Here is a 128668-nt window from a genome sequence, read left to right as displayed (position 1 = left end):
TACAGGTCTTAGTACAGACCTAACGTAGATTGCTCATCTCTGCCAGAGATGCTTCCTCTCTGCTGAGATATCCCAACCTTTCAGTTGCACAGAAGCACAGATTGGAGACAGTTACCCATATGGGAAATGATGACATCCCATTTGTCAGCTCCCATGGTGCTAACCTTCCTCCCATCCTCTCCACCTGCCTAGCAGTGCCATAACATCCAAACATAAGGTTATCTGCCAAGAGCATCTGCCTTGCTCTTCAGCCGGGCAGCACGCCCATCCTGGAACCCATCCTCCCCATCCTTGTTCCAGAATGTCATGTTCACACTCTTTGCTCTTGCCTCCCATTTAATTCCTCTTTCAGTTTGTCTCTGGCCCCTTCTGGCCAAGCCACAGTTGCCACTACTCAGTCTTTCCCTGCTGAGATGCCAGTTAATCTCCCCTGAACCCCACAAGCAGAGCTGACTCTATAGTGCTCTTTTCAGAGACCCACAGCTGCTTTCAGGGTTCTCCAATAAAGTGGGTTTTTTGAAAGCTCTCCCTGACCAGCTGAGGAGTCTCTGCTAGTTTGCCTGAGGGTTTACACATCTCATTTTTTGGGGAAACTAGCATGGGAGCTGAAAATAGGAGACCTTTTGTTCCCAGCCTCTAGTTGCCTTTCCTCCCATGTGAGTGCTGAAGTTCTCCTCCTCCACCTGAGCAGGTAGATTCTGCTTCAGAGTCTGCTCCTGGCCTGCACTCTTCTTCCTGGAGATAATCTGTATCTCAGAGGTGAGTAAAGCATGTTGTACTCCCAACAGTAATTCCTTTTTAGTCACTTGTGTCAGGACCAAGGTGAGGTGACACCAGGGATTCTGACAGGTTCAGAAGCCAGTATGGGTCCAAACCTAGGCATTTATTTGGACAGAATGGCATTTACTCTTAAGAACAAAAGCACGTGTTTGTCTGAACACAAGTGGAGGGCTTTTCTTCTGAGGAGACCAGTGCCCCATGGCAATGCCCTCCCTGCTTCTTCCCATTCTCTGCCTGGGGAGATGCATGGCCCTCCCTTTGTACAGGACTGGGTGATGAATATTAAAATGCTGAAATTAACTTGTTTTCTATGCATTCTGCTCTCCTGACAAGAAAATCCCACTACAAACCCCTGCACGGGCCATCTAACTGCACTGAATTAGACCCTCGCTGTGAGGGGATTATATATTCTGATTGGGGCTGAGTTTGCAATTATTCTCTCTGCCACACCAAAGACCTTTACTGCAGAGCTGCAAACCAGTTATAGGAACATGAAATGCTTTGACTTCTTCACTAGGGAAACATTAATCCAATCACAGGTTATGTCCATTACAGACTATGGCAATATTGTATACAGGAATTCCCAGGAGAAGGTTCTACAAAAATTGGAATCTCTCTATAACCATGTTATGAGATTTACTGGTGTGGATAAAATGGGCAGAGTTAAAATTACCGGGCTGGCTATCTCTAAAAGACAGGTGAAGTCTGCTGGCTATCATTGCTTCGCAATATTACAAATGGAAAAGCCCTGAAGTAATTGAATAACACATCTGCTGAAAAAACCTTGTGAACTGCTATAACCTAAAGATAGACTGTGAGGAAACAATGTAGGTACAGCACCCAGTTAAAAGGAAAAAGATGCTTTCCTTACCTGTGCAGGAAGATATTGCAAATGCAGGTACAGATTCTCTCTTTGCCTCCTAGATTACATGTGTGTGTATGTGTGTGTGCTCTATAGATTTATGTGTGTGTGTTTGTGTCTACCTACCTCTTTCTTTTCACGTAAAAATAAGTTAAACCAGACTCCTCAGCCACCAGAGGCATGGTGCTGGATAGGAATGATCCATAACTAAAGCTCACTGCGTTCCTTTTTCCACTGGAGGTTGCTGAAAACATTTGGCATGGCTGGCAAAGGAGCTGGTTTCTGTTCCCTTAAAGTCTTTCTGTCCTTGTGCAGAAAAAAGATTTCAAAGCACTTTGCAAGAGTTGATGGAGGTTTCCCCTGTGCTTTGGTATCAGTATTCAGTGATCTATAACCATGGTTTAACAGCAGAGAGCAAGTTCCCTGGCTGCCTGCAATCCCAGGGCTCCAAGAAGCTGTGTACGGATGGAGCCGCTGTGGCTGGGGCAGCGTACACCCCACTCAGGGGGAGGATGGGCACAGCCTGGCCACTGCCTCCACATTGCCCTGTGAGTGCAGCCAGGTCACCTCCAGGCATGGACACCACACCAAACCCAGCTGAGTGACCCACCATGGAGTGCAGCCAGGTCACCTCCTGGCATGGACACCACACCAAACCCAGCTGAGTGACCCACCATGGAGTGCAGCCAGGTCACCTCCTGGCATGGACACCACACCAAACCCAGCTGAGTGACCCTCCATGGAGTGCAGCCAGGTCACCTCCAGGCATGGACACCACACCCAGACCCAGCTGAGTGACCCACCATGGAGTGCAGCCAGGTCACCTCCAGGCATGGACACCACACCCAGACCCAGCTGAGTGACCCACCATGGAGTGCAGCCAGGTCACCTCCAGGCATGGACACCACACCAAACCCAGCTGAGTGACCCACCATGGAGTGCAGCCAGGTCACCTCCAGGCATGGACACCACACCCAGACCCAGCTGAGTGACCCTCCATGGAGGGCAGCCAGGTCACCTCCAGGCATGGACACCACACCAAACCCAGCTGAGTGACCCACCATGGAGTGCAGCCAGGTCACCTCCAGGCATGGACACCACACCAAACCCAGCTGAGTGACCCACCATGGAGTGCAGCCAGGTCACCTCCTGGCATGGACACCACACCAAACCCAGCTGAGTGACCCACCATGGAGTGCAGCCAGGTCACCTCCTGGCATGGACACCACACCCAGACCCAGCTGAGTGACCCTCCATGGAGGGCAGCCAGGTCACCTCCAGGCATGGACACCACACCAGACCCAGCTGAGTGACCCACCATGGAGTGCAGCCAGGTCACCTCCAGGCATGGACACCACACCCAGACCCAGCTGAGTGACCCACCATGGAGTGCAGCCAGGTCACCTCCAGGCATGGACACCACACCAGACCCAGCTGAGTGACCCACCATGGAGTGCAGCCAGGTCATCTCCCTGGGCATGGACACCACACCAGACCCAGCTGAGTGACCCTCCATTGCCTTGTCCCTTCTCTGGAGGTAAGTGTGCTATGAACTGGGTGTTTGTGGGATGAGAGGGGATTTCAGGAAAGGTCAATGCCTCTCCTGTGGTTCTCCGTGGGCATGGAGGAGCTCCTCTCATTACTCATGTTCCTCCCCATCTGGTAGCTCCGAGCAGAGATCCAAGGGCAGCTGACACGGATGCACTGCAGCAGCATGGCTGTCGGGGGCTGTCACAGCTGGTCAATACCGGGAGGTGTGATTTATTTCACCTCTCATGCACCTCTCCATGGCAGACCAGCACAGATGGAAGGATGAGACGCTTTTGAGTGAGTCTGGAGGGATTTGAATCCTCCTGTGGAAGGAACTCAGGGGAGACTGAGAGCATCAGTACTGATAGGCATGGATATAAAAGAAATTACTCTTTTTCATTAAGTCTTTCATCAAAGGAGTTCTTTATCATCAAAAATGTTTTAAAGAATCCAAATTCATGAAGTATAAAAATGCTGCTTTACCAGCAAGGCTTGAAATTTACTCTCTGGAAGCAGTGGGAACAGAAACCAGCCAATTCAAACTGCACTACCAACAGCCTGGGTATCTGAAGAAAGATTTTATTACCAGCTAGTGTTTGGAAGAAAAAAGTACTAGAGCAAGTCTTTCTTACAGCCATAAGGGAGTCAATATCCTACTGTGATTCCCCATTACATACACAAAATTATCCTGGATATAAAGAATTCCCTGTTCATTTTGCACATTTAGGGTTGTTACTCCTGATACTTTGGACCAAAGCAGCCTGAACAAATACTGAGGATTTATACTCTTTTTGCTTTGGTGCTAGGTGAAGGCAGGGCAATTTTTGGGGTTGCTTCTGCATGTACAAGCCAAGATTGATGAGGACTGTTCTACAGCATTTAGGGCCCATTTTAAGGTTGGATTAATACATTTCTAGAGGTGTGATTGTTGTAGGCCCTGAGCATTCTCCTTGTTGTGCGATGCCCCTTCCAGAGCTGCCATGAGCACTAAATCTGCTCGCTGGTGTTTGCAAGTCTGAATGCTGAGCACAGCCCTGCAGGGAGACAGCAGGCTCTTGGTGGGGATGTTGTTTTCTGGCAAATTCATGTTGTACTTAGCACTTAATCATTTCTGTGTCCCCTAAGGCAGATTTCTTTTCCCTCTCAGTCGGTCACAGCCTTGTCACGCTCCCAAAGAGTTTGAGCAGCTGATGCTGAGTCACCAAGTGGAAAACACAAAGTATGTCTGAGGAGGCTTGACTAAGAAGTAGGAAAAAGAGGGCAGGAAAAAGGTGGAAAAGCACAGTTTAACTTTAGCTGAGAAAACTGGTTAGAGCATAGAGGTGCTCTTCAGCATGGAAGTCTTAAATCCCCCCTCTTCTCCCTTCTTTAGCATGGGAACATGGGTCTCACAGAGCTTCTGATTCAGCCTCGAGGGGCTGAACCTTTGGTCTTTTTAGGTGAAGAAACATTTTGCTATTTTTAATAAAGCCAGGACTTTACCCTGGAAATCTTGACTGCAACTTTTAGCTCTTCTATGGATCAGATATTGCACGATTGAGGATAAGGTGAGGAATATTTATCTCTGTGATTCATGTCTACCATCCAAACCCCCATGATTTTTACCTCATACTAATGTTGCTTTATATATCATTTTTTCCATGTGAGGAAAATACCCATTTCTCACACGGTGGCCCAAGACTCAGGCAGATGAAGTGAGCTGAAGCAGGACAGAAGTGGGTCACAGAGCCAGAGAAGGAAGTGAATGAGGCTCCATGTCTGAGTCACAGCAGCCAGTTGAGTGATGGCCATGGGTGCTTGGCTAAATCATCACAGCTGCTCCCAAGGCAGTGTTGGCAGAGAGTAAACAGTAATTAATAATGGCTGTTAAATGCAGACATTTCACACCTCTCAACCTTGAAACAGGGGAGAAGCATTTTTGCAAAATACTTCCTTTTTAGTCACTCTCACACTCCATGTTCAGTACACCCCGTTCCTGAACCGAGCTGTCATCCAGCCATCCTGAGACTTCCCAAGCCATTCATCTGAGGATTTTTGCCTGAAATGGCTGTAAACATCAGAGTCCCCTGGTTATCAGTTAGTTCTAAGTCTGTGATACAATCAGGAGATCTCTGAGATGAGAGCTTTCATGGAAAGCCACACAGAGAAATACCCTAGAAACCCCCATGCCATTTGCTACAATCAGTGCAGGTGCCACCTTTTGGGGTTAATCTTGCTTTCCTGGGATATATTTGATAAAAAAATCAAGATTTCCTAAGAATCCTAGCTCAACTTCATCATAATTTAACTCCTGTTACATGCATGTAGCCCAGAATAAGCCCCAAAAGTTAAAAAAATCTGCTTCATTTAGGTGTTGCAGATAGGTCCCGAGATGGTACCTGGAGTAGTTTTGCCATAAATGGCCAGTTTTGCTATGTCCTGCCTCGTGATGCAGGGGAGGCACAAGGCATAACAGGAACAGAGTGATGGTGCAAAAATAATGTTCATAACCAAGTTCTCCCTCTCCAAGTTCAAGCTGGAGCACCTGGTATTTGAATGAACCTGTTCCCTGGTGCAATGCCATTTTTAAACAACTTCCACTATGCGTTTCAAATTTGTATTTGGATTTAAAACAGCCCATATGTGGGTTGGATTAAAAAAAAAAAAAAAAAAGGGGTTTTCTTGATTTAGAAAATTGGTAACAGTCTGCACAGTGTGGGGGCAGAGGTGGAAACCCAGCCCTGTTCTGAGCGAGGTTCCAAGCAGCATGGGACATGCCAGGTCAAAAGGAGGGCACATTCTGGGAAGGAGAACATGTATTTGGAAATCACCAAGGGCGATCTGAACAACTAGTGCTGTCCAGAGTAAATCTGCCTAAATTTTGTTGCAATCTCCTCACTATTCCAGTATCCAGATCCCTGCCCTTGGCTGTCCCAAAGCATTTTCTCCTGTTGTTGGGAAGATGGGAGTGCTGTGTGCTTCTGGACAGGGCATTAACCAGAGGAGTTAACACCACTAACCCCTTGTTCCTGCCTGCCACAAACTTAACCAAACCCAGCAGGAAGAAGAGGGGATCCCTGGAGTAACCACAGATGGTGGTCTGGTGAAACCCACACCCACATGGAGCAGGGCCAGGGCTGCTCACCACGAATTGGGAACTTCTCCACCCCATCTGGACCAGTTCTGGCATCAGAAAAGCAGTTCAGTCACAAACCAAGCCACGAGGCCATCACTCATCAGCACACTGCACTGATGCTACTGCAGAATAGGAGGGAAGGCTCTATCCCCATCTACTTTTAAATCATCAAGCTAATAAGTACCCTGGATGATAAGATGTAATCTTTTAAATGCAGTATGGATTTCTTCCCTGAATTATGCATGATAACATCTTTAGGCAAGAGGGTTTTTTTTTTCCTGGAAGAGAAATCTTGTGGTGTTGGTAATCACTGTTTTACAACAGGCTCACTTGGGAAAGGCTCCCTATTGCTGGACTATCTCTGCTAACTTCCTAGGGGTGTGGGGGCCCTTGGATGGTGCCAGAGCATCTCCAGGAGATGTGAGGCAGTTAAACCCCCTGGTTCAACAAGCTGGTACTGGTCTCCAAAAAAATATAGCCAGCTGAGGAAAATCAGGAGGGAAAAAAAGAATGAACACTGAGATTTCAAAGGTGACTGGACAAATTCAAATCACATCTGGTCACATGCAGCCACTGTCTGGGCCTTGCTGGTTCCTCAGGGGGATGTGGGGACCACACGCTGCACAAGAGGCAAAGGCCACAAATGAAAACAAATATAGGAAAATCCACCTGAACACAAGAAAATACTTTTTAACTGTGAGAGTGGTCAAACACTGGAAGAGGCTATGGAGTCTCTATCCCTGCAGATATTAAAAACCCAGCCAGATATTGCCCTGGGCAACCTCCTAGGTAACTCAGCCTGAGCAGAGGGAATGGACAAGATGATCTCAAGACCCTTTCCAATACCATCCATTCTATAATTCTGTGTCCTGTTTCTTATACATGAGTTTGACAATTTTACTGGCCATTTCACATCAATTACACCATTTTCAAGGGTAATAATACCAATACTTAGCTCTTGTGCAGCATTTTTCCCTCCTTGATCTGCAGTGCCTTTAATGAGGGTTGTAGTTCCCCATCCCTGTTGAACAGCTGGGGAACTGGGGCACTCAGAAGCCAAGGGATTTGCTCAAAGACATTCAGGAAAGTGGGGGCAGAGGGACCAAATCTCCTGATTTTCACCTGCCATTCCCAGACCAGCACTGCCACTGCAACACCTGTGCAAGTGGTACTTCCAGAGAAATGCCTGGTGTACCAAGCACCCAGGAACAGCAGAGGCTGAAGGCACTGGAGGCAGTGCTCTGTTCACAGATGCAGCCCTTGGACTGCAACCCCAGCAAAGGAAAGATGTTTCTGTGTTTTGCCAGGGACCAGTGGTGCAGGCAGCCCTGCTCTGCTGAGCTCAGCTGAACCACAAGCAGGCAAGCTGGTGCTCTAATGGAACTGTGTCCACAACTGGTAAAAATGGACTTTACCCACCAGCACTTCAAGCTACAGGTCAGGTTTCTGTGCATCACATGATATTTATTCTTTTTCCCAGTGTCCTGGTATCAGATTTGGCCAAATTGCAACATATAAGAACCAAAACACTCTTTCTTAATAGTACAATTATTGCCAGTCCTTAGAGACTGATGTCTGTAATACCACAGAAATTCCTTTACTAAAACTGACACTGTGATTTTGCATCTCAGTGTATTTTGATCTATAGGCAAGTACACCTTTAAAAAGAAAAAATCCAATTTATCTCATGGATAGTGAAAACCAGACAGAAGAGCAGATGTGTGTGCATGTCTACAGACCAAAAAGAAACGAGCTTCCCTTTAAGTAGTTGCTTAAATCCCAGTCCTAACAAATAGGAATGATCTTGTTACTCCTTTGGTGAGCTGAATAAATACGTGGACTGTGTTTGTATGGAGTAGAGGAAGCAGGCAATGGCCATTTATGGACGATTAATCACAGCCATGTATTCTTTATTTCCTATTTACGGGTGATACAGTGGGCTGAATTCTAATCAGCTCTCTCTGTGGTGGGGTTTCATGTTTCTGCTTTCCACAGTTAACACTTTAGAGATAGCTGAAATTAAAAGAGAAGGATGGCTGTGGATTGGGATCACACTCTGGGCTTAGCAATGACTTTGCTTATTGCTTTCAGAGAAGGAACAAAATATTGTCTCGTGCGTGGGCTCCTAGGAAGCTACTTTGGAAATGGGTGCAGATAATAACACTTCGTAACAGTGAGCTGAGCCCAACTAAAACCAGTTCTGAACCCAGATTTCCACTCTCTCTACCTAACACAGTTATTAAAATTATGCAAAACAGGGACCATTCCTATTTTGCGGTGCTTTACAGCTGTTCAAGCGGGATAGTGGTAAGCAAGTGGAAAAGGGAAGCTCAGCCTCGTGCCCCCCTGATCAGCAATTCCTCCAACAGCAGGAATGCCTACAAATGAACATGGGGGTTTAATGTTTTCTGAACACATTATCTGGTAGAAAAAGCTGGCTTTTCTTAATGGTCAGAACAGGAAACTACCCCTGCCTGGAGGGGAAATGCTGCCCTCCCCAGCCTCTGACTCTGGTGTAGTTGTAGTTCAAAGGATTGGCAGACCAAGTGCTCCAAGGTTTCCGGCAAAGCTCGGGAAGGCTCAGTTAAGGATTGTTGCAGGAATGGTTCCTCCGTTCTTCCTTGTTCTTTATCTTAAATATGCAGAGCATCAGAACACTCTTCAGCAGAGACACAATCTTCAGCCCTTTGTTCAAGGAGTGGAGAGACAATTAACAGAGCCAGTACCCCTTCTCCTTGGACGATGCTCAGTTTGACCTTTCCAGTACTACAGTGGTATTGAGATAAGACTCATGAACTATACCCTGACCTCAGTTGCAGCACGGCACATCTGAATTTGGAGCCAGTCCACTCGAGTAATCAGCTGGGACTAAGGCTGGTGCACGCAGTATTTGATATTTCTGGCATTTACAGTGCAGGCAGTCGGTGGGATCCATTACCTCACCCACACCTGCCCTCGGCGTGCCGCTCACAATGTGTTTATTACGCATGGCACTAATCGCACAGCAGGAGATTAAATTGGAGAGCTTTTAAAAGGCAAATTGGCCTTTTACATCACCTAATTTGGGATGGGGGCCAGATTGCTCTGGATGATTTAGATACCTAACTCAATCAATGAGTATGAGACATTGAAATGCCTTTGGAAAAGAAAAAAAAAAACCCTGCAGTCCCTAATCTTTATATTTCATCTTTAATTTTGGAGTGAAATTGGTGCTTAGAAAATATATCTCAGGGAGGGCAGGGAAAGAAGAGTCCATTGAGCAAAAGTGAAATCTCGCTGAGCCAGGGACTGTCATCAGCCAAAGAGGAGATGGGAAATTAGCACACAGCTCAGGCTGGCTCACTCGCAGGAATACATTGACAAAATCCATGTAAGCAGATGACGCCATCCAGCCCCTAAAAATCTAAAGTGCTTTAAAATTAGGGCCCTAGGTGAGAGATATTTTTCCAGGCATTAAGACTCTGGCAGCCCAACCAAAGTACAAGATCAAGAGAGTAAATTTGACAGAGTTACTTTATTACAGATAACACTCCTTTTTCCAGATAGCCACGCGTCAGTTAAACTCACTGAACCAAAGGCCCACGTTGCAATTCACTTGGGAAAAACAGCTTGGCCTAAGATATGATACAGGACAAGAAAAATTAATAATTTTGAGATGTATCATCATAGGAAGAATGTGAGGAAAGTTTTTGATCTTTTTATTTGGACTCTTGAGATCTCCTCAAGGCCCAATTTCCTTTGTGCTGCTTGGATCCAGTTTCCATAGCCCAGCACAGAAACAGGCCTCTGGAAAGAAAGCAGCACTATATTCTGCCATAGGCAGTGGACGGAGTGGAGAAGAGCCACTTCAACAGTGGGTGTTAGTCAACAGTGGAAAGAATTTAAGTGATTTTCATGAAATGACGATTTAGTCCACAAAGGGGCTTGGGGACATGGAGGCTTTAAAGATTTGGAGGCAAAATAATAGAGCTTTGCTTCGAAGTCAGCTTGAGACTGCAGAAAAAACCACTCTGAAATTACCTGCTGGCTTCAGGTTATCCTTGTGTTGGGAAGGGGATACTTCAGCTGTGTTTTCTGGGGCTAGTGAAAGATCTCAGCCTTCAGAGCTGCCTGTATGCAGCACTGCAGGTAAGTTGTGACAAATAAGATGGGATTTACTGAGGAAGAAGTGTCGTTGAAGTGCAGTAATGGAGGTAATAAAGACTTCTCTCTTGGACACACTAACAGGATTTCCTACTCACTCGATCAGCCTGAGAAGAGAAGAATGTTGCTCATTTGGACACATTTGTCTGAGTAAGAACACACCTGTGTGTGCACAGGCAGTCTGGGGTTAACAAAAGATTTCTGTCAACTTCCAAGCACAGCCAGTTTGTCCTCTGCTACACCTAGGAAATGTGAACAGCATGGAAATTAAGATCTACTCCTCATGAGCAGTAACTTAGCTCTTTTATGTAACATGCTGTAATGAAGATTATTAAAGCTGCCTTCACAATTTCCAAGTCCAATTCTTTTTCATTTCACTAGGAATTAAACTTTCAGATCCCAAATGTGGCTTTAAAATCTCAGTTTGTAGGTCAAAAACATCAGAGAGGTTTGTAACAACTTCCTCCTTGCCACAGGCTTTGTCCACAGACACAGCTCAATGGAGTGGGACTCAAACAATGATGCAGACCAGTGACCAACACTTTGACCCTTCCAAGCCCTGGGACCACAATCCAATGGATGTGAGAACCACAGCAAGGCATCCAGCTGGCAGAACATGCACAGGCCAGTCTCGATGCAGGAAAGCTTCATCCAGTTGCTCTTGTTACCCCATGTTAAACCACATTAGAGCAATTATCTGATCTCCAAGAGCTGGACCATGCAAGATTCAAAGCAAGCCAGCAAAATTCCCGTCCAACACTCAGGCAAATGAACATTAAATTCAGGTGAGTATTTGATTGCCCAGTATGGCAGGCAGAGGGCTCAAACAATGGGAAAAGCTGGAGTCAGTCACTACAGCATCAGCCTGGGTTGGGAGGATCCTTATACTAATTCCCTTCTCTGACCTCTAAAGTATTTTTTTCTTTTTTTTTAAATATCATTTCTATCTACATCAATGTTCACAGACACCAAAACTAGTTAAGAATAGATTAAAATTTGAGCTAGTCCAAGCCACCAGGTCAGTAAAGACACAGTTCAAGACAACAGCATCATGGCCTGTGCCCATGTGTCGGCTGGAAGGAGTCAGAGAAGGAACTGTACCTTCAGTCTGCTGGGGTTTGTGCTCCACCAGGCCTTTGCAAGTCATGGCAGTAAAAGCGTGGTCCCCAAACCCCAACTTTTTGGAAGAGAAAGCTACTCCCAGGGCATCTTTTTGGAAGCAGCAAAGTTGCAGCTTTAGATTGAAGTTCTTTTTTATTTTGTGATCATAGCTAATTTAAAAAAATAGTAGAAACATATACAGATCCAAAAGTTTATTAGAAAAGAAACACTGTAGTTTAATTATGCCACTATGTTGCGTATGACAGAAAGCCCACTGAAATCTGAATACTCGATGATCTCTGGAATTTGACTAAGAGCTCTTCAGCCTTAGGGAGAAACTTGACAATTACTAATCTACATATGCCGACAATATCAGAGGCCCCATGAGGGTCTTTAATTGCTCTGTAAACTTCAAACTGGAGTGTTCTTCAGTGGGACAAAACAAGATGCTGCATTTGAGCTAAAGAAGAGTGGTAGTTGACATGTTTATTAAATACTTCCAGACCCCAAAGGATTGCAGGGTGGAAGGTTCTCTGGGTAGAAGAAGTTATAAATGCAACATCCGATTTATTCCAGACAGAACAATTAAGCATTAATGCTCAGGTGCAGCTACAGGACAATGGATCCAGGAAAACTTTCTGCAAAAGCCTTTCCACAACTCCAAACTGCTTTTCTATTCTCTCTCTTCCACAGCCCTTTTTGCTACATTTACTTGAGCCTTGTGACTGTGCACACAAAATGTCTGCATGATGTGAATAGAAGTGGGCGGTGGGTTCTATAAGGTGCTGACCTGAGCTTTTTCAAAAGCAAAATGTGTGACATTTGCCTTACTGTTGCTTAATTGGAGGCAGTGAGTTTTGTCCATGTATCTGGCAGGGGAGGGACTTTTGTCCTCCAAGATACCTTCAATACAGGGCCTGATATTTTGCCAGAAATTTTATTAGGTCTGGCTGAAATCGCAGCTGCAGGAAAATGGATCATTTCATAGGAGAACCGATAGTTTCCTATTCTTTCCCTTTAATTTACAGCTTGACACAAGCCCACGCTTTGATGCTGAAGGTTACGTGTGTGTTATGGCCAGCACAGGAGGTTATTCTGGCTCACTCTCCTGTTGCTGTATTGACTTTGATGTTTACCTTGTATGTTGTCAACATAATCACCAAGCAAATTTTGATTGCTTCATTTCTCATTTTATTTCTATTTCAGGAATGTGTAGAGTTATCCTCCCTCTGCTGTGAAGGTTCATTACCTCTGCTGAACTGGCCATAGCTTGTGGAGAAAGAAATAACATTAACCCCTCCAGAAGCCACCTAAGACAGAAGCATCAATCTTGGAGAGGGCTTTTACAAAGTGTTTTGTCATTTCTGGGGAGCAGAAGGAACAGACAGAGCTGGGATCACAACCCAATGGGATGTGCAGCACTTACCATTAGGGGAACACCTTGCCTTGCAATGAAGTTGATCAGGAAATAACAGGATGGAATAAATTCAGTAGGTCCCAGTGCCAGCTTCGTTCTGGGCTCTAACGACACAATCCAAACCTTTGAATTTGGGATGGGAGAGTGTTATCGACACAACACATTAAACAACCTTAACTCCAGTGAGCAATGGCACCAGTAAAACACTTGTTTATTAGCAGAATGCATCTGATCTCAAAGGCCTGCATGACAAGTTCATTACATATCAATTTAATTAGCTGATTTACATTTAATTTACATTTCAATTAATGTCTTTAGCAACAAAACGTTGCCTTAATAGGGTAATTGCCTATTAGGCAATATGTAAAAGAATAAATAGTTGCATTCTGAGGAAGAATTCCTATTTTCAATTTTTTATTACCATAAATAACCTAAATAATTATTGCTCTTAAGGGGCCACGTCCTAGCTCCCTTCTGAGCCTAATTATAAAGACTTAGTACCTCATTAAGCAAAATGGTTTACGAGTCACAGAAAAGCATTACTCTAATCGTGACTCATTAGTTTCAACAAAAGAGGGGAAAACTGCAAAAGTCGGCACATTTCACCATATTATTCTTGTGGTTCATAAGCAGCAGCATATTTGAGAAGTGGCTGTTACAGCTGTGTAGGCGTTTCTGTCACAAAGTCCTGCTTTCAGAGGGGTTTTTTTGTGTAACTTTGGTCACTAAAAGAGAGTGACATCCAACTGGAAAACCTGGTACGTGCACCCCTGGAGTGCAGCGAGAACTTGAGCAAACGTTTGGGTTTCTGTTCCCTGGGAGCTCATCTTTTCCCCACATGGCCACAAGCACGGTGGCTTGGTTTGAGGTTGCAGTGTAGGGTTCATCTTCCACTATGCTGGAAGAGTTGCTTCCATCACCATAATAAATTCCAATGCATTGAAAATGGACATGATTTTTAGGCTTCATTTGAATTCAGCGGTGTTTTATCACAGTGTAAAAATTTACTGCAGGCTTGGGTGTGACCAAACTGTGACTTTAAGGGTCTTAGTGTTGGATCTACTGGTGTCAGACACTGATCTCATATATGCTCACTGTGATGGTTTAAATTTGTTAAAACAAAAAAAAAACCATGGAAGGTTTGGCGTGGTGCTGATGGGGTTTATGCTACGTTAGGCATCCACTCTCTGTGCTAACCTAACATTACACTGAATCCAGAATCCTCTGTTCTTCTGGTAACCAGTGTAAAGCCAACAGCATACCACCAAGCTGGCACAAAGTCTGTGTCAGAAGCTCTGGCTGATCTGATGGACACGTCTGTGCTTTGTCTGGATGACGTTTGTTCTGCTGGAGATTCAGCGGTGCAGAGATTCAGAACTGATGAGTGGAACTAAGGGCACTGATTGCAGTTGCTTAAAATTATGCCATGTGAGGAAATAAAGATAATAGTTAAGATATTGTTTAGCAAATAATAAATTAATAATATTCTAGGAATACACAGAGCTTTTAAAATGAAAATGTTTAAATAATGAGAAAACAACCTTTTCATATAGTGTTAGTTTTCTCATTAACCTTTAATGATGATTCATATGTAAAAGAAACACAAACAGAGCTATTCTTTCTTAGATTGCACATAAAGCCAAAGCTAAAAATAGGATTGTTAATTATAGCATTGTACAGCCTCTAAGAACAGATAATCGGTGGGGGTTCTCGTTTTTCCTCTTTTTTTATTTTTCCGGTTTTTTTTTTTTCCTTTTTAGTGACTGGATGTTAGTGTCCTCATTTTACAGGGAGTTGAATTGGCAGCACACAAATGTTAAGGGATGTTTCATATCTCAGAGCTGAAAGGAGAGTCCCTACACTCACACTCCAGCCATCCTGCTCTAATGTTTACTGAAGTCAACAATGTCTGTAGTGGATTTTGGAACTCATCTTGAACCCCAAGATCTTCAGACCACTCTTCAGTCCCATACTGTGCCAGCTTCTTACCTGGTGTAACTCAACCAGCTCTGGAGGCAATTCATCTGCACTCTGTATTTGGGCAAATTTATTGCCAGAGACTGGGCAAGTTCTATTTCTTTAGTGCTTAACTTTCCTGTAACAAGGTGCTGTATGTATATACCATTAAGACAGTGAAAAAGAGAACAGGTAGGAGTCACTTTCTTATAATACTAAGTGCACTCTTTCTCTAGGAACAGGAAAACAGTGCTGGAGAGAGAAAGAGAGAGAGAGAAAAACTTCCACTTCCAAAAAATGTCTTATTACCTTCAAAAGTTAATTACTCAGGATTCAGATGTATCTTCTGCTATTCTGCATTTTAGTTTTGCCCCTACACGTGATGGATCTGGAATTCTCTTTTGAGCTGCTAACCAAAAAGCTCATTTAAAACCTTTCCTACTTTCCCATGTCTCTGATTAACACTAATCCACTCTACTCTTTCTTTTCCTACAGCTTCTTATGCTCACTCCTTGCTGCAGCCTGCAAGAATTCTAATTGGCATCTGCTCTTCTTTGTGGGTTTCCATTTTTTTTCTTTCTTCCTGCTCCATTTTCTCCCTGTCGCTATCTGGGCTGCTCTATACCATCCTGTTATACTTTCTAGCCCAGATCTGCCTAGTGCTGTAAAGGATTTGATGATTTTCTTTAGGAAAGACTAATAATAGCCACAATCCTGCCCCTTTACAAATCTTCCTACAATGAAAAAGAAAATGTTCTGCCCTCCAAAGTGAATTCCATTGAAAACCAAAAGTTCTTGTCATAAAAAAAATGTTTTAAAAAAAAAATATATATATATAAAATATCCCTCTCTGTTCCTGATGGATTTGAGACATTTTAAAGGAACAATGCTATAATTTATGGGGAATTTGAGCATAGATCTCAGCGCTTCCCACTAGAAACTGTAACTTCAGTTATTATTTCAAAACAGCATTTCAGTTTTTTTCTCTAATACAAAAAGCTATTATTTATAACAGGAAAACAAGCCAGCCAGAAAGTCCTTGAGGTTCTCTAGTGACTTTGCTGTTGTCAATCAAAATAACAGGGAAGATGCTCAAACACTGCTACTTTAATGGGCAGAGGGACAGAACTCCTGACACACTGCAGAGGCTTTTGGAAAACAAGCGCCTGATGCCATCTGAACTGGGTGAGGCTGGCACAAGCTGGAGCCTTGGACTCTGTCTGGATGTGATGGATTTTGAGCTTTAACTGCCGTTCCAGGTGGCCTGTGCCAAATCTATGACTTCTCAGCCCCTACTCAGCTGCTGCCTCAGCCTGGCTGCCCAGAGGTGAAGCTTTTCCCCCTGCAGACTCTGCCTGGGATCTCCTGGTGCTCAGAAGCAGCTCAGTGAAGACACCTCTGTCGAGCTCGGAGCCATGCTGTGCCCCTGCTCTCCGAGGGCTCTCTCGGCATTCCCTGCCACCTCCCAGCAGCTACCTGGGCAGTGCCAGGTGCTGCCGTGCACGAACTCCAAGGCAAAGTGCTCAGAGCCCTCTCTCCTGATCTCTGCTCAGTAAGCAGTGCACAGTCACAACATTCACAAACAGACACACTGTTAGACCGTCAGGGCAGCCTCCTGTACATCACAGGCCATTAAATACTGTTGTCAATCTTCTTTTAGTTTGACTAAAATATGTTTTGTTTCAACAAAAGCATTTCTTTAGTCAGCTTCTCATTTTCCTTTGGTATTGTCAGAAAATGGAGAATTCACTTTCCCTTTGATAGCCTGTTCCAGTGGTTACTCCCTTTCTCTGTTGCAATATAACGCCAAACATATAATTCAATTTTTTTCTAGCTTCAGCCTCCAGCAACTGCTTGTTGCTATGCCTTTCCCAGTTAAATTAAATATCCATATAGTATTCTGTGATTTCCAACACAAAGGTACTATCTGCTGTAATCAAGCCACAGCTTTTGGCTTTCTGGGCTCTTGCTGCTGCAGCCAGAGTCATCATGGCCAACTTTCCATCAGCAGAGATTCTCCCTTACGGAGCACTTTTGGACACTACCAAGCTGCTCAGAACTATTGCAGGACAGGAGTTATTGTCTCTGGGATGGCTGAAGAACAGACAAGAATAGTGAGTCATTTTTGCTTCCTCTATGACCGTTGTTTTGAGTTGCTTTGCCAAGCCAACAATATTCTTTTCTTTGCTTTTTAAATACAAAGCTGTACATACATAAGGAATAAAAAGCTCTAATTTATTCTGTGAAAGTGTTCATCAAGTGAGAGACAGGACTCTGGGAAAAGATTAAGAGCTTACATTTTTCATTTGACTTATTTCACATAAAATTTCATAGAGGATAAAATGATGGGAGGCAAAGAAGCAATGATATTTCTGTTTTATCTCTTTCTAAGGACCATAAATCTTTCTGAAGTATCATTAATTATAGCAGCGCCATTCACAACGTTATTGTTAAGGGTCTATCAGCAGTCCCATTATAAAGCCCTATTTTCAGGGGTTTATAACTTGGTCAGAAGAATTTTGTTTCTGGCAAAAACTTTGCTGGGGCAATGTCTCCATCTAAGAAAATTTATTTTAAATGTAAAGCACAAAGAAAAATGTTACCTCTCTTGAACTGAGTAGGGGACAGACTAGGAACTTTCTGGGGTACAAAGCTAATGCTGTCGGCTGATTGAATTTGTGCCATCTGTGAATTCATAAGACTGTATTCAAAGAAGTAATCTCTTAGAAGAATTTAGATGATTCCTTTACAACACAAGTTTCCAATTACAACAACTAAGTTCAAGATCTGGAATATTCCTCTAGTGGCTGTAATCAAACCAGGTTTGATTGCTTTAGCTGCAGCCAGTCGAGAAAGAATTTGGCAGACCTGGAAGACAGCTTACATGTTAAGAAAACTTCAGTGTCTTTAGATAGTTTGCCTGTTTTTTTGTTGCAGGCAGGATACACATAAAGAATGAATGAAGCTAATGCTGAGATGCACCAAAGCGAGTATTGACTTAGCAGCAATATGGAGGAATTGCTCTGTCATGGCTGAGCCACGGTGAAATGTTAAAGAGGCACTGAGTTTCTCCAGATGTGCAGTAAAAATGCTCTGCAGTAGGCACTGGTGAGACTGGGAGGGCATGGGGAAGAAAGGTCACTGCTTCACCTACATAAAAACATGAGCAGGTGGCCTTTTGCCTGTATCAACTTGTAGATTCATCAAGAAAGCCAAAAGCTCTGCCCAGCTGTGTCTTCACATGTCAGGAAAGAGCAAGACGCTCAATAAGCAGGATCAACAAAATCATTGTGGCCTTTTTCGAAAGCAATAGATATTAATGGGTGGTAACTTCTGGGCAACTTTTTTCCTGCTTTAAAGTAGAAAGATTAGATGAAAATGTATTTTGTGAGGAGTGTGCTGACACCCTCAGGTAATCTCCATCCTCTGTCCTCATCAATAATCTAGCACTCTGTAACTTCCCTGTTACATTACTGTCTGCAGTAATGCAATTCACTTCGGTCCCCTTAGATCCTATTAGAATCTCTCACATCACAGAATTCTTCCAGCTCTGCTCTACAGTGTTCTGGGATTGTTTAGTCTTAACTTCTGCTGCCGGTTTTCCTCCACTACAATTCTTTGCACAGGGATTGACTTCTGTGGATTGCACATTTAACCTCACAGTGAGTCAGAAGATCAAAATTAATGCATGGGGATATTGTCCAGTGGGGTTTCCAGAGCACTCTAATTCTGTTTGGAACACAATTGAATGTACCTTGTGATAACAAGTTCCACTATCTAACGTACTTTCTTCTAGCAGTTTTGATTTTGTTTTTTAATTTCACTGCATGTCTTCTTTGAATGGAAAAAGAGGCATGGGCAAACAGAAGAACTTAGTTCTACGTATTTTTCAATCCCTTATGTACCTCCTTTGTATTACATCTTACTTTTCTCTAAAGTAAAACAGTCTTAATGTTTTGTTTGCTTGCCTTTCTAATGTGGAAATCTTACCATATCCCATAATTTTTTGCTGTTATTTGAGCAGATGCCTTCCTGGAATTCTCCTCAGTTATTAATGGTAAGTCAGTCATGCTCGGTGATGATGTCTAAATAAGGGGCTTGACGTGCAGTAACAGAGACGTCTCCTCTGGCTGCTCGGGTAACATCAGGGGCTCAAAGTAGGCAGAAAAGGATCTCTGACACCAATCCTAAGAACTGCAGTAGAGGGTGGCCAAATGTGGAAAGCTCCTTTATTCCCTTCATTCTGATTAGCAGGATGACAGTGAAATACCACTTTGCACCCAGTGTTCTGCTTCCTAAAGAATGGAGGAAACCATTCCTGGCTTCTTAGCCAAAAGTGAGCCTCTGACAAACTCAGTGATATTAGGCTTGCTCTCTGATCTCCAGCCTGATCTAATCAAATTCTGTCTAATCCCCAGTATTTTTTAGATTCTGAACTGTACAATACCCACTGTTTGCAGACCTGACTCTTCCCATTTTTCTCACTCTACCTATTTTGTAGCCTATTTCAATGCATTGAAACTCCTGATGGCTGACCATCACAAGCACAGCAACAATATGATATAAATCTTGTGGTAATTATCTTACACCAGGGCAGCCTCCCTCTCTTGACATTTACTTCTAGTTTGCAATGGTAGAAATAAGGGCAAAATTGAGTATTTTGATGACATCACAGCTCTTCTGTAGCAGCCATGTTGGAGGGCCCAGAGGACAGCAAAAGATGAAGCTCATAATTGGAGGAAATTGCAAAAAAACCCTCCACAATGCAGAACAATCATTCAGATTCTTTTAATACATAAAAATAAGTACAAGTAGCATTACAAGAAGATTTACTGCAGTAAAAGCAAAGGAATTCATGTGCTTTCACAGCAGGGAAACTTTACAGCAGTTAAAACCTCAGGTCAATTACAGGAGCAAGCACTTCTTTTGTTGTTTTGGTTAACAGTTTTGCTTATTAGGAATGGATTTTTACTGAAAGTCAGGATTTTCCCTCATTGTCCCCAGATTCCTGCATTACCGTTCCTGCAGTGCAAATGCAGGTCTAAATCATGCATTTAACAAAAAGGAGAAGGAGCAGATGGGTCTCGCACTGCTGCAGAAAGGGCTGGACAGGAAAGCACTGCAGCAGCAGCAGCCTTTCTTCCCAAGGCCCAGCAGGGCAAAGGGGAAGAAACTCTGCAGACCAGAAGGTTTGCCAGGGAAAAGCGCTGAAATTCATCACTGCCTTATCACTTTGGAGAAGCTTTCTGTCCTGCCTTGTGCTCCTTTTTCAAGGGCTATAAAGTACTTCTGTTCCAGGGCACTGCACATGGATATTAAATTCTCATCACAAACATGATGCCATTTTTGATTTCAGCATTTATCTATCTTCTCTTCTTATATGGCCACACTTACCATAATATCTCATACTTCACAATCTTTAACACATTATTTATCCCTCCAAAAAGCATGTATATGAAAGGTAGCTGAAAATAAGCAATAAACCATTTTAATACTGTTACCATCTGAAGCTATGGATCTGTGAGAATTTTCTTCTCATTAACTCTGGAATGCTATTCATAACCTTGAGACTGATAATGCTCAGAAAACTATTTTATCCAAGAGTCATCCCCTCCTTAATATATGTACTAGAAGTCTACAGGGAATTTTCCAGGCCCTAAATACAGAATCCTTTGCTAAGACAAAAAAACCAAAACCAAAACAAAAAAAAACCAACACAAACAAAAAAACACCCCAAAAAAGACCCAAAACCAACTAAACTAAAACACAAAAAACTCCCCCACACCTTAGAGCTGTTACAGAAGTCACATTAATGAAAACAAGGCCTACCTTTCCAATCCATTATTTATTTCAAAAGATTGGTATCAAGTATTAGTAGTGATATTTAATCCATCTATAGATTTCACTTTTGTCTGAACTGGCATATCATGTTCTTTGCCATTTCCTTTAAAACAAAAAAAAAGAGAGAGATAAATCAAAGCATTTTGAGAATGCTGTTTCTTTCCAGATCACTTAGCATGATTTTTCTTTGAAAGAGTAAAATTAAAATAAAGAAAGCCAAGGGATACATTTGAGCCACTGCGTTCTTTTGGAGGCAATTAAAATTTTCTGTCCTCTCTACAGCTGTACTTGTGAACTTGGAAAGAATATTTAAAGCCTGAAATCCCTTCACAGTCTGAGGCTGAAACAAGTTGCAGTTGCTGAGAGAGAAAATCAGATTATTTCGGTGTTGTATGGGATTGTAAATACTCTGAAAACAACTGAGCAGCAGAGATGTTGGGGAATATCCTTGATATGATCAAACTTGGGATGAAGATCAGAGACATAAATATGAGTTTGTTAATAATGAAAGCAGAAGGGTAGGAATGAACAGACAATTTCAGATATGAGTGTACAAACATGTTTCCAAAGATGGCACCAGTCAGAATATATCCCATGCACCCTGTCTCACCCACAGAGGACATTAAAATGGGATACTCGAGTCAAAAGGGCCCAGATGGCTACAACAGGATGCAGGTGAATTGCATCAAAAGAGAAAAAGAAAGCATGGAAATCCAGTCCTTTTTAGCTATTCAAGCCTGGAGCTGTATAAAACTTGGTTGTGACCCCTCTGCTGAAGAGAAGGCTCTCTCTGCACCTTTCTGCAGGAGGCCCACGAAGCTGGAGGAATCTGACACATCCCGAGCTTCACATTCCTCCTGGATGCCCCAAAGCAGCCCTGCCCTCACCTGTGCGTGACCTGTCTGGTTCTCTGCCCCACGCTGGACACTTGTGCTTTCACACCAGGGCTCCATTGCCCATCGCTGTCCGCCCTTCAGGGGGCAGAGGGTGGAAATATTTTATCTACTATTTATCACTTTTGGTACACTCTAGCAGCCCCCCGGCAGCTCCACAAGTCCCTGTGCGGAGTGCCAGGACGAGCCAGCCGGAGGTCAGGAAGTAGGAAAGTGGGAGAACCAGAGAAGGTTGTGGGATGAGTAGGGATGACGAACAGGATTAGCGGCAGGACGAGAGAACATCCTCTTAAGCAGCGCCAAGGGACGTTTACGTTGGAAATTAGCGACAACTTCTTCACGGAAAGGGTGATTAAACAAGGGAAAGGGCAGCCCACGGCGGTGGTGGAGCCACAGTCCCTGGAGCTGTTTAAGGAAGGATTGGACGTGCCATGGTCTACTTGAGACACTCATGCTCAGCCATAGGTTGGGCACGGTGATGGCAGAGATCTTTTCCAACCTAACTGATTGTTTCAGGGCAGGAGGCCCTGTGGAGAGCAGCGAGGGCCGGACGGGAAGGGAACACGGGCGCTGTGGGGGAAAGTGTGGGCAGGGCCGGCACGGCCCCTCAGCTCTGCGGCGCGACGGCGGCGAGCGCCGGGCGGGGCGGGCACAGAGAGGGAGGGGATGGAGGGAGGGAGGGGAAGCCGCCCCCGAGGAGGGCGGAGCGGCCGCCGCGGCCGGACGCGCCCCGGTTGCCGTGACAACGGCGTCGGCCGAGCCCGAGCGGCCCGGGTCCGGCTGGCCCCGCTGCCCGCCCGCCCATGCCGCGGAAAGCGCTGCGCTGCGTCCTGCAGCTGGAGCTGCGCTCGGTGAGTGCCGGGGCCGCGCTCCCCGCCCGCCTCAGCTGGGCCGCGGCCGGCAGGAGAAGCCGCGCTGGGCTCTTCCGGCAGCGCTTCCCGCCCCGCTTTCCTCTGCCGGCCGCCGCCCTGCGGTCCCGGCCCGGGGCATCTTCCGGGGGCTGCTCCGGGCCCTGCTGCCGAGCGGGGGCCGCGCTCCGTCTGGCACCCCAGCCCTTCCGTGTGGGCATCCTCCGGCAGCCGGTCCCTGCGCCCCCGCGTTGGTGTTGGCAGCAGCCGTGCCCCTCCGGAGCTCCCATTTTCCTGTGGAAAAGTTGTGGGGGGTGTTTATCCCTGTGCCCCCGTTCCCCCGTTGGTGTTAGCAGCAGCCGTGCCGCTTTAGAGTTCTCATTTTCCTGCGGAAAATGTGTTTTTTAAGAGACACTGATTCTTGGGAAGCTGTATGGTGGGGGGGAAGCACTCTCAGGAAGAATAAAAAAAAAAAAAAAACCAAAACCCAGGAAAGAGCGGCTTGTTGATGGCAAATGCCGCCCTGTGAGGGGCAGGGTGTGACTCTGGGCAGCTCTGAATACCTGGATGTTACATGGCTGGGAGTGAGACCAGAAAGTGTGAAAGTGGAAAGTTTTGACGTTAATCATGTTACGACTGTACCCTGTGCAGTTTGCAAAGTTTTCTGCTTATATCCAAGCTGGGAATACAGCGACGAGCTGCATCATTATTCTGAAAACTTTTCAGAAGTAGCTGTGTTAGGCGGTGCCCTGTTACCATGGTGGCTTCATATGCCCCGGTCCTGTGATCCAGAACAAGTGGTGCCATATACATAAGAATACTTGCTGCTGAGAGGAAAACACGAGATGCCATCCACAAAATTCAAGTGCGGATCCTGGAAGCATATACTGGGAAATTGCCCAGGTATTCCTGGTTGCTTAGCTACCCTTTTTCCCAAACTTGAGTGGCTGCTCTGAAGCAGAGCTGTGGATTTCCACACATGGATGGTGAGGGTGTCACCCTGGCGGTGTTGCTCTGCTGTCTCAACAGCTGGTGTTTGTCTCCACAATGCCAAGGCCTGCTTGGTTCCTGGAGCAGAGCAATGTGCTTTCCTTTTCTGTTCCCACTGGCTGTGAGCTATTCCTGTGCCAGGAGTGAGTACAGGGAAAACATTTCCCCAGGATCATGTTTTCAGTTGTGGGGTATTTTGTTATTTACCCTGCTCTCAAGGTTACAGGTAAGAATGGAAAGAGACTACTCTTACACAAATGTCAGTGCTGGCCTTTCACTTAAGGAATTTTTTCTTTCCTTAGTGTTTGCTCGCTTGATATATTTTTTGGGCAGCAGTTCTTTCATTTCCCCATTGATCTTTATCAGCTAAAGCACTCTGGTATTTTTGGTAGTAAATTTGTGTGATGGACTCACCAGCCTTCTAATCATCTTAGGGATGGGAGCTACTCTTCCACTTTGAATTTGCATTGATCAGAGTCAGAATTGAAACCTGCATCCCAAATAGGGTCGTGCTTTTGCCTTAGGTGATGTAGGGAAAAATAGTCCAGCTTTCATCCTATATATTTTAGTATGAGCCAGGGTCATTAAAAATGTTAAAAGACATGAATCCCAGTATACAGAGAGGAATGTTTTTGATAGTAACCTCAGCTTGATGACTCCCAGTTTTTGCACATTATTGATGCTGTCCTTTGGCCAGTTCTGTACCACCTTTGATACTGACTCCTCCTCTACTAACTACTCTTATCTAGTTCATCATAAATAATAATTTTTCAAGGCACTATATGATATACTTTACGCAGAAAACAGATTTTCAAGAAAAAGTAAAATTTTGCTTGATTGATCTGTTTTTATTGAACGTGGCCTGCTGGGCTTTTTTTTAGTGATGTTTTCTGCCATGTCTTTTTTCTTTATTTTTACATATTTAAATATTTCGATCAATGGGGTTATCATTTTTAAGATCTCTCTTTCTGTCTCACATGGTCCTTGTGTTTGTTATTTTTCAGGAGATTCTACCTTCCCTGTTTTCATTACGTTTCATTTAAGAAAAATTACTTTCTTTCACAACCTGGGCTGAAGATGATTCAGCCTCCCTGTGCCTTCTTGGTCCAGGCCTAGTGCATATTGGGTGACTTTTGTTTCTATCATTTAATTCTTTAAGTTGTCTTCTTCCTCCTGTGATAAATTTTATTAAAACCAAGGCAAAATATTCAGTTGTGTTTGGAACATAGATTTGTTAGCTTTCACATCTTGGCTGATTTATGCTACGTCCATTAATTCTCTCTTTGTTTGCTTTATTTGTGACCAAAGTCTTGTCCAAATTTCTGATCCATTTCCCTGCCCTTTTACAGTGCTCTGCATATTTCTCAACCCTTTTTGAAATCTGTCCAGTTGTGTCAGAAGTTCTGTCCTCTTTGTTTTTCCCTTGCTTTAGGATACAGATGCATTTTGCTCCCTTTGACTTAATGAAATTCCAAGATCTTCTCTGATCTGGGTCCACCAACTCTTTGGTTTGTGTTGCTGGTAGTTTTCTTCATTTCTCTTCTCAAAAGGAAGGTCTTACTTAAAGACTAATTTGTTTTTTAGTTTGGTTTTTCCTGCCATGGACTGTGTGTAATAAGTGCTCTAGAGGGTTGAGATCAGGAAAATTCTGTTCCTTTCCATGGCCTTAATTCAGTGATTTCTTTATGGCTATTTGTGATGTCCCAGCTGTGGGGCTGGTACACATTTTCCATCCTCCTGGGAACTTTCAGCAGAGATGTCCAGGATAACACTGCCCTAGAAATTTCTCATAGTCCTCCGGGTTGCTTGTGAGGTCAGTTAATTGCAGCACTGATATCCCTCTTCCTTAGCTGATCCATAGATAACACTATTACAGTCTTTAAAATAGTCCCTCATCCTGCTGGAGCAGGCTGCAGTCAGATAAGAGCTTCAGTTTGTCTCCCAAGTGTTAAGTGCCTCTGCGTATTACAAAAGAGGTGCCGTGAACTGCAGATGTGCATGTGTCATTCATTTTTGGAGCTGCTTTTCAGTTACATGGCCATGGGGATTTGGTGTTCCAGCCCAGGTAATGCATTGTGAAGTTTATCCCCAGGCTAGTAGAATCACAGCTTTCCACATGTGCTATCTTGGCCCACTGCTCATTTGTAAGAATTCGTTTTCTTTTTACGGGATGGCAAGAAAAAATGGCACCTGTTGTTGGCAGTTTTGCTCATTCCAGTATCTTCAGATCTCTTACTTTTCATCTCAGTAAATAGGCAAGCATTGGTTGCCTTCTCTAAGGTGAAAGGCACAAAACTCCAGCTAAAAATGATTGTAAATCCTACAAAAATGTCGAAGATAGAAGTGAGAAGTGAAGCTGGTATGACATGTAGTATGTAGTTTGGGGGATCTTGCCTTGTATGAATGAGATCTGTCTCTCTCACTCCTGTTCACATTTGCAACTGCATGAGTGTCATGCAAGCTGTTTAATGCTTGACAGACTGTTTCAATTGGGTTATCCATTATTCTGGCACTTTTCTTGCAGATTTGAAGCCCTCATTTACATGTAGAGGAAACCCATTTTTTTCTTCTCAGTTACTTATGAGTAGAAGAACTATTTTTTACCTTATACTTCATCTGTAATGATTGATCACACATTGCTTTCTTTTATTTCTTCCACCTGAAGCTGTTTTTCTACTGCTTATGTAGTTTTCTTTTAAAAACAGTTAGGATTTCTCAAGTAAAATGTTCACTTGGGAGTAGGAGACTGTAACCAAATCTCTTATTTTAATTCCCACCACTCTCCTCCTTTGTCTTTCTACCTGGCAATTGAAAGTCTGAACGCTTTCTCCAGAAACCTTATGTTGGAAGAGACAACCTCGTATTTCTAATTCTGAGATAAAAAATGAGCATGAGACCTTAAGTGAAAGGTGTCAGTTCTCTGTCAGGGAAATAAAATAAATCCACGTGGTTCAGAGAAAATAGCAAATAGTTTTGCAATGAGTTGTGTAGATTCTTGCAGTCAGAGCTTTAAAAACAGACCAACTTCTTACTTACAGAATTTAAAAATTGTGCAGAGAAAGTTGAGTGGCAGCCTAGCGAGAGTCCTTCCCTGCCTTGAGTTTAAAGATGGCCAGACTTCTCAGAGAAAGGAAGAAATGTATCTGGTAGAAATGGAACAACAGTTGCTTTTTCTCATTTACAGAAAATTTGCAAATAAACTTGCCCTTTCTGGTGGCTGGACAGAGTATGGATATCTAAGCATGTAAATTGAACAGCTTCATTCAAGTTTGGGTGGGTTTTGTGTGTTGGCATCATGTAGACTTAATTCTACATGAGTCTTCACATAGATGGTTATACCTTGCACAGTCAGTGCATGCCTTTAACTCAATTAACCTGGCCTTGGGTTTCAGTTTTGGTTGAAAACAATGGAGTGTGTTTACTTAAGCAAGAAGAATTTGGTCCCGATCATTTTTAAATGGTGACTTTTTTCCTGGCCAGTCTGTACAAATAGAATTGCTTTAGAGAAGAATTTTTTTCTCTCTAGCCTGTTACATCCTGGCTTTCAGAAATCAACCATTTCAGTCCTGACTGTTTCATTTTTATCTTGAAAACAGCCATTACTTGTGTACCTAAAGTTCAGTTTGTTTAATGAGTGTGTTACTCCTACAGGTAACTTGTCCTGGAGTGCTGCTGAAAGACAAACAGGAACTTTATCTCAGTGTCTTTGTACTTGGGCAGTACAAAAAAACTCAATGTGTCCCTGCAGTGTTTCCACTCTTCTTTCAAGAGAAACTAGTATTTGAAAAGGTAAGATATGTCAAGGGCTGATACAACCCAAATAAACCCCATCACAAATTCCACAAAAATTGTCTGCAAAACCCATGAGCACAAATAGTCACACTGAGGATGGTGCAGTATTTTAACTCCTGCTTCTCTTTAGCACAAAGGAGGGGTGTGCCTGTGTTATCCATATGGGGACTCAAGAATTATGTGTACTGAAGATTCTAATGTATGATGAGACTTTTTAGGTGTTTGTTGATCCTTTTGTGAACTGTCCTTTCTCAGTGTCTTTTTTCTTGGCTTGGAAGGGACTGAATGTTTTTGTTCTAAAAATTATAGCAAGGTGAAGAACAGAGACTATACAATATAGGAGAGCCACCTTAATTTAGTAGAAAGATAAAGTAGCAGCTCAAGCCTTTTTGGTGACATCCTACTCCCTTCGAGATCCTTTTTTCATGGTTTGTCACCAGAATTCCCAGATTGATACTCTGGCCCTGTAATTTATAGTTGTTTATCACATATTCTGAGTCCCTACTAGCTTCATTATTAGTACCACAGGGATAATGAAACACAGTATCTTACAGATATGATCTGGCTTCTTGACTACCTATGAATAATAATACTTTGCCCTTTCTAGTTCTTTTCCTTTAAGCATTTCCCAGCACTTTGAAAACCAGGCTGAGTAAACTTCAGTGATGCTCTGGTGAAGTGGGTAAGAAACAAGCAGTGATAATTTCACTGCCTACTGAAGAGCAGAAAAGAGCATCATTTTTTAAAGGCAAACATACCACAAACTTCTTAAGAGGAATGTACTGAATGCTGTTTTCAGTGTAATGTAGGGGACCTCCATCCAGTGCAACATCCTCTCATTTTCTTTGCCATCTATTCACATGGGATTCAGGTTAAAAAAAAGCCTGAGCAGGAGACTTCCATGAAAAGTCACCTCTGTGAAAATGAAACTTAAAGGATTACTAATAAATTAAAGTGCATTCATCTATCAGAATTGTAGTACATTCAGCAATTTATGTTTTTCTCTTGAAATTTTCTTAGCCATTACTTACCTCTACATCTTTAACTCTTCACAATAAATTATTTTCGTTATTTACATACAGAGAGGGAACTCTATATGGGTAGAAAGTATATTACAGAACTGATAGCTTTCAGGGAATTTGATAATGTTCCAAATTACAATTTTAGTAGCTTCTCTCTTTCCAGTGGGGATAGGACTCCTGACAACCATCTTGGCAAGGAAGACCATTGTTTTTTGGGTTTTTTTTCCTTCTCCCTCCCCACAGGTCCATATGATTACTTCAACTGTGCTATTATTATTATTATTATTATTATTATTATTATTATTATTTCTTTTTCAGGCATTTGCTAATATAGTTGATCCTGGAGACCTTGTGAAGTTACTGGAATGTAGGTTCTGGTTTTTTTGTATACTATGTTGTATCCATTAATGTCATGCATTTTTGTGAGGATGATTTGGAGGTTTAAATTATGTGATAGTTTTTCTATCAGGGGCCTGTTCTCTGAAAAACTAGTGGGTAACCATTGTCATCTAACAAAATGCCTCTAGAAATGTATGTTAAATGCTTTGGAACAGGAAAAGGGTAAAAAGTCATAAGTGCTTGAAAGTCCAGCTGGTTATCTGATATTGGGTTCCTTTATGTGGTCATTTATTTGATTAATTGTCAAATTATATAAGGATAAACCTCCAATTTTTGTAAAAGGATTCTTTTCATTTTTAAGAAAATTATGTCTTGCCACATGTGTATAATGAATTGTAGTGAGAAAACACTGACCTGAACTCAAACTGCAGGAATATGCACCCTCACACAGGGAGTTATCTGTAAAGGGGGCAAAGCTTGCATAATCTTCTTTAAAAGAGGACAAACTTGGCAGCAGATAGAACTTACAAAGTTCTAAGTCAGATTTAGTGTTGTCATTTGTACCCTGCTAATGCCATTGTATTCATGATGATATTTATGCGAGCTGTACTGAATTTTATCTTATTATTGGTGTGGTGGAAATAGTGCAGCAATGTGCAGAGCTGTGAAGCTTAAATCAGTGATCCATTTTTCTTGGGCTTTGACTATGGGAATTTTCATTTTAGTTCTTTTTTAACTCATGAAAAAACTTTTTTCCCTCCTAGTTGACACAGCCACACTTGAACTAATACAGCTCGTTCCTCCAGGTATTGTATCAATCTTTTCATAAATTATGCAGTTTAATAGGTGAATTTCCAGGAGGACATTGCCCGTTAGAGCACAATCACTTTTTCCAACATACAGACAACATAGAAAGCCCTTCAACAAACAGTCCTCTGAATATAAAATGTTAATAGATCAAGAGGATCTCATTCTTGAAAGAGGATAATAACCAAATATTTAAATGTATCATGCTCAGACTTAGAAAAGTGATAATATTTAAAAATGGAAAATAAACTGAAATCATCCAGTGCATAATTATTAACTGCATCCCAATTCACTTGCAGAGAGGCTGTCTGTGAAATTTCAGAGTGCATAATCTTGTTCTCAGAATGGTACTTTCTTTCTCTTCCATTTTAATGGTGACCATTGGGAAAACTCTTATCCTCACTATAAGTATTACAGGTCTCTTGGGATGTGTGAAGATAATAAATAGCGATTTGTCATACTTCTGTTATTGGTTCGTGTGATTATAAAAATCTATTTTAATGAAATTCAAGTGTTCCCATGAATAATGTAAATCTGCATTTTATTGGAACTAAAGTCAAGTTTTAAAGAGGACTCATTTGGAAACTGTGGTATTAAAAGCACTCTCTGTCACTTGTCCTTAGTACTTTCAAGGAAACTATTGCTTCTCTCAGGTGACTCACCAGACTGTTTACTTGAAGAAATGCAGTGAATGGGGATTTTTTTTTGTGGGAAGATAAAAGATCTTGCATAAGGAATTTATTTTCAGAGCTCAGAGATAGGTGTGATACAGCCCAACATAAGCAAGCAAGATGGCTGCAATAGCGCAAGTTACATTTTTTTTGCAATATACATTCAAGGGTTTACCTCTAAAGAAAAACTTATTTTTTTGAAAAGTAGCAAGCCAGGTAATTGAGAAAATCTTGAAATAATTATTTTGATGCTGCATGTGTTTCTTTCTTACTGCTACTATTACTATTCTGTTATATGGAATGATAGTTTTTCATAAGGGATTGGCTGCCATTAAAAAAATAAGTATTTTCCTGTGGTGTGGAAGGGAAAGACTACTGAAAAGTTGTCTAAAGAAAACTTTTTGTGTGTCTGTTATGGAACAGTTAACACAATCTTTTTTAATTTTTTTTCCAGTAACATTTAAACATAGTTTCATAGTAGATTCTGCACATTTCTGCTGCTGATTTAACTTGATGAGGTTATTTCCTAGTGCGATAGGAGTTTTAGAGCCATGCTGTTAATTTGTAAAGAGCAAAATTTATCCTGGTTTCAACATGGCTCTGTGTGGTGTCTGTGCTGTATGGCTTTGTCTATTTTCCAATTAAAGTATGTATTTTCTTTTTAGTGGGAAAAGTTCTAGCTACATATGAAGAAAATACAAGAGATTTCCTGTTCCCTGACCCTAAGCTTACCCATGGGCACCGTGGTTTAGAGCGTGAGATTTTAATGAAGAGGTCCCCGTTTTTCACAGTGAGTGAATGTCTGTGAATTGTATTTATGACACAGTCTGCTTCACTGAAGAAACCCCTTGAACTGCTTCAAATGAAAAGCCGTTACTTCTGACAGATTTTGCCATTTTAAGGTGTTGAATGTACAAATCCACAGTTGAACTTCGGGGAAAGTAGAATCTTTTTTCAAAATGCTTCAAGAAATTATTTAATGTGAAAAAGTTAGTTTCCACTTGGTTTGCAGTGTGGCACCATGACATGTCTCCATTCAGTTTAATCTGTGCTGCAGCTGGTGGTTGAAAGGATGCAGGAGAAGAGGGAGATGTCATATTGACTTCATGGTTCTCAACAGATAAACCATGTAACCCTCCTCCTTGGTCCCTCTCCCTCGCATATTGGAACAACAGCTAATTGGCAGAATGAGTGCAATGAATTAATGCTCATTTTCTGGAGATAAGGGCTCAAGTACATATTAAATGAAAATTAATTCATTTCACACTGCCCTTTCATAAAGTTTGATTGTCAAATCTTAGTTGTCACCAGAATAACCCAGGGAAGGCACTTTAAGGAGGATGGTAATGATTTGTTTTGGAGTTTGTTTTGTGTGGTCTATTTTAGTTAAGTTTTACTGCTGGACTGGCAGGACATTTGGATAGGGACTCAATTACCCTGTCCATTGTGGTTGGACTAAAAGCACGTAGGAGGAGGGAAATGCTGGTTAAAGTTCATTGGTATCTTTCAGCTGGTGTAATCTTTCCCCTGAAAGGGCAACCTGGAAACTGCCCAGACACTTGCAGTTAGGAGTGCTAATTTGGTATCTAATGCTGTGTTACATTTGAATGAATTAAAGTTGTGATTTTGTGCTGCAAAATGTCTGATTCTGTAGCAACTTAAACTGTCCCTGCAAAAACAACCATTGTTTTTTGGCTGTAGTATCTCTTTGATATGGCTCATCCCATACATCGTGGTGTGGCTCAAGAGATGGGGTGCGACTGTTTTGCTTTCATACTGCTCATAGAATAGGTACTTTCCTGGTGTTGAGAAAGAATAGGGAGGTAGTAACAAATGAGGTGGTATTAGCTACATGTTTTTAGACTTTTTTTGTGAATAGAATATAGTGAGTGTTTGTAGAAGCAGAGCCACTAGAGTAGTTTGATGGTTTTTGTCAAACTGAGCTCTTTAAAACAAAAATTACATATATTCTAATAAAGAGAAGGTGCCATAACTTGCGAGCTATGAGAAGATGTGGTCAGAGTAATTTGGATGTGTAGCTGATGAGTGATGGCACTGTAGTAGCTTTAAAAAGTTGACTGATGTAAGACATACTTCTGTGTCCTTGGGAGCAGCATAAACAAAATCCATCTCTGCCCTGGAACAGGGACTGGAGAGGCCTTTGTTGCTCTGTCCCATCTCCATAGCTGAAAGTACAGTTTAAGAGAGGATTTTGGCATAGTGACTCCCTTTTCAGTGAGTAATACAGAAGCTGTGTTTGATGGCATTGAGGGGAGGCTCTCAAAATTAACTTCTTGTTCCTCTCCTCACTTGCCAAATGGACTAACTGTGAAAGGATTCTTACCTCCAGTAGAAATGCAGTCTCAAGTGCCTCCATCTTCCAGTGTTCCCTGAGCTTTACTGGTGTCTCCTGCTAAGTCTGTCAGCACGAAGCACTGGATGTGAATGCTAAGCAAGAGGAGGTGTTAAACAAGGTCGTGAGAAGCCTCACGTTATTCCTATGCTAGTGAAGCTATGTTCTTCCCACATGAAAAGTTATTTATAGCCAGCTGAGATGTTGAATATTTTTGAATGTGCTTCAGTGGCACTTTGATTCCCAAAAAATTTGTCTTTTATTAAAAAAATAAAGGTAGCAACAGCAAGGTTACGGTTGTGGAGTTCAGATAGGCAGTGACAAGCCGTATCTGATTAACACTGCTAATCTGCCACTTGGAAGGAATCCCAAGTCGAGAGGATCAGAACTCCTCCAGAAATCTGGCACTTGGCTGATAATGTCTCTGGCTAAATGTCTTACGAGGTTTACAAACTCTGTGTGCATACAAGACATGCCTCGAGTTATCTCTCCTGGTCCAGTGTTGCCCAGATGAGGCTCTTGCTGGCTCTTCTGTATTTCTCTGCAACCTTTGCCTTTCAGAATATGTTTATGCCTGGACTGTGGTAGTGATTTCTTACAGATGTTCTTATCTCCATTCCCCACCTTCATGCAGTATTTGCCACATTACTTAAAACAGTTTCTTTTTAGTTATGCTATCTTCTATTAGCATGCCAGTATAAGACCTTCTGTTATATTCATACATGCTTTTTTAAGCTAGAGTTGTACTCATACTCCTTACTGTCAAAAGCACGTATTAGACTTGTATTCTTGTAAACAGAACCACCTTTGTACTTTTTCTATGGTCAAATTGCTATTATGTCCCTTCTGTTTAATGATTGGTGCAGGACTGCTCGATGCTGCAGACACCACTAAGCCAGAAGCAGTAGAGATCCCAAAAACTTTCTGGCTGGATTTTCATTTACAGATGTGTTTGGGGCTATATGACAGTCTTCATGTAATTCTGTGTTGAATATCCTTCAGCAATATCTAGTTTGGTACTGCAAAAAACAGAGCAAGTCCTCTGATGGCTTCTGGCCTTTGAGTTGCTTTTGACATGCCTGTGCATTCAATCACACCGCAATGCGGTGATTTTGAATGCCTGTGCATTCGAATGCCATCCTATATTCCCTCTCCGAAGACTATTTCTCTGAAGAAACCATGGTTTGTGTCATATTTTAGGTATGAGCTCTTAAGAATTTTGTAATCATTTCCAATCTCTGTAAGAGCAGTAGGTGCTCTATTGTTGCATTTTATAGTAGACATACTAATTCTGATGTGTCCTTTTTTAAATTGTTGATAGCACTTGACAATTCATTAGTAGTAAAAACGAGTTGATTAAAGATGATCAGATTTAAAACCTCTTTTATATGCCATAACTTGACTTGATTGAATCCTGGACTCTGTTAATTGCTATGACTGAGCTTTCTTGGCATTTTTGTCTTTACATTTCCATAATCTATCCTGGGGCCAGATCATATTCCCTAATGGGAAATCAGTGTTTAGGCAGGTGGTAGAGAATAGTTTGGTTCATCAATAGACTTCACTCATGAAGTTCCTGCTAATTCTTACAAATGTGGGACAGTCACAAACACACCCAGCTCCTTTTCATGTCTCAGTGATTTTGTGTGTTCATGTGCACAAATGCCCATGCACTGAGATGCCTCAGGCAGCAAATTCTGTCCATGTTGAAAGAAGAGAGGGTAGAAATTTCTAGGGGCACTTGATTCTCTCTTGAGTTCTGCAGAGCTCTATAAGATGCACATAGATGATTGCCACTTGTTTATAGCATATGTGGCATTTAGTTCTTTTATGCCTTTTTTGATGCTGCTGTTTGGGATATAATGCTTGTGCGTCATAATCTCTGTCCTTTACACCCAGTAAATTTTGACTGCATTGACCAATGCTCAGTGAATTTGAAAGGCAATAGTTTTCTGAGGTGTTACATTCCTAGCCATGGCTGTAGTAAAAGAAGGTGAGTGGAGCAGAAGCTGTTAATGATGTGAAAATGGAGGGACTTGCTGGCCATTACTCCGTGTGTGCTGTGCTCCACCAGGAGGCCCAGCTGGACCCCGCTGATCCAAGTGGGACAAACTAGGGCTGCCCTGTGGGCAGGAGGGGATTGTGAGGGAGTGGAACGTGGTTATGGAACAAGGGAGACATCCACAGAAATGAGACTATTCTAAAGATGAAGGAATGAAGGGTATTCTTAGTCATGCTGTTACAAATGAATGGTTATTTGCGGTGTGATTGACTGATTAAACAAAATGTTTTTACAAAAGAGATGGCACAACTGAGACTGTTCTCAGACAAGTTTACAAAGTTAGCATTAGTGAAACTTCTAGAGCATGACTGAAATTTTTATTTATGCCAAATAGCATGGCATGAAAAATCTTTAAAAGTGCTTTTGACAAAAAAAAAGGTATTAAAATAAAAGTCAGACCTTAATTGTTGTACAAAAGCAGTGTAATCATCTGTAATTGAATTGTCAGAAATGCAAATGTTAGCATCTTGACATTTACCATTGCTGTTCTGTCTTTTCTAATTATCTTTATTAAAGGCTGAAATTAACAAAGGAAATGGCTGAAAATTAGGAATGGTTTGTTACATTAGGTGACATTTACCTCTTTGATACCCTTTATCTTGAGTTGGATGTTCAATTATTGTCTCTCTTCTAGGGAATTGCACCAAAATTGAGATTTTCTACAATCTCCCTTATTTCAGACAGTCTGTTAAGCTCTGGAAGGAGTCACATACAGGTTAGCACAATTTAATTGTTTGCAGTTTAATTTCTAGATTTAATATTGATAGCCTTGCTTCCAATTTTTGCATGTGCTGCTCGCTTCAAACTTTTCTCATTCTTTTGTTGTGGTTAAAGCAGGTATCATGGGTGCTTGACAACTTGATTAAATTTTTAATCAAGTATGAGTAAGGAGTGGGTTTGGTGCATGACAGTAGATGCTGAGAGTTCCTTGAATCTGAAACAATTATCAACTGCTGTGTTCTGTGATCAGCTGAAGTGTCAGTCCCTGGTGTATTTGTACGTGGAAAGATGGCTTCTCACCATTTGTTGCTGACACTTAAAATTAAGGACAGTGAAAACTAGGTGAAGTTAGAGAAGGTACACTATTAAACCAAACCAATTAATTTTAATTGTTTCCATAACTGTATCATTGACAGTAATGGAAATGCAGATTTTTGTTGAAAGGGCTGTCACCTACATTAATCTGGAAATGCTGCTTTGGCTATGAGTACAGTTAAAGGTGAAGTAGCACTCTTCTCTGGTCTCACAGATTGGAATTTTGGTTTGGATTTCTGGCACAAGCTGTCATGTAGAGTTACTCTTACGTCCTCCCTTTTTTGCTGTACTATTGAAAAATGGTGCAGCATCATTAAAATGGAATGGTTGTCAGGAAGGCTTGTGTGCAAAGACACTTAGGTGACTTTGACCTGTTGGTGGCATTGCTAATGACTTCAGTGAGAAACTTCTTCCAAATTTAGCAAATGAAATATATCGAGAGAGAAGAAGAATTAAAAATCAGTGAAAATTGTCATTGTCAGAAAAGTGGCTTCAGTGAAGGTGACTTGAATAAGGGCGATTTGATTTAAAATTTAAACTGCTCCTGAAAGTATCTATGAATGGCATCTCAGATTTGCTTGTGTTACAGTGAAGGTCCAGTTTCACAACTGGTCTAAGCCAGAAGCAGCACCGCCTGCTTCTGATGAAGCTGAGATTAGTCTTAGAGAATTAGGCCTGGCTTTGTGTGGGCCAAGTCCATGCTGTGTCCCACTATCAGCTGCACAAGTGGGAGTTCAGAGGAGTGGTAGGAGTATTCTGTGTGCTGCCAAGTTCAAGTCAAAGCAAAACAAACACACAGCCTCGGCCTCACCCATCCAGTGGCTGGGTATAGAGGAAAAGGCTTAAAGGCAAGCTGGACATTTTATTTCTCCGTTCCTCTGAACCAAAGGAGTACATGCAACATTCAGATTTAGGGCTAATGTCAACTAGCTCCAGCTTGAATAAGAATTTCTGACAGGAAGAGTATTATTTTTCTTGACTAAACACTACTTCTTGGTTATAACTTTTTAAAGAACTAGTAAATTCACCATGATCCAAGAAAATACAAATTTTCGAGAATGTAGTTGCACTTCTTTTGAAGCTTTAGGCAACTCTAAATGCATATAATTCAAACTATTAAATAGGCTCCTATTTTAATTTATATCTTTTATATTAAAAGGTAAGAATTTTAAAATAAAAGCTTAAACAGATAAAAATATGCTTCAAACCTGTGTATATCTAATTCAGGTAAAGTTTGTATTAAAGCAACTTGTGACAAAATTCAGTTTAATTTTTACTGTCTCCACTAACTGTGTGAGAAAGCTAATTGAGTAAGTATCAGACACTTGACATCTAATGTGTAGTACTGGGTGTTTAACCTTCTTTTGGTTTCAGAGAAAATGGTAAACACGTTGTTTTTTAAATTGCTGTTTGATTATAGTTTTGTGAGGGCAACTTCAGCTGCCATGGCATCTCTTCCTGTTAAAATTATTAATTCCTTGTTTGCATTATGTTCGGCGATCTTTATCGTACACGCTGTCAAATCAGATGATTTCTCTTCTTCACTTCAGGCTGATACGAATTGGGTGCATCATTCAACCCCAAAAGGAAAGATGCACTCAAAGCTACCAAAGAAAAACCCTCCTCCATCTGAGAAGGACAGGCAGAGCTCGGCAGTGAAGAGCTACGAGCAGCCCACGATTGCCTCCAAGTCGCGCTCCCCGTCCCCGTACACCAAGCGCCGCATGTGCGAGCTCTCCGAGGAGGCCAGGCAGAGACTGGCCCATCTGAACCTCGGGCCTCACGAGTTCAGGAGAGACACTGACAAACCTCCCTTTGTAATCAGACGGGTTTGTATTTGCTCCAAGGTACTTCCAGCTTAAGCTTCGTTCAAATATTGTTCTTTCACTAAATAGCGCTCCAAAAATTCATTCAGCTCTTAGTTTAGATGAATAATTTTTCTCTCCTTAGCGGTCTGTCACAGAGTGATTTAAATGTAAAATTAACTAAAATAAAATTTCTTTTATCCGCTTTAGTAACAGACAAAGATCAAATTCTATCATGAATATCGTGGTTAAATTCTCTGAGGCCCCATTTCTTTTCTTCCAGCACACTAGACAGGATAATAGGTGTATAAATTCAGCTTGGAAGTAATTGATATTAGTATTAAAAATTCCTGAATAAGACTTTAAAGACAGAGTGTCTAGTCACATTATGAACACTTGCACTTCCTCTCTTTCAACTTTTTTTTATGTTGACATCCTGTGATCTTCGGAACACTTCCTTTGCTCAGAGCTACATCTCAAACACTTAGAGTTCATAGCATAAGGACTTTTTGCCATACATGAAAAATGGTCCTGAAATTAGGTACTTACTTACAGAAATTGTGTATAAGTCTTTTAAAATGAAGGGGCTACATTTCCCAGCCATTTGGAGGACCATATACTCATATTCTTTTTCCCCCCTCTTAATTTTTCTTCTTATTGCAACAATCCTCTGTTTTTAGAAAAATCACTTTGAATTGGTAGGGGCAGAAATGGGATTGTTCATATTCTGTGCTGTGACATTATGATTGGGCTACAATTCTGGGCACTTACGACAACCAGTTAGATAATCTAGTGGTTAAATAGTTTGCTTCTACCTTATCTTTTTGCTTAGTGTTGATACTAATTAATTAATAATATATTTTCAAAGTTTAGAATTCTTTTCCAAGTTTTAGTCTACATATAGCTACCTTTTAGAAATTCAAAATGGCCTTAATAGGTCAATAATCATTCATCAATCAACTGTTTCTCTCAAATATTTTTCTTTTAACTCCTTTTATTCAATTTTTCTGGTTTTTGATCTATAGGTGAAGTTCACAGTTTAATTATAGCATCATTAACACTGATTATTGATTTTCAATGCTTGGTTATGTTTGTACAAAAAAAAGGAAAAAGCTTGTCTCTTAATTCAGCGTATCCTGACTGTCATGGCCTTTCTAGATTGAGAATGCTCCTTTTAGGGCATCTTTGCTACTAAGAACTCTTTTGGCCTGGAGATTTTGTGTGACATGAAGATTAAAATTGGATTATATTAAATGTAACTTTTTAATTAGGAAGAGATTCAGATCTCTCTTGGTGAGATCTGAGCTGTTTAGAACAAGTATGAGACACCAACAATTGTTTAAAAAGACTGTAGACACTACAGATGAAGGAGAAACTATCTGTATTTTCTCTTTCTTTCAACATTGGGATATTCAGAGTTTTCTAGACCTTTTTAGCACTGTTTTTGTTTATGCACAGTATTGCTAATAATGTACATGAGCCAAGTGTTATGAAAATAGTCTAAAATAGTACTTAAATAGAATAAAATATTTCAGAAAGTACTAGTTGTGATCTTATGAAGAAAACCAGAAAAAACAGGAATTGATACATCTCATACTGAGCATTTTAACAGTATTTGTGCTGTGCTTCAGGTTGGACAACCAAGTCCTGGTGCTAAACTTCATACCTGGTGTTCCCCACGAGAAAGCACAGCAGAAGCCTGGACCAAGGCACCCTCTGGTCAGTATTTTCTACTACATATCTCATTCATGCTTTTCATTTCTTCAGTAAGTAGTTTTATTTGGGGCTTTTTATTATTATTTGGTTTTTTATTTATTATGAGAATCTCAGTCTATGATGGAGAACAAGCTGTTAGTTCTTCCTAGGGAAAGGAAGAATACTGAATAAATTACTGCTCCAAAGGGTGCCCTTGAATAGCTCTTTACCTCATGAAGCTTGGAACATAGTTCTACATAATATGAAAATAGGAGGAGAGAATTCCAAAGCCCAGACGAGTGCTCTGTTTCACTCCACTTTTTTTGTTGACTTGGATGGTGGAGCAAATCTGCACCATGGTTTGTAGGTGTGTTGATCAGGCTTGGAGTATTGATTATTTTGAAATTCAAGGACTCTGTTTCTTCACAGATGAATAATGTTTATTTCAGCAGTATTTGTGAGTAGTGGATCAGTGACTTACCATTATTAATGAGCATCCAGGATATGCTCCAATATCTGCTTCAGCAGCCTTTGGTATCAGTAAGTGAGAGTTTAATAAAAAGTGTGGGACCAGAAATTTAGGGAAGTGTCCTCAAACTTAATTTTATTGCATATTTCTGACAATACGAGGATTTTAATGAGTCTCATCAGTATTTGTTTATGTATGCTCTGCCTCATTTTTATTTCATTTCCTCACTAATTATAATTTTCTGTACAGCAAATCATTATGAACATGCTATTTTACATTTGTTCTTTGTCGTTGCACTGGGTGCTGGATTTTAAAGGTTTCACATCCCCTTTGGGAGCAGACTTGCCAATCTGTGATAGCTGGATAATGTAACAGACCAGATCATCTGATAGCATTGCACACTTACAAAAGGAGCTGATGATTTCTGGCCAGTAGCTCGGAGACCAAAACCTACCTCAGTATTAATATCCAGAGGATTCTTTGGTCACCTGCCTGTGTCTTGAGGCTTTACTGTAACTTCTGAAAAGAACAGATTCCTAGGATTAGAAATCTTAATACATAGAGTTTAGTCCTTTTTTGATTTTCCTGGGTCACAGTGTGAGGGCTGTTCAGTACAAACTGGTAGACCAGACCAAGAAGGAAAATTTAATGTCAGTCCCTCAGGGATGCATATTGACACTGTGAAAAATCCTAAACCAGTACAGCCCTAAGATGTTTGTTTCCCTGGACTTCTTGTCTGTGGGTCAGTGGGTGGTGAGGGAAGGAATGCAGAGGTGATAGGAGGAGGGAGAGATGGCTGTAGGGAAATGATGGTTGTTCAGAGAGGATTAGTAAGGTAGAGCAATGTACGTGGGAATTTTTGGGAATGGCAGAGCTTGTTTTGATACTGATTTAAGCAATGAATAGTGTAACAAAATGTGCCACTTCTGTCTGTGAGAAGAGGGTGCCCACACTGATTCATTATTTCAAGCATTGTATTCTATTCAATGTGAGGTCATGGCTTTCAGCTAAAGAAGGTGATTTCCTGAAATATTCTGAGGAGATAATGTATAATAATAATAAATTGCTTTAGTTTTGTTTGTGAAGAGAGATAGGATGTTTTATAAAAGATTTAATAGAATTTAGGAAATGCAAATGTCTTTTTTTGATTTCTTCTGTCATGGACCTTTTTTCTTTCTCCAGATCCTTCTCCTCTTGCCAGCTACAGACCCAAGAAAGCTGAAGTGAGTACTTCAAAGTGTTATTGCTTGCACACTGGTTTTTAGGAAGACAGTCCTTCTTGGATTGTCTTGCATAGGTATTTTTGAAACTTTATCTACAGTAGTATCAAAAGCAAGAAAAAGGACATTTTAAATCTGATCTAGCCTAGTTAAGGCCTGCTGGCAGGTTATCTACAAACAGTAAAAGGAAACTTAGTACTTTGTAAAGTTGGCTGCAAATACAAAACTTGCTTTTCCTTGGCATTAAGGCTTGCAGCAAGGCCATAGAGGAGCCTTTAAAGGCAGCTTGCATTTGCCTTACCAGTTATTCTGAGAGCATCCTTCATTCTGGAATTGTGTGCAAAGGTAGCACTGGTACAACTGGCAAGCCACTGCTGTGGTATTTCACGTCCTTTCTTTTTCAGATTTTAGGTTCTTTGTGTATTGAAAGAATCTGAAGATTAATGTCAGGGTTCTTCTGGGTTTTATTCTTTACATCCTCATTTAGTTGTTTTCTGCCAGCATTCGTGAAGTACTGTAAAAATTGTGGGTTTAGGCATTTAATTATGTGTGCCCTCTCCAATTTCGTAATGGCTGGGAGAACTGATGATAAGTGGGAGGTGGAAAGAAAGGGAATTTTAAGTATGAACTTTGTTATATATGTTAAGCACACTTTCATCAGACTCCAAACTTTTATTGGCAAGGACTGTAGTTCTGTGTACCACGTGAGTTTATTACATTGTGCCACCTCTGGATTGTTCCATGGGTTGTTTAGACTCTCAGGCATTATTCTGAATCTGTGAGATTCCTGACTAAGCCTTTAAGTTGTGCACTGAGAAAAGTTGATAAAAGGGCTGTTAGAGTTTCACGTAAGATGGTGTGTTAGTTACCAACAGATTCCTCTGAGACTTGTTGATTTATTTTAGACCATGGATTTTTGTATGAAATAAGGGTCCTTGTTCTTTCCCCAGCAGACAGATATTCCTGAATGAATGTACAACCTTTAACCTTTTGGTTTGAGAAATAAAAACATGAAAATTGTACATCTTGATATTCATAATAAATTTTAGTTTGGTGGGGTATTTTTCAGGCCAAATCTACCCGTGGAAAAGGCTTGGGCAGTTCTGCTGCTTCCAAGGAGGATGTGAGCTCAGATCCACCCAACAGAGAGTCCCATTCTGCTGCTTCATTGGAGCATCCAGCACCTCCAGCAGTTCAGGAGCCTTCTCTGACTTCTGTGCTGAATCGATCTTCTCTGAGGGAAAGGTAATGCCCTGGTCTTGTTCATGGCACTGTGGAACTAGGAACGTGAGCAGATGATAACAGTGCCTGCATGACTGTAGTTTGCATGTTTGGAGGTGTGAGGGCTGAAAAGACTGAAAAATCTTCCTGCAAGAGCTGTGTTGTTGTTTGACTTTTCTGTTTGCTGTGTTTGCCATCACCTCTCTGCTTGATGATTGCAATCCTAATAACATGGCAATGAAAATCTCTGAAATGATGACACCCCAGATTTTAGGCTGCCAATGTCCATCTGAAACAGAATAAATAAATCATCACTTAAATGAATCACCACTGTTTCAGAGGTGATTGGAATCTCAGGGATATAAATACAGATACATGTCAAGTAAGCTTTACAGTAGGTACTGGGAAACCTTTTTTCCTTCTGACTTCAGACTGGTGTTTTTGAGCACATACTTGTGGCTGTGCTGTACTCAGATGTGTGACTGACATGCTTGGGCTAGCTTTAATCTACTCAGTGTGTTTTTTTCCAATCTTTTCACTTTGTTGACATCCCAAGATTTTGGTTTTGATTTTTTGAGCTGAAGCATGGACCTCTGCAGCAATTGTGTGTATATTAATTGCTATTTTTCAATTATTTTTCTTAGTTATCTCCACTGACCCCAGTAGGACTGGGTAGGGAACAGTTTCAAATATCCCTTAATTCAGTGGATTTCAGTCCCTGAATTAATATTTTGAGCAACCTTCAGTGTCTTTTGGGGGTGGGATGGAAGAAATGTCAAAAAGCAAGAGATGGTTTCATGCTTAAGCCCTCCAGTCCTTCGAGGAGAGTATTCCCTGCTTCCTGCTGAATAGAACGTGTTCTTGTGCTTCTCTTGTACATTCAAGTAGTAAGTTACTGTTTGGCTTTCTGGGAACAGGAAGACTGTATGCAAAGCTAGGCCTGAGTAAGCCAATACATAAAATAACTGGGAGAAACAAAGGATTAAACTGATGACCCATCCTGAATGCTGAAGATACGTTTTGGTGACCAGTTCACACTCTGTTACCATTGGCACCAAGTTAGTCCATGCTTGCAGGTTGCATTTCACAGCCTACACACAGCCTAATGCTTGTTTCCAAAATAGAAAAACTGTCTCCGTTTTTTTCTTTAAAAAGAAAAATGACAGATGGCAGGTGGGGACTGAATTTTTAATACTCACAGAGTTCAAGTTGTTGTTCTAACATCTTCCTCTGCTTGAAAACTTGTTTGTTAGTTGTTCTGTGTAATAGTGTGTCTTGAGAAGTGTTACACAGAGATTAGGATGTATCTGGGGTTTGAAGGAGGTTTCTTTGTAATCTTGTCTGCCTCCCCACTCTCCTGTGACAATGGTTGTGCATTAGTTACCCATATCTGGGGAAGAGATATTGTCATGGTAACTTTTTAATCCTTCTTTCAGCTGGACTCCTTTTGGAGGGGTTGGGGCTACATTATATACACATTTTATTTAAAGCTGATGGGGGTGCTTTCTACTGATAGCAGGAAGGTCTTTATGTTGTGAGCTGCTGTTACATGCATGGTAATTCAGTCGTCTGCCAGTTAATCTTGAACTTGTCTGAATGTTCTTGCTTTTTCTCTTATGAGCCTCTCTCCAGAAGAGATTTCTGATCTTGTGAAATTATGTTTTTTCTTCTTATTAAAGCAAATGTTCTCAGCTCTTCAGAGCTGTAACATCTCTTTATGTAAAATATGTAACCATTTACTTCTGTCATTGGAAAAGAAATTCAAAATGAGAAATAAAGGGCATAGTCTAAAAAAAATTGATCTCTGTTTCATGCTGCTGAGATAACAATGGTTTTAGCTGATTGTGTACTCAGAGTTATACTTGGAATGACAAACATGGTTTAGAGGTCAATGTTTGGAAATGCATGCAAACGCTGCTGTTCAGATCATAGAAATACAGAGGAAATCAGTGCACTGAAAGTATAGCAGTGTTAGTGTAATTGCAAGAATATGGAGTCTTATCTCACAGCATTTGGTGTTTATTTCCTCAATTTTATTTTGAAGTACAAAGACAAATTGCTTAGCATATCCAGGCTACTATTTTTAATGCTAGTCAACTCACAGTCAATACGAAACTTGACTCCCCACCTCGACCTTTAGTTCCCTCTTTTCCCTTTCTTTTTTTTTAAAGTAGTGTGAAGTGACTGTCTGCCTTCTTGGGAGTACTTCCCAGAGCCCTGCTGTGTACTTGTTAAGCCACTGCAATGCTTTTCAGTGAGACAGAAATTGGGGTCTTGTGCAAGGTCCTCTGAGCCCTTTTGTATCCTTCCTGGCAGTTTTCAGTCCCTTTCTTTGAGCCTGATAGAGACACCACAAATCAATCCTCTTCCCCTTTCCTCTGGGATTTCAGTCAGAAGCAGAACTGTAAATAGATTTACTATTGAACAAGACAGCCAAGTTTTGAATATTGATTTTTCATACTTTCTTTTTACATTTTCATTATGCACATCGTGTAAGGAAAGCATTTGCTGATGCTGGAGGCTGACACTCAACGGAGTGATGTGGCCATACAACCCTCCAGAGGTCCCTCTCATCCCTCACTATTCGTGATTCTGTGAGGTTTGACTGGAGCTCCTGTGCAGACCAGTGGCACATACAGACCCTTGAGTTCCTGCCCATGGTGTGTGTCCCACAGTGTGCCAAGGCAGTTGTTTGGTTGGTTGTGCAGAGATCAGTGGCCTTTAGTGCAGAGAGGAGCATCCTGGATGCTTTGGGAAAGAGCATTCGCACTCTGTTCTTTCAGTGCTGCTTCAGGAAAGCAAAATTGGAGTCCAGACCTTGCTTTCATGGTGCATAGACATCCTCATGCACTCCTAGAAGATGGTGTTTTTCTTGGGGACTTACAAGCTAAGCCTTCCTTGCAGCACTGAAACCTGCAGCAAAGTACTTGTCAGAAAGAAAAAGAGAAATAGTGATATGGATTCCATAAGGTCAAGAAGTCCTTTGAACAGAGCTGTGTGCTGGCACAAGAAAAATCCTTTCCTCAAGAGACTACAACAATCATGGGAGTATTTGACTGTTTCTGTTATGTGAGAGGCAGAGCTACTTCTCGTGCATTTGTGATCAAAGGATTCTTTTTCCTACTCTGGAAATAGCATGCTTCTGCTTTTGTTTCCAGATTGAAGTGCAGTTCGATGCCTTTTTTCATGTTCTCCTGGTTATGCTGCTGATACATGATCTTACCTGCCATAAAATTTAACAAAAACCTAAGTTCTCTTTGAAGTGAGGCAGAGGTTAAGAGTCTGGATCAGATGCCCTTCTGTAATACTCCTCTGTTGTTTTACTACCATCTTTTTATATTCTCTTTTTCCAAGTGCTAGGGAAATAACAGCATGAAGTTAGATATTGGTAATGATAGATATAATGATAGTTACTAATATATATTAATGAAATACTGGAGCCTATGTGAAGTCCTTGAAAACACCAGTTACCCAGAATTTTTGGTTTCACTGATCTTGAAAACTGTCATCCCAGGATCTTGGGGGTTATTTTTATTGCACAGCAGAACACAGAAGTAGGTGGTTCACCTGGTGCTTTAGAGACTGGCTTGCATCCTGAGACAGGGTTTGCTTCTGTGAGAGGGTATGTTTTATATTTTGAGAACTTCTATTACAAAGTAGTACACTGAAAAATACTGCAGACTTCTTAGGAAAAAAGCTTGCTCTCAGGAGAGGCTGCACCTAGGTTTCTTGTCTATTTCTAACCATTTAAAAGTCATTATTTCTGAGTTTTGGAATTTACTTTGGTAGGAAGGTTTTGGGTTTACCACTCTCACCTCTTGGGAAACTTTACTTATTTTGTATCCTTTAAATATTAACTTCTGGAATCAGCACTTGAAAATCAGTTATTTCATACTACATTCTGCAAAAGTGAGCAATACCTAAGCCTTGTTTCATATTTTTGACCAACATCTGTACCATTTGTCATCTTCATTGGTTGATTTTGCTGCAGCAGTAAGTAAATTTGAAATTGATTGCTGTCAGAGCCATTTTGTGTATAAATTAATAAATTCAAAGAAGATAGAAGGTAATGGAAAAGCTTCCAAAGAGCATAAGGAGGTGCAGCCAATTTGTGACATGCTAATGATTTAGTACCACAATGACTTCGACCTTTTGGGAGCAACTGCTCAGCTGGAGTATTGACTTTCATTGAAATTTCGGAAGCTGTCTGCCATTAAGTTTCACTTTTCACATGATGTATATTGCCACAGTTTTAAGGGCTGGTTATGAAAAGGAGGGGAGAAAAAAGCATTTACTAATTTAAGAACTCAGCATTGAATGTGTCACAAGTGCTTCAAGGCCCCACTGTAAACAGGGCTTTTGGAAGTAAGAGAAGCTACATAGAAAACATGAGAAATTTTACCTTTTTTTCATTTCCTGCTGAAGAGGGAGAGCAAGTTGGTACACAGCTAAGCTGTCAGCTTCTGCTTCCAAATATTTAGGCTTCTGTGCGTTGATTTAAGGCCCTGTCTGTGTGTAGTTGTTTCTGCTTCGTAGTAGTATCGTGCCACTGTGAAAGCAGCCACCCTCCTCCACTTCCAGCATTGTGAGAATGTAGGGGGTTTGTGTTGGTATAACTTCATTACAATTCAGGCTGCTATGTACAAACAGAGCCTCTAAAACACTTCAGAGCTGCATCACAGCCATCGGTCACTCTAAGAAAAAGCAAACCAAAACTGTGTCCTTGATTAAATAGACCAGGAAAACCCTGAAGTGTAGCCCAGCTTTTCTATTGTGCCTCCTTACAGACCAGTATGCACTGCAAGCTCAGTCTGTCCTACTGAATTACCACTTCATGTCCTTTTAAATGAGAATAAAGCAGCTTCCTTCCCTGCCATGAATGCTGAATAAATACCTGCCTAGATATAAAATATGTGAGGTGGGTTTTTTTATTTCAGAGTTAAATATTTTTGGTTTTGTTGAGACTCTCTCCTCTTCCACGTGTGAGTTCTTGCAGGCTGTGGTTTTTTCAGGTTATACTCAGCTTTAAGTGTTCTTACTCCCTCTTCCCCCCAATTATTATAGCAGCGTTCTCTGCAGTTGTGAATCTGGTACTACAGGGCTTCATTGATTTCTCTCCTCTGATGTCCTTGTATGTGGTTTTGCTCAGCATGAGGTCTGTGTCTTTGAAGCTGATGAATTCTGGTGGAGGCCACATGCATGGAATTGTTCCCAAGGCAGGGAGGTGCCATTCTGGGGGAAGGGGTCACGAGAGCCACTGCAACTATTGTGCACAAGGCTCTGGCATTAATGCTGCTGATTTGAACTGTATTAATATCTCCTGCTCCAATGTGATATTAATGTTTTTGCTATGTGCAAGTGGATGATTGGATTGTCTGACATTTAAAAATTCCTATTTATTACAGCTCTCAAGTTTGCAAGCTGCTGTTTGAGTAGAGTACATGGGTAGATGTATCCTGTTTGCATTTCTAATGGAGTATTTCATCCTAGTGGATAAAATTATACATGAAAATAATCTTTAGCACAAAATCTACACTGTCTGTTTGGCTTCTTTTTTTTTTTTCACCAAGGTAGATGTTGTCTGTATGACCTTAAAAAAAGTCCTTATCTCATAAAAGAAAATAAATGCCTTTTAGTCACATTACAAGGGAAAATGGTTCTGTTTCCTTGATCAGACTCAACACAACATCTTTGAAATTAATCTTGAAAAGTTCTCTGATTGATCTGGCTTTTTCTAGGTCACTGAGCTATATTTCCAAAGTGTTTATACAATCTATTGGAATCAATAAACAATTTAAACTGATGTAACTGCAGCATGTTTGCAAGTCACAGGGAAAATTGAAAGTATGACAAAGAATACAGCTGTAGGAGTTTATTTCGTTTATCAGGACAAACAGTCATTGAAATGAAATGACTTTCCTTTGAACACTGCAATATGATAGTGACACCTTAATCACATAAATAAGTAGCTGGTCATTTTAAAGAGTTGTTATTGGTGATTTCGGGCAAATGGAATCCCTTTATTTATACTCCAAGAAGCTGTGCTATAAAGCCTGTTTTATAAAGTGTTTCCAATTGGAGAGTTAGGATATCATAAAAAGGTTTCATTTCAGATTATAGTTGTTACATTTCAGGCATGATTTTATTTTAGTTTGCGTTTCAGTTGGTAAATATTAACATTATTCTTTAAACGTTGGTTAGACTCTATAGTTGTTGCTAAAATTAGACAATAAAAATACTAGAAGAGCTAATTAAAAAGAAGCTGATACCATTTTTAATCACACTTAAGGTTTTTTTTTGGTTTTTTTTTCTGGTAAATAAAGTTTGGGGCCTGTGTGAGTGGCTAACATTTGTTATACCACAGCGCACACTAGTGGATTGATCCATAAAATCACCTGGAGAAAGAATTTAATAGTTCTCGAATTAAGTACTTAAATCTTCTTCTTGCAGACATAGCCATGTATTTTCTAACTGAGTACAATAGCAAGCTGGGTTTTCTTTTTTTTCCCAAAAGTAAATACATTTATCTCCAAGGATATTTGTAAATTTACGATTAATAACAATGATCTGAAATCTTACATATGAATTTCATAAAATTTATTTCCCAAAGGCAATCTATTCCAGCTTCTCCGAGCAAGCAACCTGAGTGTTGGAAGAACAGCAGCTGCTGTAAAAATAAGAGAAAATGCCATGACTTCATGGCTCTATCTTTTATTTGTCAAATGGGAAATGACTCACTGCATCTAGGATGCAGATTTTTAAACGTGCATTTCAGAGGTCCTTTCATATCAGTAAATGTTGTAAATTCTGATGCAAAGCCATAAGATGATAGTACCATTGTAGCCCCTTTCCCTTACCTCTCTTCTTTTTAAAAAAGAAAGTGTTTTTTTCAAAACACAGGTGGTGATAGAGGACGTGCATTGTAATGCAGGACATCAAATGGGGTTTGACTGCATTAGGGAAATGAACGTTCTTTCCTGCTTAAGGGACTCAGACTTCTGTTTCTTTAAAGGCAATGCTTTTCTCCCCTAACAAAATTCACAAACTGTTTCACTTTCTATTAGAAGTTATGTGAGATCTTTTAGTGCAGCAGATTGCTGGGTTCTAGTATTGTGCAATGTGAATTTGCCATACATGCTCTTGGGTTTGGAATTAATTGTCAAATTCTCAGGATAGCAATATGAGTGTTAGAGCCAACTTGGTGAAAATTCCTGCTTGTAATGATGCAAGGATAAACAACGATAAAATCATTTTAGAAATATGGAAATACATCCCCCTACAGATTGTATGTTATATACTTCCAATATTGTGTCATTTCTTGGCACCCTTTCTTGAAGAAAAATAGAAGCATTCTCAAGTAGATGAATTGATTTAAAGAAACTCATAAATAGGCTGAAAATACTGGAGCTTTTTAGAACCAAGAGAGATATTTTGGAAATATAAGCAACAATAAGTGAGTTCCAATAAGTTGCTTAGATAAAAGAAAATAGAAGATTACTCAAAAGCAGAGAACTGGCCACTTTCTAGTTATGTTTCAGTCTCTGTCTCTGGTAATAAAAGGAAGGATCCAAAAAATTGCAAAGAACTCCATGCCCTGCCTGCAACCTTCAAGGTAATGTGGCACTTCCCATTTTCAGGATCCTGCTTCCATTAATTTTAACATTGACAGGCTGCTTGTTTTGTACTGAAGCTTTCTCTGTGTACTCGGTTTGTTCTTTTTGGAAGGAGCTGGGCAGTTCTTCAGCTGTGTTGAGATTTCTGGAGGTTTGGTGAAGGTGAACTGAGCCAGGCACGATCAGACTGGGGATTTAAGAGTGTTAGACTGGATAAAAATGCAGGGAATGTGATAAACTGGAGACAGGAGGGCAGAAGAGCTGGCAGTCCCAGTCGCTGTACAGAGCAAACTGGGGAATCTCAGAGCTGTTTCTCCACTGCATCAAATTTGGGAAGCTACCAAAGCATGTCGGTGTTCCTGGTGCTCCTAATCCAGCCAGGGAATGGCAGCTCCGTGCTGCTGCTGGCTGCTGTTCAGCAGCTCAGATGGCAGTGCCTGGTTTGCCAGCTTGCAGCTCGCCCAGTGACCCGTGGTCACATTAGCATGATACCACATCATGAGTTTTGATTTTCTTGGTGCAAAGTCAGGCTCTCAGAGCTTAGGAAACATTGAAATGAAGATGCACAGTCTTGATTCGGTGCTCTGTTTCTTTCCAGTGTGATGAGCTTATATAAGGAAGCATTTCATATTTTTCCCTTAATTATTCTTTCCTTCTATTGATGTCTCTTTAAAATAAAATACGTTTTTTTTAATATTATAACATGTGGTTGGCATGTAAACAATCCCATTCTTAAATCTTAGTTGCCTCCCTTAAGAGACCGAGAAGAACTATTGATATGAAATTTCTGCCAGCTTCTGAACTTGCTGAGAAGGATGAGGGCTTTTTTTAGCAAAGTGGAAAAAAATGTGGGCCAAAACGTAAAAGGGTAAAATCCAAAAGTAGCTGTTTGTTTTAAGTTACTCATACCAAGAAAGCTACCTAGTTTTTAATACCAAAAAAAAAAACCCAAAGTAAAATGCAGTTCCTCTTATGAAATAAAGACTGAATTTGCAGGTTTTTAACTCCATATGTTTTCCAATTTGGATGCATTGGGGTTACCTTCCTTTTGATTTATTCCAGGGAGAAGAACTTGATGTGTGCAATACTTCCTTTAAAGAGAGGCAGCTGAAACCTGGTCACTGGGAATAGTACAGCTTTTCTATTTTTTAGGGGCCACACAAACGTTACAAAAACAGTATTCAAGTTACAAAATCATCAACATTTTCTGTTTTGCATCTTCTCTTGGTGTTGTGGCTGCACACTATTTATGCCCTGGTTTGAAATGCTTCTTTATTTGCACCCCAGAGGAGAAAAAGAATCAAATCTAAACATTGTGTGTGTTCCAAATAGAAGGAAGTGATGCATGCTTCATAATGAAAAGAAAAAAGAAATCTGAACCAAAGAGCTTTTCAAGAAGAAAATATTTCTTCACTTTGTTTTTCCTCTCCCTCTTGCAGATTTAGCACTGGGTGGCCTTCACCAGCAAATGGAGACGAGATCCATAAAAGAGTGAAAAATATTTTAAGGACACACAGTGCTAGACAGCGCCTGATATTTGTAAGTTTGACTGCAAACTAAATCCTTTCTCTTCTCCAAAATGGCTGAAAAAGAGAACCGTGCCTACAGTCTTGGATTTATTATAATGTTGTCCTTTGAGACAGCCTTGATTGTAGAAATATGGATTTGGTGTGTGAGCTCAGTTGTTTCACACTGATTTCAGAAGCTTCCTTATCTTTAGCCTTTATGGGCAAGTGGTACAGGCACCCTCTCATTGAGGACAATTATGCTGGGGTTTGGGTTTTTTTATATCCTGATTCTCCACTTCCAGTTTAAGCAAAAAATGTTACAGATGTGTGGAACACCAAGGCTTAACATGTTGTGCAGCTGCACATCAGCAGCTGCATGTATCCAGCTGTTTCTAGAGCTAATATTATTCTTCAGATGTGTGGTTTTTTCTCCTTAATTACCTGGCTTTCAGTGAACAGAGCTCTTTGTCTAATGAGATTACACCCAGGAACAGAATATTTTACCCCTGATGAAATTTTGAGGTGTGGTTTTAGACAGACAAAAACTTTTCCTATTGTAATTTTGAGAAACAGTTCCTCAAAAAATGCCAGAGCATTGTACCAACTGAAAAAGAAGATTGTTCATCTGCAGAGACTTTACAATCTTGAGTGTGAGGTGAAGCAAAAGAAAGGTAGGATAAAAAGGATGTAAGGATGAGAGATGATTATGATATAATGATCATAATGATGATTATGATATAAAATGATTAGGAGCTCTGGCCGTCTAACTCAGAAATGTTATGGATGGGTTAGAAGAGACATAAGTCTCCCAAAGTAGAGAAAGGCAGCTTTTTTTGCTTCAGTTTCTCTCTTAGAAAATGGAATGTGGACAGAAATCTGCTTTTGAATGTTAGTGCAATTTTAAGTTGCTGCTGTCCCCAGCTGTCCAGCTTTCCTCTTGGCTGTAGTTCCCTGTATCAGTGGGAAGTGGGAAGCCCTGATGTCCCCCCATCACATTCCCCACAGCAAGAGCAGGGGCAGCACTGCTGTGCTGGCTGGGATGGGGGGACTCCGCTGGCTACAGGAAACCCATGGCAGAAGTGATGCTTGTTGTCTTGATCCGCTCCTGCAAGATGGGTTGCAGAGCATCTGTGTTCACTCTGAAGTCCTTATTTATTCATTCATTTATTTATTTATCTCTTTATTTATGTCCCCAGATTTAGCCAAGTTGGGCAGCTCATTGTCTCACCTCATTCTCACTTAATTTGGTTAATTTCTTGTTTCTGTTCCATCTTCATTTTTAGCTTAGTTGTGGTTATTTCTTTAAACTCAAAAAAAGCTTTTCTCTTGCATACTGACTGTTTGATCTAGTTCATGCTGTACCTCCCTGAGTTTGTATGTGAATGTTATGATTTTGTGAGCTGCTGCCTCTCAAATAGAAGATGCCCATGACATTTTTCTGTGTTTCAGCCACTCAGAATAGGTACAAATCACATCAAATGCTTCCCTGATGTTTCAATGAACTTAAGATAACAAACTGGGTTTCCTGTCAGTCCAGCACCTACATTTAATGAAAGCTTGCACAGCCTGAACTATCTCCAGTGGTTCTTGACTGCTTTCCTTGAACAGTAGACCATGAATTTATGATAAGGAGAGTTGGGTGATTGGTTACATGGTCTCTCCATGCAGTCAAAAAGACTCCGCAAACATTGTGATGGAATTCTTGAATTGTGGGACTTTCTGTTGGTTTTCTGTCATTGCACCTTGTCACTTCCAGGATCAAACACTTGCTGAATCCTCACAGGGATTAATAAGCAGAGGTGATACTTCTCCCTCTTCTGTTGGAAAACCTTGTGTTTCTGCCCTAAAAAATCCAGCTATTAGGGTATTGGACCTTTAATTATCAATCTGGTCAGAGCAATGCTGGCAAAGGACCATTTTTCTCACTCCATTTCCTTCCAGTGAGCAAAAGGAAGGGAAGGATGCTACTGAGAAGTCTTGTGGTATTGTCTAGTTGTGTAGAGCTGGCTTGTGAAAGCTGTGCTCACAGCAGCTGACCTGATTTAAAAAAGGGAAAAAATACCTGTTCTCTGTGCAGTGAGTGCTGTAAAATACACCAGGATCGGTTGTGCTTCCCTACATGGCCCAATATCTAGGCTGTGGTGTTGCACAGTGGATGGCTGAGGTAAATAGGTCAGCTTGAAAGTGAGGGAATAGTAAAACAAGTGCACTGGCAATGTGGTGAGCAGATTCTGGCTCCAATCTAGATCCTCTTCAAACTTTGAAAGGTTAAGAAGTATCTCTTACTGTGTTTCATTCCAGAGAGCCTAATGCTAAATAACCATCCCCAGAAGCATCCAACTGTGTCTCCCAAAATTTCATTTTCATAATGCTCTGCAAAAATAGTGTGGCTGGAGCTCTGCTGCAGATTCCTTGGGGTGTCCACTGTACCATTCTACTGTGACATTCTGACAGTATCATAATGTTTCCATCCTTTTTTTTTGCTTTCCAGAACATAATGTGCCTCTGGCAAATGCTGCAGAGTTCTATTTACCACTGTACCCCATTTCCTCTTCAGTGCTTTGTAGTCTGTGACTGCTGAAGGAAGAGAGCTTTCCTGTTTACAAACACACTTATTACCTTGCATTTCACCAGTATAAATCCTCTCAGGTTTTTCCTCATCCATATGCTGCTGTTCAGCTTGCTCTGCATCTTATTGCCATCTACCACTATATTTATTGTCTTTTCTCCCAGTTCTGTGTTACCAGCAAGTGTGATTATTTTTACTGCAGTCTTTTTTCCAATTATTTCTCCTATAGCATGAAAGATGGATTTGTTTACTAATCCTTACAGCAATTGACTTGTGCTGAAAGCATCACTTAATATCAGCCCTTAAGTAGGGTCTTTGCTCTTCAGAGTAGAGTGAACATGATTGTGTGTGCTGAAATTTCTACCATCCCATCTCAGGTGAGCAACTGGCTCCCTCCACACGGGTGTTTTGTTCCTTTCTTCCTTAAGAGGGCAAATTTGGGTTAATTAATGTCTAGATAGCATTTGGAAGGCAAAACTGCATCTGAGAGTACCTGACTGAAGGGTCATTAAATGGATCAGATTTTTTTAAAGTTCAGTGAGCATGTACTGTAACCTTGGATATGAAATTGAAGGATTCAGATATGTGAAATGCTTCTACCTGGTAAAACACGAAATTAATAACATCCTAAGTTTTGGGTTCTTTTTCCCCTTTTCTGCAAGAAACACAAAAGCAGTAAGCAGTAGGTTTCATAGCATTTTGCCAGTGTGTTTGTTGGGGATTATTGAAGCTTCTGCTATCTGCCTAGTTCTCTAGATCTACACTGTCTAGAAATTCTTTCCAGTTTATTACCTGAAAATTATTAGCTGAATTGTACTGAACTTAATTAAAAGTGTTCATAAATGGCATTTGGCTCATTACACTTTGTCCCTTTCTCCCCCAAGAAATGTAACCACTTTAATAGTCATCTAAATGGAAAGAAAGTATTTTTGAAATGAGATCATTGTAATCAGAAACCAAGGTAATGAGAATTTGATTTCTGGGGTTTTTTAGGATGATGTGCCTCAGACAAGAGAACCTTCAGATAACGCGCCCTTAACCTTGAGTGAGCTGCAGAGCAGGTATGGAGTTTTTCTCTGACCAAGACAAAACAGCCATACTCAATATTGCCCTTTACATTTAGCTAAAAATTTCTCCTCCCATTTTGAGCTTTGTCCTATATTGCACAGGGAAAAGGTTTCTGGAGGTGTTACTCATACCAAGCTTTCTCACCTAAAAGCAAAATACAGTTAAATATAATTATGCCTTTGATGTTGTTTGGCACTGTGCCAGTATAGTCTTCATAAAACACTGGGTTTGGAACTGGACTGGCTATAAAAATTATTCTTGGGCAGAAGTTTTTGGAATTTGTCAACCAGAGAGCAAATGTCACTTTTAAAATAATCAATTTGTTATTTTTTTTCTTAAAACTATAGGAGTGCAGAAATAAATTTATTCAGCAATATGGTTTGAGGCTGGATTTTTTGTTTGTTCCTTTTTTTTTTTTTTTTTTTTTTTTTTTGAGAAATAGATATTTAGAAAAGAGAAACATTTTCCAAAAACTACAGCAAATTTCTATGGTATAGTTTAGTGATTCAGCATGCCATATTTCAGAAGCTGTCTTGGAAACCTGAGATCTTAAAAGCCTGGTTTATGTAGATTAATTACTCTGTGTACTCCTCACATACATGACCAGGGTTTAATTTGAATAATTTACTTATAAAATACTGATTGGATTGATTTTGATGACTTCTGTAGTAGAAGTTAGCAATATTGATGTTCTTTGTGTATGCACACAGTATTTTGTACAATGTTTTGGGTACCTATTGGAGGAAAGATACTAACTATTTTTTGGGCTTCTATGGCTTTTCTGGTTTTCTTTATATTAAGGGAGAAGTTGTGGTGCTATATTTGAGAGGTGTTGCCATTAGAAAAGAAAAGGGTTTATTTTGATAATTAAATGTGGCACACTGTTTTCCAACAAAGGCATCCCAAATCACCACTGTCCTGAAAGGAGGGTATTTTAATATGGGTACCATAACTAACTTCTACTTGAAATTTGTCAGCTCTAAAAATTTCATTTATGATTTGCTGGCTTTTTTTTTTTTTTTAATTCCTGTGATTTGTAATCACTTCTGTGCAAGGGATTACTCTGATTTCCATATGGTTGTGAAGTTGCTGCTGGAGTTGTGTCTCTGGTACCTGTGCTCTCTCCTGTATTCTGTGTAGCCTTTCTGCTCCCTTATCCTTTGTCCTCACAGCTGGGGCAATTAAATTGTGTAGGATGTGTTCGTGAGAGAGAAGTGCAAGTTTTTGTTTTGAGGCAGCTTTGGGACTTTGAGGTTTATGCTGAAACTGCAGACCATGAAAAAAAATGAAAAACAAACCCTAATACTCAAGAATCCTGAAGTGATGGGATATGAAATGTGGCACTCAGGTTGGGAAAGGACTGCTCCTTGGGTTTAGAGGCTGGCAGCACTGGGGGTGAGCCATAAAGGACTTGAGGACAGTCAGATTGCTGAGTGTTTGCCACAGTGCTATAAACAGGATACAAGGACAGAGACAGAGTTCATGGAAGGACAGGGTACTGTCGACCAAATGCTGGCAGTAAAGTAGATGGATGATTGAAAACCACTGGGAGCAAGGAAAAGGTCTGTGTTTTGTGAAATATTTAGTATATGATTCACTCAGAGAAGAACTTCTGGGACTCTTAAAGGAGATGTATGAGGGAACAAAAGCATATGACAGGTATTTCAGAGCAGGGAGTTGCGTGCAGAAATCCTGCTGTTAATGTGATTTGTGAGTGTAATTCCCAGATTGCTTAGCTCAAGTTGTCAGCTGGTTTCCAGTTGAGACAGGAGAGGGACTCTTCCCTAACTTGCTGTAGCTTTGTCCAGGTATCTCATGCACAAGGGCTGGCTAATGGAAATACAAACACACACCCCTCCAGAAAGAGAAGGGAAAATTAAGCTTATGTCCTTTTATAAGTCCTTGTCAGTACCAGAATAAGGAACTTGTTACTATTGGGTTTTGAGTCTTTATTGCAATTAAAGTGGTTGGACTTTGAGTGTCTCTAGGTAAACTCAGCTTTTAGGAGAAGAAAAGGCATGCACAAGGCTGCTGCTGGAAATGGATTCCAAGGAAAAGAGTGTCAGAGCTGTTTGTTGTATAGTTACAAGTGCTGTGCCTGCTTGTTGGGCTGAGAATTCTCCATCAGAAGTGAGGTACCATGAACTGCAGGAAGGAGAAGGTGGAACTGCAGTTGTTGATGAGTCCCCAGGGTATTGACTTGTCTGCATTTGACACAAACCTGTATAACTTCTCATTGATTTTGTTTGGTAGGCTGGTTTCTTTGTGTCCAAACTTTGAAGCACAGTTAACTCAGGATGATAAACAGGTTTAAATTTGCTCCATGCCATTGACTGGCTTTAAATGATGGAGCCTTTTGAATAAGTGTGAAAGTGGCCTTCCTCTCTTTTTAATACTGGAGCCACACAAGAGGTCTTGTTTTATTTGGTGTAGGTTGGCATCACCTTAATATTTGAATGTAAGAAATCTAAAAGCAAAAGTTGTTCCTCCTTTGTTTTCCATGGGACAGTGGAAGCTGGGGGTGTCAATTTAGAAAACAGATCCTAATCTTCCTCTTCTTCCCCTTTTCTGCTCTCTAAGTGAAAACCTTGTGTTTTGATGCAGCTGGGTACATGTATTCATGGATTTGACATAAGGTTTCTTTCAATTTTGTCACATGTTGCCAGATATTAACTAGAGGATGAAGTTTTAAGTACTGGTTTGATCGCAGAAGACACTATCATTAATAAATGACATGTATATAAGAAACTGTAAAGCTTCATATTTCCAGTTTCATTTCCCAGACTGAGAACATTTGCAAAAGGCTGGAGATAACTCAGTCCTAATTTTTAAGTGTCTTAAGTGCCTAAATCTCTGAGCAGATGTGAAAAATGTCACCTTGGCTGTAATTTTTTTCTGATGATTTTTGAGCTTCTTATTTCATGCTTTATTACAGGGAAATTGCTCATTTAATTATATGACACAAACCTTTGTTTTGAAAGCATCAAGAAGAAGCAAATAGTCATGATGTTTAGATATAAACTATTCAGACTTGGCAGTGTTTTGTAATGATTTTCAGAGTATAAATTTCACTTCATAGATCTAGGAAATAATTTCTCAAAGCAACTGAAAGATGAGCCTGTATTTGTGTTTAGTATTAAAACAGTGACACAGAAGATGGGGTGGGGAAGGAACCCTGGATTGCCACTATATCAAAATGTATTTGGTCGAAAACTTAATCCAAGATGTTTCTGATAGAGCACTTTACAGCTGCAACCACAGTAATTTAATATCCCCCTGATAGATTGTCTTCATATTGAAATAGCTGCCTGTGGTTACAATTTCACCTTCAAAGGACACAAAAATCCTACTGTGTTGCTCTTGGCTGGTGACATAGCCTGCAAAAATACAGCAGAATTACTGCAGGTTCTCTGAAAATTAATTCTGTTTGGGGGGCATTACAAAGTGTACTCAGATAAGTGGGGGAGGATTTGTGTGAATGATAACATGGGGGGGGTTCCCATTTCTTAAAAGTAGCTGCAGTGCAGTTTTTATTTTGGTTTGTGGAAGGTAATCTGTGCTTAGCAGCTCTACATTGGTATTTCTGCTGGTTTTGTGCTGCTGATTCCTCTTCCACATCTAGATTTGATCTTTGTTTCTTATCTTCTTTCCTCTGACAGTTCTCCAGCGCAGCAGAACACTCCTGTTCACTTGGGTAATGGTGAATGTTGGTCTGCTCCTGCAGCTGTGTACAAAGAGAAGCCTCACAGAGCAATCTTGGAGGAGAGTCTTGGAAAAATATACAGAAACATGTACGAAAAAGCTGCTGGTGCTGTTTCAGACCAAGATATACAACTCACAAGAAAGCAACTCACCTGAAAACACACAGTGTACAGTATTTGTAACTAAACCTATTTTTATATAACAATATTTGTACTCTATTTTTTAAGGTGTCATTATGGTTGGGCAGGGTTTTGGAGAAATGGGGGTTTGACAAAAGGAAATGATTAAAACTCCCTAACAAAACATCCCCTCCACAGTTAAGCAATATGGTGTTGCTCCTTTGAGACTCTGAACATAGAGTCAATTGAAGACTAATAGGTCTGCTGGACACTCCTATCTGACATCAACTCAGATTTCAGCTGCAGCCAGTTCTTATTAAATAATTAAATCTATTTAGCAACATAAACAGAATTGGTTGAAGAAGCAATATGTCCTGGTGGCCAGAGAGGGGACCTAAAGGGGAAGGTGAATGTGAGTGTTGGTTTAAAAGTGACCCATCTGGGGCAAGGAGAATTGTTTTCTAGACAGTTGCCTTTAAATTGTTTCTGGGGTTTTTTTGAGAAGGGCACAAACTCTGGTACAGTAGGACCTATAGGTATGTATTTGAAGTGGTTTTGAGCACCTGTAGTCACAAGTGTTCTAATACTGTGAAATTTTCGAAGAAAACCACCCAGCCCAGCAGCCTTTGTGTCAGATGAAAGGTCATCTTCACACAGCCTTTGCATTTGAAAGCTTCCACGTTCTCCTGAATGCAGCCATGACATTTGCCAATACACTTGTCTTTTTAAAAAATATGAATAAGAAAGGAGTGGGAAAGACCAGAGCTAGTCAGCAAGCTCCTTGTGCTCTGTACAGGCCTTCTGAAATTCCTTCATCACAATCCCACCTAATTTGGAGCCTGTCCTTCTCAGTCTGCTGGGATCCTGCTGGCAGAAATCACTCCGTTTTTGCTAAAGGCCACCAAATGTTCATCAGCAGTTCGATGCTTTCCCCAGGGATGGAACCTTTTCAGCCTTGCACTGAACAGATCCCACATTAGCAGACCAGGGCAATTTGCCCATCCATTGAAAAGCTGAATGTTTTAAAAGGGCAAGAGTGTCCATCTCCTGCTTCCCCTCAGAACGAGGGAAAAACAAACGCCTGTTCTGGCTGCCTCCCTATCTGAGCGAACAGAGTTAGCTCCACCGATGCCATTTTACCTGTTGTGATTAGATAAAGGATAAAGCTAGCAGTACAGATGGCACAACATATGACTGGAACCTGCCAGCATGCCTACATAAACAAAAAGTTGGTCTATTCTGCCTTCCCTCCTGTAATGCTGAGACAACATAATTGATTTGAGCAAGCAGTTGGTGAGCACTGCGCTGGTGGGAGAGCACGTGGAAGGGCCGTGTGCTGCTGTGTCGGGCAAGGGCGCTCTCAGAGGAAGTGTCTCACACACAGACATTTCTATTCCGTGTAAGTGTTGGAGCAGTTGAAGGGGATTAATGCTGATGACTTCCTGTCCCTGCTGCCATTTAGCACATTAGTGCTTTCGCAGGGCATTAGTGGCACAGTCTCAGGCGATGGAGAAGTACCAAGTCACTCTGTGAGGTAGCAGGACACTTTTTGCAGAAATGAAAAGTAAAACTTTGCCCAAGCTGTGTCCCTGAAGGCATGGAGGCCATGGAGGGTTGTGCTACCAGGACCTGGTGTTCACTGGCCTCTCCAGTGACCCCATATTAGTCCACAAAGGAATAGTTCTCTTGCTCTTCAGAGGAGTAGCTATATTGGAGTAGATCCTAAATAGGCAGGGCAGATTCTGAGAGATACTTTCCAAGGTTTTGGTGTAAAATTAGTCTGCTGAAACCTGAAGGTTGTTGCAGTTTCCTGTATGTCTTTGAGCCATAAGATTCAATCTTGTTCTCGTGGTATCCTGCAGTTTTTATTCAATATTCTCTCTGCATTCTCTCCCCAGTGTCACAGCTGAGTAAAAGTTAGTGTTCTGAAGATTTGCTGCTCCCCTTTGGCCTGATCTGGCTCTGTGACATAGAAAACCTGTTTGATTTTTCCTTCCCCAGCAATCCAGCAGATTTCAGTCCCTGTTTGTTCAATGTGTGAGAAGGCCTGAATGCTGAGGGATTGTTGTGGGGTTTTTCTGTATGTTTGATGAAGGACTCAAGATGCCATGAATTCAAGACATGAGGGGATAACAAAGGTTGGGGGCCACTGTAAAAAAGCAAGGTGGTGTTTTCAAGGGGTCCAAGAAATGACTGGAATGTATCTGTTAAATCCCCTAGCTAAAGAAACGAAAGCATATGATAATATGGCAACCTTCAGTTCTCATCAAAGATGAAAAATTTTTAGGCAAAGGTGAAAACTGGATGTGAGAAAAAAATGTCATTACTGAATTTTGACCAGTATGAATATTCTCAGAGTAGCCTTCTTCTGCAGCATAGCATCAAATGGAGCAGACAGCCTCTGAGTGTCTTTGGCCCTGCTCCAGCTGGGAGGGAGATGTGTGTTTAATGTCTCTCTGAATCAGCTGCTGCAGGAGATGTTCCTCTCCTGGGTCAGAGTCATTCCACAGCTCATGCCATGATACAGCAAAGAGTGCTTTCCTCCAAGCACTGTGCTGGAAATCCAGTTTGGTAAATGGAAAACTTTCCTCTGGATTGTGACTTCAGACCCAATTACTCTGATCTGTCCCCAAAATCTTCAAGGCACTTTGTTTTCAGAAGCATTTTGCCCTTCCCTGTTTGCTCAGGTGGCTCTGCCAGCACACACAGCTCTGAGCATGGCTGCTCCTCTGCCCCTGCAGCCTGGGAGAAGTGGAGGTTCAGGCACTGAACCAACACAGCAATAAACTGTAATTGTTTAGTGCACCTTGCCTTCTGATACAATTTAAATCCCTTCTATCAAATGCAAATTCCTTGGTTCCTGAGTGGAGCTTTAAATAGCATTTTCTGTGCTCATTCCTTATCTTTTGCCATCCACAAAGTTCTAGTGACAGTGGGATGGCTTAATTCCACCCCCGTCATTTTAGCTCTTAAAGGAAAGCTGCCTACTCAAATCTGGCAATAATGGGCCAGATAGGAGTGAATTAGTGCTTTTCTGTAGTCTGTGTCTCTCCCTTGCCTTTCCCAAGTTATTATAACCCACGAGTATTCTCACCAAAAGCTGTTCAGCATCCAGTGATGCTTGCAGGATGCAATCAGTGCAATATTTTAATCACTTTCATTTTAGTGAGTCAGACTCTGCTTCCTACTTGCTCCCTTCCCTCTCCCCTGTGAATAACTTGGTACAGTTCAGGATCTTGGGCTGGCTTTACACAAACTGCCTGCCTGTGTTCAGTAGAAATGCAAATCCTTGGCTGGGGAGTAGCTGCTTTGGCAGTCACTCAGTCACTGACCTGATGTGAATTAAAGGCAAAAATGTCAAACTCTAATGATTTGCCTTATCTAAGTTTTTGACTGAGAGGAAGAGAAGCTTAAATTGCTCCACTGAGGATAAGAAGCATAGGGATGGCTGGAGTAATGGGAACAGGTAGGAGCAGCTTTGTAAGATAGATGGGGAACAGTGTTTATGCTCCAAAGCTGAGCACCTTGGGAAGTGATGAGGGCTGTTCTTCAGACTCTGCATCACATGCTTGAATTTTACTATTACTTCAGAGGCTGCCAAAATTGTCAGGAGAGAAAGAAATCTACCTGGAGATGTTGGGAATCTATTTTTGGGATAAAATAACAGAACATTTAGCTCGGCTCAGTATTAAATAGTCTTTTTCAAACTCCTTCTCGTTGTTACCTCAGCTGTAAAATGGGGAGTTTGTGCTCTGTTGAAGCTTAATTAAATGACTGTGAACTGCTTTGGGATCCTGAGGTGAATGTTAAAGAAATTATCTTATGGAAGCCTGGCTGAAAAGTCCCATCTTATCTCCAGGTTACTAAAAAGGCTATATTTTAATTTTCCCAGGTTTATTATGTTTTAATCAGACAATTATTAAACAAATCTTAATCAGATTTAATACATTTCTATCTTGATCAGAGAGGGCTAGAAAAGATAATGAGCTGCTTTACTACATGTGCTCTTAGGAGCTAATCTTTGCAGTTGGTATCTTGCTCAGCTGCTCTCTCCTGCATGATCTGGGTTCATATCCTGACACTGATTGCTCTTATGATACCTTTTTTTCTTATTTTTAATGTTAATTTTTTTTTTCATCCTGATGTCTTAGTGCTGCTTGATCTGTGTACTAACCAGCACTGTTCACATCTCTCACATCATTCGTCCTCATCCTCTCCCCAGGAACAAAGGGTGCAATGTGACAGTGGAAAATTTTGTATGGTGTGCCGTGGGTTTGTCAGAGAAAGTTGAAAGGAATCTCTGCCTTCCCACTCCATGTGCAAGGAATAACTTGGTACATAATTCTGCTCTTCCCAATTTTTAAGCTTGAAATGTTTTCTGAGACACTGGACTATGCAACAAAATTCTCAGCCTTTTAGCAGCGGTCTCTTGCTGTATAAATCTGGTAATGTGGAATCTCTGGGTCATAGGAAAGGCCACGGTGTTAATTACTTCAGTGGTCATGGAGTGATCATTATCAGGATGCTGAAAATTTCTCATGAGATTTGTTTAGTAATCAAGGAATTTGAGGAAACTTTCAAATCAATGAAATTGAGCCTCTTGGTTCCAGTGAGAACACTTGAAGCTAAGAGAGAACAGCACTTCTAGGGCTGATCTTGATGAGCTGCCTCCCTGACAGAAGGGGTGTCTGCCTTAGGTGATGTCTCTGGGAGCAGCAGAGCATTGGTCTTTGCCCATTTCCTTTCAGTTCCAACAAATGCAGCAGCGTTGTGGGAAGTGATTGAAACCCCCAATATTCCTGTTGCCATTGCACAGGAACTATTAAGCACAAGCCCCCTTGATTACTATTGGTTTCTGCTGCTTTCCCCACAGAATTCAAAACATCATCAACCAAAGCCCTTGAAAGATGTGGCTGTAGCTCCTTTTATCAGTGTTGGCTTGCCAAAGGCATGGAGTTTGTTCCCAGTTTGTCTTTGTGAGAAATTCTCTGAAGTGTGGTGATAATTTGTCTGGATGGCAACATAAAGGAACTGTAATCTTTCTCTTTGCTTGATCTATGTGGAGATTGTGCTTTTTCTTCATGGGTATTTCCCTTCAATTCTGGGTGATTGCCTCTGGCCCAGCAGAGAACTCCCTGCAGCCTGAGCTGTGGGAATCTGAGCCACCTTCTCACCTCCTTGGGGAAAGGAGTTTGGTGCTGCAAAACAGCATCCCTCCTGGTTCATAAGGATTTACTGATCCTCAGGAGACAGCACAAAAATTCTGTTCTATGGCCAGGCCTTTGCATAACCCTGTGGAGCTGATGGCATGGAATGAAGAGAGCTTCACACAGAGCAGGGTGGGAGGCTGGGAGCAGGGCAGACATGGAGAGTGTTTGATGCCTGGCATGCCATGAATTATGCATTTCTATACCATGAATTATCAGTGTAGGAAATAACCTGTGCAACTCCTGGGTAACAAAAGCACCATTTACATCACCGAGTGGTGGTGAATTCTAATGCTTGTATTTGTATTATTACCCTGACTGTAGCTGTAGGAACTGTTTCATTCAGTATTCCAGTAGTAAACACTTGCTAAGAGGTTGCTTTCCCTGCCTGCCTTGTTTTCACCACAGTCATCTAATGTTTACATACATTTTATCCTCTGTGCCATTTTTGAAGGCTTTATTTGTCTCATTTATGTTTCTGGTTTGGATAATACTTAAATATGAAATCCATCTGGGAAACATATTGTATATTCACGTTGAGGGGTAAAACCAGTTTTTAATTAAAATTTTATACAGCACTTGTATTTCACTTTGTCCTGTTTTATTATGAAACACTTCAATCTTCTTCCTAAAACACATATGTCTTGTGCGTTTCAAGATGTTCCTTGTTGCTCATGCAGAACCAGTTTGGGAGCTCTGTCAGCACAGTGCCATATGTTCTGGGCTTCATTTAGCTTCTCTGCCGCTTGTGGAGGCAGCAGATTGGATGGAATGCAGCTCAGCTCGGCTCCATTCTTCTCTTTGTAAACTTGTCAAGAGATAAAAAAAGCAGGGAGAAGGAAAACACTGAATAATACTCGAGTGAGTTGAATTATCAATAAGTTATGGGAACGTGGCCAATCAAAATTGAGGTTTCTCAGTGTTTGAGGATTTTCCTTAATTGCGGCTTTTGCAGAGCCTATAAATTGATGCATCCCTGGTGCTACCCAGTCTTACACCCAAAACAAGTGCTGAAGATTGAGATATAACCCAAGTCATTTGGAAATTACAAGCATGAAGTGCTCGATTTTGCATTGATCCGCTGGTTTAAATTAAAAAAAAAAAGTGAGTAGATTTCACAGAATATTCTGAGCTGGAAGGGACCCACGAGAACCATCGAGGCCAACTCTGAAGTGTGTGGCTCCTACAGGGATCAAACCCTGCCCTCAGTGTTGTTTGCACCAAGCTCTGACCCCTGGAGTGGGAGCAGGTGGACGTGTGCAGGGATCCTGCTCCTCTTTGGTGTCTTCTGGCTCTGAGGAGGATAATGCTCCACTCCTTAAGTGCCTGGTGCTGAAAAGAGGAAGCTCAAGAGTGATGGTGACCTTCTGCTAAAAAAAAACACCCAAAAAAAAATCAAAAAAGGTCATTTTTCTTACCAACTCATTCCTGTTTCTTCTCTGTCTCCCATCATCTTGAGCTTGAACCAGTGGGTGCCACCAGCCTTTAATCCATGGCTGGTGTGTGGGCACAGCCCAACTGGTCACTGGTGGTATCCAGGGATTCCAGGCACTGCTCTGCTCTGCCCAGAGATTTCAGGACCACCACAGCAGCTTTGACAGAGGACCAGGGTATTTCTGTGATTCTCTAACTAGTAACTAGCTTAAAAAGAAAACAGAACCCAATAGAATAAGAAACTGGCAAAAAAGGAATCTGTATTAGTCTGCTTCCCCTGTGCTGAGGTGTGAGACCAGAAGAGAAGACCATGAGCAGCTGCTTGATGTGGCTGTGGAGGAGTGGGGAGGGAAACTTCTGTAGTCCTGACCCGAGGTCGAGGTCAGTCAGAAATCACTAGCTGGAGTGACATGAGTGTGAACCTGGTTGAAATGACAGGCAGCTCAGCCCCTGGGACTCTATTTACATATGTTTAAAACAAACAAAAGAAAGCTGCCTTTGTTCCCCAGGAAAATCTATTTACTTGGCATTCAACTCGTGTATAAGCTGGAACTTCTTTCACAGAAGTAGAAACAAAGCGACTGACATTTCTGCTTTGATGTGAGGCTGCAGCTAAGATTTGATTTTGAAATATGAAAGTAAACTGGAACTACCTCCAATTTAAAGGTGGATTTTTAATGACCTTAAAAGTTTTGAGTAGTTTTTTTTTCCCCTTCCCTTAGGGACCAGAAAAAATTATAACAGTAATCTTACTTATAGCTGTAAGTCTACAGAGACAGTGGCTGTAGGTTAATGAAAAATTGACACTGCTACTTTCTCTGCTTCCAGCAGAATATTTTTTTCTTCAAACTGAACTATTGCACTGTGTGAGCTGGTTGTGAGTCTCACATATTTAACTGGATGCTGCTTTTGTGGAAGCCACAGGAGCAAGTAACAGAACAGCATTTCTTTTTGGAATGTGTGGCAATAATTATGGGGTTCTTAAAATGGTTACCCTGGTCCTTCCCACAGAAATAAAGAAATAATAAAATAAAGAAATAAAAAAATAAAGAAATAAAGAATTGCTTGCTGGCTTAGTCTAAACCAGAGTGGCAGAGGAACCATTCCTGATGATCTCCATCCCAGCGCCCGATCCTTTCGCAGTCCAGCAGAGAAACCCCAGAGCAGGAGCTGGGCATTGCGTGTGCAGATGCTCCTGTTTTGCACACACATGTGCACTGTTCCACACTGCTTCTGTGGCACAGGGACTCCTCGGGGGATACCCTGTGGCTCACAGAGATCTGCTCAAGTGCCCTCTCCAGGAGCCTTTCTGCAGTGTCTTTGGGGACAGCTTGTTCCTGGGAATCAGAGATGGCACCAACTCGGCAGCTCTGGCTGACTTTGCTTCAGGCTCTGACAACTTAATAACTGTTTGTTGTCCTTGGCATGGTGGTGCCATCTGGCCCTGCTTGGCCAGCAGGGCTGTGATCCTGCACTGCCTGGAATTTCAGCTCCTGCTGCTGAGATCTTGGGCTGTGCTGGAATGGCAGCAGCGGCAGCTCGGTGCCAGCCTGTGGCAGATGGAACGCGCTTCAATCACCCCTGTGAGCTGTGGTGGAGATGGACACACAGAGCTGTTGGAGCTGCCTTCGAGACAGCTCGGGGAAGGCATGAAGGTGGCTTCAGGTGTGATACAGGATCCCAAGGCAGGAGTTAAAGAGCCATGGGATGTCTACAGGCCTCCCTGCTCCCCTTGAAGGATTCTAGACCTGTACCAGTAAAAGTAGGAAGAGGATTTTGATAGGTGTATATTTATTATTATTGTTGTTGTTGTTGTTATTATTTTCATTTTGTTATTTTACTCAAGTTAGAAGAGAGTGCAGAAGAAAGGCAACTAAACCACGTAAATTTAGTGAGTTTGTTTCTTTTCCTCCTGGGGACCAAAAATACAGAAGGGTGCTGGCACTCAGCACACACGTGCCCTCCTCTCCCTCAGAGCCCCACAAGCTTTACCCTGGTGGAGTTCCCTTCTGTAGGAACACAGGGAGGGCAGTGCTCCCCGCAGCAGTGAGAGCTGTGATCCTGGTTAGGATCTCCCTTAACTGACAAGCAGGGACCTCCAGCTGCAATTCCCCTGGGCAGGTGCCCATCTGTGCGTGGCAGCAGGGCTGTGGGTGCCTCTCCCTCCTTGTCCCAGAACTCCAGTGCGAGGAACCAGAGAACACACAGTGCCCTGTTTGCTTACCCTCCACCCTGCTAAAATGCCTGTGGTTTGATTCCTTTCCTTTGTAATAAACTGTGCCCACCATAGCGTATATTCTTTTAAATAACATTTTAAAATATTTTCCGGTAAATTAAAGTGATGACATGTTTGTAGGGCTCATTGTTAATTTCATTTCCTTTGGCTCAGCCAGCCAGATAAAATGCAATGTTATTAATCTTTGTTTAAAAGAAGATCCTTTGCCGAACAGTAATAAATGATCTTGATAGATTTGTCAGGAAAATGAATGATAATCATTTGCAGATAGACACAAGCCTAGTATGGAAGATTAATAAGAAAATATGTATTGGCATCATTAATAACATCTGCTGCCAATGCACTTGGATATTGGTTACAGCCTGAGAGAGATGTGTTCTTGTTAGGACACCACAACTCATCCCCTGCTGCCACAGCCAGGCTGCACAGTGCTCCTGTTCAGCTGGGGTTTCATTTTTTGATTTATTTGGTTTTAATTTTTTTTTCAGCTAATTACACTGTTTTCCTAGGAAACAAGCAAAGGTCAAGATGTTTTGAGACAACTTTGCTTTATTTCAATAAAACCTGTCAGACTCCCCCTCCCCAATCATTCTTTTCTCTTTTGTTTCACTTCAGTGCATCAAAGCAGAGTAGTGAAATCAAATAAGTTTCCCACTGAAATGTGTTCCTCCTGAGGGTGCACAGCTGGCTGCATCTGGCAGTGTGGGTGTCTCCATTCCTCAGGGCCAAGCTCAGAGATGCAGTCACAGCTCTCAAAGTGCATTACTTTGTTTAACCAACATCAACATCATCATTTGAAAGGAAAAGTTACCTTCAAGGATCCGTGGGGTGAGATGGGGAGGGGAAAAACTCATCACATAACCAAAGATAAAAAATATTTTGTCATTAAAAAAAGGCTTAGCAAAATTCAGTTCTACTTTCTGCAACACTGAATTTTTCTTGGGGAAAAAAAACAATCTCAAACATTTGAAAAACTGCCCCAATTTCCTCATCCTGCTCTGTGTTGCAGTCCCCATGGATGTGTGGTCCAAAAAAGCTAATAAACCCATTGAGCTGAGAGCTGCTGAGGGTCTCTGTGGCCCAGGGTGAGGAGGTGAGAGCCCTGGTATTTCTAAATGCACTAAAAATGTACCTGTTTTTATTAGACATTTGCCAGCTATTAATCACTGCTGGTAACTTGATTTTCTCCAAATATTTTGAGGCACCCTCTGATCTGGGCATCTCCTGCCTGAAACTGAATAGTGGAAAGGCAAGACAAGCTCTGTGTCATGTGCCTCTTCCTGTGGAGATGGAGGGGCAGCTCATGGGGCTGAGAGCTCCCTTCTTCAAAAGAAATCTACTTTTTCCTCTTAGAATGAGTGAATGCTTAAACTAACCTGCATGAGGCCATCACAAACCCATCCTGCTCCATCCAAACTGGGGGCAAGCAGAGGAATCATGGCCCAACCTTCCCATGCCTGGTGGAAACAGAGCCTTGTTTCTTCCCTCCTTGCTGACTCATGACTCATTTTCTTCATCTTCATGGTGCTGTGCTTCTTCTGTGTGCCCTCACCTCCCCACACAGCCCACAGTCACTTGGACCTGCCCTTTGGATGCAGGGTCACATCCCTGTGGGCATTTTCAGCCTTCTCCAGGCACAGATGTTAACAGTGGGTGTTGCTGTCTCTTCGTGGTTTCAAAGATTTTGGCTGTGCCACCTTCTGTGATGGCCCTGAGGTGGGTCCGAGGAGCTTGAACTTGCTCAAAAAAGCAAGGTCCTGAGCCAGGCCCCAAGGAAGGATTTTTCTTTTCCCTGCCACAGCCAGGTCACTGTGGTCCCAGGGAGCCCTTTGTGTGTCAGAGCAGGACAGGTCACCACCACAACCCACAGTCAGGACTGGCTTGATTACCGAGGCACCTTTATTGCTGGAAATGCTGTTAAGGGGCAGCATCAGTCCCGTGAGCAAACAGGCTCAGGCTGGTGTAAGCCCAGCCCTCGTGCAGCAGAGGGGGCAGGATGGGGGGCTCGGGGAGCAGGAAGAAGCCCCCTGTCCCCACTGCTGATGCCAACAAGGGGTGGGGTGGGAGGGGTCCCACAAAGGTGGCTGGGGAGGCTGTGGGAGGCAAGGCTGTCACTGCTGAGTTAATCCCTCTGATCCCATCTGAATTTTGGCCATATAAAAAACCACAGGTAGTGTTTAAGTCTCCTTCCCCCTGCCAGTGTAAACCAGAACTCCTTCCCCAAAGCACAGCAGTGCAAAGTCAGCCCTGAGATAGGCCCCAGCCATGCCACAGCTGGGCTTTCCGAAGCCTTTGCTCCTTGCTGCGCTCAGCTCTGCACCCTTAAACCTGACCCCACACATCCCCTGCATCCCAGATGTGGCCAGTGCCGAGTCTTCGTCACCCCTCATGGAGAAACTGAGCCCCACAGCCATTCCCAGCAAGCAGTGCCTCCAGGGAAGGGCTGTGCTGCCATGTGCCAGCAGCCTGTCACCAGGGGCTCTGTCACCTGCTGCTGCCAGCTTAGACAGGAAGGTGAGAGCCACCAAAGCCATGAGATTCCCGACCCCAGCTCAGCCAAAATACGCCCACAGGAAGATGTTGATAGTCAGCAGGAGAATGGCATTAGCATTGCACACAATCCTCCACAGGGGCTTTTCCTCGATGCTGGTGAGTGTCTGCTCCAGGGCAGCTCTCTCCTCCTGGGACAGGGTGGGTGTGGGGCTGGTGGGCAGACCACAGAACCACAAATACACCATTTTCCAGCAGGGAGGCTTGGCTGCTGCGAGAGGGGGACAAAACATGGCTGTTAGAATCTACTGGGACTCTTCTCTCCCTTCTCCCAATCTTTTGGAGGTGCATTGGCCAGTCTGGAGTGGGGCTTGAGAGGCACCCTAATAGATGCAAGATGATGAGGGAAAGGGAAAGGAAAAGGAAAAGGGAAAGGGAAAGGGAAAGGGAAAGGAAAAAAGGAAAAGGAAAAGGAAAAGGGAAAGGGAAAGGAAAAAAGGAAAAGGAAAAGGAAAAGGAAAAGGAAAAGGAAAAGGAAAAGGAAAAGGAAAAGGAAAAGGAAAAGGAAAAGGAAAAGGAAAAGTCTCCCTTAATCATGTACAGCACAGCCTGATTGCAGTCAGTTGATTGCAACACCAATCACTCATTAGTTAATTAACAAACCTCTTCCCTCTCCTCCCCAATCCAGATTCCATCCACTTTTATAAATTCCTGACAGCATGATGGTCCATTTAGAGATATCCTGGCTTGTATCCTGGCTTGTTTATTACACATGGCTTGCCAGGTGAAGTGTGTGTTTTAATTGTCAGTCCTGTGCTGTGTGTATTTCACTCCCTGTTCTTTCCAAATATAACCTTTTTTTGAAATTCAGGATGTTTTGGGCCTTGAAAAAAGGCGTTACCCAGAACAAACCCTCATTAAACTGTCAGCTGCTGTGTTTCACATCTCATTCCTCATCTCTGCTAATCACCAAAATAACAAGACATTTGTTTATGAAAATCTGAGCTAGTGAACTAGGAATTGGTAAGAAATAAAAAATAATGCTGAATTACTGCATTTGACTTAAACCCAAACTTACTCTACTTATTATTACTACCCAAGCGTACTTACTTATTGGGGAAACAAAAATAAGGGACTTGGTTAGATGTTCACTTCTTTTTAGCTTAGCTGTGATTGGTTCCAGTGTCCTTTGGACTGACCAGCAAATGGAAGGAGTGAAGAAATCTTGTGTGTGTCTTGATTCTGAGGTTTGTGCTCTGTAACCTTCGAAGGTTAAGCTCAAAACCAGAAAGCTGCATTTTTTAATAGATTTGCAGAATAAAGCTCTGTCCACTCTGAAAAGAACTTGCCTATGTAGCATCTCCTGCTACTGTTCTGTCTCCTGACAACTCTTTAAGTTGACTTTGCTCTGCCCTCCTTCCTATTAAACACCCCTGGTAGGACACGCAGCTATTTAAGGTCTGGGTTTTAACCGTGGCTTACATCCTAAGGGAAGATGAAAAATCCTATCAGCATCATGGAAATGAGAAAAGTGGGGCTTGTGGGTTCATTCTAGGATGCCCTCAAAGTGCACATGTCTGCTCCCAGGGTCTCTTTTTCCCCTCAGACTGTGCTGCTATTTTGGTGCTCTTTTTTTTCAGGAATAGCAGCTCTTCTGAGCCATTCAAGGGCTGTGACATGAAGGTAGGCTGGGAGGACCAAGAGCCACAACACTTTCATTTGTCACATCCTTAAAACTGTAGATACAAGCCCCAGCTCCAGTGAATGCACCAGGTGGCCCCTCATGAGATTTTGGGACTTGCATGGGATCCTGGCTGTGCACTCCCAGGCACGGGAGTGTGTTTGTTCACAGACAGACCCCTACCTGCCTCCTCCGTATCTCCTGAAGCCGCAGCTTCTACCGGGTGTTCTGGGCTGATCTGTGCTGCTTCACTCTTGCAGTTTTTCAGGTTTATAGCAGGTGCTTTTCTGTGCCTGGTCCACCACGTGAGGCTGCCCAGCTGCAAAGTGGAACAGAGAGAAACTGGTCACTGCCTGTGAGTCCCAAAGTGGCTTCCCAGTCATCTCCTTCCTTAGTCCAAGGTGGTGCTGAGTCCTGTTTGGGGTGGTCTCCCATTTTCCCTCCCCTCCTTTCTGCACATGTGCCCACACGCTGGAGAAGAAGGTTGGTACCATCCAGCTGGAGCTGAAAAGCTGGGAAAAAGTGTAAAATAATCTGGTTTCTCTCCTTCCATTTTTTAAAATAATCTGTTCCATCCCTGTCTCTTCAAGAAGTAACCTTTCAGTAGACACTGGAGAAGCAGCTCCCTATTTGCAAGGCTCATGAGACTGATCTGAAATAATGATGGTCTGTCCAGACAGCCCTCCAAAAGGGAAGGGGAATAAAGTCAAATAAATAAAAATAAATCAAAAAAGAAGCCAAGATACCCTCTATGGATACAGTCAGTCACAGACAGCTGTTGCACCCTCAAAAGATTGTATTTTAATTTCAGATTTCTCTGATGGGCCAGTACAAGACATTGCCTGTCTCTGCAGAAAGTCACAAAGGACGATCAGTCTGCTTTACAAATGCCCAAGTTCTGAAACTCTTATTGTACAGCAAGCTTGAAAGTCTTCTACCTGGAACACAGGAGTGCACAGGAGACATCAATCTTGCAAACCTCAGTGGCCCTTCAGCAGCTGGGGGGTGTTACACACCCCAGGGCCTCAGGGATTTGGGGTAGAGCCAGGCCTGCTGCTGCTGGGGCTGACCTTGGCATGCCCAGGATCTCTATGGCTCTCCCTGACCCCTGCCCTGGCCAGGCCAGGCAGCAGGGACAGGCTCATCCATCCCTCCCAAATGCTGCTGCCAGGTCCAGGGGCTGCCCCCCCTCTCCAGCCCACGCTGCCTGGCAGAGGGGCACAGGGGGGGCAGTGCAAAGGTGCCCTGGTGACAACAGGGCAGGCACAGTCACACATGCCCCAGGAGCAGCTGGCTCCCTGCTCTGCCCATGTGGGAATGAACGTCTCCAGTGGGTCACTGACAAAGGAACGTGAGTTTAATTTTTGTATTTTGCACACACAAATCCAGGCAGAAGCTTCCGGCTGACACAAAATGTTGCATAATTTCCAGAAGATTTATAGCTTTATTTAAATCATTTTCAACTGAGATGAGCACTGGGCAGGGCTAATCTTTCTTGTCATGAAGTGCTAAATTGCTTTGATTTGATGATCCTCATCTTTCTCGGGGATTCTTTTTTTTTTTTTAATCACTTAGGAAATGTCACTGGAACACAGTAAAGTTTCAGGGTACTAAAGGATTTCCAAAACTTTTTTCCTTTTCTCTCCTCTCCTCACGTGTCCCTGAATCACTGTCTCTTCACATTGCAGCAAAATCTGCAAAGGCTGGGGTGTACCTGGGGCTCAGACTCCAGAGGGAAGCAATTCCCAATGGAAAGCAGCATAGAGACAGGGAACCTCATGGCATCATCTCCATCACCCACGTGTTTTGGGTGCCTGGAGAAAGCAGGCAAATTCACAATTAAGAATTGCCTACAGGGGAGCTGTGTCAGCTTTACTCACTGGGACCTGGGAAGTGCTGCCTGAAGCCACCGTGTCCAAGGGCAGGGAAGCAGGAGGGAGCCTTGTGCTGGATCCTGGGGAGCCCTGTGTCCCCCCTTAGTTTGCTCCTGTCAGCACCCACAGAGCTGAGCATGTCTGGCTCTCAGTGGCACCAAATGATGCTGTGGGAGCTCCAGCTGCAGCACCTCGGAGCTCTCAGGGTGGGCTCAGGCCAGCCCAGGCGGGCTTGGGGCTCCTCCTAAGCTGTGCACCAAGAGGAGCCACTGAAGCCACACCTCAAGACACAAGGAAAACCTCCCAACCCCAGAGTACACCGGGTGGAATTGCCAATCCATCAGCCTGTCTGGGTGAGCCCTGACCCCTGGCGAGCTGACCTGCTGGTGCAGCACTCGGTGCTTTGTGCGCTGTTCCCCTCCCTTTCCACCCTCACAGTCTCCTTGGGCAAGGGAGTTTGCAAGAACTCAGCAAAGTTTTTCTTTTGTTGTTTGTAAACTAGAATAAATCCTTCTGTTCCAAAATGCCATCTGGCACCTGACAGTTGTGTTTCAGCTTCACAGTCTCAAATTTAATTGTAAGCTCTTTTGCAGGGTTTTCAAGGACGGCGTGACACAATATGGACTACCTACAATGAAGACATATGAACTCTGGAGCATACCAAACAAATTCCTTGCATACTTGTTTTCCAGCACAGCATCAATCACCACAGGGATGGGAGAGTGTCCAAAACAGCAGGAGAAAATGCTGCAGCCTGCAGTTCTCAGATTGTAATTCATTTAAAGCCAGGAACATTAGATGTACCACTCTAACATCAGATACAAATCTCTTTTCTCCTTTTGCCCATTTACTATCTCAAAAGCATTGAGATTCAATATTTAAAGTAGTCCAGTGTAGATCCTCAGCTGGTGTAAAGCGACATATCCGTGCTCAACAGCTGTTCCTGGTCTTTGAAGGCAATGGAGCTGTGCTGATTTACATCTGCTGAGATATGATCTATCACTGTATTTCCTTGGCTTTGTCTTTGCTCGCTTATTTTTCTACTCTTTTTGCTTGACAAAACAATTCCTAGCTCCTGTACCATGTCTTTCATCATTCCATCTCCAAGCACTGCAGGTAAAGACAAGCAGAACCAGCCCTGTGCGAGTCTTAGAGGAGAAATATCCAAGGCTCAGGAAGGGAATTGATTAACCAGGAAGCACCAAAGCTTCAGAGATCCTCATCCAGGACAACCAGCACAGCCTCCCCCTCCCAGACACTGTCATGGGGACACTCAGGCTCTTCACCACAGATTTGCCCACTTGCATGCCAAGTAAATAGTGGCCAAACACAAAGGCCAGGTGCCACTTTCTACCCAGAGAGTTAGAGCCTGGCATGTCCACCCTGATCTCAGCCTCCTGCCCTTCCTTCCCCAAACCCTTCTGTCCCTGACCCACCTCAGCACAGCCACAGACTCACTGGAGATGAGGGAACAAACCATGAGAAACCATGTCACCAGCAGTGATGGTGCAAGCCCACACCTCTGCTCATGTCTAAGGCAAACCTGGGGTGGGTCTGACCCAGGAAAATGAAAAATGTTGGTCTCAGTGCTGCCCACTCAGATTTGTGCCAGACAGGCAGAAACCCAGCAATGTTGTCTCCTGCCTCAGTCAAACCCCACACCTTCCCTTTGGCTGTTCTCTGAGGAACAAGGGCAGATTTTCCTGTTGAAATCAGGAATAAATAGTAGAAACTGAATGGAATCAGACTAAAAGAAATGGGGACAGACTCTCCCATTCCTACTGAGCTATGGAGAGAGGGAAAAACTGCTTAGTGGCACAAATTTCCTGGCAGCCCATCCCATTTTCCTTGTGGTGGGAAGATACTGAGGGACAGGGGGCTCACGGGATGGTCATCACAAATATCAGATGATTGTGTTCAGCCTCTCACTGCCACAGGCAGTATCATTAATTCTCACTCATTTTCTACAGCAGAGTCTTTCACACAGAGGTCAAGCGCTGAGCTCAGCACTATGTGGGGTCCATGACATACCAAAAGGCTATCCTGAACATCCCTATTGAGAAAATTTCCCCCAGAAAGTCCAGCTGATGTTAGCTCCTGGCCAGTGCTGCTCTTCAGCAAGCTCTCCTCCCTCCCTGGCTCTCCAGCTGCACCTGAGGCAGGGCAGCCACCACATCTCGTCCTTTGTTCCTCTGGGATAGCTGCACACAGCTGCTTCAGACAAAATCCTGTCCTCCCTGGCCATACCCCTGTCTTTTTGAAGAATGTGTAAAATAAGGCCACTTACCTCCAGCACCTATAAACTCACACATTTCAGTAGAAATACCACTGAAAATCTCCCCTGGGGAATCTCTTAAGATTGTAACCTCTCTCTCCCTAATTCTATTATAGTGGCCTCCATCCTGAACTCCCCCTCTTAGGAGATGCTTTAAATGTTTTCATACCTCTGAGGTCAGACTAAAAAGCCTGGAGGTGCTGGGGCCAGTTTCTCCATCTCCTGAACTGCTGGTGTGACACTCACTGTTCGCCAGTGCTGTGTTAATGCATCTTATCTTGCTATTGCTGTGGGCAGGGAGCACTGCACATGTTTAGCTATCACAGGTCAGATGATGAGTGGGAACTCATTAAACCACAGTAATTAATTGCTGGCAACCATCTGGCCACCCCTGAGCAGCCGTGAACAACGTAAGCAGCAGAACTAATGGTGTCTCCTTGCCAGTATTTCTCTCTCCCATGTGGATCCTCTGATAGCTAATAAAAGCTGAGAGTTTATTTCCAAGCAGACACAAAGACAGCCTCTCTCCCCCCTCCTCTCTGCTATCTGAGCACCTGCTTTCATGTAATCTTTAGGAGCGGGGTGTCTTTGACACCTATAACATTCCATCAAACATTGATGGAGCTGGTTAATGCTTTACAAGTTATGAGGAAGCAACAGATTGATGCCATCATAGCATTTTCTCTCCCATGCAGTTAGACAAGAAAAAATAGGTCTTTTTAATCTATCCAGTAACCTTTGCTGAGAGGTAGGTGGCAGTTTTGTTATATTGGCAGCTGCTTTAAAACTTGGGACTGGGAAAAGTTGCTTTAAGGTTTTATAATATAAAACCTCCCAACTCTGCACCATTTTAATGTGCTAAGTAAAAGAAAGTTGTACTTCCCTCAAAGTTATTAAATTTAATTGAGATCACATTGGGACAAAATGTTATTTTCCTAAACGCCCGTGTTGCAAAAGATATTAATCTTGTTTGCCTGCAAGATTGATGCTGGCTCTGTTGAAACAGGCTAGATGCTACAATTAGATATATTTAATTCCTCCTCAGCAGTGCTCTGTAATGTGATTCCATCTCCTTCCCCTTCTTCTTTTCTTTCTATTGCAGTTATGATGGGCTGTGGTGTCTGCCCAGCTCTGGGCACAGCATGGGAACTCACACTCAATTTGAAGCACTCAGTGCTCAGCAGCATTAACACTCTGCAACCTGGGGAATAGACAGAGCTGAGGAGCAAGGGCTTCTTGGCAGCATATGCATTACACACCATTTCTTAGCCACTGGAGGAACAGAAAAGGGCAGATTGCAGGGATTTTTGGTACCCAAACGGGGGCTCTGGGAAAAGGGCGTCACTGCAAGTCACTTACCTTTTCTTCAGGGATTGGTGGGGTGCAGAGACTGATGAGGACGGTGACAATGGCAGTGAGGGTACAGAGGATGAGGGCAAAGTAGAGGTAGTGCAAGTCCTTTAGCACAGCTGGTCTCCTGTCCTCCTCCCCACAAGACGGGGGGCTATAAATAAACTCCATGATCATCCGAACCAGACCCACAGCAAGCCCAGCCATGAGGCCCCAGAAAGCACCCTGAGAAAGGCAAGCACAGAGAAAAGGTCACTGCAAATTAACTCTGGTTGTAGTTCTCCCTCTCCTCTCCCTGTCCTCTCCTTCTTTCCCAAGCCTTCTTATGCCTGATGGAAATCCACAGTGATGTGCATCAAAGGAGAATTTTTTCAGGTAAAAATCCTCATTTTCTCTCTCTGCCCTTGAACATGGAGCAGATAGAGCACAAACAATGCAAGAATCTCCTCCTAACAACACTCCTCCAATGAGACTTTGACACGTCATCCCTAAATGGCAGAACAACTTCCCTTTCATGCTTTCAAATGGGGCTGCCAAGAAGTGGCACTTGCAGGGACTTCTTAGAAGCAAACTCACACCCACTAGACCCTGGGCTAAGATCCACTAATGCACACCAGGGAAAGGCTGTCTAATTGTCACACTTTAGCTGGACTGGCTCCGTGTTTACAAAGGCTAAGTACTGAGGGCAGAGATACTTATTTATTTTCTCAAATTAAATACATGTATCAATTGGTTGTTGACACTTCACTTACAGGCTCATTAATCCTCTTGCAGAAGATTGCCAAGATGAAGAGGGCTGTGATTGGTGGGGCCAGATAGCTGGTTATGGACTGAATGTAGTCAAAGAGCTTTCCACTGTTGGCTGATTGAATGATTGGGATCCAGAGAATACTGATGACCACAAGGATGAGGATGAAGACTCTGAAAGAGAAGGATAAAATTGTGTTAACTCTGTAGGCAGAGTTAAACAAAACACACTCCCAGTTGCTCTTGGAATTTCCTAAGAAAAACTCCACAGATCACTCTCAAGAACCTTTCCTTGTGTACACAGGAAAAGAGAAGATTGTTCTCCCGTGGTGAGCCTGGTGTGTCCTAGAGTGTGATATGGTCTCAATGACCTTGGCTCTTGGATGTGACAGAAAGAGGATGCTGGAAGCTCATGGAAGCAATCTTTCTGCCACCTTTCCAAGCAGGTAATGTGCTCAATCTCTTGCCCTTGCCAAATTCCAACTTGTTTGCTACTTTTTAAAATTGTGTTTGGGGTCTCAGGTGAATATAGTAACCTTTGCATTGTGTGTCACAGAGGTTTGTCCATATTGCTGAGCAAGAGGTACTTGTCCTCTCACCACTCTGCCATGGTGAAGTGTGAGCTTGCCTGCAGCCTTCAGCCACCCCTCAGCGAAGTTTAGAACTTAATGCTGGTGACTGGAGAGCAAAAGCTCCACAAACACACTGAATGCAGCCTAAATTCCCCTGTCTGGAGGAGAACTTTATATGCCCCTGATATAATGCAGCACCAAAGCTCGTCTGCAAAGGACACTACAACTTACCACAGAGACTGAGACCTGGGAGGCTCAGCTCTGCACTTTTCCGTGGGAAAAAAAAAAAAAAAGAAGCAATTGCAACATATCACTCCTGTCTGATACAAAAATAACACCTTTTTATAGACCTCTGGTGACAACGACTCCAGAGCACTTTCAGCTTTCCTAAAAGTTACATTTAAAGCAGAATTTATAATAAGTTTAGAGAGAAGAAAGGCAATTATCTGCTCAGCTCAGTGGAACACACAGAGTTTCTCCTTGACCAGATCTACCCAAGGAGGTGGAAAATGCAATGCTCTTTCCCAAGCTGTGCTCCTGCTCTCTATTACAGGCACCAGATTTTTCTCAGTGAGTGCAGCCTGGAGGATGTAAATGCTGCACCCAGAACAGATGATGAGAAGAATGAGACATAAATAAATGTAAGGACCTGCCCACAACCATCAGCTCCTGCTCCGAGGCCTGCCTGCGGACCCGCTGCCAGATGTCGACAACGAAGAGGGTGCTGCTGCTGTTGAAAATGGAGGTGAGGGAACTCATCAGGGCTGCCATCATCACTGCAATCATCAAGCCCCGGAGCCCTGTGAGAGACAAACACAGAAGGGGAATCAGGACTAGACCTTGGGCCTCTGAGCACTGCTTTTTCCATCCTGCTGTCTGGAATCCGCAGTAAGATTTCCACATGCTTAGGATGGGTGAGGGCAGCTTGATCCCCCCTGCACAGCCTGGCTCAAGCCTAGCTCCACAAGGGTGTTTCTCACCATCAGGCATGAGTTCAATCACCAGTTTGGGGTAGGCAATGTTGGAACAACCCACAGCAGCTCCACAGACCCTCTTGCAGATGTCTGGGTCCACGCAGCCCACTTCATCTGTGTAGCACAGGGGAACAACAAGGAGTCAGTGCAAACCCCACTGAGCCATAGACTGTTTAGATCAAGAGAACAAATCCTGATGCCTTGTGCAATTTCATATAAATTCAGAGGTGGAATACAGCTACAATGAGTGGAGCTGAAAAACATTTTATATCATATAACAGAGGTGAAACTTTGGGATGACATTTTGAAATTCTGTTCAGGGTACAGCTAAAACTCTCCTGGGTGTTGCGTAACTGTAATCCTTGATGATTTGTCACTTGTGGGAACTGGACTGTTTCCATGAACCTGTCAGCTGGGTTCCCAGGGATGCTGGAGGCTCACTTACTCATATTTAGGAAATCTGGGAGAGAGGCTCTTTCCTCTGGGAGTGGTCCTTCTAACCAAGGTATCCTTCCTGGGAAGGGGAAGGCTCTGGGGACACCAGCAATGAGAACTCCTTGGGATATAAGGGAGGCTCGTTTAGCCTAATCCACCAAGACCTGAATGAATCTGTATGGTAGACTGCTAAAACTCTCCAAAATACCTAATGGATGTAATCCATAAGATCTGAAGGACAACCTCAGTGCTCCATGAATTTAATTTCACTGACTGCCTCCACACAGACAGATGGATGCAATGTCCACAGCATGGAGCTAAATGACCCCAATGGCAAACTATGCCCCTTATGGCTACTCTCAGTGGCTTATGCCACTGTGGGAGAACTGGAGGTAGAGGGAGGGCTTGGAAACACCACGGTGCAACAGGAATCTCTATGAACATGCCTGCAGGACAGCAGTTTCTAAGGTGTAAAAGTGCTGGCAGACCTGTGTGGGATTAGTGCTCACAGCTGGTATGGAGCCCCGTGTCAAGGAAGATGGGAAGGCTTACCTGGGTAAAGAGCTCTGCTGATCATTCCTGGCATGACAATGAAAAACATAGGGAAGATTTTCAGATATCCTCCCAGCACTGATCCACCTTTGGCATGGGAGAGGTTCTTGGCAGAGAGAGACCTCTGGACTATCACCTGCAATCAGTGCAGAAAGGGAGCAGAGAATGAAACAGAAGCACAACAGAGAGAGCGGGGTCCATTCTCTCTCTGTCTCTCCTTCTCATGGATGACTTTCATCCCACAGGATCCCAGGGTGTTTTGCATGCCAAGGACAGCTTTCCCACCTCGCTGACTGCAGCCTGCTGCCACTGCTCAGAGCTCAGTCCACAGGCTACAGGAGAGGGCAGCGTGGAAATTTCCTTTACAGGAATAATTTCACCCTTGACTGAAATGAAGCCACCTTGTGGGCTGGAGACAGCAGCTGTATGGCAGCAAGAGACACAGAATGAAGCAAACTGTGGGTGTTTTGGTAAAAGCTCAGTGGTGGGGTTTCATAATTATCCCATCTGGAAGTCCAGAAGCACCGCGTCTTGAGATACACACGCAGCTTTCCTGGTTTGTAGCTTGGAAAGGAATAAGGGACATGAGACATCTGGGACTATGAATGGAGAAATATTGTCTGCAGGTCACTCAAGGTCACAGCAGAGCCAGCTCCAGATTCATATTTTTATATCCTTGTCATGATAACTGCATGAAGACACCCAGTACTCACCAGCCCACAGTGGGAAAAAGAAGGATGAAAATAACCTGTTCTTACTGCACTAAGAAGTGCATAAAATTAGCAGCTTGCTGAGAAGGTGGAAGGAGTGAGACATTCTGGTCTAGACCAGTAAAAAAGGTAGCAACTCCTGCATATTGAGGCACAGGGATTTTTCAGCTCACAGAACCACAGACTGAAGAGTGGACTAAAAATAACACTGTGGTGGTCTGTCTGCTGAGGGAAAGATTTTATTTACCTGGTCAGTGCACCAGCACCAAAGAGCCAGCACAGAGAGACCAAATATAAGGCCAGGCCAGGGAATGTCTCCTGTGATGGGATCCCTGAACAAATGGAAGGCATCTGCACGTGGGAGGTGGCAGGTCGTGTTTGGGACTGTGATCTTTGGTATTGCTGTGCTGTATTTCTCCTGAAGTCCTTCATACCAACCAACTTTTTCAAATCCTGTAAAGAAAATGCCAGTGATTTAAGGGCTGGTGCATCTTGCAAAGTTATGATCTTATCTGAGTCTCGTGACTACTTTTCTTTTATCTTCCTCTTATCTCCTTTACTTTTCATTCCACCCTTGCTTTTTGCAGTCAAGGTTTCTACAGAAGGCAGCTGGATTTTGCCCAGAGTCCTTGTGGTTTAAACAACACATTCTGGAAGATGTTCAATGCAGGAAAATCTCCATGATCCTAATCCCTGCAATGTCATCAGCATCTAGTCTTTACTTATAGTAAAGTATACTTACACCCTCCAAGAGCTAGAGCAGAAAGGTACAACATGAAAAAAGAGATACATGGTTTAGATATTTCTGTTTGCCAACAAGGCTTAAAACAAAGACTGATGACTTCATTTCCTAATTGGTCTTAATTTTTTTATAACGCTCGGTTATGCCCACATGAACCCACAGTAACTCCAAAAGTCGACAGCGGAAGTCAGCAGTATTACTCTGAATTGACATGGGCTTAATGAGAGCTGAATTTGGCTCTGAGAATGCAGTGTTCCAAAGCTCTTTGGCAACTCCAGCGAGGTGAAATTACCCAGAGCCTCACCTCCGTACTGTTAGTGCAAAGGAAGAAGCAAGTATGATGGCTGGAGAATGAGACTTGTGCTGGCACCACTTCTGTGAGTGGTTAAAACTCATTTCTGCACCACACATGAAAGAGTGAGGCACCCTGCTAAGGACTAGTGGCCTTGGGACCACTAAACTGCTGCGTGGTGCCACTGCAGGTTCCCCTTACCTATGAACATGAGGACCAAAGCTCCCAGCACCATGATCAGGGTCTGCAGCGCGTCTGTGTAAATCACAGCAGTCAAACCCCCTGCCAGGAGAACCAGAGACAGCAGTCAGTGCATCACCAAGCACAGGGAAACAGGCACTTCACCTGGAAAAAAGCTTTCTCTAGCCCCAGCCCTGGGATTTCAGGACAGACCCACTGGGAGAAGCTGGCACTGAGCTGGTCCCCTGGAGCCCGCAGCTGTGACAAGCCCTCCCATGACGAATGGCATGAAGGGTTTTCCATGTTCATGAGAGGACTTGGAGGCAGTTCAGTAACTTAACAGCTAAAGTTGCTAATTTTGCAGAAAGGCAACAAAATAGCAAATATGGGCAGTGGTAACACCCTGCACAGAGGGAGCCACGAGCCTTGTGCAGTGTTAAAAAATCCTCTAAAGCTGTGGTGTTACCCCCATACCACTTTCCCTTGGGCCAAGAGGGGAGAGAGGGAGACTTAAAGGTCTCCAACAGCTGGGAGTGACAGGGCAGGTACTACCAGCAACTGGGGCAATCTCTCCCTCAGACCAGGACCTGAATACTCTTTCTGCTCTGTAGGAAATGGGAAACTTACATCCTAGGCTCCAGCTTATAATGTGTCCTTTAAAATCAGCTATTTACCAGCTATGGTGTAGACAGCAGTCACTGCTAGCAAGACCACAGTGGACAAGTAGAGGTTCCAGCCCAAAGAGATTTGGATGAACAATGCTCCGGAAAAGATGTCTGTCTGGAATAAAAAAAACCCAAGGGCAGTCTGGCATTAGTTGTGCTTCGTGCAAGTGAAATCTAATAAAGCAGCCTGCAGCCCTCTGCGGCTGAAAGCATTGACAGGGGAGGACACCACGAAGGTGAACTGGAAGGGGAGGAGAAGAGCTGTTGGGGCTGTTGGCTCTGAACCTTGTTCTGCTGTAAGGAAAAACTTTCCTCCAGGTCAGAGCTTTCAGGGTCTGGGAGAGAGGGAGGGAGAAAATGAAGGTGCTACACCAAGGGACCAAAAAGTCATCAAAATAATGTCCATCTTCATGTCATAGAATCCTCCCTGGTACAGAGAAGCACTGGTGGAAACTGTCGCTCCTTTTGGTGACTGTGAAGACATCCCTGGATACCAGAGCCCATGCATCCACAGGCAGACACAGGAGAGAAAGAGGGGGAGATAGCAGAGACCTTATTCTTCCCAGGGCTGCATCTTCATGGCCTCATGGTCCAGAGACACTCCCTCTTGAAAGACTCCTAAAGAGTCACTGATGTCGTGTATCATGATTTGTTTATCTGAGAAGGTCAACAGGTGGCTTTTCTGTTTGTGCAGTTCAGCATATTAGAGTGGCTCCAGAAAAACAGGTTATACCTGCTGAGGACCTCACTAGAAATACAGAAACCCCCATCAGCTCTGTTTTGTTTGGACCTTCTTGCAGAGAGAGTGACACCAGAACCTGGTGAAACCTGGAATTACACAGATAACATCATTCAAAATTGCAGGCAGTGATATGGGAGATGTTTAGGTTGGGAAAGCAGGTAGAAGGACACCTGCAAATCTGGTGTGGGGTGAGATACAGGTGAGGACCTTTATCAAGGGAGACAGAAGGGATGGGACAAGAATTCTGTTTGCAGTGTCTGAAATGAGCACCTTGAAAGCAAGGAGCCAGTGCAACCCCTGACCTCTGCAAGCCTGAGACACAACAGGCACAGCCAGACCACCACGGGAGTCACTGCCCTTTCTGGGGCTTGGCTTCCCAGCAGGAAACACAACCACCTCTGTAGCCATGCCGGATCAGTCCTCTGACAACACTGTTTATTGAGATCTCTGTTTTCTTTGCAAGCCAAGAAGACTCTGCAGTGCCCTGGTTGTTAACCTATGTTTGGGCAGAAAGCACAGGGAGAAAAATCCTTCTTGTTACCAAGTGCCTGCTGTCCAGCCAGCCGCTAAATGAGCTCTCCACAAACAATAGCTCTGCTTAATAGAAAGCACCTGTCATGGCCATAAACTCCCCCAGCCACATCCGTCAGCCACGCGTGAATTGGCTGCACAGAGGAGAAACCACTGAGATGAAACAGCAGTGACGAGGGCCAGGGTCCTGCTCTGAAAAGCACTGGCAAATACTGCTCTGCTGAAGGTCACTCTGAAAGACAGCTCTGCTTCACACCTTGGCTGTGTGGCTGTGCTCACTGTGGGCTGCTGCAGGAGACAGTTGCCATTTATCCCTCACAGGTAAAGAAGTTTCAAGCGCCTCTTTGCAAGACCTCACTCACTCTGCCACCAGGGGCAATGCTTTGATCCCGCAGAGCCAAGCTGGAGGCAGTAGGTGTCAGAAGTGGGTGACATGACCAAGAGCTGCCCATTAGAGGAGGAAATCTATCCCACACTCCCAGCCTGGAATTCCTCTTAATGTCCCTCCCAGGACCTGAGACATAATAAGCCTAGGAGAAGGACCTTGAAGCCACTTGAGTGTCTTATCTCCAGTCAGTGTCTCCCAAGGCAATTTGACATCTGAATACTTCAGCAGTGTCTAGTGAAAACTGGCTTCTACTGACCTTGGGATAACCAGCTGGAGACAAAGGACTGACATCTTCAGTCCCTGTAATGGACTCTCAAATGCACTCCTCTCCCTCCAAGGGCATAGGTAGTAAATATCTGAGCATAACTTCTGTTTCTTTCTGAATGGCATTTAAAAGAGGGAAATACCCAGCAGGCTACACTGGTTTTTGGTTACCAGCAGGGTACAATGCTACAAGCAATTCAGAAAAGATACTGAGTTTTGTCTTAAGCCAGAACTTACCTCCCTTTCACTGTACCCTTTTTATGTAAGACAAGTGAGAGAAAGAGAGAGGAACAACCATAAAATACCTAATGCTGAAAACTCAGCTGCAAGAACAACAGCAGGTTTACAATCATTTAAGAGAATTTCATCCCTACAAGATGCAGCCAGCCAAACATTCAGATGGGGTAGTGCTGCCCTTCCTCTGTCTCTGTTGCCTAAAGTTTGATGTGATAGAAGAGGAGAAGTAGGCAGACAGCCTGTGGTACTTACACTGTTTAGTAATTAGCTGCACATCCCTGTAAAGTTCTCACTGTGCGTTGCTGTTTAATGAGGGCTCTGTCTCTCTCTTAGGAAAGGTCTCCATGATCAATACAGAGGCAGGAGCAGCACACTAACACACTGCTACTGTTCCTGGGAGCTGAGCTGGTCCTTTCAAGGACATCTGAGTTCTCTCTGAGCAGCCCTGCCTTGTACAAGGATGCCCCATCCCGGCCCTAGACACAGGGTTGTGTTCAGTTGGATACATACGGATATCTTGGTGAATATATAGAGAATCAGGGACAGCACGGACATGTAGATTTGTATCCTCTGCCCTCCAAACCTCTTCTGCAGGTACTCAGGCATGGTGACTACTCCTGCTGCGATGTAAACAGGCACAAAGATCCAGCCGAGAGCCAGCAGTGCCCAGGTGGCCTGTTAAAGAGAATAAAGGCACAGGATTCAACACAAGGGAACTGCTTTTTCTCCTGTTCTCTCAGTGGCCATCTTAAGAAAGCAGAAAGGTACAGTGCCATGCAATGTGTTTGAGAAGCAGACTGACTTTTTCTCCCTGCTCAAAAGATGAGCCAGCAGCTGGCGGAATTATTACAATTCAATTAGAATATTTTGAAGTTCTCCTCCTGAGCCCTGCGTTTCTCTGTCATGGGTGTCACATCCTATTCCATTCCCTGGTCTTTTGAGCAAGGTGATGTATTCTGTTGCTCTAGTTCTCTGAAAGATGGTAGGGTGTTTGTTGGCCTCTGAAACCACTGATGCTGTGGCAGTGAAGAGTTAAGGGATTCAGAGTAGGATGGGAGCATCTGTTTGTTGCTTGATTAGCAAGTGATGAGGCTGAGGCAGCAGACTGTCCCTGCAGAGCATAAAAATAAGCAACAGCAAGACTCTGCTGGGATGTTCTCCTTGCAGGCTGGCACAGATGTGCTCCTGTCACTGGTAGATAAAGAGGCACTTTAGTTGCTTTGCCACAGGTGAAGAGTCTTCTGGAAAGTGCAAAGGCATTTCCCATCGTGTATTTTTTCTCCAATTCCCAGAAAAAGCCCAAACAGGAGAACTTAAAGGTAAATGAAAGCCATTGGATTATCAAACCTCACCTCCTGGTTGTCTCAGGCCATTATCTTTCATCATTACATTTATTTTGATCAGTTATTCAAGTTTTCAGAAAAGAAACTGATTCCTGTGAGCAGAGATTGTGACTGATTGAGGAGAACAGCCGTGGCTCCTGCAGTGGCAGAGACTGGCTGTGGTGAAAGATGCTCATATGATCCCTCCAGCTGAGCGATGTCCCATGGCAAAGGGAGAGAGTAATGGCATATCTAAGTTCTCTTTCCAATCTGAAATAAATTAATCTGAACTCATGAAGCTGGATTTGCCCTGAAACACCATCTTGTCTTCATGAGCTTCTAAAGTGACTTGAATAGATTTCCTTTAGCTACAGCAATATTGTTATGTCCTACATGCACTAGGCTGAACACACTCTCTGTTTTCTTCTCCAAGGATTTAAAGGTGACCTTAATGGTCTAGAAAAAAACAGTGCAGTGAATACATACCCCAGGAAAGAGCTTTTGGTGGGCCCTGCCTGTGCTTGGCAAGTACCCGGCACTATTAACACTCTGCTGAGGTAGGCAAGAGACTCAGAGTTAGGTGCATGATGCTTCTTCTGAGGCTGGCACTAATCCCACTCCTCATCAGCTGAGAAATTTCATTAGCATCACACACCAAGGGCCTGCTTTTCATGCTCTGTGTGGTGTCAGTGGCAATTTTCCAGGCCACTTCAACAGGGCAGAATGAGACCTGCCTTCACACACAGATGTTCACCCCAGAGATGACACATTTTGGCAGCTGCCAGCTGAAGAGAGTGTTGCTGATTCTCATGGATTTACACTGAATAGAGGAGCACACGCTGCTTCTTTTTGCCTTTTTTTTAACTCCCTGTACCCAGAATCCTGTGATTATCCAAGCACATTTCCAGCATTATCTTTTATTTTAATCTTCATGAGTGCAGACTAAAGCTTAAAAATAAGGCCATGTACCACTGAGAAGGTCAAAGAGCTAATAATTCTAGTGAATTCCACTTAAACTAAAATAAAGATCTCATGTTTCCAAGGATGTCAGAATGTCTGGAGGCTTCTCTCTTGAGAGTTGAGCACTTGTTGCTGCTGATACTGTTAAATACCTGATTTGGGAGAGAAACCCCAGTCCCTTTGTAAACAGTGACATGCTTAGTTGACAGCAGAACTGACTCTTACATTCCACTCAAAGCCCCCAACAGCAAGGCCCCCAGCTGCTCCAGTGCCCGCCAGGCCGATGAATAAACCACTGCCCACGTTGCTCGACATCAGGGATGCTCCAATCTGAAACACAGGGCACAGGGATAAAACTGAGAAAGTCACTTTGAGCAACTTCTGTATCAGTCCAAGTGTTTTCCTCAGGAGCTCTCTTTCCCCAGGATCTCATCTCCTTGTAATTAGGCAGCTGGGTGCTAATGGGGAGTTGAGTTTTCCTTCACCTCTCAAAACCCCTACATTTTTATATCTTAAAGCATGTTCCTGCTGCCTTCCACTGCCCCCACTCCAGTGCAAGGCTTAATCTCAGAATCAGGGCTCACTTTGCCAGCGGTTCTCCTGAGAAGCACACCTGTTACAGAGGCACAGCAGAGGGAGGGGAGCCTGGTGACACCACAGATTTCTCAGTGTCCATGAAACGCGACAGATTTCTCCATTCCCTTGTTAATCAGTCAGCAAGGTGCCATCTCTGACCCTGCTGACCCTTGCTCTACCTCCCCGTGTCTTGCTGACAGCCTCTTTTGAGTCTTGCTCTGAACATGTGTGCTGTGGGTTCACACAGCCATGGTGACAGGAGTGCTCTCCTGGAGCTCCTGCTGAGGGAGGAGATTCCTGAACCGCAGCATGGGCGTGCTAGGAGCACGCAGGTCTTTGTGCTTAGTGTCTAAGGTAGGTTCAAAGCTATGGAGCTCTGCAGCAGGCTGGAAAATGCTCTTGCTTCAGGTTAGCTTTAACTGCAGGCTGTGGGCAGGGTAGGCCATCTCTGCCATGGCTCATTGACACCCTAATTGGAAGAGCTCCAAGGCTCTTTAAACAGGGCAAAGGCTATCTGACTTAATAACTGCTTTTACTGGCACAAAGCCTCACCTCCTTTCTGCATGCCAACATCAAACCTGTCTCAGGGTCAAATACAAAACCACCCAAGGGACAAGTCAAGCCCTTTCATCCTACAGTTTGCTTTTAGGTACACCACCTACGAGCAGCTTTTCTCTCCTTATTGCTGCCTCATGTGAAACAAAGAATGGTGGAAGCTGCTCTGCTTCTCACCTTTGGGCAAGGAAAAACATTAGGATGACATCAACACCCACACTGCCTCTGCCTTCTTGCCTGTTGGAGAAAACTCTTGATTAAAGAAGCTGCTGCAACAGGACTTTGCAACCCGTGCTCTCAAGAAATGTGAGCAGTTTTCCTGATATGTAGATCAGACACAGAAATACAGAAGATACATTGCAGAGGTGCAGCAATTTAATATCAGGGCATAGTTGAGGTTGAAACCTGTCACTCCCATAAAAACAATAATAAAATGTTGGTCATACTCAAGGCAAAGGCCACAAGGAGCAGAGCCTGCAGGGGAGCTGCAGAGGTGGAATCAGCTCTGACAAACAAATCTGGGAAGTGAACAGCATCAGAGGTTGCTCTGAACCTAAAACGGTTCAGAAGAGCCAAGAGCTGACCTGTATCCAACAGCCTCTGTAGCCACCTGTGGCTGGAGCCAAAAGCAGTGAGAAATTTTTGGAGTTTGTTTGGGGGCTTTTTTAATAGAAAAAAACCCAGAAATCTTGTTTAAAAGAACAAGGTTAGGGAAAAAATATTCGATTTTAGTATCTTTTAATTTTCCCCCTCCTAATTAGAGAAAACCATCAAGCTAAGCTTTTCCATTAAACGTCACTTGCCTGAGACAGAAGTATAAAGAACATTTAAGAAATGACAGATTTTAGAGAGGTGTATGTGTCTTCTGTGGAAGAGGCTGAAAATCTAGCCTAATGAATTTATGGGCAACTCACAGCCAAAGGAAGAAAAGAAAAAACTGTGTTTTGGTAGAGAAGTGCATTCTGTTACCCACAACTCACTGGAGAGATATATGGTTCTAGAGCCTGGCATCGGCCGAGAAGAATCTTTATTCCTGTGGATTTTTATTCCTTTCAAACTCTAAATTATCTTTATGTATACCTTTCACTCCCAAGAAAAGGCACCTTCAATAGATTATTTTTTCTTTCATAGTGAAGATTTATACTTCAGTGGTTTGAATTTTATATCCTTTACATCGTTAGTCAATAAACTCAACTCTGCTCTAAATAGCAAGGGCTCAGAAAGTCCTGAGATTTGAGATTATTTTAAATTCAGTGTCTAAATGCTTTTTACTGGATGACACATTCCTAGATTACCTAATGCTCTCTTAACTTGGGAACATCAGTGGTGAGTTGAGGCCAAAAAGTTTCAAACCCAGCTAGGCAGCCAGCATTCCCTAACTTTCATCAATGGGAACATTTTTATTGCTGCCTTTAGCAGAGAAACTGAGAGTTGGAAACCCCTGAAGATGCTGAGCTACCCTTTTGGCCCGGCAGCTCCAAGCTGCAGCCCATCAGCAAAGATGTGTGGGATGGTTCCTTATGTATCCTTCACCTGTCCCCTTCATCTCTGACTACAGCCAGCACATGTCATGACTGGGTCCCCTCACCAGACCTGCTCTTACATCTGGAATTGCTTTCAAACCATGAGGAACCCAGGGAAGCATTTCACTCACAGGCCACCAAGTCATAGATCGTCCAGCCAGAAAATAGCCTCCAATGGTCCCCCGGCTCGCTCGTATCGATGACTGGAAGCACAGGAAAAAGAACAGGAAAAAGTGTTTTCCTCCATTCAGCCACCCTTGAGTCAGACCAAGCCAGGAGAATCCTTAATGCCTGGTCTCAGCACCAGCTCCAAAAGAATTTTATGGATCTGTTAAGTATGCCAGGCTTCACCCACTGCTTCTGCCTCTCTTTGTGCAGGTTTCTGGTAATCGTGCTTTGGAAGGAAGCTGCTTGTACCTGTTTGATGACTTCTCCACGAATGTACCAACTGGGAAAGAAGAAGCAGTTCAGCCAAGCAGAACGCAGTAGGTGTCTGTGACAGAGGCCTTCGCCAAGCAACACGAACAAATAATTAGCAACAATCTTTCTGAAGTTTTTAAGGTCCATTTCAGTCTTCTCCAGCACAACCCTGGCTTTTCTTTTGCCTCCTGCCTGTCCACACCCCGATGTGAGTTGAGCATCATTCCCAGGACAACCTCCAGGGAATGATCCCACGGTTGTTCCCATATGGTGTCCCCATATGGCTGTCCCTGTATGAGGGCTCACAGAAGGATCCCTGTCACCCCCCAGATTTGCTAAATATGCCCTGAGTAAGTTGTGCAGAGGATGCCATTTGCAGACAAACCCCTTTGTACCCAGAAGGGGTCCAGGAAGCAGCAAGGCCCCTCTGGCTCAGGCAGACCCTACCCCGGCCCCCTCAGGGACTCACCCATATCCCGACAGCGAGGACAAAGGCGAAGTACAGAACCACGACGATGATGTCTGCCACTGCAAAGGCTGCTGCCGTGTCCCCTGGCAGCCCAGGCAGCTCCGTGGTGCCCGTGGTCGGCTGGCTCATGGCTGTGAGCAAATTGCTTATTTTCTCACTCACGCTGGACTTTGGTGCACATTGGCCTTCATTGTTTCCCTTGTAATAATTAACAGGGTGAAGAAGGTGTGAGTGGGGAGCAGAAGCCAGGCAGGATGGTGGCTAACGTTTGCCAGCAGGAGCTTGGTGTCCATGGTTCATCAGTGGGGCCACCACACGGCTCTGTGGTGTGAGGATTCCTCCCATTCCCCCTCGTGTCCATTTACCAGTGGTCCTTTCTCCTGTCCATTTATCCACTGGTGACACCCACTGGGATGTAGGAGATGGTTCTCCTTTGAGGTCTGGGGTCTGCCTGGAGGAGGCTTGTGCCCCACAGCCAGCTCTGGAATGGCTCTGCCAGCCCCAGTAGGAACCTTGTGTCCCAGGACGTGGGCAGGAAGGAGGCGGGGGCTGGACCCTGTCACACATCAAACTCTGAACCCAGGTCCTCAGTGCAGCAGGGACATTTCTCATCCTGGTTTGCAGACAAGGGGGGCACCCTCCAGCACCAGCCCCCTGAACCAGGGCACAGAGAATGGGTCACACCACACCTTTGCTCCTTTGTTGGGGCAGCTTTGGGAGGATCACAAAAGGTTCCTACTGGGGCTGGCAGAGCCACTCCAGAGCCTTCTCCAGGCAGACTCCAGACCTCAAAGCAGAACCATCTCCTACATCCCCCAAACTCCACCATCCGTGGTCCCTCACCCCATGACATATCACATGGGACATTTAAAACTCAGGTAAGCTTTGCTTGATCCTGGTTTCAAGGGAGGCAACAAAACCTCTCTCTCACTTTGCTTTATTCCCCTCTCTCCCAGAGCTTTCTTGCAAATGCTGGCTACCTACTCGCTCATTAATTGCACTGCTAACACCAGGCCCCCATCCACCTCTGCTCCCCAGTCTGAGGCTCCCTGGGTGCGGTGCCTCCCTGCAGGCTCATTATCCACAAGAGGCTTTTCAAGACTGAAATGTTTCAACAAGCTGAAGTACAGTTACCAGAAATTAAATATCTGGAAGCCTAAATCCCCAGGTACAAACAGGCAGCTCTCCCTGCACAGAGCTGATTTACACTCACCCACACACTTCTCCCTCTTAACACCTCAGCACCTGAAAGCAAAAGACAGTCACCTAATCCTAAAATGTATTAAATACCAGCCTAAGAAGCAAATACAGCCAGTGTCTCCAGTCTTCCCAAACCAGGAATCCTCCTCTACATGGGAAGCCCAACCCCAAGTACCTGCCTTACCCAGCCCTTCACCCCTCCTTCCCATGGTGCTGTATCTGCAGCAATTAACACTTGGAAACACTTGAAAGCTTTCACCCTGGGGCTGCAAATATAACCAGTAAGCCATTCCCAACAGCCATGAGCTACCACGAGTCCACTGGACATACTAGAATGACACAGGCTTATGGCAGCAGGATGTTGTCAGGTGTTATTACCCAGCCTGGATCACCCCAAACTGCAGTGGCCAGCCCAATTGCTGGGCAGGATTGCAGCAGCTGCACCTCAAACATGGGCCATACCTTGAGTGCATTTGTGGCAGTCCTTCTCTCGCTGCCCAATCCTGTCCAGGCAGGAGTTGCTCTGCTCCCCGTTGTTCCCGGGACAAGCTGCAGAGGTGTATTCCTCCCTGGGGACGTGACCACTGTCCCTGCCCACAGCCCAGGGGATGACACATCCTACTGCTACGTGGCTCCCCTGGCTCCCAGCCCTGCTGCAGCAGCCCCAGGCAAGAAGCAGGTGCACAGTGCAGGGCCCCGCTGGGTCCCAGCAGCAGGACAGCGCTTACCTCCTGCTCCATGCACTGCTAAGTCAACACTGGTGGCCGTTCACCCCCTGGAGATGCGGTGCTCCTTGCCCTGGGAATGGATGTGGGAATTCACACACCCAGGAAACAATAAAAATTCATCACAGCTGACAAATAAACATGCAGCCCTTGGAGTGAAAGATATGTCAGCAGCATAAGCCCAGCAGGTGCGATTTGGCAGATCTCTGTTGATTCAGAGGGTGGCAAACTCCGTCTCCCACTTTTCTCCAGGGACCTGGCAAGGCACCTCAAACGTGGCTGGTTCCCTGCTGCAGCAAACTCGCCCTCCCCAGCTGGCAGAGGGCTCAGAGCCTCTTGGCCATGAGGGCAATGCAGAATTCTGCTTGCCCAAAGTGAAGGAATGAGTTGGTTTATGTTACCTGTGTTGGTGGGAGCAGTGGAAGTGGCAGAGGAAGTGCCGGGCATGATGGAGAGAGGTGAGCTCATGGGCAAGGGGACAAAGCTGTTGTGGGGTGCCACCCACAGCAAGATCAGGTGCCAGCTCTTGGGGGGTAACTGGCACAGAGAGTTGAGGAATACAGATCTCCATCTTCTCCCCATTCCTCCCCTCCTGAGACATCACTCCTCTGCCTTCCAAAAAACCGTTCCTCCTCCCCCCAGGGCTCGCTTCCTGGTGCATTCCTGGCTTTATGCAGTCTTTTTGTTGTCTTGGTGAAGGCTGAGAGCAGGGCTAGCAAACAGGGGACAGAAGACAGCCCCTGAAGCTCACATGGTGTTGCTGGGGCCACCTTGTCTCCTTGGTCAGAGACAGACCCATGGTCACGAGCCCTGCACCCATGGCTTCTCCCAGCCCTGCTGTGATGCCCAGCAGAGGTGTGGGGCAGGCTGCAGAGTTGCAGCAGCCCTGTAAAACCCATGGTTTCAGCAGAATGGGAGCTGCAACCAGGCAGCCAGACCCTGCAGCACAGTTAATATGCTCTCCTCTCCTTGCAGCAGAAGTGACAGGACGTTTAGCATCTCCTTGTGGGGTGTTCACCCTCACTCCTGTCACAGTGGCTGAGAACGAGCCCTTCAGGGACTGGAAATTGTAAGTGGCGTTTCAAAGAGTGCAGCTCAGAAAAGAACAAAAAGGTGCCGAAGAGTAAGTGTTTCTGGGGCAAAGGATGTTCGGTGGAGTGACAGGCAATTATTTCCGCAAATGCTAACGAATAAATGGACTTCCTCTTCATTACCAAGCTACTTCACTGTCATCAGCAAATAGTTCCAATGACAATTAGTGAATTTCTAAATGGGTTGAGAAATCGGCTTATACACAGATACCGATGCAATGAGGTGAGGCAATAGCCCAGCCTCGCTCCTTACCTTTCCTCCTAGGGAATTTTCCTGTGTGCTGAATGGGTGAGGCATTCAGCTAACCATTATTTTCTTCTCAGCCCTTTCTCAGGGGAATGACTCTTGAATGAAATCCAGCAGTTTAATTTTGGTTTGATATGAATGGGCTCTGAACGTATTTAATGTTTAAAGGCAGCTATTCAGCTCGGAGGCTGCTCCAGAGGAGCAGCGGGAAGCAGAGCAGACCCCCGGGAAGTGCAGTGGTGCTACCACAGCTCTTTTCTTCCCTCTGCAGGCCACACTCTGATTTTCACTCCTGGATTGTCCTATAAACCTGGAGCCAGTCCATCACTTCAAGACTCCTTGCATTATTTTTGTTTGTTTGTTTAACCCAGGTGAGTCAGGGATACCTGGGCTCAGGCATAGATAAAATGCCACGTAGAGGAGCCAGGGAAGGTGCTGGTTTCAGTGGGAACCTTGGTACCTTGTCAGGCTGCTTGGAGCACTGTCACATCAGGGGAAAGCTCCCAGCTCTGAGTGCTGCGAACTGCTCCTCTCTGATCCTGGGGATGGGCAGAGCTCCCTGTGCAGGGTGTGTGGACTCGGTTCCAGCCACGCAGCGCAGGTGGGCTCATAGGATGTGCTTCCCACGTTTGGGCTCCCTTGGCAGGGAGCTGGGAGCGTGGATCTCTCCCAGCAAGTGGCACTGACCATCTCTTACCGCCTCCTCACTCTCTCCCAGAGATCACCTGGAGCTCCTGCCTGAGCACTGTGGACCCATAACCCTGGCATCTGCCTGTGGACCAAGGACAGCCTGACACACAGGGCAGTTTCAAGTTACCACACAGCTTTTGCTGCACCTAAGTGGGACTTAAGTTAAGGCAGTTTAGTGAAAGGAGACACCTTAGCCTAAGCATGGTGTTACCAACCAGTCAGTCCAGGCTGAGGTGGACACTACTGAGAGTGGAGTCTCATCCTGGCTGCTTTTACCCAGACAACTCATGTGCTGCCCCAAACAAGGGTTTGCACCTCCCTGTTCAGCTGAACGACCTCCTCTGATTGCCCCTTCCATCCCCACGCATCCCACTGCAAAACTTCTGTGACTGCTGGGAAATTAAGGTGAGAAGACACAGGAGTTTCAGGTCACACTTCCAGCAATGGATGCCTAGAAGAATCATTCTAAGACCAAGCAGACTTAGGCTGGAAAAAATATGTCACATTTACTGAATGACTGTTTTGACTAACAGCCAGACTTTGAAAAATATTAGCAAGGGTAAAACATTAAGTGACAGAACAAGGACACTTCAGATGAAGGATGTTGTTCTCCCTTTAATTTACTCCCCTCTACAGCCTTGCAAAGATCTCAGCAGAGTAAGTGTCCTTATTGATGGATACGCTATCCTTGTTAGGATGGGACAATATACTTATTTACAGCTTTCATCATTGTCATGAAGGCACAAAGCAAACAGATATAACTAATGAAGATTTAGCTGTTACATAATGTCTTTGCCAACTCTATGCAGAACTCTGGGTAAAAACCCTGGAAATAAATCTTTCTATGAGAGCATTTTTTAATGAATTTAAGACATGAAGAGATGTCTTTGTAGTTCGTATTAGGACTCTGGGTATTGCTTTTCTGGAAAGATGTCTCAGGTTTGACGCACAAATGAAATTATGGTCTGAAAAACACCAAAGAAGTGAACATCACATCAGCCCTATGATCAAGCAGTGAATTAGCAGGTTCATGGTGATGCTCCACAGTAAAGGTGGTATGGGCTGTGGCCATTGGCACCACCAGCAAGATGCAGACTCAGTAATAATGGATCAACAGGCAGAAGAGATGGAGGAGTTGCAGTAAGAGCTTGTTCATTTGATCCTCTCCGGGTCCCTCTGAAGATGACAACAGCCATGGGGGAGCAACTCATGGTGGCTGGGACAGTAATGCTCCACAAAGCAAGCGAGGTAACACTTCCCAGGCCCTGCAAGAGGCGTGTTTGGTACTGCAGAAACAACCAGATTCCTTTGATGTTCTGAAATCCATTGTCTGAGAATCACAGGGAACTTAGTACAAGAGTGGTAAAACTGAAGGTGGTGCATGATCACCTGGTAAGCTCCTGTGGAGCAGGGAATAGGATACCTCTCTCTGTTTCCCAGTATGACCTCACACAATCCTTTTACAGCTCACACAGTGGGGAAGAAAACAGTCCTTGCTGAATGATTCTGATTTGTGCAAAAAGCACTCCCTAAACACAACTAGAAAGCAATCCAAGGCATTTAAATTTTCACTCTGTGGCTGATTTCAAAAGAAAATGCCCCATGGCAAAACCACAGATGTGAACATCTGTTTTGGAACTGTGAATTCAGACAGGTACCAGCAGCTTGATCCATCTCTGCTTGGTGACTATTTAAAAAATCCTTCTCCTTCATGTCAGGAGAAAAATGGCAAAGAAGAATCAGATCCCTCTTTTTAAAGTTGGGAGGCAGGATAAATGCACGCTCCCTTGTGACAGACTAGTCAGTGTTTGGGGGTTTGGTGGTTGGTCTCACCGGGAGGTGAAGTCTGGTACAAACCTGCTTGTCTAGAAATACTGAAGTCCAACAGAAGGCATGAAGGAATGGTTTCTTCCCAGCTGGGACCTTGTCCCAGATCTCTGCAGAGCTTTTATTAAAGTTACAAGGTTTCCCCCACGATGCCCTGTGCTCCTTCTTTCCCTCCTTCATACACAGCTCCCTCACTCGGTGTCTGTTCCCCACATCTGCATGGGGCCCCAGGGAAAGCTCCTCTGCCAGCACAGTCCAGCTGCTGACGCTCCCTTGGAGGCAGCCTTGAGCATCAGGGACAGCAGCTCCTCTTGCTCCAGTGAGGGGTCCATTAACACATCTAATTTCTTTTCACATCCAGGCTCAACAAAAGACAGCTGTAATTCACTGTCATTTCCCTCCAGTCACTGTGTTACAGACTCATGGAATTGGAAAGGAAATCCATGCCTTTGAGTCAGACCCCGTTTTAAGCTTCAGCAGGAGCTTTTTACAAAGTCTGTCAATCCATTTCTAGCTGAATCACATTTCAAAGAAAACTGGCCAGATAAGATACTTTTTTTTGTAGAAAAGAGTACTTTTGAATTGATGCTGAATTTCCTTTGACTAGTCGATAAAATAGAAGTTGAAAAGCTCTGAGGGTCAAGGATATATAGGAAGTGAGTACAGTCTTCAGAGTTACTATCCCTAAGGAAAAGAACCAGAAAGGAAGGCTGAGACAAAAGGGTTGCTGAGAGAACAGAGGAGGAGGAAACCAGGGGGTGGGGGGGAAAAGGAAAAAGTAGTAAAATCAGACTTAATGGCTTGCCGCAGTTTGTGGGGACTGAGGAAACAAATTCTGGAACTGAAGGAGTTGTCAGGCAGTGAGATAGGGTTACACATCCTCCACACAGAGCCTGCAGTGTTGGCTTGATTAGGCGAAAGGGCTTGGGATCACTACAGACAAAGCTGCCTTGCTCCCTGTCAACTTGCACAAGTAATCAGCAGCCCAAAATGACAGCTCCCTCCAGGGCTGAGATTTCTTAAAACAAAACCAAAATAAAAGTAAAAGGCCTCTTTGGTCCTGCTTCAAACCTAGCTGCACTACCAAAAAGAAAAATAATTGTTAAGAGACAGAAAGACTGTGACATTCTCCAGCAACATCCCCAATGCTAATCTTCACCATGATGATAATAATAACAACAATGACTTTTTTTATTCCTATACCATAGTTGAGCAGCTCATATCCTGAGGAATACATCAGACTTGATAAACTACTGCCATCAACTCACACAGTGTGATGAAACTTAGCGTGGGAGGATGCTGATGTTTCGTGATGCCCTAGAGAAGCTAAGGACAAAATGTGATAAAGATTCCCCCCTGCAGACCTCAATTTCCAGGGAGGATTTGGAGTACATGGAATGGGAATCATACAGTTTGGGACATTGGCCAGGACACAGGAAATAATGCCCTTGTTCTTGGCCGAAGCATCAGTGAATCTTCATAACTGCCAACTCCAAGCCTTAAAAATTCTTGAGATGGGGGCCAAAATTGAATGATATTTCCTTAGATATGATGAGGACTTTTTTTTTTTCCAGCAGTAGAGGTTTTTGTTCTTTCTGGTTTCTGTTCCCAGAGGGTGCATTTTTATACTTTTCTCCATCATGAGTTCGAGCAGCAAGTCTCATATATGCACGAAATTTGGGAAGTTTACTGCACTCCCATGACTGCAGAAACTAGGACTTCAGGGAAAACAATAAACCTCACCAGTTTCACAGGAGAATTGCCAATGCTGGCGCTCAGCTGAGGCCCCTCTCCACTCTTACACACCCCCGCTCTCCTGGCAAAGCCTCTGCTCTGAAATGTGCAGCCTTCCAAGCTGCAGCTCCGAGGGTGGCTTTCCAAGAGGGCCCCAAGAAACAAGGTCTTCAATGAGCAATTAAACTGATGAAAACAGCTTTTGTTTTGGATGCACATGGTGGTGTAGGAGGCTCTGGTGTCAGAGAAAGGTGTGAGGTCTCACCCGTCCACTGTGATGGTCAGAGCACACTGCTGCTGTGGATTCTCTCCTGGCTAATGAGGCTTAAGCTCTCATTTTAATTTTTCCTTTGTGGTGGGACTTTTAGAATCTTTCTCTTCTGATCCATAATTTATTTTCAAAAATCTTGTAAGGACTTCATATATTTAAAACTATCAGTTCTCTACCACATGTAGTCGGTGTTAACCAAGGCACCCACTGGGTTGCGATGCTCACACGGACCAACAGACCCTTGCAAACTCCTCTGTGTGATCACCCCAGGAAATGCCCCTTCCAAATCCGGGGAAACAAATTCCTCAGATCACTCCCGGCAGTATCTGTGGCTTTTCTCCTCCCACCTACAAGATTCCTACATGCAGGGAAGGCAGGAATGGTATCACAGGGCCTGGCACTGCCTGGGCCATGTGCTCAGCCAGTATTCTTGTGATAGACCTAAGACCTGACTCATATTTTTATTGGTAAATATGCAGCAGAACAGTTCTGAAGTTGCACAATTCAATTAAAACAAACCAAAACAACTCCCAAAGCCCACTAGTCAAAGACAAGCTCTCAATAACCTCTTTCACTTTTTGTTAACTTGCTTTTCTGTGCCTAACTGAGCAGAAAGCAGCAGAAATATACTTTAACAGATTGTTTCCCACCTCTTCCCCGCCTCCCCAAGGCAGGTTTAATATCTCTCTAGAGAAAAAAATTAGTCTCCAATAAATCATCAAGCTTACTGCAGCACTTAAACCCTGCTCGTCCTTCAGCGTTCTGCTAGAAGGGGATTGACTCCCCCCGCGCACCTTGAAGCGGGGTCCCTCTAGCTGAGCTCTTTGCCATCTCCTGAGCCCTGCTTCTCCCCGGCTGACGCTGGAAGCCGGTCCTGGGCCCCAGGGATGCCCGCCCAGCGCTGGCAGCAGCCCGGGACGGTGCCCGGCAGGCTCCCGGCTCCGCGGGCGCAGTTACCAGCAGATGGCAGCTGGAGATCGCGGAGGGGAATTTGGGCGTTCTCAGCTCTTGCAGGCACAGCCAGTAAATCCTGGGCGACCTTGGCACAGACACGGACTCACCACCTAGCAGGGATGGGACCTTCCCGCTTTTCACCCCGAGCTGGGGGGGATGCACAAGAAGCCCCAGCAAGGACAGAGAGGAGATGGGGGAAAAGACACGGCGCTTATCCTTCCAGGCACTGGAAACAGAATGAAAAGATCTACCAATTCACAGGCCACAACTCTCCTCCCTTCACCCCAGGCTCAACCTCTCAAGCCACAGAATCATTTAGATGTCATTTTCTAACCCAATCCCACCACAGACTTGCTCATGCAGGTCCCAGCCAGCCCTCAAATGCATTTTAGGCAGAGTAACTCAGAGGACAGAAGCAATCCCTGTTCTCCCTCCACACCAAAGCCTCACCCACAACCCGTCACTGCAGCAGTTCCCCAGAAATGAGCAGTACCCTGTTATCCTTTCTTGCTCCTTTCCTCTTCAGCTCCCACTGCTCATAAATGTCCCTCCCTCTACCACAGTCAGTCCTGCAACAGGACTCACTCACTATGCCGTGGCACAACCCCTGCTCCAACTTCACATCTTCTTCTGGGATATCCTTCTTCTCTGCTCTATCCTCCTTCCTCCTCCCCTCAGCTGATGGCCCAGATGGGGTTTCTCAAAGAAGGCAACTGTGAGAAGGAATCATCTCCACCTGCTCACCCAGAGGAGCTGGTTTTGTGGAGCTGCAAAAGTGAGAGGATCCACCCAATCCCTCATGCACTGATTAAATAATTGCTTCTTCCACAAGAGGCCAAGATGGGCTCTGTTAATGCACCTGCTTGCGTTACCCTTTCAGGCCAGGCAACAGGAATGCTTTGTATTAAAATATACCAAACTTCAAAAAATACCCCCCAGCTTAAAAAAGTCCCTTGTGGTCTGAGGGCCGGATCCACATCTGATCCCGAGGTGTAAGAAAGTCCTGTGCATCCTCTGGATCCCTGGTCAAACATGTAGGACAAAGGTGTGTCCCACCAGGGTGACTTCTGGGCAGCCTGTGCTTAGTTTGGGTTGCACTGACCCCCTGAGCAGCTTTTACCCCCAGGAGGATCCTTGCTGTCCTAGCTCTTTGCACGGGCTCCTTCCACAGGCAGCACAGAGATTATTCACACACAGAAGTTTTTCTTGGCAAGGACAGAAAATGAAAATAGCATTTTTTTTCCCATTCCCCCTGCCCCCAACCCCCAAAGTTTCAGCTCTGCAGAAGCCAATGGAGCCAAAAAAGGGACTAGACAATGCATCAGGCACTACCCGTTTAATCCAGCCCCAGTTCCTCATTTACCAATGTCAGCCTCCTGTCCAAGCTTTCTTTGGCTTTCATCTCTTCTTTTATCTGCGTGCTGTCTCTGGTTTGCCCCTTCTGGTTGCTGCTTCTTTGATCTCTTGAACCTCTGCAATCCAGACCCAAATCCATGAGAGCTTATGCTGAAGAGTTTCCAATTTTTTCCTGTTGTCTTTAAATTCTTCCTTTGTTTCTCCCCTGAAACTTCTGGCAGATCCCTTCTGTGCAGCAAATGAGCATTTTAGATGTCCAGCCTGAGCAAGTGACCCTTTGACAATTCCCCATCCCTGTGCTGGTGGTTTTTTGTTTCTTCCATCCCAACCCAGTAGCAGTTCCCCTGTGCAGCCTGAAGCCATACCTGGCTGGGACAGGTCTACAAGAGCCCCAGAATTAATTGTAGAGGTTTGTCTACACCATGTTATCTGGTTGCTATGTGGCACAGACCATGTCTACTGTTCCATAAATAAATTTATAAGAAAAACATGGGAGACACAGTGGGAACTCTGCTAACCCATTTGATTTCAGCTATTTCTTATCCAGAGGTGGATGGTGATTCTTTATTTCATCATGAATACAGTGAGAAGAGGAAAAAAAGGCAACAGCAGAAGGACACACAGGTTTTTCAGCAGGTTTTGCTATTCCCAGGTAGGGATGTAGGCATTGTGCAGTTATGGGAGGGCTCATCTTTCCCATCGTGGAGAGTACAGGAGCACTGCAGCAGAGCAGAGCATGGCAGTGACGGTGTGGATTCCCTGTGAGTGGCACCCAGCCCGCTCGCTCAGAAAGCAGCCCCTCATGCTGTTCTCCAGCAGTTTTAGAATAGCTGTGTGCAAAGGAAGTGTCCTCATTTTTACTCAGAAGTGTGGGAGAACAAAAACATGAGAATACATGGTTGTGCCTTGAACTTCCTAATTCTTCACCCTACGGGACAGTGTCAGGGCAGACTGTTCAGTCTGTCCCTCGTGGCCTCTGGCTGATATGGACTAAGTTGAAAAGGAGCCGAGGTCACTGCACTGAAGTGTGTGCCCCAGACCTACCTGGGACAGCCACCTCCCCTCACCCTCAGAACCACTGCAGGGTGGGGGCTCCTCTGCCCCAGACCCCTCAGCACCGGGGCAGCAGCTGGGCCAGCAGGACCTGCCTCCCCCTCAGAACCAGCCATCCCCAGCTCAGGGCCCTGCTGCCTCTCCTCAGGCTGATTCCTTTTGAAAGCAAAGCACATAACATAAGGCCTGTGTTTATTTTCCCCTTAAATTAGGGTGGCTTGATTTTAATTGAGAGATCTGCCAGAATAAGGCACGTTTGTGCAGCTGTCATCAGAAATGCATGCTTGCTTTTTTCTCCTTCTTTTAATGTTTTTTTTTTCTTTTCCATTTCCTTTTCATTTTCTTCTTTCTCTTTCTTTCTTTCTTTCTTTTTCTCTTTTCTTTTCTTTTCTTTTCTTTTCTTTTCTTTTCTTTTCTTTTCTTTTCTTTTCTTTTCTTTTCTTTTCTTTTCTTTTCTTTTCTTTTCTTTTCTTTTCTTCATTCTTTTCCTTCCTTCCTTCCTTCCTTCCTTCCTTCCTTCCTTCCTTCCTTCCTTCCTTCCTTCCTTCCTCTCTTCTTTCCTATATCAATTTGCTTGATGCAACCCTTTCCAGGCTAAGCTGCCCCATTTCCAGAAAACAGAACGAAAGGGGAAGAACTCCCAGGGTAATCTCAGGGAGACCCAGCTGAAGTGGTCTATTTGTTCTCATGTGCCTGGTGACACACTGGTGGAACTGGGCAAGCCGTGCATAGCACCTCCAGAGTGAGGGCTGCAGGGGAAAGACCTCTGTCTCACAAGGAGTTTTCCATTGCTGCGGCCCAGACTTCCCCATAATGTGTGGAGTTTGTGAAGTCAGATGTTGAAGGAAGGCTCCAGGTTTGTATCCAGTTCCCAGACCCAGAGCTGAACAGCTGATGGACAGGGGTCCTGGATATAGGATGCTGGGAATGGCTCTGAGAAGAGCAGTTGCCCAACAAGGAGAATGGTCTTGCTGGCATCCTGTGTGGCATCACCACCCCAGCATCCTCCCTAGCCCCTTGCTTTATATCAAAGAAGTCTACTTTACATTGTGGGAAGCAACCAGGGAGATCCAGCCCCGCCTGATCCTTTTTCTCTTATGGAACAGCTGGAAAGACAGTAGCCTGAGAAATTGGCTGACCTTTTTGATGCATTCAGCTGTCTAGCCTTATACTTGTCCTTTAAATAATTTGTCAAAAAACAGACAAGCACAAAACAACCAATCAGCAGGAAAACAAGAGCCCAGACAAAACAAGAGGGACTTCCTTTTCCAGCCTTGCACTTCTGCAGTTGCTGGTCTGAAGCAGTTTAATCTAAAGCAGGCTTTGGCAATTGCTGGGGAAAGCAATGTCCATGATGGGTATTTAGAGACCAGGGCTCGCCTGCCATACACTGTCCAGGGGTTTATTACCTGCTGAAAAAGCTTAATGTGCTTCAAGTGCTACGTGATGTCCAGATGTCATGGTAGAAGCCACTTGGAGAGTGCTGGTGATAGAAATGCTGCTGGGTGAATGCAGAAACATTAGTGCCAAATGTGATACTTAGTCCCAGTTCATCTATTTGTAAAGAACACAGGAGTGGCTGAGCTGGTCGGGACCAGAGGCCCATCCATCCCAGTACCCTGTCCATGGCAGTCAGCTGTAGTTGGTTCTTATTGCCCAATATCAGGGCACACAGATTGTGCCTCAGGGCCAGTGATTTGTGGTGCTGGGATTTCCGGAGTCAGACATAGTGTCTTTGTATTTAATAGCCCCTGGTGAATTTTGCTTTCCGGAATTTACCTAGCTAATTCTAAATCCCTTTGTACCCACAGTTTCCTGTGGCAAGCAGTTTCACATCTTAACAACACGTATTGTTTAGTGTTGCCCATTTTTTCATACCCTGAAGCTGGGTCAGTGTCCTCTGTTGGATGCCACTCAAGACCTGCCCCGGATCCAGCTCGCACAGGAGAAATGGGTGGCTGGAATCTGAAAAAACGTGGCTGTTGGGGTCGGATGTGCAATTATCAGCAGGCCACAAGCAGGGTGTGTTTTAGGAGCCAAGACACAGCTCCTCACCTGCCTGGTTGTTAACAGGTTGCATGGTGCTGCCTGCATTACAGACAAAGGGAGTTTTTGAGAGTGAACAGGAACAGGAGAAGATGGGCACAATCTGGGTAGGAAATGAAGGGCAGCATGGAACCAGATGTGTTTGTCAGATCAGTAGAAGATTGTGAGACTGCAGGCAGCATCCCCTGTCAGGAGATAAGGAAAAGAGAGTTGCAGGCTATGATTTGTATGCAAAGACTTGGAAGCAAGACCTTAAAGTGGGGAATCCTACAGGGACACAGGACACAGCACCTCGTGTTACAACACGAGGGGGCTGATTTCTCTACAGAGGTTAGTAAGACCAACCTGTCAGACACAGTTGTCCCTTTCCTCTGAGCAGTGACAGCTTTCGGGCTAAAGCCCACCAAGTGTCTGGGCCCTGGCAAGGTAGAATAGCTGTGTTTAAATTAGGGGACTCAAGAAGTTCAACTTATCGAAGCCACTTGCATCATTTCTACCCTTATCAGGAATAGTAGTTGATGGGAATTGTTCAGCAAGCTATGGCTCAGCCATGGCGGATTTGGAAATTGTTCTCAAATCCACATGTGGTAAAAGCATCATAGTGCTTTATTTCCCTATGAACACAAGTGATGAAGCAGAAGTGGGAATGTTTTCTACTTAGAGTCCAATTTCCAGAATTGCTCAGCTCCCCTTTAGGCAACAAAGTCATTGGCCAGATGTGGGAAAGAGACAGTCAAAGAGATGGTGCTGAGCAATCTTGTGTGGCTTCTTCCTCAAATGACAAATTCAAAGCCTCCTCAGCTGACTGGCAGCCTTATCCAAGGGCTATTTATGGATCCAGAGACTGTTTAAAAGCTTCATGGTTGACCTCAGGCACACGCTGGATGGTCAGCATATTTTTCTAGGAAAGCAGAGTGCAATTCAAGATTTCTTGTAACTTTTTTTGTTCACCTGACACATGTGCTCCAAAGACAGTGAAAGATGAGAAAATAATATGGGCTTGATAAATGACCGAAAGGAAGTTTCCGATCTGCAGCGGTTCCCATTATTCTTCTTATTCTTGGCATCAGCAGAGTTATGGCAATCTCCCCCTGCCCCCCTTCCCAAGCTCTACTCCATTAACCCTTTTTTTTTTTCCTGCCAAATTCACAGGAGTGGCACCTGGGAGCATTTTGACCAAGGGGAAATTGACTGAGCAAAGTTGCCTCTTTTCAAATATATTTTCTTGAGAGACTGGAATGAATGAGAATCATAGTCATAACATGGCTAAACAGTCTTTGTTTAACTTAATGCAATATAATAACCCAAGTGTTGCAACACAGCTCCTTGCTGTGACATCCTTTTTCCATTTGCTTAATTTTCACCCCAAACACACGCTGTTAATAAGCTGCTGAGAAAATACAGCTCTTGTGACAAAATCCAGAAACTGAGCCCCTGTACGGTGTGTTAGATACACAATTCATATTTGGACTGGCAAGTGGCACTGAAATTGGTATGGCAAAATAGATCCATTTTTCTTCCTGCCAAATGTGATGGACAGATGAAAAGGAAGGGTTGGAGAAGTGAATGGCAATAAGCAGAGGACAAGTAAAATAAAATCCCCAACAGAATGCAGCATGTGAGTTAGAATAGACATGTGATTGCCAGAAGGGAAATGCAGGATGCGGGGTGCTTTGTCAACAGCCAGAGTTAAAATAAAAGTCACACCGGCACTGGAAACTGCAAGATTAAACTCCTCCTGGTGATTTATAATTTAAGAGAGAAAAAGGCAGACAGACACCCAGTGACTGAGCTCAAAAGAAAAACTCCTATTGACATTAGTGAGTTTTGGAGAGGATCCAGTGCAGTAAAGGTTCAGATCTGATCTCTGGAGTCAGAGTATGTTTGACCAGTGATTTTAATCAGCAGAATCAGGCTCTTAATCACAGTTTGGTTTACATTTACTGCCTTTTTACTTGCTTTGTAGCAAATCTGGAAGTCATACTTGTTCTTTAAGAGCTAAGTGAAAGTAAATAAAGACTGCCATAAAATTTGGACATCTTTAAATTAAAACACAATTACATTAAGGAATATGAATAAGCCTTTTCCTTTCATTTTACCAAAGCAGCCCAATGCTTTAGAAAACCCTGAAATAAACTCAAGATTTTTTTGTTTTGTACAAACAACAATATCTTGAAGGTTTCACTAATCGTCCTGAAGATTGCTGGGGAAAGGAGATTTTCTTCAAGAGAAGATGCAAAAGACTGTCTTACTTAGTGAAAGCTGCAAAATACATTTTCTATAATTTACAAAAAGTAATTTATACAAAAATGACATGGTACCACGTGGAAAATAGGAAATAAGATACAAAGGCACTGGTTCCCAGATCTTTATCCTTCCCACAGCTACAACATTCTGTGACTTTTTCATCAGGGATTTCCAGACTTCAATTTAAGAGTGCATTTGCCAGGCACTGAATACTGAGATCCAAGATGCAAAATCAAGGACAGAATGCAAAACAAGAAAAAACTCCAACTTTGGCCACTCAAACCTTTTCTAAGCGTCTCAAGCATGTTTTAGGCAACGAGATCAGTTGTTGCAGTGGGGATCCTGCAACACGCATATATCAAACCAGGAGTCCCGTGGAAAGGAAATATATACGGACAGACAGATTCTTGATAGCTGTTTCAGAGAGATGTTTATTTCTCCAGCCGCATGGCCGGAGCTCTGCCCAGGAACTGTTCCAGTCACGGGACCAAGGGTCCTTCTGCCCGCGCAGGGAACACAAACCAACCAATGGGAACGAGGCTGAGCAGGGGCAGGGAAACCCCGTGTCTGTGCCCTCAGGGCCCCTCTCCCAGGGCTACACGGCGGGGGAGGGACCCCAACACCTCACCCGTTTTATTTTAATAAAAGGAGAATGAAAACAACTGGATAAACATAACAAGAACAGTTTCAAAACAAAACAAGCCACCCTCCTGAGTCTTTAAATGTCCAAACAGATTCTCTGGAACATCTTAGGGCTGACAGAAGGGAGACAGAACTCTGAGCATGCTTTGTGGGGAAACTGAGGCAGGAGAGGGTTTAACTTCTTCCCTCCCCCTTTTCATCCCCCACTCGGCATTGGAAAGGGATTTTTGGGGAAACAATTGGCAAAAGCATGGTTTTGTGAGGGAAACCATGGGTGAAAAAACGGATTGGGAATACACTGGGGGTAATAGGACATAGGGTAAAAGGGAAAGGTGGGATTAGGAAAGGGAAACTGTAGGGGGGGCTTACAATGGAGATACTGTCTAACATGACTACGATTTTTTGCATATATACTGCCTTTTACAGGAACACCATCAGGCCCAGTGACCTGCGACGCTTGTAACCCTTTTCTCCCTAGTACAATATTAAATTCCACCACCTCTCCATCTCCCAAGCTTGGGATGCATTTTTCAGGGTTATTCTTTTTAATAGCAGTTCTATGCACGAATATGTCTTGCTGGTTGTCACACCTTGTTATAAAACCATAATTTTGCTTAACATTATACCATTTTACTATCCCTAAGGTCTTAGTTACTATGATCTTTTCCTTTTTCCGAGTGGCTGCTGTTTTCTGTCTCGCTGCGTCTTTGTTCTCTCTTTCGGTCGCTCCCGTGTTGGAATTGTCGGGGCTGCTCGTGCCTGTGCGCTCTTCCCGGGGTCGCGTTCGGGGCTGCGCGGGCCGGGCCGGGCCCCGCCGCTCCGTTCTCCGTGCGTCGCCTCCTCTGGTCGCAGCTTCGCTGCCGCTGCCGGGCGCTGCACCCACGTCTCGGCCGGGCCCCCGAGCGACGACCCCCCCCGCGCCCCGCTCCAGCGCGCGTCTCGGCTGGGCGCGGCTCCGTTCCACCGCCATCGCCGCCAGCCGCCGCCCGCGTGCCGCCCCTCTCGGCCGGGCGTTCCCGGGGCTCGCTCCACCACGCGCTGCACAGGGCCGGGCAGGCACCGCCGGGTCCCGCCGCGCCTCGCTCCGCCACCGACACTGCGGCTCGCGTGGCTCCGCCCGCGCGCGGGAACTGCCTCGCTGCTGCTCGCAGAGCGCTCGGTGCACGTGGCCTGGGCCGCACGGTCCCTGCGCCACGCTTCCCTTCACCAGGACACAGCTGACATTGCTCAACAGTCTCGGTAACTAAATAATATTCACGAAAATATTCTTCCATCGGCATATATTTTGACTCTAGTATTAACTGTGTCCAAACGGTTTTCCAAAAGCCCTTGGTAAGAATTAAATCCCAAGAAACATAGAAAAAGTTCTTAAACAACCATGCCAGGAAGTGTTTCAGTTCTTTTTGAGCTTGAATCAAGCTAAAATTCACAAATCGTTGTTCAAGAATCATTTTTAGTTTAAGATAAATGTCCATATGCGGCTCTGAGAGCCAAGAGTCTTCCCACGGTTCCTCCATAGTTTAGATATGGAATAGCAAAGCAAAACCAAGAAGAGGAATCCAAAGTTTCCAGGGTTTACTCACACAAATCAGTCGCTTAGGGATCGGGGATCGTTCTGCTCACAAATATCAGTGTTTGTGGAAGGAGCATTAAGCACAACATTTCCTTTGTAGGAAACGAAATGTCTTACAGGGGTGTCCACTTCTGTAGCAGTGGATAGTTCATAAGCATCTAGAGAACAGACAAATGCTGCTGAGGCTCTGCACACATTGCAAGTGGCTGTGCAGGGGCTCTATTAGCCCTCGACAATTTGGCGCTGGCATTCAAACCCAAGAAAAGGCTGCCTGTTTGACACACTTCCTTCGGGAATACTGAGCTAGTGAGGGGACTGGGGGGAGCCACATGGACTGCAAGTGATCTACCAGGGATGGTGAATTCAAACATACTGTACTTGGTTACTGATGATTTTTGCTCAGTTATTTATGGGATGAGTAAGTTTTCCTTTCAGTTAGACACTCTGGAAGATGGAGACACCCAAGTTATTTTTAAGTAACAGGCAGATTTCAAACCTCAGAAGCCTATGACTTCCCAAGAGAAGAAACATTTCAGATGATAACTAACAAAATTACTTTTCTGTAGCCTGACTGTAGTTTTGTGCAGAATCTCTTACTTCTACCTGCTAAAACCAAATAAAATGGGTGATTAACATCTTCCAGTGTTCCAGAAGTTACGTCAGGCTCTGTCAAAGAGCTCCTGGACTGTTCAAAGGGCTGTCTGAAGGGATTACAGCTCCCTCTTGTTGATGAGATCCTCTGCATAGAGACCTGGCTCAACAAAGCTGAGTCAGAGTCATGGATTTGTGAGCAGAGTCCTTTTGAAGAGTCAGGAGAAAATCCTTTCCTGTGCCACCCCCCTTCGTGGTTTTGCTTCTCTCATAGAACTAGAGACAATTATGAGCAGAAGTTTCTGGCAGACAAGAGCCAACATATGGCACAGGCAGATTTCAAACCTCAGAAGCCTATGACTTCCCAAAAGAAGAAGCATTTCAGATGATAACTAACAAAATTACTTTTCTGTAGTCTGACTGCAGTTTTGTGCAGAATCTCTGGTGCAGAGCCTGTGACTCTGATCATCCAGGAGAGGAATGACTGACTCTGTGGGATAGCTGGAAATCACACAACTGAGATGGGAAGATGTCTTAACACCAACACCAGGAAAAGAAAGAAAACCTAAAGACAGGAAAGAAGGCAAAAGGTATTGCCTGCATTTGGGAAGAAAAAAAAGTATTATAGCAGTTTCTCTAATGCATAAACATTGGAAAAAATCTGAAAATATCTCTACTTCGAAGAATGGAGACATCTTCATTGTTTGAAGGGGGTTTTTGCTGCTGGGGATGAGAAGTCAGCACAGCTGCAAGGCTTTTGATTTGAAGAACAAAATTGCTCAGAGACTATGGGCAAGATTGCCCACATAAGCTACAAGTGGAGATAAACATGAATCACACGGACAAATAAAAACTCCAAGGAGCAATATCCAGAAACTTAGTGCTGTCTGTCTCTGTGAGACTGGGATTAGATCACACATTAATTGTGATTTTTGTTTGACATTAAAAATTCCTTTGGAGCAGGCTTTGTGTAACAGCAGCATTGCTGGAAAGAAAAGGTCCTGAAAAATGTCTTCATAGTTTTCTGTGTATGTGTATAAATATTAAACTGCCTTCCTTTCAGACATGCCACTGAACTCTGCTCTTGTTTGCATGTTGAACCTGGAAACTTCTCAAAAGTTTTGCCTACGGATAATTCATGAGTTAAAGCCCAAATTGAAATGCCATGTTACAACTTGTAGAAATGTTAGACAAATATAATGACCATATTTTCCAGTTACCTAATACCCACTCAAAATATAAACCCCAAAAGAACGGAATTGTTTTCATTGCTGTTAACCAGACAATATCACTCCATCTAAATATAGTATGTGATGAAACCAATTTAAATATTGTCCAAGTATTTAACACTGTAAATATTAGACTTAGCACTCCATAAAAACAGGCTTTGATGATGTAGGCTGACAAAAGGAGACTAGTTAATTGCAGATTACATCATGGCTAGGACAGCATCACTGCTAGGACAGCCACGATAAATGTGAGGTGCAAAGTAAATCTAATAAAATAAAAATAGTCTCTGTTCAGTGTTCAACTTTATCAGTTTTGCTAACCTTTCTTATCAGAGATGGGGGAAATGTAGTCCTAGGTAAAGGAGTGTCTGGAGTTCAATGTGTTGGTGAAGTTTGCTTTTAGGGCCTGATTCAGAAAAACATCCAAATCTGTGTTTGACTTCAAGGATGGGTTTTTGTCCTTTTCACTACAACGGGGCTCATATGTACTTCTGACATTTTCCTGCAGTAGGAAGATTTCCTGAGTCAGGGTCTGAATCTACCTCATGTTGTTGTAAAATATGGCACAGCTCCATCAGAGTTGGGAAAACAAAATTTGAAATCTTTTGGTTACTGATAACTTCAAAGGCTTAAACTTCTGAGTTCAGATAACTATCTTGAAAATGGGGACAATTTCCTGGCAATACAGGCCTGATTTTCTTCTTGTAGCAAGAAGCACCCTTGTGTGTCTATCAGTTTGAGTTAACCTTCCTTGATGTCTGCCCAGATATTAACATAAAGATGGATTCTGCTGTGTGTTAAAAAGGATAGTTTAGTGGTACCAGGATGTCCTCAAAGCCCAGAGGCGGGACATGTCTACATGGGTTTAGCTTCAGGCTCACATTAATAGGAATTTCAGCTTGCAGGTGAGGCCTGGCCCCTCATTTGAACTCCTGAATGGGATGGAGGCGTCCATTCCATCCTCCTCTCCCCTCCACCAAGGGCTCCCAAATGTGCCATACAGAGGCCCACACTCTCCTTCACCCAAGAAAGCAAAAGTGCAGTTCAATGGACTACAAGAAGCGCGTTGATTTTCCTGAAAGGTCAGTGAATAAGTCCGTGTAAGTTTCCAGCTGTTGTGGTGCTGAGCTGATAAAGTATCTTGGGGGGGCCCTCATCTGTTGTTGAAATCACTGAAGGTGCTTCTGGCAGCTGATGCTACCAACAAGCCGTTGCCACCGTATTTTGAGTATAAAAGCTATCTAACTCCCAAAATGCTGTTTCCCTCTCTTATTTCATGGATCTCTTTTTCTCTCCTTCTTCTCTATATAAGCTGAGTTCCTGCATTTTCTGCAACATCCTTCAGCGCCCAAAACACCTAAAACCAGTGATGCTGGAAAGAGCCTCCTGCTAACAAAAGGTCTGATCTCCAAGTGGCTTGTGAGGCCTGTTAACACCTCAGAGTAAAATCAAAATAATGATGTTATATAGAATAAGTGAGTCCAGCTGTCGATGTTGACAATGTTGAGCCATGAAAGGAGAAAAGTAATATAACCTTGGGTAACCGTGGTTTGTGCTGGCCCAGCTTCGTTGTCTGGCTTTGTGTTTGCCTGCACACAGGGATGGTTACCTGCAGAGATGGAGTGGTTTAGGTGAGTTCGTCTGGAGCTGGTGGTCAGCATTACCTCAGCAGCAAAGCCAGGAACTGAAATCTGCACTGGTTATAAAAACTGTCTTGTGTGTGTGTGTGTCTTTGCTTCTCCTCCCTGTTAGGTGATTACTTTCCTCTGTCACAAGGGACCCAGGATCACCCTCAGCCATGGTCCACTTCGGTATCTGCATTGAAGAAGGGTGTGTAGCTCAGATTGCAGCAGCTGGGCACAACTTCCGCAGGCCAAGAGCACACTGGTCATAAGAGCAGGCAGGAATGGGATGCAGGCACCCCGCCAGCTTCCCTTGTTTCTACTGTATTTGTCTTTTTTAATTAACCCTGCACCATGTTACTGACCCAAAGACATGGCAACAGCAGCGTTGAGAACTGCAGGGATTAAGACATTTGCGTTATAATACTTCAGCCATGAGATCATAAGTGCCCTTATGCTGTATTTTGTTATCCTGGGTTGATAATGGAGGCTGATAAAACTCCCACTTTCTCTCTGTATTCAAGTGAGTTAATGTGTCTGGGCTCGTGAGATCCCAGCAGGCGGAGAAAGCAACAGCACAAAGTCCCCAATCTCGGATGTAATCAAATAATGAGGCTGTTTGAGGACATTACTTGTTAACATATTAGCAGGTACCAGGGGTAAGTGAGTGTTTATTTAGTCCTGGTGTAAAAGCATGTCTAAAATGATTTATGCTGGAAGCTGTTTCACAGCAAACAGGCTGCTTTCATGAAAGCGGGTCAATCACCATCTCCCGTCTGCCCTCATAAATCATATTCAGGTGCTAATGTAACCAAAAGGTTTATATAATCTGCACAATCGGCGTGGAGGTCTGGGTGGATACAGTAATAGCCTGCCTGCATAAATGCCTTCTGCGTCTAAAGGTTGATATTTGAGGGGAGTCAAATGATTGATTTAAAGAAGAAAGAAAAGAAATAAACTGCCATGACAAGTAACAAAGTGTATGTACAGTTTTCCAGCCATATTTTACACACACAGGAGTAACTTGCCACTGTTGCGATCTGCTGCTGGGACTGGTTTTGCGTCAGGATAACTTCCATACACATTCTCTAACAGAAAGTAGACTGTGATTTTAAGGTAACGATGACAGATACCAGAAGCACAACACTGTAAACCGGGATTGGCTTTCTATGTTCCCCAAATTTCTCTGGTTAAAGGTTAGTTTCACATTAATGAACTCTTTTTCATAGTGGTGGAGGACTCCTTTGAGAGATGACATCAGTCTTGAAGGACCTTCTGGACCTACATCCAAAACACCATTAAGTTCCATCTTGAAAGTTGCCACAGATCATTTTTGTCTGCTCTTTACTTCTCTGTCCTCCCTCTTCTTGTTGTAGAGTGTTACAAAACTGCACTTCCCTTCTTCCCAGTTTTCAGCTCGAGCTTATTCATGGCCATTTTATATTAGTAGCCAGATTTTATCCTATTCTTTATGTTCTCTTTCCTATGCCAACAGTGTCCTTTAATTTAAATAGCTTTTCTCTCCCACATGTATTTACCACTGGATAGGTTTCTACCTTGGGTCTTCATGAGGTCTTAGACCACAGAACATATAACCCCCATAAAATGTTCCACTTTCTTCAGACAAAAGTCTTAATTTAGTTCACATCAGTCAATAGTATCTTCTCTCAGCCTTCAGTGGTTCCCACAAACAAGAGAAACCATTTGTCACGTAAACCAGTTTGGATCAGTCTTACAATGGCACATATCCTTGAGTAGCACACATCTCCTACTTACAAGGCTGCAGCTCCCTCTTTTACTAACAAATCCTTCAGCCAGCAATTTCACTAGCACTGTTAGTGCTGAAAAGAAGGTTTCAGAATATTGTACCATAATACTTTGATTTGGGAACAATGTTTTATGAATACAAGAGGCAAACATATTTTTTCTGAGGAGTAGCATCATGTTACTTATTTGCTCAAAGTGTCTGGAGACTGACTGATGGACCATGAAGTCCAAACTGTAGGTAATGACTGTGCTTGGACTTCAATTGTTAATTGCTCTTCATTATTTGCTTCTTATGAGTCATATTATACCATTATGAAGTCAGAAAGTATTAGGAATTGAATAACAAAACAGGAGGGATACTGAGCAAAATAAATAACCAGTCATGGGCAAAGATCAGTGAATATTTGGTGTGAGCAGATTGCAGTTAACAAATAATGTTAAAACTTAGTGTTTGGTGACTAAATGTAAGTAAGGAAAGACTTTGTGGGAGCATTCAATAATAAAGAAGGTTTTTTTGTGAGTGGCAAAGCTAATGAAGTTGCCCTCTGTGGTATTGTTTGGGTTTTCTTTCTAATTTCTCTCCCCATCACAACAACTCACTTTTTGTTTTTGGTAGTACCCTGTACTAAGCTAAGGACTGCCAAGTTTTTTGTGTGAGCTGCATCTCTTACAAAAGCAAATAAAAAGGATTAAATCAATCCAGACTGTAGAACAGCTCACAGGGGCTCAAGAAGGTTGAGTTTGTTTGATGTGCATCTGTCCTGGGGTGACCTTATGATGTGCATCCCCTATCGCCGCTCTATGCCCAGACATAGATAAACAAAGCTGCATCTACAAGGTGTGAGGTAGCTCGAGTTACAAAACACTGCATGCTTGTGACAATTCCTGTATTATGTCCCTTCTAGTTAATTTGTGGCAGCAGCAGAGGTGCTTCTCAGCTGCTAAGAAAGATGGTTTGTGAAGAGCAGGGGCATGGTGAGTCTGGAAAAATCCAGGTCTGTATGTTAGGTGCATAAATGAGATGTCCTTTCTTTATTGGGAAAACTGATTTCAGGATGTTCCGAGGAACAGGGACTTCCAAATGTTCCAGTAATTGACTAAAACATGTTTAGACAGTGACTTCTTCCTTTTACAAGAAAGTAGTGGCATCAGTTCTCCTTGGTTTTGTTTATTTATTTTGGGCACTCTAGAGAAGATGGTGGGAATCACAGTCAGAACTTGCATCACCTTGTATTTTTCATGCTTTATTTCATTTCTGTTAAAGTAATTAAGGTAATGTGTCAAGGGTCATTGAAAATTGTCTCAAATATTCTTCTCAAGTCTTTTTGAGCCGCGCATTAATTCGGGTGTGAACTTGGCTGGGTGTTGGTTTGGCTGTTTGGCCATCATTGATGCCAAGTGCACTATTTTCCTCCAGAGATTTGCTGCGTGATGTTGGGCAAGTCTTCCTGCCCTTCCAGCCTGCTCTGCTGAGCTTGAAGTTCCTTGGCACTGAAGTTTATGTCTGGCCGTAGGCATGGCTTCCACTCAGCATGGGGATGGGGGGCCTCAAACAACACAATTCTGGTACAAAAAACCAAATTTACAGTAAGACTGTTTATTGCACATAATGGATCAGCTTAACTGTGTCATTCTCATTCTGAGAATCTCATTTAGGCATCAAAGCCAACACCACAGGATGTAAATAGTCTTTCAAAAATTAAGTAAAGATGACACACATGAGCTGATTTTTAATTCTTTTACTCCAAGTCATGCACATATTGTGGCTTTTTTCTGTGACAACTTATTTCAATTTTATTCCTTTCTCCAATAATCATTTATTGACTTAAGCCATTTGTCATTTGGACAAACACTGTGATCTTTAATTCTGACTTAGAAATCAAAATAATATGAGACATAATTAATACACCTATTTGCCAATGATTAGACAGGTCTAACCTGATTGTCCAGCCAGCAACACACATATAAAGAAGAATGCTAAAAACTGCCTTTTGCTATTACCAATAAAATATACAATTATCCATCAGGCCAATGGGAATCACTTGTCACTTATCTGTCCTAGAAAGGAAAATAATAGAGTGGAACAGAAAATGGAACTCCCTTAGAGTGATTGGTATCCTCAGTTGTGATTCATCTATCACATCCAAGACAGCTGAGGTGAATGGAAGAGTTGTTGTGCAGTGACCTTAAACAAGATACCTGTTGTTTAAAAGACCAAAGTTAAGGAAACAAATGTCACCCTTTCACTGCAGAATTAAAGGTCAAACTACCTGACTCCTAAAACAGACCCACTGAATAACCGTGCTGCCCAAGCCCCTGTGACAGCCTTTCCTCAAGGTCGTAAGATGAATGTAGGGTAATGTTTAACATAGCTGGGAAGAGAAAACAGAAGGAAGTGGGATGTGGTGCTGGGAAAGGCATACACAGTATCTCTCTGGTACTGCTAAACTGGATTGCAGGGACCATGGGGATACATCCTCCATGCCCTGGGAGAAGTCCCACATAAAGGTCAGGAATAATAGGAGCCAATGCTCCTTCGTTTCCTTACCACAGTTTTGTTACTGCCCATGTGTGAAAAAAACATCCCTGAGTGGCCAGCCAAGCAGCATTCACAAATTTTTCAATGTATAATAGCACTCATCCACTAACCATAAATAATCTATATTTATCCGAGGGGTCCCTAACAAAGCCATGTGTACATTGCACAGAGCATTAGGCTATCAAGGTATAAACTATTTAAAGCAGCCAGTGTTTGAATTGTCATTTCTCAAGTTTAACATTATGTTGTTTCAATATCTAAAGCCTCCTTCCCAATGCAGCAAAAATGCAAAACACATTGAGAGAAAATGTAAAACATACTAACTTGATTATTATGAGTGCTCTGGATTGTGTCACAATTCACTATTAATTTAGACCACATTCCAGTGGCTTCTCCCTTCCCTCTGCATTCTGGACCAGTCTGTCAGAGAAGTACACCACCAATTAAATAAGAAAGGTATATTTGCAGGATGTGTTTTAAAGTCTGCTCCTTGGAGGAAATGTTTGGGATATGCAGTTTAGGGAGCATTGTTTTCCATTAGCAACCAGAAGTGATGGACTGATTTTGAGGGTCATTTGCATAATAAATTTCTTCTGGGCATCAGGGACATGGTCAATTCTGTGAATATCATCATGGGCCTGATAGTGAGGTTTGTGTCAGCTCCTCTCACCCATGATGGAGACCCAAATGATGGTTAAATCCCCTCGCTGAGAAACTGGTGCAGCCAGAACCAGTTTCTGCTTTGGTAGAGGAGGAATGGCCTTGTGGTTACAGCTCCAGAATATGGTTCAGCAAAACTGGGTTGTGTTTCTGCCTCTTTTATAGACTGCCAGTGTGACCTTGTGTGAGTAATTTATTCTTTTCCACCTGTAAAGTGACCAAAATGAATTTTCCTATTTTCTCAGTTTAAGAACATAAATACTTTGGGGTAAGTTAATCTTAGCTAGTGCTATGACAGTGCTGGGCACAATGGGATTCTCCTCTTAAAAGAACTATTGAGAAGGTAGTATTTATTTAGGGCATTTTGGCATCACTGTGTCCAAATCATCTTTTGGAACGAATTGTAAATAATGCATATAATCAGACTTTTCAGAGGGGTGTTTTTTAGGAGACTTTTGCTGATTTTCTGGCCACAGAGTGTGCCGTCAGTATGGCAGGCATGTATTGAAGAGGCAACAACTATTCCTGATCATCTCTGTTGCTCTTTCACAAGTTGAAAAGCCAATCTGCAGAGTACCTTTTAAAAGTCTCACAGAAAGATTTCAACTCCCTGCAGAAAAATGCTCAGAATTCACTACAGAGCAACAGAACCAGAACACTGGACAGATCCTTCTCAATCCATGAGGTTTTGATGTATTTGTTTGTTGTGCTTGGTGGTGGTAGTAAATTTTGGGCAAAGAATTTGGGATCCAAACTGTTTGTAGCTGGACAGCCCAGCTGCAATGTCTCTCTCCATTTTTTACCCAGAGGGGGCCATAAACACCCAGCTGAGCACTCCCATCTGAGGTTCTTGCTTATGGGAGAAGAGCACGTCTCTCAGGGAGGACACCAGCTCCTTAAGTCACTGTCAGTGTGCGTGGTACAATAGTTTGAAGGATTAAGTGAGAGACAAAAAAAATCTTTGTGATCTGTGCTAGGCAAATCCCATAGGTACATCTCCTGAATAGCAGAGGTTTTCAAAGGCCGCCTAGGGTGGTCTAACTGCAGAGTCCTGACCCCATGGAGAGCAAAGTTTAGCAAATATGTGGCAGAGGTTGGGGAATATTCTTCCCTTGTAGAGTGGTTCTACTTTAAAAAGGACCTCTTCTTTCTCCAGAGACACAGGCCTTTTGTGTGATGATGCTCAGCTACTCCTCTGAGGGATAAAACCGGATTATGCAGGGTTTGCTCTGGAAAGACTGGAGGTGGGTTCCAGTCTGATACCTCAAACAAAGTTATTAGCTATGGCTCCAGTGTATTCTTGTTGCTGTCTGCCCTTTGTTGTAGTGCCCAAGCGAGGACACTCATCTCCCTCCTCTCCTGCCGTATCCTACGGCCCAGCAAGTACCTCCAGCAGTACTCTGTCAACCCTGCTGATCTCTTCCACTGACTGGAGAGGGAGCCTAATGCAGGTGTTTCAGTGAAACTTATACAATCCAGATGTAAATCCAGTGGCAAGTCCCTCAGGATTAGACATGTCTGGAAATGAACATTATTGGGCTGATAAGATTTCTGAGCATTTTTTCCACAGGAAACCCACTGATTTTCATCTCCGGGTTTGGCATGCAAGCTCCCTAAGGCTCCTGCAGAGGCATACCTTGGATCGCCTGTGACAAGATATGAACAGGAGAGCTCCAGCTGACACGAAGGGCCAGGCTGGGATAGCAGTTAGGGAGGAAAAAACACTCTATTCTTTACTGTTGACTTTGAAAATGTGTTCAGGAAAGGATTATAATGTCAGGATTGTAATGCTGGTTGCGTAAGAATCGCTGTTCGGAGAAGTCGTTTTTGGAGAAAAAGCTGAGAGAAGAGGCCATTCACTTCATTCCTTCAGATACACCAAATAAAAAGGGATCAGCTAAACCACAGACAAACCCCTTTTTGCTTTTGCAACTGTTCATTTTTTCCATCAGAGCTCAGACCATAGAGCTAAAATCGAGTAATGAAAACCTTCCTTGCAGCCCATGGTTTTGCAGTGCCTTAGACCAGGCTGAGATTGAAGTCAAATGGAGTTGATCCCCAATTTTCCAAACTGCAGTGGGGCAGATGATGGTCTGAGCTTCAATCTCCACACAGATGAAACTGCTGCAGTGGGACTGGTTTCCAGGCTGATGTTTTTCATCTCTCATTTACTGAGAGCCTGAGAGGAAGCAGAGAAATGTTATCAATTCCCTCTGCTCCGGGCCATCCGTCTTTCTCTGCTGGCATACCTGACAGCTCGAAAATGATTAGGTAGCAGCTGCTTTCTGATTTCTTCTCTTATCTCTAATCCACTGTCTCATGAAATGGCACGTTAATGCTTTAAGGACATTCTAGCCAGGCGAGTGTGCTTTCCCCTCTAGCCAGCAGGTAGAGCCAGCAAGCCTTGCATCGTGTCACAGGTTAATGGCAATTTCACAGAAACCTGGATAAACAGATCGCTTCCTCTCTCCCTTCCTCCCCCAGAGAAAGCCCTGAGTCTAACAGTAATCCTAAAAACCTGTGCAGGGAATGAAGCATCTCACAGTTGGAAAATACTTACAGAGGTGACCTTCTGTAATGAAGATTTCAGTATTTGCTCAAGTGACTGCACAAGGAAGATCAGGAGATGGGAATCTCATCAGATGTAAACCAGCATCCAAACTGCGCTAGCTCTGCGTTTGGGTTATTTTTCAGTAGGAAAGAAGAAAAGAAAAAATAATACCTTGCTGCTTTCCACAGTCATGTCCCTTACACTGCAAGGGGTGGAGGGCCCAGGAAAGGCTGCTCTGGGCATGTTTGATGCCATGGTGCACTTGTTTCTTCTTCTCCACTGCAATCATGACTTTGAGTCATTATAGTCTTTCTTTAGCATTTAAAAGTGGTGTGTCCTAGAATCTCTATTGGTTCAGGAGCTTCATGCTGGGCACTACCTGTGTTCTTCAGTCCCCATCAGAACTCTCTTGCCTATCCCACAGTCAGGGAAATGGCCTTAAACCATGTGTTTTACAAAAAAACTATACTTTAGCTTGTATAAAGCATATTGTTATATCTAAGACAAAGCCTAAATAATTGTACAGACAGTAGTTAGACATAAAGAATATATAAAGAAATTTTCATGATAGCATATGTACACAAACATCTTTGAACGTATTTGTGAATCCTTAGACTGTTGAATTTCAGTCTGTGATTAGTTTGCATCATTGCATTTTAATATCATTAATGACCATAGCTTTAATTTCTCATTTCAAAAACATAACTGACATTATCATCAACATTCACTTATTATATAAAACATGAAGTTACTTTTTTTCCCCAAGTGCTTTTAAAAAACCTTTTGAAATTGCTGTCCTGTCCAATTTCTAAGCTTTCTCAGCACAGCCATTTACCTCTGCTAGGCACAGTTTTTCAGAAAGAGGTCAAGGATGGTGAAAGTTGCTATCACATCACAAGAGTTGATAGCGCTACTTTCCCCTCAATGCTTTCTTTTGCTTGCCTTGCAAGGCCTCTTTCAGTTCCCTTGACCCCGCTGCCCTGGTCCTTTCTACTGATACAAGAGAATTAATAATAGAGCTCCGGTTTTCCCCGAGCCGCACAACCACTGGGATACGGCAGTAAAACACACAAGCAAACGCTCACAACAGCAAAGCCCCCCCCACCTCCTGAAATCCATTTTCCTTGATGCCTTTGATCTGGGGCAGGTGGGAAAGAAAGCAAAAAGCCTCTGGGAGAATTATGACTGCAGTGCCTTCCTAGGTGGCACGGCTGCTTCCTTGAGACTTGCGGTGCCATTAATGGCTCCTTTGTGCCAGCTTGTATCAGACCACCAAGGCACTTACCCAAAGGCTAGAATGTGTGTAGAATAAAAAGTAACATTTTGCTGCTTCTCTCTGAAGGTCAGATTCATTTCAGTCTCACAGCAGCTCATGCTCAGGCAGATGGGTAATGGGACAGCAGGCTGGGGGAAGCAGAGATTTTCTCATCTCTGTTCTGTGGGAACAGCCATGACTTCTCACATAAATGTACTCTCCCTCCCCCACCCCAGTTTCTTTAAACCACTGGATAAATCCCCTTTTCATCCACCTTCCAAAATCCACTAGCAAAGAGAAACAGCTCATCTCTTTGCACAATGTCATTGTGGCCTAAAATGCCAGCACTGAATAAACACCCAGCTCTGTTCACGGATGTTTTCTGCTGTTGCAGTTGTGTCTTGCTAGGACTGCCAAAGTTCCGGGTAAGTCTTCCCATAATTTGGAGAGATTACACGCTGGACAGGTGATGTGGGTAGCCCTGTGTCAGTTGCGTACAGAAGAGGTCAAAGAACCACAGAAGTTCCCTCCAAAACTTGTGAAGAACCTTTAAGAAGTAGAAGTCTCTGAAAGCGGTGTTTTGCATCTAACAGACTGAATGCAGAAATAAGCAGGTTGTACCAACTCCTTGTGAGTGCTCTGCCCTATCAGAGGCACAAGGAAACTCTAATTGTAGTTGAGCAGGGGATAGCCAGATTCTTCCACAGAAATCTCTGTCCCCCTTGCCCTCTCACCCTTCTCCTGCCACCTCCTCTCCTCCCCCTGGGCCTGGTACTCATCCACAGACCACCGCCATGCAGCTGTGCCTATTCCATGCAAAAGTGTAACCAGTTGTGGACGACACATTCAGGAATGCTTTCAAGCTATCTGGAGGGCGTCCCAGGCAGAAAAGCTGCTGAGTTTGCCTCAAGTAGTGCAAAAGCTGTCTTGAACCACAGGCAGAAATGTGACTATCAGGTTAATCTGCCCTGCATCCAGCTGCCTTGCTTTCAAGAGAAACACCAGTGCATTATTTCCCCATTTTTCCTGAATTTCTAGAAAACCCTTTATAGCGAAGGCTGCAGACACAAGTGCTGAAGTGTTGGGTGTCCAAGGCAGTGTTCGAGTGGAATTTCGATTTACAGCCACAGTGGCTTTGGAAAAGTCATCATATTTTTGAAACAAAAGAAACAGAAGAGAAAAATATCAAGGGGGTGGTAATGTATCTTTATAAGATCTTTTGTGATAAATTCTCAATAAAGGTCAGAGAAGCCCATTCAGACTGAATAGAAAAAAATATGCTTGAACCCATGATCGTTAGGCTGGCTTGACTTCTCCAGTCTCCTGCATCTGTGAGTGAAGTACTGAAACCGGAAATTGAGAGTGATTCCTTTCCCCAGCTACCATTCTTAGACAGCACTGTTCAGTCGTGTAACTCCCTGAAGACATTAAAATGTCTTTCCCTTCCTGTAAGAAAAGATTTTCTTTTCCTTTTCTTAAGACATTAATTACAGGGTCACTGACTTTGGCAGATTACTTGCTGAATTGAGCTGCATCCTGCTATCTTATATTTTATTGAGATGACCACCCATCTCAACACCCAGCTTGGGCTTGACCTGAGATTATCCAACACCGAAATCATGACTAAAAGGGAACAGATTAATGTCTGCTCTAAAGTGATTTAAGATCATTGAAGAAAGCCACAAGCACTCACCTTTCTCCAGCTCCTGGCCATATGGACCAGCTTCTCCTTTTGTCTCAACATCAACAATCACAGAGCTACATGGGGAGTTTAATCTGCTTGGTGATCTGTCTAAAAAAAATTAAAACATTGCAAATTTCTTCTTGTTAGGGTGGTTTTAAGCGGAATCAAAGATAAGGACCAAATCTTCCATAACTGTGATTGTCACCACAAAAAGGTCACAGGAGCAAATGCCTGCTCTGGCATCAGCAAGGTCCTGGTGAACACTGGGAGAACCAGTATTTCCTCCTGGAAATGGAAATTCCCCCAGGAATGGACCACAGGAAAGCACTGGAGAGCTATGGGCCTCAAATCAGGTCAGAACTCCCAAACCAAGGCACTCATCACCCCTTGACCCAGGTAGGGGCTCAGAAGGAGCAGCAGAAGGAGCTCAGGTTTCTCTCCTCAAACCAGCAGTAGATTCATGTGGAAGAGGACACACAACCTGGCCCCCAGACTGAAAAGTCTTTCTCATCCCTTGCTTTCACATCTTATGTTTTTATGTAACACAGATGCAGAGCCATTCACTGGATTGCCATAAACCCTCACTATTCCACTGAGTCTTTCAAGTACAGCCCATTATCAAACTGAAACAAGCTCTCTGGCATTTGAAAATTGAGAGATTTTTGTAAAAGAAAACCCCAAAACAACTTTTCAGCTTGTGTTTTAAAGTTGATGGTGGACAATCTCATAATTTAGTAGCTATGAGAACAATGGGATTTAATACAGCAATTCAGCCTTCCTGATGCTCGGTGGAAAAAGAAGTGGCAGAGATTTTTACTGCCCCACCTGCAGGGAGGGGCTGAAACCCCAGGGCTGGTGGAGACAACCCCTGGCTGCAGTTTGGGATCAGCACAGTGTCCTTGCAGAGTCGTGGGTCTGGCTGGAGCATTCCTTCATCAATAGGCACCATTTATCACCAAGATGCGGCTGGGTTCCAACAGCGACAGAAGGAAAACACTGGCAATGTTTTCATTAAAAGGTACAAAAGATTTGCAGTGCAGCTGACAGAGGCCATATGTGACCTGCTCAGTGTTCAGCAGGGCTGATAAAGAGCAAAAGGAGTGTCCTGTGAAGGTAAAGCTATACCTCACCTTAATGAACAACCACTCGGGGTAGGAGGTGGGAGAGGACGATCAGATTTCCTCTGACCTGGAGTTCAACTTCTCTGGATGCAACCAAGAGTGGCTGAGATAGCAAGGTAGCTCAGAAAAAAAGGGAGTGAGAAAAGGGGGAGACCCTTTTTTTTTCTTCCTTAATGGAAAAGCTTGGCCTGGGGCTGTTCACAAGCTGCATGCAGACCACTGTGTTCTGCATCTCACAGCAAAACCTTACCAGGATAAGCACCAGGATGAGTGCAAAAATGTGTCCTGTTTTCACAGGTGGAAGCATTTTGGAGGTATGGAGGAGCAAAATCCGCCCCCCCCCCCCCCCTCAGCCAGCCTTGCATGCCCATTTTACACATATGTGGTCAGCCATGGCAGTGGCCATTAGAAGCATCACCAAGGCCTTGGCAGACAAACTAAGTGCCCCATCCCCTTGGGCTCTGTCAAGAGTTCAGAGAGTTGCATCTCCTCTTCTCATCTCATTTTATCTCAAAGACACACAGAAGTGCTACAGGACTGTGGGCAGAAATTAAGACAGTTTCTCACAATGGGGAGTCTGCTCTTCTCTAACCTCAGTCCGCACAAAATGCCCATCTGTCCTCTTCACCTTCCTGCTACTCTTCCCATCTGCCTGCTGCACACTCCTGCTGCTGCTGACATTCCTTAGTTATATGTTTACAGAGTGTTTCATATTTGGTACCTTTTATTTCATTCTCGTGTTTTCAGCTGCTACTGTGAAATCAATAAAACAGACTCTTACTGATGCAGCACAGGAGAGATGGTCTGTACAATCACACCAGGCGTAAGAGAAGGAAACAAATCTCGACCTTATTTCATGCTGTTGAAAAACACTTGAATAAATCCAAACATTTCCTCAAAGTTAAACCGGAGGTCAGGGATAGAGGAAGAGACTTGAAGTTGCTTCATTCCCTGTAGGCTTGAGATCAGAATAAACCACAGCTTGCTTGTAACACCAGGCACTGACACAGAGCCAGCTCTGGGGTGGCACTTGGCAATATTCAGTGCAATATTGGCAATATTCCTCTGGCTGAAGGCATTTGAGTGCCAATTCACCTGCCAGCGGCTGGGACCCTGGTTACAGCAGTGCTGCACAAAAAGCACTGCAAATTCTTTATCAATTAGGCATGGGAACCACAGAGACCTGAATGTCCCCACAGCTCAAATGTTAATATAAATAACTATATTTAAAAATGTTATTTATTGTTTCTTCAAGTAGCAGGCCTTCACAGCCCCACGGCTCTATGGCTGGGATATGGTTTCACAGAATTTACATGGGCACTTGCTGAGGTGTGGGAGGGGAAGTTTTGTGTTACAGCATCCTGACACCCTCTCCTTGTACATCACTTGTTACTCACCTCGCTCCTGCCCTCTGCTCGCCTCCTTCACTGCCCCATCTGTGCAAAGGAGGCTTTGTAGAGCTGGCAGGGTCAGTGATTAATTACACAAAGACAAACAGAGTTAATATTCTTCCTGGATAGAACTAATTACTCGAGTGTTTGCTTTTATAAACCTCCGATTGATTGTTTCAGAGACAAATCAGTCTAATTGAAAAGACCGTTTGTTTCCAAGAGGGGAAAAATAACATGTTTGTGCATCATGGGTTTGGGGGGGGGCTTTTTTCCTCTCCTTTTCAAAAGGAAGGCAGTGAAAGAGTTGGTGCATATTGTTGCACCCTCTCTGGACATCAGAGCTACCGCTGTAGCTGTGCCTCAGCCATTCCCAGACCATTTCCCCTTTCACACAAGCTGTTATTTCTCTCACCAGCACTTTGTGGAGGATAATGGGTTGTGAGGTGGAGGGTATGCACATACTGAAAAGCAGCCTCAGCGCAACATGCTCAGGATTTATCTGAACAAAGGCAGAAAGAGAGAAGGGGCACAGGATACACTCAGGTCTTTTGCTTGTATATTCTCTGAATCAATTCATGAAGCCTCTCGCATCTGGGGAACTGAAAACAGCTGGCATATCATTTCTGCTCCAGTGCACCCAAAACACTTTACTGCCTTTCTGCTGCCTGAGTCTGGTGTGTCACCTCCTACTCTCTCCTTTCCTTGGCACCTCACCATCTCAGAGCACTTTGAACTCCTTTGTCTTTCCTTGCAGCCCCCCCTCTCTGATGTCTTCTTTCACTGACGTCTCCTCTGACCTTTTTCATTTGTGTTTGTTCCTTTCCAGGAGATTTAAGCAGACTGGATTGGGTTCATGGAAAGCTGCCTGGGTGCCATAACAGAAAGTACTGACACATGAGACAAGGTACAACAGAGAGCTGGCATGAAATGCATGCCTGGGCCCTTCACCCCTGAGAAATCTGGTCCAATGGACTGAATCAAGGAACTGGAAAAGGGGTCACATGTCAGGAGGGACCTTGAGTATTGCTGTACCAAGATGTCCAGGAATGTAGACTGAGGCTGGGCATTGATCTCCAGCTCCTGATCCCACTTACAGTACTGACCTGCTCAGCTTATGTCTGCATCACTGTCCACATGGCTTCTTGGAGTGAAGTTCTTGCTGTGGAATCGGGCTTGTGAGTGAGCAGGGTACTTGCAGGCCATTCAGTTCAGGTTACTATTAGCTAGGGAATTACACTGGCCATGATAATGCAGGAGGCAGATGAAATTCTTTGCCATGTAGAGCAGCAGACCGCTTCCCATTTTTGGCTGTGAAAATCTCTCAACAGAGAGGCACCTCATCAGTTTGCTGCAGGCTGCCTATCACCTGAGTGAGGCTGCAGGACATGAAGGCCACCTTCCCTTCTGGCTAGAAGTAATCATTAAATTATATATGCTTAGTGATCACCAAGACACTAAAAAACCACCTCCAAACAAGTCAACTGCACAGAGGCTGGGGCATCAAGGGACAGGAGGCATTTCCAAAGGAAGGTGAGGTTGTACAGGCGCAGGAGGCTGATCTGAGAGTGAAGTGGCAAAACAGCCCCAGGAGCTCTCAGAGGAGGCATGAGAGAAGCACCAGAGACTGCCAGGCAAGAGTTAGTGGCATCATCCTGCGGGAGAAAAAGTGGAGGCTTTGCAGGCAGAAGGAGAACCATGTGCAAAGAAACCATCTCCTGCCGCTGGTTTTCAGCTGTTTGTTTTCAGCCGTGCTTGGGAAAACACAGCAAGGGTCATTCTTCATAAATAAACACTCATAGCATCCACTGCTTTGCCAGGCAAAATAACACTGCAGTCATTTTGCTAACTAGCCATGTCTGAGAGGAACAGAAATATCACTGCTGGATTAAGCTGAGAAAGAAGTGGAGGGAAGCCCCAGTAAAACAAGTCTGGCCCAATTGCTGTCCAGCGTTTTTTTTTTTCTAAAATAAAAAAGATTTCATGCAAATTTCTCCATTCTCCACCACCACCAAAGCCAGGTGAGCATTTTGCACTTTGAAAGAATACAAACCATAAAGCAGACAAACACTTTTGCAGGACTGCTCTCATCAGGCAGTTAGCCAGCCCTCTTCTTAGGCCATGACAAGGATGATGGCACGCTGCTGCCTCCCGCACTTTGACTTAGGACGAGAAAGCCCAGCAGTACCCTGTAAATCCCAGCACTGCCGACAGCCAAAATCAGGAGCGGCTCATTCCCCTGGGAAAAGATTTGTGAAAAAGGTGCTGAGCTTTCCTTACCCATGTGCTTTCTGTTCTCACTACATCTATTCCTTCACCTGCTTTTTGTTTATCTCTGTCACAAAATTCATGTGTGAGTGCCTAGAACTGAGAAGGATTTTCCTTTTCCCTTCCCCACTTCCCCTCCTTCAAGAGAAGACACTTGTAAGTATTTGAGCATTTTCTTACAAAGGGCTTTTCTCCAGCTCCTGGCCTTCCCTTGCTGTCCCTCCCTTTTGTTCTGGATGAATTATATGGTGTCAAGTGTCCACAGCAGCCATCCCTGCTCTAGTCCAGTGCTGCAATGTGCAGGAGATGCACAGTAGAGAGGGAAGAGTGCAGAGAGAAGGGGAACTACCGGATATTAAAAATTGCTGACCCTTTACAATCGTTAATGCTGAGAGAGGATATATTTTTCATGTGGGAGGGCTGGGCAATTTTCACAAAATTGCTGGGCTTTTTGGTGATCAGGCAGAAATTCAACTGCAATAACATGTTCTCCAGTTTCCTAGATGAATACCAGGAGGTTTGGAGGTGAAGCCACAAAGGTTGACACCTTTGATCAAACCTTTCCTGCTCTTGGCAGGAGTTGTTACTCTCAGTGTGATACACGTCATTATGGAGGTAACAACAGTAACTTTCCTCCTTCAATTCCAGGGCTGGTTCCACAGAAAGCACCTGCTGGTACTGCTGTAATGGAGAAATGTGGCAGAGCAGCAGCCTTTCCCCAGGCTTAGTGGGAGCAGTCAATGGAAATTATTTGGGATATTTGCACTTTCCCTGTTTCACTTGCAGCTATCATTTCTTATTTCTAGTTGCTAATAACAACCACCAGCCTGCTCAGCAGTAATTCCTCTCTGCATGTTGCAAAGAAAATCAGAAACTTTTTTTACAGAGTGGGAAAAGCAAAGGACAGGGAAAGGCAAGGTTTTCCCAGCATCACCCAGTAAACCAGTGGCATTCAGCCAGATCTCTTGAGGCCTGATTTAGCAACAGAGCCCAGAAGAAATGCTACCTGACAGTAAATGTTTCTTAAGCATGCATGCATGCACATATACATGGGTGACAAGGTAAAAAATGTACATAATATTTGGTAAGAGTGCTGCAAATTGGTACGTGACAAAAGGTTTTCCAGAAGCAGCCCCATCTTTCACTGTCAAATAGACAACATGATTGGGCAAGTCGTCCTTGTAACCACCTCCCTCTTGCTGTCCTTCCTGCCACCTCTGTGATCTTATCTCACCAGTGAATGCCAAAAGTCAAACTCCAAATCTGAAGAGTTTTCCTAAGAGTTTCATGACAAAAAGTTTGTGAAGATTAACATGCTGGAAACCAAACTGACTTTGCAAAAATCAGGCTGCAATGCTCTGGAATTTACTACACAAATACACAGCCTT

The 128668-nt window shown here is 43.6% G+C and overlaps 2 protein-coding genes across 5 annotated transcripts; one reads left to right on the top strand and one right to left on the bottom strand.

The window, feature by feature from the left end:
* Positions 1 to 22363: 22363 nt before the first annotated feature.
* On the top strand, positions 22364 to 64337 carry SPATA6 (spermatogenesis associated 6). 4 transcript variants are annotated; one of them, XM_048313124.1, is made up of 13 exons: positions 22364 to 22489; positions 27128 to 27265; positions 28609 to 28657; positions 29394 to 29435; positions 30773 to 30897; positions 35157 to 35237; positions 37108 to 37386; positions 38994 to 39081; positions 40709 to 40749; positions 41816 to 41991; positions 51020 to 51119; positions 54651 to 54718; positions 58385 to 64337. In XM_048313124.1, exons 1-13 carry the CDS (start codon positions 22442 to 22444, stop codon positions 58581 to 58583), a joined length of 1434 nt encoding a protein of 477 aa, XP_048169081.1. In that variant the 5' UTR covers positions 22364 to 22441; the 3' UTR covers positions 58584 to 64337. The 4 variants fall into 4 exon arrangements, with proteins under 4 accessions (XP_048169081.1, XP_048169080.1, XP_048169083.1 ...); XM_048313123.1 differs by having other exon boundaries at positions 37108 to 37404; XM_048313126.1 differs by lacking the exon at positions 54651 to 54718 and having other exon boundaries at positions 37108 to 37404; positions 58385 to 58519.
* A 3578-nt stretch (positions 64338 to 67915) lies between these two features.
* SLC5A9 (solute carrier family 5 member 9) lies at positions 67916 to 93673 on the bottom strand. Its single transcript, XM_048312998.1, has 15 exons — positions 93626 to 93673; positions 90950 to 91210; positions 90192 to 90263; positions 87632 to 87736; positions 85635 to 85799; positions 82972 to 83077; positions 82319 to 82399; positions 81331 to 81536; positions 80374 to 80509; positions 79393 to 79500; positions 79062 to 79212; positions 77846 to 78014; positions 77103 to 77318; positions 71778 to 71913; positions 67916 to 70184 (listed from the first exon to the last, which is right to left on the bottom strand). The coding sequence occupies exons 1-15, from the start codon at positions 93671 to 93673 to the stop codon at positions 69976 to 69978; spliced, it is 2169 nt and encodes a 722-aa protein (XP_048168955.1). The 3' UTR covers positions 67916 to 69975.
* Between the last annotated feature and the right edge of the window lie 34995 nt (positions 93674 to 128668).

This window comes from Corvus hawaiiensis, chromosome 9 (genome assembly GCF_020740725.1).
Source record: "Corvus hawaiiensis isolate bCorHaw1 chromosome 9, bCorHaw1.pri.cur, whole genome shotgun sequence".
Lineage (NCBI taxonomy): Eukaryota > Metazoa > Chordata > Aves > Passeriformes > Corvidae > Corvus > Corvus hawaiiensis.
This window is presented reverse-complemented; position numbering and strand designations above follow the sequence as displayed.

Coding starts and splice junctions, on each gene's coding strand:
- SLC5A9 (XM_048312998.1), bottom strand. CDS start 93,673: ATGGGTCTGTCTCTGACCAAGGAGACAAGGTGGCCCCAGCAACACCAT. Junction 83,078..85,634: donor ATATATTCACCAAGATATCC/GTATGTATCCAA, acceptor TTTTTATTCCAG/ACAGACATCTTTTCCGGAGC. Junction 81,537..82,318: donor TTTGGTCCTCATGTTCATAG/GTAAGGGGAACC, acceptor TTTTCTTTACAG/GATTTGAAAAAGTTGGTTGG.
- SPATA6 (XM_048313123.1), top strand. CDS start 22,442: ATGCCGCGGAAAGCGCTGCGCTGCGTCCTGCAGCTGGAGCTGCGCTCG. Junction 22,490..27,127: donor TGCAGCTGGAGCTGCGCTCG/GTGAGTGCCGGG, acceptor TTACTCCTACAG/GTAACTTGTCCTGGAGTGCT. Junction 39,082..40,708: donor CTGGACCAAGGCACCCTCTG/GTCAGTATTTTC, acceptor TTCTTTCTCCAG/ATCCTTCTCCTCTTGCCAGC.